Below are 144,179 nucleotides of genomic sequence, written 5' to 3'. Positions count from 1 at the left end.
TCACGTTCGTTGGAGCGTGTATGTAGTGATGTCATTGTCGCCGTATTATATACGCTGGAACTAACAGTTTCCGCCACATCGATGACATCATGGATCAAAGCAGACGGGTGGAATCGGATGCTTCTGTAATTCCGAAAGCTGTAGCCAGTCAGACTACATTCCCTTTGTGATTTATTGATTATAGTACATCATCTTCTGGGGTAAGTATAGGCTGTTCGGGTCGACAGAAGCGTCCGATCCCACGCGTAGGCTTTGTTCCGTGACGTAAGGGTGTTGTCGTGTGTGACGTCATGACGGCGCGGAGTTTGGTTTGCGTGTGGCTGTCTCCAGTTCTGTTTTATCTTATTTTATTTACTTTTCTGATCTGTTCGTTCTATCTCGTGAGATTTTTTTTTTAAAGACAAAAAACACTAATCAGCTACTGAAGCATCTTTATCTTCTATGGGTTGCAGGGGTTACGACCCCTGGGGAGGTGGGTGGGTATTCATGCATGGCTGTCTTCACTTACACGTTGTAGCTACGCAAGGTGTCTAAATTTGTTTATATTTAGTTTGCCCCCCACCCAAAAGACCCCATTTCCCGCGCTTGTCCTGGTAGTGTCATTAGGCTTCTTGTGGAAAGTGTGTGTGTTTGTTTTTGTTTCCGCCATATTTGTGACGTCATGGGTCAAAGCAGATGGGTGGGATCGGACGCTTCCGTATTTCCGGCTGTTCAGTTGAGTCATTTTTGAAAATGCAGACAATAGTGGGATGCATCAGTAATTTTTCTCTGATGGCTCCTTATTGTGAAACGACTTGACAGCAGCATGTTGGTGCCTTTTCCACCGTTCAGCTAAACATCATTTGATTATTTTAGCAGGCTACCTATTGGGAAAACATTTCATAGTCATAGCTACTTGAAAATTTATTTTTAATACTTTTGCTAACATTAAACTGCTTTTGGAGATGTAGGACATAATTACATTTTTTCAAACTTATTTTGGAATACAGTACTTTTCTTAGAAACTGTGGGCTTTCTAAGCTAGTAAGGGACAGACAAGTGTTGACCCTAACATTCCAATCCTTAATAAATTCATTGTCTGCACTCACCATTTAAAAAAAAAAAAATTATTTTCATGAATCATTTTTCCTTACTCAATTTTTAATTTTTTCTAAACAAGATTTTATATCTTGTGGAGGAAAATACATATGTATTTTGATGCTCTGATTAATTTACAGTTTTACAGGCAGTTTGTTATAATTTAGCCCAGTCATCATCTGTGTCCCTCTTTGCTAATAAGTCTTCTCATAGTTTTCTGTGATATTCTAATTTCATTTAGGAGCAGTAATGCTACTGCGCTGCTGCTATGGTCGCAGGTTCTAATCCTGCCTCGGGCATGCATGTGTGTGATGTCCTTAGGTTAGTTAGGTTTAAGTAGTTCTAAGTCCAGGGGACTGATAACCTCAGATGTTAAGTCCTTCAGTGCTCAGAGCCATTTAAACCATTTTGAGCAGTAATGCTCACCATGTCTGTAGCACTCAATAAACCACATGAGCCTTCCCACCCCACCCCCTCCTCCCTCCTCCACTGGGTTGTGCGAAATGTTGAGCACATCAGGGAGCTCAGCTTTTGTTTCGTGGTTACAGGCTTGGCCAACCTAGATTTCCTAATCTGAGGAATGAATGCCGTCAGTACTCTGTAACTGTAAGTTCTGGGCATGCTTCAACAACCACCATCTTTCACAGGCATAGAACATTTTGTGTCACAAGGAATGGGGACCTCAGCTTAACTATCTGGCTTGTAAGGATGATAAAAATCTCTTAAAAAAAGTGAATCTCAAGGCATGCTTGTGTGCCTGAGAGATGCATGGCTGTTGAGGAAGAACCGTCATTAGCGAGCAGCCTTTGGGGAACCTGCTGCATTTCAGTTATATAAGACTTACGCAGGAAAGCTGGGCTCTACCTGGGTGGACCATTATTTCTCTTGCTGCTCATGAGGCAGATATGGAACATTTGAACTTACTGTTTAAACTCACTGTGGAATCGGTGTACAGCTGCTGGGTATCAGCACCCAATGTAACAAGAGGGCTCATGTCACCAGTCCTCTTGATACAGGAATTGATTCAAAGACTTTTGTTTCTATTAACAGAATGTGTGCTGCTAGTCAAAATGTGTATTTAATAGCTAAGAGGAAAGACGGCAGCTTTGAGAAAGTGTCACTTTTCTACATTCAAAAGAGATGAGATAGACTGCTGCTCACTGTATAGAGGAGACGGTGAGTCGCAGATGAGCACAACAAAAAGACTGCTATACATTTAAACTTTTGGCCAAAGGGGCTTCCGAAGTAATTAAAAAGAAAATGCACATGCACACACACACATTCACACAAGCACATCTCGCACACACATGACCACTGTTTCTATCCAGTGGCAGGCCTCAGTGCTCAGATGCAGTGGTCATGGGTGTGTGAGTTGCACTTGGGTGAATGTGTGTGTGTGTGTGTGTGTGTGTGTGTGTGTGTGTGTGTGTGTGTGTGTGTGTGTGTGTTGCGTACTTCAGAAGGTGTTCAGGCCGAAAGCTTAAATGTATAGTAGCCTTTTTATTATGCTTGTCTGCGACACAACGGCTCCTCTATGCAGTGTGTAGCAAGCAATTTATACTTTCATATTATTGTCATTACTCTATCCTGGAATTTTTATTATTTGAATATATTTGTAAGCTTTATAAATTTTACAGATTGGCATAATTGGTGGAACTGGCCTTGCAGACCCAAAATTGTTGGAGGATCAGAAGGAAGTTCATGTCGACACACCATTTGGAAAACCGTCAGATGCACTCATTGAAGGAAAGATAAAAGGCGTTGATTGTGTCTTCTTAGCAAGGTAGTTGAGCACAAGTTTACGAGAAACATGTATCACATGCATTGCTATTTGTATGTAAAGTATTTTGACCATTTTCTCAGTTAGATCATTTTCATATTGTATATTGGCATGTATATTTTTTAACCTTTTTTTTTTTTTACGTGGCAATGCCGATTTATTTGTTCATAACATCTACACAATGTCTTTAGTATATGTGTATCCATATATGAGTATTAATACAATGCATAGGGTTATACTGAAGTTCACATTAAGGTCTCGAAAGTAATGAGAAATGTTCGTCACAAAAACACCTACATTTCAGAATGTGAGCATAAAAGAGGTTTAAGCACCTTCATACAAGGCAGAAAAAGAACAAGTAATTACCTGTTGCCATGGCAAGGATTCCAATGTAATACTGAAACTCAAACAGGTGGATGACGATATGGCATTTCTAACTCCTGATTCAAGATAGTGTCTTTCCCAGTCGCTTGTACACCTTTGCTTTACTGATTCTAACAATGCATTTTGTACTCAAAATACTAGTAAAATATTGGACACATGAATGTACGTCATTCCTGTGCCCGAGTCTGCTGTGGTTCTATATTGCATGTGGCATTCAGTAAGTAACGCAACACTTTTGTCTGAAAGCGGGTTTGTTTATTCAGGATTTCAATACACTGTATTATTCCCTACGCTTTTGGCTACAAAACCCTATTTTTCAATCTAATCTCCATTCATTGTGATGGCCTCACACCACCTTACTGGGAGGACCTTTATGCCCGCATGGTACCACTCAACTGGTTGATGTCGGAGCTGTCAATAACCCCCCCATTGGCCACATACTGCTTCCCACAGAGTGATGGAAATCTAAAGATCTGAGATTTGGACTGTAGGGTGAATGAGGAAGAACAGCCCAGTGATGTTTGGTGAGATCCTCTTGGATAGGCATACCTGTGTGAAGCCGTAACATTGTCATGGAGAAGGAAAAGTTCGTTTTCAAAATGGTTCAAATGGCTCCAAGCACTATGGACATCTGAGGTCATCAGTCCCCTAGACTTAGAACTACTTAAACCTAACCAACCTAAGGACATCACACACATCCATTCCTGAGGCAGGATTCGAACCTGCGACCGTAGCAGCAGCGCGGTTCCGTACGGAAGCGCCTAGAACCGCTTGGCCACAGCAGCCGGCAAGTTCATTTTCATTTTTGTTGTGACAAACATACTGATGTCATTTCTTCAGTTTCCAGAGGGTAGCACAGTACACTTTATAATTGATCATTGCACCTTGAGGGAGGATATCAAATAGAATAACCCCTTCACAGTCACAGAAGGCCGTTGCCATAACTTTACTAGCTAAGGCTGTGACTTTGAACTTTTTCGTTGGAGGAGAGGTGGTGTGGTGCCACTCCATGGAGTGCCATTTTGTTTCCACTTCGAAGAGATGAACCCATGTTTCATCCCCTGTGATGATGACCAACAAAAAATTGTCAGTATCAGCCTCATAACAGGCAAACCATTCTGCAGAGACAGTCTTTCATTGCTCTTTATGGTCTTCATTGATTATAGATGTGTTTGTCAGCACTACCAACAGACTTCCAATTGTGCTGCGAGGTGTTGGATTGTGATCTGTTGATCAACTCGATTGAGTGTGTCTGCCCGTTCCAGCATTGCAGAAGTCACAGCTGTGTGGACCAACCGGCACACAGGAGATTGGACGGGTTTCTACAACCTTGCAATGATGACGTATGCCTTGGCCAGTGACTCCTCATGCTTTTGTTGATTTCCATATCTCTGTAGATATTCTGCACAAGCACAAAGAAAAATCTATGATACTGTGGTTTTCCACCAAAAGAAATGGGGTGCAGCTCTCTAGTTGGAACGCACCTCAATTAGATATGTTTCGGAGACTACGTATAGCAGCACCACCTATTGGAACTTCATGAAACTAGAGGGGCTGAAGCAGAAATATTCCACAATATTTACAACAAATTCCAGATTTTTTCCTAGTGAAATTGGCCAAGAAGCAAAATACGTTGCATTACTTATTATTTCTTTCTTTTCTCAGATGTTATGTCTGGTCAAAAATGGAAAGTTACGCAGACCTTGATCAAACGTGACTTCCTTTTAACTGTACGGTATAGAGCAAGCAGTAAAGGAAACAAAAGAAAAATCGGAGTAGGTATTAAAATTCATGGAGAAGAAGTAAAAACTTTGAGGTTCGCCGATGACATTGTAATTCTGTCAGAGACAGCAAAGGACTTGGAAGAGCAGTTGAATGGAATGGACAGTGTCTTGAAAGGAGGATATAAGATGAACATAAACAAAAGCAAAACGAGGATAATGGAATGTAGTCGAATTAAGTCGGGTGATGCTGAGGGAATTAGATTAGGAAATGAGACACTTAAAGTAGTAAAGGAGTTTTGCTATTTAGGGAGTAAAATAACTGATGATGGTCGAAGTAGAGAGGATATAAAATGTAGACTGGCAATGGCAAGGAAATCGTTTCTGAAGAAGAGAAATTTGTTAACATCGAGTATAGATTTAAGTGTCAGGAAGTCGTTTCTGAAAGTATTTGTACAGAGTGTAGCCATGTATGGAAGTGAAACATGGATGACAAATAGTTTGGACGAGAAGAGAATAGAAGCTTTCGAAATGTGGTGCTACAGAAGAATGCTGAAGATTAGATGGGTAGATCACGTAACTAATGATGAGTTATTGAATAGAATTGGGGAGAAGAGAAGTTTGTGGCACAACTTGACTAGAAGAAGGGATCGGTTGCTAGGACATGTTTTGAGGCATCAAGGAATCACAAATTTAGCATTGGAGGGCAGCGCGGAGAGTAAAAATCGTAGAGGGAGACCAAGAGATGAATACACTAAGCAGATTCAGAAGGATGTAGGTTGCAGTAAGTACTGGGAGATGAAGAAGCTTGCACAGGATAGAGTAGGATGGAGAGCTGCATCAAACCAGTCTCAGGACTGAAGACCACAACAACAACAATATGTTATATTGCATTTAGGAACTTTCGGGTAATTGAACATGTATCAATAATTACGGATTTCTGTAGTTGTATATATAAGTTTGGATGTAGCTGTATTGCATTGATGTACTGGTGGATATTGTGTGGTATGACTCCTGTAGTTGATAGTATAATTGGTATAATGTCAACTTTATCCTGATGCCACATGTCCTTGACTTCCTCAGCCAGTTGGATGTATTTTTCAATTTTTTTCTCCTGTTTTCTTTTGTATATTTGTTGTATTGGGTATGGATATTTCGATTAGTTGTGTTAATTTCTTCTTTTTATTGGTGAGTATGATGTCAGGTTTGTTATGTGGTGTTGTTTCATCTGTTATAATGGTTCTGTTCCAGTATAATTTGTATTCATCATTCTCCAGTACATTTTGTGGTGCATACTTGTATGTGGGAACATGTTGTTTTATAAGTTTATATTGTAAGGCAAGCTGTTGATGTATTATTTTTGCTACATTGTCATGTCTTCTGGGGTATTCTGTATTTGCTAGTCTTGTACACCCGCTTGTGATGTGATCTACTGTTTCTATTTGTTGTTTGCAAAGTCTGCATTTATCTGTTGTGGTATTGGGATCTTTAATAATATGTTTGCTGTAATATCTGGTGTTTATTGTTTGATCCTGTATTGCAATCATGAATCCTTCCGTCTCACTGTATATATTGCCTTTTCTTAGCCATGTGTTGGTTGCGTCTTGGTCGATGTTTGGCTGTGTTAGATGATACGGGTGCTTGCCATGTAGTGTTTTCTTTTTCCAATTTACTTTCTTCGTATCTGTTGATGTTATGTGATCTAAAGGGTTGTAGAAGTGGTTATGAAATTGCAGTGGTGTAGCCGATGTATTTATATGAGTGATTGCTTTGTGTATTTTGCTAGTTTATGCTCGTTCTAGAAAGAATTTTCTTACATTGTCTATCTGTCCATAATGCAGGTTTTTTATGTCGATAAATCCCCTTCCTCCTTCCTTCCTGCTTAATGTTAATCTTTCTGTTGCTGAATGTATGTGATGTATTCTATATTTGTGGCATTGTGATCGTGTTAGTGTATTGAGTGCTTCTAGGTCTGTGTTACTCCATTTCACTACTCCAAATGAGTAGGTCAATATTGGTATAGCATAAGTATTTATAGCTTTTTTCTTGTTTCTTGCTGTCAATTCTGTTTTCAGTATTTTTGTTGGTCTTTGTCTATATTTTTCTTTTAGTTCTTCTTTAATATTTGTATTATCTATTCCTATTTTTTGTCTGTATCCTAGATATTTATAGGCATCTGTTTTTTCCATCGCTTCTATGGACTCACTGTGGTTATTCAATATGTAATCTTCTTGTTTAGTGTGTTTTCCCTTGACTATGCTATTTTTCTTACATTTGTCTGTTCCAAAAGCCATATTTATATAATTGCTGAATACTTCTGTTAACTTTAGTAATTGGTTGAGTTGTTGATTGGTTGCTGCCAGTAGTTTTAGATCATCCATGTATAGCAAATGTGTGATTTTGTGTGGGTATGTTCCAGTAATATTATATCCATAATTTGTATTATTTAGCATGTTGGATAGTGGGTTCAGAGCAAGACAGAACCAGAAAGGACTTAATGAGTCTCCTTGGTATATTCCACGCTTAATCTGTATTGGCTGTGATGTGATATTATCTGAATTTGTTTGGATATTAAGTGTGGTTTTCCAGTTTTTCATTACTATGTTTAGGAACTGTATCAATTTAGGATCTACTGTGTATATTTCCAATATCTGTAGTAACCATGAGTGGGGTACACTATCAAAAGCTTTTTGGTAATCAATGTATGCGTAGTGTAGCGACCTTTGTTTAGTTTTTGCTTGATATCTCACCTCTGCATCTATTATCAGTTGCTCTTTACATCCTCGTGCTCCTTTGCAGCAGCCTTTTTGTTCTTCATTTATAATTTTGTTCTGTGTTGTATGTGTCATTAATTTCTGTGTAATGACTGAAGTTAATATTTTGTAGATTGTTGGTAGGAATGTTATGGGGTGATATTTAGCTGGGTTTGCTGTGTCTGCTTGATCTTTAGGTTTCAGATAAGTTATTCCATGTGTAAGTGTATCAGGGAATGTGTATGGGTCTGCAATGTAACTGTTAAATAATTTAGTTAGATGTGAATGTGTTGAGGTGAATTTCTTTAGCCAGAAATTTGCTATTTTATCATTTCCAGGGGCTTTCCAATTGTGCGTAGAATTAATTGCTCGGGTGACTTCATGTTGCAAAATTATCACTTCAGGCATTTGTGGTATCATCTTGTACGAGTCTGTTTCTGCTTGTATCCACCGTGCATGCCTGTTATGTTGTACCGGGTTTGACCATATGTTGCTCCAGAAGTGTACCATGTCTGTTATGTTTGGTGGATTGTCTATTTTAATGTGTGTGTTATCTATTGTCTGGTAAAATCTCTTTTGGTTTGTGTTGAATGTTTGGTTTTGTTTCCTTCTATTTTCACTTTTTTTGCACCTTCTAAGTCGTTTGGCCAATGCTTGTAATTTCTGCTTCTTTTCATCTAATTGCTCTATTGCTTCTTGTTGTGAGATTTTACCTAACCTTTTTCGTTTTTTGTCTGATATTTCATTTCTTATAAATTGTGTTAGCTGTCCAATGTCTTTTCTCAGTTTTTCTATTCTGATCTGTAGCCTGTGTTGCCATGCTGGTTTTGTGGGTTTCTTCCGTGTGTTGGTTGGTTCTGATCTCTGCCTAGTGTGTATATTTAGTGTAGTGAGTGCTCCTACATAAACCAGTCGTTGTAACTCTTCCATAGTTGTATTTTCATTTATTTTGTTGTGTACGATTGTGTTGATAGTTGTTATTGTTGTTTCGACTTGTGGGTTATTTGGTGGTCTATGCAAGAATGGTCTAATGTCTGTATTTGTGTCTTTGTATTCTATATATGTCAGCTGAAATTTCTCTTCTATATCTAACATGTGTGTCACTTCGTGTTCTATTTGCGCTTGTTCTGGTGGCTGTCTTAAGATTTCGTTTTCCTCTGATTGTTTAATTGACGCGTTTTGTTCTTTGTTTGTTTGCTCTGGGATGTTTGAGTCCATTACTGTATTTTCTTCTTCTTCTGACTGCACATAATTTTGTTCCAGTATTTGTTGTACTTGTTGTTTGATGTTTTCTAATTCTGACTGGGTTATCCTGTTATTTTTTATTATTACACGGATCTGATCAGCTAGTTGTTGTTCTGTTAAAAATTTTAATTCCGGGTATCTGGTAATAAATGTTGTGTATACTTGTGATCTGTATCCAGTTGTGTTGGTTCCTAGGTTTGTTGCTTGGTAATAACAGAACATGAGGTGTCAATTAACTTCATCTGACCATCTCGTCCTCTGTCTTTGTTTTCCTTCTAGGGTGGTTGCAGGAAGCATATCCTGCAAAACACCTCTATTTGGATTTAAATCATTTTCCAGTTGGCTAACAGTGTCGTTACCATTGTGGGCGGGCATAGGGTTCAAGCGTCATCCTCGACCATGACGGCGCTTGTCCAAGGCTTCTTTAGTTCTGACCTGAACCAGGTAATCACACTAAAAGGGGAGTTAGCCCTATTAGTGGTTTGTTCTTTTCGTCGCCTTTCACGACTGGCAGAACATACCGGAGGCCTATTCTTATTATTATTGTTTGTAACTATTGGTAGCGAGGCACTCATTGTTTGTCCTTGTGTAGTATAACCATTCATGTTAATTCCATTAGTTCTACAAATTTTACAGAAAAATAAGCAGCTAATGGATTAAAACACACTTACAAAATTGTTCTACAGTCTAATGAAATCTGCAGAGACACACATGCACACATTTGTATGTGTTACAATATTTTTGACCACTTTGGAGTCATTTCGTGTAATCTTACAGGGGGTGATAAGGTGAACATTTCAGAATGTCGTATTTGGTACATGAATATCTGCATGTCTTAATGGTAAAATTGCCAAGTGACTGTCATAACTCTGCCCATTTTTGATAAATTCAGATTTGAAAGCTCAAAGATGTGTACCTGATCATCAGTCAGGCACAAGTTCCCCATTTTCAGAGGGCTACCACTTAGTAACGAGTTGATAAGCTACAGACCTAATATGCATCGAGTATGGTGGCCCCTAAGTTGATGTAAGGTATAAAAAAGTGCGTTACATTTTAGTCCTAGTATTAAGCATAAATAATAACAGAAAGCATTTGGCATTGCAATTAATAGTTCTTACCTTCACTTAAAGATGGCCATTGGGAAAAAAATGTCAAATTTGGTGAATTTCAAAGTCTTGTCTACCCAGACAGTTGAATATTTGAATTTCAACTTGATTTTTTAATGAAACTTGTACATAGCTGGTAGCTGTCATATGTGCAAAAAAGGAATATCGTAACTCACTTTGTTCATTGGCAAAGATTGAAATGAAAATGCCACTTACACGTACTGTCCACATTCAACACTACAGGGAATTGATAAAATCGTTCCTGAACTATTTGTTGTTGACCTGTAGGTCAGAACTGTATGTAGGTGAGAGATGGAAACCATTGTCAGTCATTTTTGTTAATGTATTTCACTGTTAAAGGTCTTTTCATTGTAAAGAATTACAAGAATGTGGTGATATACGAGTATTCTGTTACTCTAAGTTAAGAAAAGGACTGAAGTGAAAAAAAAGATGCAAACTAAGAGATATTTCAATTTGTTGCATTGTTACACACACACACACACACACACACACACACACACACACACACACACACAGTCAGCAAAGAGCAGTTTCATAAACAAATTCAACTATAAAGAGGGAAATAGTATTTTAAAAATTCTTCCACCTTGTATATAACATTGTTTTCCTAGACATCATCAAAACAAAAAAAGGAAAGTAAATTCACCTAAAGGGGACAAATAAGATCTTTTCGTAGCACTTATTTTTCAAGTTTATACAACCATGCACTGTGACTTTGTAGAAGACATCCCCCTTACAAATAACATTGGAAAAGGGGGACCCAAACAGTTTCTTTCCTACTGGACCATGAAAGGACTTGTGATTCACCAGGAGACATGTGGTTAATATCAATATCCTTAAATCCTTGTGATATCTGGGAAATGGGTCCTATGTACCAGTTTTTATCCAATATGAAAGCCATAGCAGCAGTGGCCCCATTTGTGTCTGTTGAGTGGTGTTAGTAGCAGGTGCATGGTGTGAATGTTTTCCTGGGACTGTGCTCACTAAAATGTACCTGTGCTCCAAGAGTCCTTGATACGATTTGATCTCCTGCATAAGAAACAAAATACTAACTTGATACTGGCAAATCAAATCTCCATGGTTCAGGCATCTGTGGCCACCACTTTTCCCTCCACAAGATATCGATACTGTGCATTGCCACCTATCTACACCATATCTTCCATATTGAAACCTTCACCCTCCAGTACCTGGAAGAGCACTCCAGGCACCACGTTCAAAAGCTCTCAAATTATTCCCATCTCAGAACATTGCTACCTATCAACACTCAATGAAGTGCCTCTGCAACTCATAGCATCCTCCAGTCCCTATCCAAATCCATGGAGGCATCCCAGAATCTTTCCCCAAATTGCATCTCCCTCCTCACTCCAATAGCCACTTTCAGCTTGCTTCCAAAATTCATAAACCCAACACCCTACATGCGTCATTATAGCTGTTTATTGTGCTCCACTCAAAACACTCTCTCCTCTTGTTAATCATGGCCTCCAGCCAATTGCCTGTAGCCTAGCCTCTAATATTAAAGATGTGAACTACTTCCTAGGCTGGCTCTCCACTATCCTCACACCATCACCACTTCGACCTCATTCGTTACAGTTGATGCCATCTCCCTTTAAACAAACTTCTCCCATATCTTTGTGCTTGCCACTATCAAACATTACCTCTTCCAACATCATTTCAACTCCAGACCCGATACCTCATTCCTTATATCTCTAAATAATTATAGCCTCATTCATAACTACTACATCTTTGGGAGGAAGATAATTGAACATACCGTTGGCACAGCTGTGGACACTCGCATGAAATCATCCTATGCAAATTTCATTGTGAGCCATCTAGAGGAAATGTTTCTAGCCACCCAAACCACTTGTCTGCTTCATTCATTGACGATTCATGATGGACCAATGGCCCAGATAACCTATCCTTATTCTTCCAAAGGCCCCAACGCACACTCTCCCACACACTTCAACTGGTCCTCCTCAGCTCAAAGTTCCACATCCTGGACATTGGCAGCCACTTCTCTGATGATGAAATCCATACCTCTGTCCATATCAAACCCCCTAACCATTAACAGGAGCTGCATTTTCATAACTGTCATGCTTTCCTCACCAAAATATGCCTAATGTAGTCTGTCCTCTCATGGATGACACATCTGCTCTGCCAAGAAATTCCTTGCCCAATATGCTGAACATCTCACTAAGGCCTTTACAGGTACATACTATCATACAAATCTTGTCCACAGACAGATTTTCTATGCCATATCCTCACACACCCCTAATCCTCCCACCTGCCCCAAGAAACAGATGCAGAGAGGCACTCCACTTATCAACCATTGTCATTCTGGACTGAAACAATTTACCGTGTCCTTTACAAGGGCTTTGACTATTTATCACCATGCCCAGAATGAAGATGGCCTACCCACAATCTTGCCCACCCCTCCCAGATCAGTGCTCCACAGTCTATCCAATCTACACTTTATCCACACGCACACCCACCTTCAAACCCCTTGCCATATAAGAGACCTTCCTCGTGGAAGACTCAGGTACAACACCTGTCCTATGTAAACCCACCCAGCTCATTGTGCCCCAGTCTTGTCAAAGGCTCATCCTATCCCATCCCATCAGACGCAGGGCCACCTGTGAAAACAATCTTGGTGTGCCAGCTCGTCTGCAATTCCAGCACAAAATTTTACATAGGCATCACTACCAACTCTAGCTGTCCAGCCAATTGAATGGCCACTACCGAACTGGTCAAAAGCAAAGCCTCAACCCAGTCAAGTTGTAGAAAAGCTCAGCATAATGTAGCTGTAGAGGTGTGTGTGGGGGGGGGGGGGGGGGGGCTAGAATTACTCTCAGGGAGTGGATAAATAGTAGTTCTAGGTCTTTAGACAATTGAATAGCCCAGATGCAAAAGCAGCTAAATACATTTTTTGTGGATTTTGAGTTGGACATTTGGCCACACAGATTTTTTTTCAGCACCTGCATGAGGGACTAGGTTTCAGGTTGCAATATCCACTATAAACTGTAGAAACTGCCTGTAGAAAATCGTGTTCAGTTGCAAAATCCTATAACTGCACATTGTCCTCAGGTGCAAAACACTCTAAATGTCAAACAATTGTAAAACCTGTCAAGTTCAACAGTCAAGGTGCTCGCCATGCCATGTCTGGATACAGAACACACCAACTGACATCAGACTTACCAGTCTAGACATTCAAAGCTACCTGTCAGTTTATTACGAGTAGAAGGGATATTTTTTCATTGAGGATTAAATTGGTTGCGCTGTAGTGAACACGTGCACGGCAAAGCAGCTCTTATTGCAAATGCATTGTCGAAACATACACCTGTAAGTACAGTTCAGCTGATCAGCAGGTTGTTTGTTGACAGATGTGTGTGAGTTTTTTGAAGAAAATGAGTGATTTTGTGGTCGATTTAAATGCAGAAAATGGGCAAACGAAGTGGGAGTAATTGAAATAGTAGGAATTCTGTAAGAAATCAAACTCGTTGCAGTAGTTGCAAGTAACCAGAATGAGACAGAGGGCAGTGGTCCCTCCTGTAAAAGGAAGAGGTGTCCTGATCAGTGGATGAGAAATTTTTCCAAAACAGAAAGGTAAGAATGTGAAAACCATTACTAAAGCAATGTTATGTAATGAAAACAGTATTGACATTGCTATTTCATAACCTCAGCAGATTTGTGGTATGATTTGTGCTCTCGTCTTCACAGTGGAATGTTCTGACCATTTTAGTGGACATTCCTGCAAAACTGAAAATGGTTGCAATCTGTCAACAAAGTAAGTGTGTAGTGCATAACAGAACTAAAGAAAATTTGTGTAAAATGAAGTAGATCTCGTAGTGGGCAGCAAGGAGTGCATGCAGTCACGCATAGTTGTGCTGTGCAGTACACTTACACTGTTGCCAGATTTCTCCCAGTTTGTTTCACAGGAATTGTCCATTGGGGAGGCTTTAAAGCAACCACTGGGGGAGGAGTGTTGGCAGTAATAAATGACAATTTTCTACGAATCATGTTGTTTGTCCACACCTTTTTATACATGCTATGTGATTTTTTCTTTTTAACTTAGCTTGTAGTACTTACTATCTGTTTCATTTTATCTGCATGTAGAGACTTCTGCCTACTTTTCAAGACTCGTGATGTGCCCCCCCCCCCCCCTTTCCTTCCCTCGTCACCAATTACTGATTCTACTTACGTGAGCATGAGATACAAACCCAAGGCATTTCCAAAGATGCCTGATTGTAAACATCCCTTTGGAAAATTAATATGTGATGAACTTACCATGCAAGATGTAAGAAAAATTCAGCAAACATTCTGCTAGAAAAATACCTGAGAGTGACAGAACAATTATGTAGCTCAACATCTCTCTGCCGTGTCCTATAAAAGAAGATCCAACGAGGACCAAAAAAGGAAACAAACAATCACCACCCATTTTTCTTCACCAAAAAAAGAGGACAAGGATATCAAAAACATTGCTGTTAGCAAAGTGGCCTTTTTGTCAGTTTTTACAAATTAAAAAAGATAGGGTTTGCAGGTTGTGCTACAAAATTTTAGACAGAATACAGTTCCCACTGAGATGAGAAGAAGCAACATAAGAACCAAGAGAATGTGAAAAATCACATTCAGAAGTTCATCCCCTTAGAACATTGGTACACACAAGGAACCATCACCCAAAGAGTCTATTTAGGTAGCAAACTGAGCATAACAAAGATGTGGACCGTGTATTCTGAAGAGAACACCGAAAACTCTGTCAAATACAATTACTACAGGAGCATTTATTGCCAAGATTTCAATATTGGCTTTGGTGTGCCATGTGTTGATACCTGCTCGACAAGGCCCATCAGTGGAAAATCATTTTGAAGTGGAAAAACGAAGTGCTAAAAAGGAGAGCCTGCAAACCCAGCTCCGAGTCCACAGAATTAGAGCTGACGTGTTCTACACAGTACTGAAAGAAGATAATGAGAATGAAATAATTCTCAGCTACGGCCATCAAAAGGATCTAGTACTATCAAAAGTGCCAGACCAAGCAGCCTATTATTCCCATGAAATGTATCTTTACAACTGTGAAGTGTGCCATTGCTCATTGGAGTCCCCTCAGAACACAGATGTGGTTTTTCGTTCATTTCGTTGGAACATTAATATGCCAGAATCTCAAACCAAATAGCATTAGTGGTTCACCATAGACTAATTCACCTAAACTTCGGGGGAGAGAAAAAACTTTGGTTGTTTTTCAGCAAGTGTAGGTTTCAGAATAAAAACAAAGCTACAATCAGCTTGCTAGTTCACTGGTTTCTCCACGAAGCTCCTGACAGTCCAGAAGAAATAGAACTGTGGTTCCCAATAGTGGGCCACTCATGTGTCCTGCCTGACAGGGTTTTTGGTAACATTGAAAGACAACTTTGCAAATTGAGTGTCATTGGAAACCCATCCATATGCATTGAGAAATTTGCAGCAGTGGTACGTCTAGGACAAAATGAATGTCCCATTCAAGACTGGAAAGAATACGCGGAAGGCTTGGTGACTGGTAACTGGCATTTACTGGTAACGCATTTACATATTTAAAATGGAAAAAAAGGGTCATGTTCATGAAAAGCAAAAACAAGAAACTTTAGTTTGTGGAGGGCCCTTCTAGAATTTTGAAGCTGAAGAGGGGAAGAGCGTCCAGCAAAGCTAATGACCCAACATCAACCACAGCAGGTGTAGAGCTTCTGTAAGCTAAACTCAGAGATGTCAAAAAGCTTTTGGAGTTCCACTTGGGTGAAGACTGGGCGACCATTGACAAACTGAAGTCCTACATCGAGGTGTTTCAAGAGCAGGAAGACACTCCTAGAGCTGCTTCTGCTGCTGCCAACCCTCCGAACAAGGAAGAAGCCAGAAGCGATTTTGAGTTCATGAACTGTTTTCAAGTCAATGCCACTTAAAAGCAATTTTCAGCCAATTTAATTTTCTAGAACATATTGTCGCTGTTTTAACTAAGATGCAATTTTCCACCAATTTATTCATCTTCTAACATTTTGTCTTCTTTTGCACTTTGGAGCTTATTTAATTTTCTACAGTATTTTGTGATGTCAAAAGCACAGTCTTGTATTTTCTTAAAGAAAACGTAAGTTTGCTCTCTTTTTGACATTAAAAAAATCAGTTTTTCCTGGTAAAATGATGTCACTTTCATATTTTTGTATGCCAATTTTGTAGAATTTGCAGACTTCTCTTTGAAATAAAATGTTTTCTTTTTATATTCACAATAATTAAATTTCATTCCTAACATGTCACCAAATAGCAGATTTTGCAACCAAATATTTGTTTTGTAATTGGACTTATAGTTTTGAAAAACCTGCTAACTGCATAAATTGGATGCAAAAACTGCTAAGCTAATATTGAAGATTTTACCATATAAAACATAATCACAGATTTAAGCTATTAATACCAATAATTAATTATTTTTTACTTTTTTTTAAAGAAATGGAGTCTTTAACTTTGGACAGGACAAGTTTTTCGCTATTATCTCAGTTTCGCTTATCATGCAGTTAGCAGCTTTTGCTTCTGGGCTAATCAATTTGATCTCTTGCTTTGAGGTACAATTGAACTCTCTCTGAGAGATGAAACAATTCCACAAAATGTGTAAAGCTGAGTTTTTACCATTCCTAGTATACTCCTGTTGTCTGTTGTGAACTAGAATGGCGTGGCATAGCTCACACATTTTATGCAGTAGATTCTCAAAGTTGAGAAATATGTCATTATCAGCATTTTGACTGAGAAGAGGAGCTACACCCCTTATTATTGTTTTCTGGTATGTGTGTAGCAGAGTTCTCAACATGGAATGTTACAGATGGTTGTGTAAATTTTATCATATGAGAAGGGTTTGTTTGTTGTTTAATTTTTGCTCTTATATATCTTCTTTTATGCACACTGCACCTTAATTGATATTGTGCCTCACTTTATAATGTATGTGTTATGCCTCTTGGCAATGGAAGTGGTATTTCTGGTATACGTGCTATGTACTATTTCAGAGAAACATGGAACTTCTGTATCAGAGGACGTCGAAAGTGGTTGTAAAAATGTATCCCTAACCCAGAGACATAGAAGAGAGAAAATGTAAAGATGAAAAGAAACAGTGGACCTAAATATGTGAATGATAAAACCAGGAAAAAAGTAACAGCTAAGCAAAAAGGACCTGGATGTTAATTGTAAAAACAAATCAAACTATTCTAACCTCAGTTGGTGTAGCTATTCAGTGTTTGACGAAGATTCTAAAAACTTATTATTTTGTGGGTTTTACAAGCTGCAAGAGTACAACATTTGAAGTAAATACCTCAGTAGTGTTATTGAGTGGAAGGATTGCAGTTGGGGCAATGCTAAAAAATGTAATTACGCGGGAGTGAGCAGAAGATAGACTCATTTGCTTATCATATGACAGTGGCAACTGGTTCATTGCTTAGAGTACATTTGAAAGCTATTTGTGACCTATTTGCTGCTTTGTGGAAAAGAGTATCTACATTTAGAGAAGACCTGAAGATGCGTATGTTCGTGAAGATGTAGATAGTGATGAAGTTATCAAAGAAATTAATACAAGACATCTTGACAAGTCGCTTATAAACAAGATGTGGAAACCGTGGCAATGTTGAGCATAAAATTAGTGAAGCCTCACTGGATGTTGTTAGATACTACATTAATAAGTTTCTGAAATACAGAAGTCATTATACACAGAAAGACAATACAAATAATGTATACATTAAAAGTGTGAAAACTGGTCGAAATGCACCGCCTGTAGGAGAAAGAATGCCAAGATTCAGGAATTTAATCCATAAAATATGCAATGTTTGCTAAAGTTCTCAATATGGAGTTTAATCTCAGTTTTAAGTTATCACATATACCATGTGTAAAACTTGTGCCAAGTGCACAATAGATGATAATTATTTGAATGTTAGAATACACCAACTTAAAGCTGAGAAATATTCTGTCTTTGAGGAAATGCACAAAGGCTTTTTCCAGAGATTGTGACTTGTGTAACCACCTATGGTTTACAATGGGCACTGCCAGCATCCAAAATTCCATTATACATATAGATATGGCTTAGGCAGTTGCGGATGTATAACCTTGACTTCCTCATATATGCAAGTCCAATTCAGTTATTATGTGTATGTGGCCATTCTTTTAATTGAAACACCTGTACAGCATGTTTTAATATGTGAACTAAAATCTGATTACATACATTACATCTATACTGAATTACTCTCACAGTGTTACTGTATACATCCCATCTAAAGCTATGCCACCAGATAATGCAATATGGATTTAATGAATTGTTATCATGAATCAACTTGTATCATAATGTCATTAGCTTTGATAAGGCCTTTGTTCCACTAATCTGAGCAAAATTTTCTTCCTAGATAGGCACTCATGGATTCTCATGCTCATATTGTAATAGGATATTAATTATGGGCCCGAAGTTGTGTTAATACAATTAATGTGAAACTTTTATTCCATCCCTTCATTTTATGAGCATATTAATTATTCTATTTCATTAAAAATACTCTGTCATTCTAGGATCTTCTCTATAATTGTAAGCACTCTCAAGCAAGTTACCATTGCTAAAGATCAAGGAAATTAATTATGAGGTACTCGGGGTAACAAAATTAAATTGCTGGGGTGTATGTTCCAGCTGCCACAAATTTAATTAATTTGGAAAACCATATATGAAAAGCAAAACTTTTAATGTATAATGTGCATATAGATCACTGGTTTGGCTCACTACAAAGTGAGAAATGGTTTCGTTTGTCCATAGGACAGAGTATCTCATGTCTACAAATCTACAATATAATTGTGAATTAAATGCGATAAATTAACCGTTGTGGTCGGGAAATACCATGGCAACTGAACTGCAAAGTATGCACAAACAAAAGCAGCAGTTTGTGGAGCAGTGTAGCAATACTACCAGCTGCAGCAGCAATCTCTGGAAGGTAGGCCTGGTCAGCTCGGTGGCAGTGGCAAGAATGCCTCTCCATGCTACCATTCAAAAAATGAAAAATCAACCGTTTATCCCTACTCTCCCTATCTGTACTGTACCGATCACAAGGGCACGTTCAGTGAATACCTTCCCACAAAGATTTCAGCCAAAAGGCTAGTTTGCTATGGGTGGCGACTAGGGAGAGGATTATACAGCTGTCCACAGTTTACCAAGTGGGAGAGCCAATTACATCGATAACCTCAGTTCACCAGCACCAACTTGGCAAAATATCGCTGTCTATCATATGTAATTATACTTATCATCATCATTGACTCGCAAGTCGCCGAAGTGGCGTCAACTAAAAAGGACTTGCAATACGGCGGCCGAACTTCCCCGCATGGGGTCTCCCGGCCAACAATGCCATACGATCATTTCATTTCATACTTAATAATCTCATGGAGTTTGAACAAAAATGATGAGATGCTCCCTGTTGGCATGTCTCAATGTGGTGTGTGATTTGAGGGGAAATGAGGGAGGGGCAGTCAGGTAGAACATTTGATATCCAATATAAAGAGCAGATAAGAGTCTGCAAATTAGGGCCAATCACTCTACATTTGCAGAGCATCTTGTAGAACATAATCAAGCCAATCTATGGGAAGAAGACAAAAACTAATCATAATAAAGAATAAGAAATACCAACCCTTACTAGAAAATTGAGTAGAAAAGAAAAATAACTAAGTGAACATGAGAGACAACTCTCTGATTAAATTAACAGAGAAAATACGATGGACAATGCAACACATTTTCTTTCTTGACCAATTTTTGTTTAAAAATAATTTATAATTTTGTTTGAAACAGCCTTAAAAATTCCTGTGTTGACTCATTTTTCCAATAACCCCAAGTAGGTCATGGCATTCTATATCAACCAGTCTTCAAAATGGCATTGGCAACTGTGGGGCGTTCCATGTAAAGAGCAATTACTGAATTTCTTGTGGCAGAAACCAGACCATCACAAATATTCAGTCATTTACAAAATGTTTACAAACATTGAGAAGGGATAAAAGTGCAGTAAGTCACAGGGAGAAGCAGCTGACAACAGTACAAGAAGGAAATCCGTCCAATCCCAAGCCATCTGGTCATACACAATGGTGACACCTGCAATGTTGCAGCTTGTGGACACACTTATTTGAGGTGCTAGGCAAATAACAATTAAATAACTCAGTGCTGACACATTTCTCCATCAGTTAGTGTATGCCAAGGCTTGTGCCGGCTGGGTTTTTCGAAGCCTAACTGAAGAGCATAAAGAAGAAAGAAGGAATGCAAATGCCCAATTGCTGATGATGGTGAGTATCTCTTGTCAGACATCATCACCGGTGATAAAACATGGTTGCACCATCTTGAGCCAGAACAAATTGGCAATCTATGGTGTGGCTCCATACATCATCTCCTCCGAAGTAATAGTAGTAGTTCAAAACATTACTCTCAGTTTGTAAAGTCATGGCTACAGTGGTGTAGATCTCTGAAGGGTTATTCTTTTCTGTGTCCTCCCTAATGGTGAAACAATTAACTCCGAAGTCTACTAAGAAGACTGCCTACACTATGCTTGTCCGTCCTCTTTTAGAATACTGCCGTGTGGTGTGGGATCCTTACTAGATAGGATTGACAGAGTACATCGAAAAAGTTCAAAGAAGGGCATCACATTTTGTATTATCGTGAAATACGGGAGAGAGTGTCAGTGAAATGATACAGGATTTGGACTGGACATCAGTAAAACAAAGGCGTTTCTCGTTGCGACGGAATCTTCTCACGAAATTCCAATCACCAACTTTCTCCTCCGAATGCAAAAATACTTTGTTGACACCGAACTGCATAGGGAGAAACGATCACCGCGGTAAAATAAGGGAAATCATAGCTCATACAGAAAGATATAGGTGTTTGTTCTTTCTGCACACTATATGAGGTTGGAATAATAGAGAATTGTAAAGGTGGTTCGATGAACGCTCTGCCACGCACTCAAATGTAATTTGCAGAGTATCGATGTAGATGTACTGTGAAACTCCTAGGAAATTAAAGAAATAATTACAGCATGTCTGTGGCCACAAAACTGCGAACCCACTTCTCCACCGAGTGAGGTGGCGCAGTGGTTAGCACACTGGACTCGCATTCGGGAGGAAGACGGTTCAATCCCGTCTCCGGCCATCCTGATTTAGGTTTTCCGTGATTTCCCTAAATCGTTTCAGGCAAATGCCGGGATGGTTCCTTTGAAAGGGCACGGCCGATTTCCTTCCCAATCCTTCCCTAACCCGAGCTTGCGCTCCGTCTCTAATGACCTTGTTGTCGATGGGACGTTAAACACTACCCGCCACCACCCACTTCTCCACGATAACACAAGAGCAAGCACAAGTTGTACACACATGGGGGGATATCATAAAACTTCAGTAGACCTTTCTTCCTCATCTGCACTACTGCTCAAATCTTGGACCTTTGACCTCCTGAAAGATGTACTGTGCAGGAAGTACTACAGCAATGATAGTGAAGTTACTGATGCAGTAAGAACTTGACTGAGACTCAGACCAATAATGTGGTACCATAGCAAAACAAAGCTTTCACATTAAGGTGGTGTAAAGCCACAGGAATGAAAGGAGATAGTGTTGAAAAATAGTTTTATAGCCAAATAACTGGGAAGCAGTATAGTGTATTCCAATCATGAATAAAACCATCCTGCTTAGAGGGGAAAAAAATTAATTACTTTCTGTATGACCCTCGTAGTAGAACAACATCCCAACAGATGATCATCAGAATAATGTCACACAACCCTTTTGTCCCCATCACTCTTCCCTGACTCGCCAAATAGCTTCTACACCAAAAAATCCAACCGTCTGAACACCTAGATTCCCCCTGCCAACTCTGTACCCTCCCCTGACAACTGTTTTTTCAAAACTTCTTAACTTTACACACACACACACACACACACACACACACACACACACACACACACACACACACACACATTTTCTCATATAGGTAAACTGAAGTTAAGGACATTAGCCACCAAAGCAAACTGTAGAAACAACCAGACAGTAATGGGAACAAACATGGTCCTGTGCGTAGGTAAAGCTGTGCTGGAGTTGTTACCTAACAGTGCAAGCTTGTTTTAAAAAAATGAAATTTATTGTTGATGAGAAGGAAAATGTAGTGACAGCAGATGAATGATAAAGGATTAAAAGATTAAAGCTGAGTTAGTCAGTAATGTGCAAATTATGGCAAGAGGGACACAATGCTTGAGATAAGTGGAACTGTAGTATTTACCACCAAAGAAAAACCCAGTCAAGTGTGTATGATAAATATACCTTTGACTATATGGATAATGTGCTATTAGGCAGCAATGTCTATGATATTATGAAAAACACAAGAAAATACCAGCTTTGTGAGAATTTCACAGCTTATAGCACACACAACTCGAGTTCAAAACCTACCAAAGAGACACAAGGGGAGGCCGTTGGGTCGGAGATGGGGATAAAACTTAATGGTAATGTGGTGCAAAGTGCCAGATATTTCATCCTAAAACTGTTTATCTTTTTTCAAAAGATAATCTCCTCAGGAAGCATCGAGATGAATGTACTAACTAAAATTACCTTGGTCTGCGAAACAGCACAGTCGTATTGTGTGTAAGGCAGGTTTGGTCCTTGTCCAAAGTGAAGCTTATTTTTCTTTATTCTTGTTCTACTTTCTCTTTTGATAACTGGTGATGACCGCCTACAGTAATACAGATGATAGAGGGATAAAAACAATTGATTTCATGCTTAGTATGCAGCAAGGACATAAATTTTCATAATTTGTTATTATTTATGATCTTTAGAGTGATGTTCATCATAAAAACATTCATAAAATCAATTGTCCTTGCATCATGATCATTTTATGAAGGTCATCTTGCCACTCTGGTATCAATTTTCTATAAATTTAGGGAGAAACTTAACATTCTGCAATACTGGTTTTTCATATTTTAATTTTTCACGCATAATACAGCACCAAACTTAAATTCAGCGGTCTTCTGCCTCATTTTTCACTCAAGTACCGTAATGGATTTGGAAACAGAAACAATAAAATTATTGCAGAATGAACACTAATCGCAAGACCTCAAGCATGCAGCCATATGATGACTGACTATTCTTAATACTGACTTTATTTTAAGTGGAAGTACATAAATTAATCTTGTCAAGTTTCTAAGGATGGTGTATTTTGTACAGAGGCTTGCCAGTATGAGCAGCTTTATTGAGAGATAGCTGCCATCTTCACCTACATGAACATTTAGTTCGTGTTCTGATCCCTGTCTGACCAGCATCCTCCTCTTGTGACAGGGGTATTAGAATCTTTGTCTTGCCTGTTGCAAAAGGTCCAATTAATGTGGTTAAAGCACATAACTAATAGTAAATGTGGGACATTGGCAACATTATTCCATATGTATTTCAGTTCTGTTATTAGTATAGTGCATTTAATGGTGGTGTTATATTGATGTAGTGTGACCAGATGCCCCGTATTTTATGGGATCTTCCCTTACATAGCTTAAAAGTGTCCTGTTGTCTTGACTGAGTACGAATGGGACATATATCATCCTAGTTCTCATCAACTGCCCCATATATTTTGAAATGGAGTACAAATGTGGTCATTCCCAAAGTATAGAGTAAATACACTCTTTGTGTTACGGCATACAGTCAAGCACCGGCACCCCAGTCCGAAACGAGAGAGCAGAGAGGGGTCCAAAGAAGACGTCAGCCAATTGCACACTGACTGACCCCTCTTCAGTATGACAACACAACGGCAGTGACCTCAATGTGAAGAGAACATAAACACCGCTCCCGACTGGTTGCAGCCAGTTCTACAGCAGTAGCCAGATTAGGCACTTCAAGACCAGTGACTTAGGAATTGTATATACTGAAGAGATTTCTTATTTGCATGTCACCTTTTGCTTGCGACACTTCTGTGTTGGTGTCAAGCTTAAGAACTGTCATTGTTCATTTCATAATAAAACTCATTAATACGACTTATTTGAATTGTTTGTCTAGTTATTCGAGAAAGCAAGTTTCCTAGACTCCCCATAATTGATGACTAAGCAGGATTCAACACTTTGATTAAACCAAAGAGAGTGAGACATGATTTTTTAAATTCTTTGGTTGGACTATGTAATGCTGTGTCATGGTGAACATGATTGTGTGTAGATATCACCATACGGTTCTCCCCCTGTGGGTCCAGGGATTAGAATCGGCTCGAGGTATTCCTGCCTGTTGTAAGAGACGACTAAAAGGAGTCTCACATGTTTTGACTTTGTGTGATGGTCCCATGTAGGGTTTGACCTCCATTCTTCAAAATTTTCTCAAAGAGCGAGCCAATTGGGGAAGGTCGCCTTACATGGTGCATTGTGTCCATCGTGGATTGAGATCTTTAGCCCACTTTCTTGTCGTCGCATTGCAGTCCCGCCTATTCTCCATCTCTCGGGCGAGGACACCTTCCTGGGTGCGTTTTCCACGAAGCACTTTGCAGTGTCGCTTTCTGTGTCAACGATGACCTTCGACTTCTTTGCACCTGATATCCAGCACGGTATCCAGTCTGTTGTGGCGGGGCCGCCATGTACCCTGTTGGTTGTAGCCCCCTGACCACACAGGAATCACTGCTGATGCCTGCACCGTTAACTCCCCACATATGCCGAAGGGTAGATGTCCATCACCCCGGGGCATCGGGACTCCTGGCAATGATCATCCTGCCATGTGGCCTTTGGTACGGCTGGTTGGCACCCGTGGGGAAGGGCCCCGGTTGGAGTGGATGGCATCAGGCGGATGACACGCGATAAAGCATAGTCCATCATCTCTTGTTGGTGGTGAAATACCAGCAGTCTCTAAGCGTTCATGAGCTAATTTCAGTGCGCAGAAGTACAACCCCAAATCGTTCCCCTCCCTGGCCCCACCATAGAAGCGTCAGGCTGAGAATTGCAGCAGATCTTATTCGCCCTGGGACCTTGTATGTTCGAGAGCTGATGGGGAGTCTTTCATGACAACGAAGCCTCAGTCTTTTGTTGAGCATTTAGAGGACAAGTTTGGGGAGGTGGAAGGCTTGTCCAAAATGAGATCTGGTTCACCCTTGATCAAAACAGCATCCTCTGCCCAGTCACAGGCGTTACTCGCTTATGACAAGCTGGGGGATGTTTCTGTAACCATCACGCCCCATAAGAGCTTAAATACGGTTCAGGGTATCATATTTCACAGGGACCTTCTTTTCAAGTCTGACGATGAGCTGCACACCAATTTAGAGCAGCAATGTGTACATTTCGTCTGGCGTGTCCACCGGGGTCCGAAGGATAATTAGGTTGCCACCTGTGCCTTCATCTTGGCTTTCGAGGGTGATACATTGCCCAAGAAGGTCAAGATGATGGTCTACCACTGTGATGTAAAGCCCTGTATCCCTCTGCAGATGCAGTGCTTTAAGTGCTGGAAGTTCAGCTATATGTCTTTCCGCTGTATTTCCAGCGTCACATGTCGAGATTGCGGGCGCCCATCACATCCCAATACTCCATGTGCCCCGCCTCCCATCTGTGTCAACTGCGGAGAGCACCATTCGCCTTGCTTACCAGACTGCAGGATTCTCCAGAAAGAAAGGAAAATCATGGACTAGAAGACCCTGGACCGACTGACTTACACTGAGGCTAAGAGAAAATTTGAATGCCTGCAACCTGTGCGTATGACATAGTCTTATGCCTCCGCTATAACAGTTGTGGCACCATCAGCTCCACCAACCCCAGTCACCTCTCAGAGCCAGAAGACTACACCTGCCCCCTTGATGGTGGGGGGGGGGGTCATTTCTCTCCCTGTTGCACCTGCACCACCTACTTTGGGAGCAATACCCCCCTAACCATTGGGGGCATAGGTCCCCACTTCTAAACCAGAGAAGTGCAAGTCTTCTTTGGCTTCTCTCATTAGGAAGGGGTCCCTTGGGTCACTCCCTTCCCAGGTTTCTGCTAGTGGGAAAAATGATACCCACCAGTGGCTGAAGAGCCCAAAAGCAGCTGGTTGTAGGGCTTCATGCTCATCATCAGTCCCGGAGACTGAGCCAGTGAAGTCCTCCCAGCCAGGGAAACTCAAGGAGCAGCAAGAAACATCCAAAAAGAAAACCCCCTAAGACCAAGGAAATTGTGGTGGCACCCACACCACCGCTACCTACAAGCTCTGTGTCTGAGGATGGAGTGGAGATGTTGGCATCTGCTGAGAACCTAGATCTCGCCAGACCCTCAGGCACAATGGATATAGATTGCTCAGGCAATAAGTTGGTGGCAACAGGTGCCTCTGAGTCATAAACTACCTCATTGAATGTTCCATGCCTTCCCAGTCTCACAATGATGTTATCCTCCAGTGGAATTGCGGCGGTTTTTGCCACCACCTGGCTGAGCTATGGCAACTGTTAAGCTTTACACCTGCTATCTGCATTGCCCTCGAGGAAACCTGGTTCCCGGCAATGTGGACCCGCTTTACACCTGCTATCTGCATTACCCTTGAGGAAACCTGGTTCCCGGCAATGTGGACCCCTGCCCTCCGCGGCTATAAGGGATATTACAGGAACTGTATCGACTGTAATCGAGTGTCAGGTGGAGTTTGAGTTTATGTCCTAAACTGACTCTGTAGTGAACCTGTGCCTCTTCAAACCCCTCTTGAAGCTGTGGCTGTCAGAATAAGGACGACACAGGAAATAACTGTCTGCAGTGTATATCTTCCTCCAGATGGTGCAGTACCCCTGAATCAGTTGCACTGATTGGTCAACTCCATAAACCTTTCCTACTTTTGGAAGATTGTAAGTCCCATAACCCCTTGTGGGGTGGCACTGTGCTTACTGGCCAAGGCAGAGATGTCGAAACTTTACTATCTCAGTTCGACCTCTGTCTCTTTAATACTGTGGCCGCCACGCATTTCAGTGTGGCTCATGGCACATATTCGGCCATTGAATTTGCCGCCCAGGACTTCTCCCGTCTATCCACTGGAGAGCACATGACGACCTGTGTGGTAGTGACCACTTCCCCATCTTCCTGTCACTGCCCCGGCGTCAGGCCCACGGATGCCTACCCATATGGGCTTCAAACGAGACAGACTGGGAAACTTTCACCTCTGCTGTCACCATTGAATCTCCCCCACGTGGTAACATTGATGTGATGGTTGAGCAGGTGACAACAACAATTGTTTCTGCGGCAGAAAATGCCATCCCTTGCCCTTTAGGGTGCCCGAGGTGTAAGGCAGTCCTTTGATGGTCACCGGAAGTCGCTGAAGCAGTTAAGGAATGTTGATGAGCTCTGCAGCGGCACCCTTTCCTGGAGCACCTCATAGCCTTTAAACGGCTCCGTGCCCGTGTTCGCCAACTTATCAAACGACGGAAGTAGGAGTGTTGGGAGAGATAAATCTTGACCATTGGGTGCCATACGTCACCTTCCCAAGTCTGGGCCAAGATCAAACGTCTTTTCGGGTACCAGACCCCCAACAGGTGTCCCTGCTGTTACCATAAATGGCGTGTTATCTACAGACACAAACACGATTGCTGAGCACTTTGCTTGAGCCTCTGCATCGTAGAATTACCACCCAGCTTTTCGCACTCTCAAATGGCAGCTGGAAGGGAACGTCCTCTCATTCACTACATGCCACAGTGAATCCTATAACGCCCCATTTACAGAGTGGGAGCTCCTCAGTACCCTTGCACATTGCCCCGACACAGCTCCTGGGTCTGATCAGATCCACAGCCAGATGATTAAACATCTCTCATCTGACTACAAGCGACATCTCCTTGTCATCTTATCTTCGACCGGATCTGGTGCAATGGCATGAGAGCATCATCATTCTGGTGCTCAAACCCGGTAAAAACCCATTTGATGTGGATAGCTATCAGCCCATCAGCCTCACCAAGGTTCTTTGTAAGCTGCTGGAACATATGGTACGTCGGCGATTGGGTTGGGTCCTGGAGTCACGTAGCCTACTGGCTCCATGTCAGGGCGGCTTCTGCCAGGGTCGCTCTACCAGTGATAATCTTGTGTCCCTCGAGTCTGTCATCCGAACAGCCTTTTCCAGATGGCAACACCTGGTTGCTGTCTTTTTTTACTTACATAAAGCGTACGACATGACTTGGCATCATAATATCCTTGCCACATTGCATGAATGGGGTCTCCGGGGCCCACTCTCAAGTTTTATCCAAAAATTCCTGTCACTCCATACTTTTCGTTTCCATGTTGGTGCCTCCTTTAGTTCCATCCATATCCAGCAGAATGGAGTCCCGCAGGGCTCTGTATTGAGTGTTTCTCTATTTTTAGTGGCCATTAACGGTTTAGCAGCAGCTGTCGGGCCCTCCATCTCACCTTCTCTGTATGCAGACGACTTCTGCATTTTGTACTGCTGCTCCAGTACTGGTGTTGCTGAGCGTCACCTACAGGGAGCCATCCACAAGGTGCAGTTATGGGCTCTAGCCCACGGCTTCCAGTTTCCAGCCACAAAGTCGTGTGTCATACACTTCTCTCAGCATCATACTGTTCATCTGGACCCAAAACCTTACCTTCATGATGATCCACTCACAGTAGTGGAGACATATCGATTCTTAGGACTGGTTTTCGATGCTTGATTCACTTGGCTACCTCATCTTCGTCAGCTTAAACAGAAGTGCTGGCAACGCCTCAATGCCCTCCATTGCCTGAGCAACACCATTTGGGGTGCAGATCGCTCTACGCTGCGGCTCTACAGAGCCCTTGTCCAATCCCGAATTGACTATGGGAGTGTGGCTTATGGTTCAGCAGTGCCTTCAGCGTTGCATTTACTCGACACTGTGCACCACTGCGGGGTTCCCCCAGGAACTTATAAGACGAGTTTGGTGACCAGCGTACTAGTGGAGGCTGGAGTCCCTCCATTGCAGATCCGATGTGCTCAACTGCTTGCCATATATGTTGCACACATTCGTAGTTCTTCCGAGCATCTGAATTACCGTCTCCTTTCCCACCCGCGGTAGTCCATCTCCCACCCAGGTCAGGGCTAACAATTGTGGTTCGCGTGTGGTTCCTTCTGTCTGAACTGAAGTCCTTCCCTTTACCACCTCTACTTGCAGTCCGTTCATGTACACCTTAGCCACAGCTTTGTCTAGACCATTCATGTGGCCTTAAGGACTCCATTACTCCTGCCACTCTCTGCTGTCACTTCCTCTCGATTCTTGACGTGTTCCGGGACTCTGAAGTGGTTTACACTGATTGCTCGATGGCTGATTGTCACATTGGCTTTGCATATGATCATGGAGGACATTTTGAACAGCACACCTTGCCAGATGGCTGCAGTTTTTTCACTGCAGAGCTGGCGGCCATATCTCGTGCTCATGAGACATCCGCTTATGCCCTGACGCATCATTTCTGGTGTGTAGTGACTCATTGCGCAGCATACAAGCTATCGACTTGTGCTACCCTCGCCATCCTCTGGTAGCGTCCATCCAGGAGTCCATTTATGCCCTGGAATGGTCCTGTCATTCAGTGGTGTTTGTGTGGACCCCTGGACATGTCGGAATCCCAGGCAATGAACTTCCGGACAGGCTGGCCAAACAGGCGACGCTGAAACCGCTTCTGGAGATGGGCATCTCCGAAGCTGACCTGCATTCTGTCTTACGCTGCAGGATTTTCAGGCTTTGGGAGATGGAATGGCATTACAGTATGCACAACAAGCTGTGTATAATTAACGAGACGATGAATGTGTGGAAGTCTCCCATGTGGTCCTCTCGCAGGGAATTAGTTGTCCTCTGCCGGCTCTGCATTGGCCATACATGGCTAACGCGTGGTTACCTACTCAGTCACGAGGACCCACCTCTGTGTCGCTGTGACTCCCAAATGACAGTCCTCCACCTCTTGATGGACTGCCCACTTTTAGCCGCTCTTCGGTGGACTTTTAACTTAACGAACTCCCCACCTTCGGTGTTGGGCGACGATGCCTTAGCAGTAGCTTTAGTTTTAAGTTTTATCCATGAGAGTGGGTTTCATACTTCGATGTAGATTTTAGTGCATGTCCTTTGTCCTTCTGTGTCCTCCACCCTAGTGCTTTTAGGGTGGAAGTTTCAATGTGTTGCAGAGTGGCTGGCTTCTCCTTTTTATTCTCCTGGTCGACCAGCCACTGTAATCTGCTTTCTTGTTTTACTCTCTTCTGTTTCTAGCATCTCTGTTTCTTTCTTGTCCTCTTTTGTTCCTTTTAGGGTTCGTTGCCTTTCCTTTGTTCTTGTGGTTTTTCCTTTCTTTCCGTTATGTGTTATATGTCTCATTCGTTTTGTTCTCACACTTGTGGCATTGTTTTATTAGGAACAAGGGTCCGATGACCTCATAGTTTGGTCCCCTCCCCCTCTTTTAAACCAACCAACCATGGTGAACACTCATTTCACTTTCTTTGTGCATTGCCTATTGCTTCAGATTTCTACGTTTAGAGGTGTGTTTAAAGCTGAGTTTCCATTTGAGCAAAGTGAAAAATTATTTTTGCACATTGTGGAAAGGCACTCTTCTAATAGGCCAAGAAGGTCAACCTGACTTTTTCAATACATTACTGTGAAGAAACACAAGCTACATAGCTGTTTCAAGCAAAACTTCGTCTCGCAGCAGGACTTGTTTTGTTATGGAATGTAAGAATGATGCCATTGTAAATGAAGAAGAAAAAGTCTTGGTGCTGAGGAAGGTTTGCAAGCTTTCCATGTGATGAAACACAATTATTCCTTCGGGTCAACAGATACATTGACTGCGATCATTTCATTAAATTTGTGAGGAACTGAAAAATGCGAAGTACATTTCATTTATGATGGACGCTTCTAATCGCAAAAGTGTAAATTTGATACCAGCGCTTTTTAGATATTTTCTGACAAGTAAGGGTGATTGATTCCAGAATATAACAGGTGAAACAGCTGATGTTATGACAAATTTTATCATGAAAGTTATTAATAAATGTCATCTGAGGGATGAAATTGTTGCAGTCTGTGGTGACAACTGCAACACAAATGTTGGAGGTGCAGGGAGAAAGGGACAAAATACATATAGGAAACAATGAGTCACCAATAGGCACAACAAAAAGAGTAGTGAATACGCAAGCTTTGGACGGAAGGCCCTCTTCTGAAATAGACACACACACATTCATATAAACTTAGCTCACACAACATGAGCACTGTCTCTGGCTGCCGAGGTCAGATTGCCCTGGCCTCGGCAGCCAGAGACAGTGGTCATGTGTTTGTGAGCTGATCACCATTTGTGTGACTGAATGTGTGTGTGTGTGTGTGTGTGTGTGTGTGTGTGTGTGTGTGTAGTCTATTTCAGAAGAAGGCCGCCTGGCCGAGAGCTTATGCGTTAAGTAATCTTTTTGTTGTGCCTGTCTGCGTCTCGGCATCTTTGCTATGTGGTGAATAACAGTCTATCCATTTTGTAATATTGTTATTATTCCATCCTGGATTTTCCATTGTTTGGTTTTGACAGATTTATTAATACAAAAATCTTATTTTTTGTTATAGCCTAAAATCATTCTTTAGGGATCCTCAAACACTGCTTTGGCTCTATTTTATTCAGAGCCAAATGAGAATGCTTTTATCAAGAATAAAAACTTATTGAGGCAGTAAGTACATCTACAAATGAAGTTTGGGAGGAGGCTGAAGTATTGTTGATAAGGAAAGTGAAAATGAGGAAGGAGGAAAGCTTTCAAACAATGAAAATTCTGTCTTTGATAAGTATGTTGCGTTGCAAGAATGTGGCATGCTCAAAGATTCTGACTCCTTGAACAGTTCAAGATTATTTTATTTGGCATTAACAGACTGTACTGAAAAATGGGCTTAACCATTTCATGTGCTTGAAACAATTCGAATGGGTTCAGCTCAGATATCTTCCACTCTGAAAGTTGGTTCAGTAGTCTGTTAAACTTAACATAGTTTGATGGAAATATTCTGAAAGAAGTGTATAAGAAGAACTTTTTAAGAAGTTAACAATTTTAAAAAGTACGTGAAGTGGAAATCTGTGAATTAAGGACTGTTCCATGTGTTAGTGAAAAATGATCTACCATTTTCAACTTCTTTACATCTCAAGAAATCTGCTGCAAAAATTTGCAAATTATGTGGACTGATGAAAAGAATACTACATGTGTTGTTTTTTATAAAATTCTGTTTGAAAATATGAAACTCCGGAATGACACACTCGAGCTAGCTGTTTCAAGCAAAACTTTGTCACAGTGATAGAGGACACTTTCTTTGGCAGCATCATTGGGGCATAGCTAGTACAAATATAGTAACAAGCTTGTATTTCTTCACATTAATGTGTTCCAAAATTTCTGATTGACCTCCACTTTTCATCCTTTATAATGGCACAATTGTGCAAAATATAATTGAGAGTGAGAAATAAGTAACTTTTGTAAGTAATAATCAATGTCTACCCTAGTTACAGACCTTTTGTTATTACCAAACATTGAAAGTGAGGTTATGACATCATCTTTGATATAAAAAATTGGGATATGATATAAAAATCAATCTTAAAGTTTATCAATGATGAAAGCAAAAATTAATAATTAATGGTCTTGAAAAAGTTTGCATGGTAAATTGCTGAGAAGTAAAGCAATAGGAAAAACATTTCAAAACATTGACATTTATTTGTTAAAAGAAGGTATATGCACACACATACATCAAAGTATATATAGAACCACTGAGTACTACTATACCTGACACCCCCCCTTTTTTTTTTTTTTTTTACCCACACTGTAAAAGTTTTCATTGTCTACATATTTTAAAACTTACACCATTTTTCACTTTCAGATATCTGACCCATAGGAAAAATATACAAGTCCTCATGGAGCCTTTGCAGTATGTCTTGAAAACAAGTGCAACAATAATAAAGACTAAGAAGCCAAAAAGTGAATAATCCAGTAATCGTATCATATGTATTATACATTTGTTAGTAATGTTTAAAAAACCAAAGCGACATACATAACCCTGAGAAGTCATATAACAGAACACACACAGGGCTGCAAATGTTGGGAAATGCCCCAACAGTGGATGACAAATGTTGAATATGTGACGTCACCAGGTGACATGCCTCAACGCACATGCAGAGATTGTGATGGTCAATCCTTCCCTCACCAGTAGAGGGCTGTGCTACATATCATTCCATTAGGCTGCTCTGTTTTTGAACAACTTTTGTGAATATGGTCGGTTGTAAATGTAGAAGTTACAAAATTACTGTCCTCGCTGTAACCAAGCAAAATCTGTTCATATTATGTGTCCCCCCCCCCCCCCCCCCCTTTTGTCCCTTCTTTTTTTTGTTTACAGATTTTCTTAAGTAAAGAACATGTAGGTAAGTCACTGGTAGCAGTGTGACTCAGGTTCAATGTATTGGCAGTTACACTGGTTATTAATATACCAGCATTTCCCCTTTTTAATGGCTTATCACTCACTTACATTAACCTATGGTCTTGCAATGTTGATCACTTAACTACATTACCTAGACAAATGTATTCCCGAAATTTCATTACTATAAAGATAGTGTTCTTAAGAAAGCACAATATTGATATCTCATTCTATTTGATTGACGGCATGTGTTAATGCCATCATTTGAAATGCATTGCATTGCATTCCATTCTGTCAAGTGTGATTCAACCTTTGTGTCATCCTAGGATGTATCATCATCACAAACTGCTCTTGTGTTAGTCTAGAATGTTTAAACAGCTGTAAATTGTAGGCTCTCAAACAATTACTAGAAGCCTTTAGCAGTTTATAAAGATAAATACTGCATTAGCTTTCTCCAAAAAATATTTTTCAATTAGTCTGTGTTGTGATCGATTTTGTCAGCGAAATCCACTGTAGTCTACAGCTGTGCTTCACTCTGTGAATTTGCACATATCCACCGTCACATCCTTACAGACACCTGGAGGGCATCAAATGGTTTTGCAGGCTTTGTAAGTGTGTCTGCTGCATGATGTAATTGTTCTAGTTGGCCCCATAGATAATAAACCAAAAGATTGAAGTCGTGTGAATGTGAAGGCAATGGATCTTTTCCTCCTCTACCTTATCCCTCTCTTGGTGGCTATCTTCCAGTCATCTTGAACAATGTTACTGAAATGTGTTGGAACCCAAACATGTACAAACCTCTTGCTACAAGATGAGACCTTGCAAATACGAGGAAGTAAGTCTGGAGAAATATATCAGCAAAGTCCTCGTAAAAGCGTCCATAAGACATGCTGGGAGGACGTATGGATCCCACCCAATACCACCTGCAGAAGCGAATACTGTTCAATGAAGCAGTCTTCCTGCTATATCCTTTAACTCACTGTTGACACATTGTTTTTGCCATTGTGAAACTTTTTTTAAAACGTTGATAGCATTGTTTTTAAAGATAGAGTGTTTCTGTGCGTATTTGAGAAGACTGGAGTAAATGAATTAAGACATGAGCATAACATAAAAAGTCTGATATTTTCTATTAAAATTTTTCTCTCTGCGGCTAACTGCTGTTGCCCAGTTACTTACTTATTCCAGTCTTCTGTTAGCCAGCAAAAGGAATCATATCAATCTTTAATGTAACTTTTACAAACTGTGGTAGGGGATTCCTGGTTCCACATTAATCTTGATAAGCTACTGGTGCCTTGCATGAATTCTACGTTGAGCTTGTTTTGTCCACCCAAAAATGTTGGCTGTGCAAATGTAGTCTCATGTCTAAAGCAGACTGAAGATACTTCTGTTAATAATTCTAAAATGGTTATCAGCTGTGTGTCTATATGGACTTGAGGAAACTGCCTGCAGAGTTGCTTGAATTATTAGCACTGTACAAATTATAAAGTGTGTGTAAAATTTGATCGAAAGTGCTCCAGTCATTCCAGAGTTATACCGGAATGTAACACAGACTCTCTCTCTTCTCTTTCTCTCTCTCTCTCTCTCTCTCTCTCTCTCTCTCTCTCTCTCTCTCTCTCTCTCACGCACAAACACACATTTTCATACCTATAGATTCAAAGACTGTGTATCATGTAATAGGCTTATACTGTCTTTAGAGCTGAACATAGTTTTTTCCATTTCAGGCATGGCCGCAAACACACAATTATGCCATCTGCTGTAAATTACAGAGCAAATATTTGGGCTCTTCGGGAGGTTGGGTGTACTCACATACTTGCTTCAACAGCAAGTGGCTCCTTGAAAGAGGAATTACATCCTGGGGACATAGTTGTATTAGATTCATTTATTGATAGGTAAGTATATTACATAAGATTGTATAAATAAAAAAGTCTACTCTTCAAGCATCGGCAGGGGAACACACACACTTGGCTCCAAAAGCTTGTAAAAGTTAAATCCTTTTGTGTGAGTGTTCCACTGCTGCCACTTGATAAGTAGATTTTTTTATCTGTCCCTTTACATTATATTATCAATAATTGATTATTTTTGTTGTTATAAGATTGTAAAAAGTGGAATGATCATTCATTTAATTTTTAATGGATAAAAAATCCAGGACCCAAGGAAGGAAGCAGACCTTCTATGATGATACATCAAAGTTAGCTGTTGGGATCTGTCACCTCCCCATGAATCCTGCGTATTGTCCTGTAACACGGGAAGTTGTTTTGAAGGCTGCACAGGATCTGAAAATTCAGTGTCATCCTACTGGGACATCCTTATGCATTGAAGGTCCTCGTTTTTCTTCTCTTGCAGAAAGCAAACTTTTTCGAACATGGGGTGCAGATTCAATAAATATGACCACTGTACCAGAGGTAAAAATTCTTTGTTGTACAGGAGCAACATATTTTTCATTATTCTGTGTCTACATTGTGAATATTGTTACAGGTTGTTCTTGCTAAGGAAGCTGGTCTGTGTTATGTTGCAATTGCCCTGATCACAGATTATGACTGTTGGAAAGAAACTGGTGAGACTGTGTGTGTTGAAGATGTTATGAAGACATTTAAAAAAAATATTGAGAAAGTTGTGAATTTAATCTCACATTCAGTAACACTAATTGCTCAGCATCAGTGGGATAAGACTATTGATGGATTACGGGTAATTAACATAGTGGTTTTTATTTTTTTAGATTCTGTCTATTGTGAATGTAAAGTGTAAACTTTTTTTGTTTTGTTTTAGGAGACTGTCAAGAATAGTATCATGCTACCTCATTGACAGTAAGCATTATCAAAGTTAAAAGTCAGAAGAAATGAAGTATTATGCTCAGCGTTATGCCATTGGTCTAAACACTGAAGAAATAAAGATTTTTTTTTTTTACATTTAAATAACAGTAATTGTAACAATGTAAACATTCCTGTTACATTTTGTAATTTAGATGTGGATTGTGAACATGTTATGGACAAATGTGTCCAACAAGAAGGGAATGAACGAGAATGTCAGATCATTCGTCTTGCTAAGATTTTCTTAGGTAGGAAATAATAGCCACAAAATGTGTATTTTTATTATTGTGAATTTTTTAATACCAACTTGTATTTTTCAATTGATCAGTCTTGTGTGGTTGGAAATAAAGGGTTGAAAGATAACTGCATTACTACCAATTAATACGAAAAACTGGAACAGATTAACAGTGGGTACTATGTCCAGAAACAAGATTGCAAATGAATTTTGTGACCACCAGACTGAAATCCATTGAATTGCAGTGAAGGATTCAAAATGCACCTGGCATTAGGTTGTGAATTTGCAGACCTAGTCCAGTGCATCCTTCATGAGTAGAAGCCTGACTTCAGGCTCAAGGGCAACGTTCTTATGAAGCTATACTTTTGTCCAAAAAGCTCTTACTTATTGTTGTATTTCTGTGATAGTTTAATTTTGTGTAATTGATTTCAAATAAGATTACAAAAATGTAATATTTCAGTGGTCAACAATATTTGTTGTATAGTTTTTGAGTCACAGATTCTAATTTATTGCCAAAGTGAGCAGTGCTGTGCTTTGGAAAACTTATGTACCACTTTTTATCAACACCAACCAGGAACATCATGGACAGTTCCTTTGTAATTTCCAAGCTTGCTCCAACACTTTGATGATAATTATTGACTAAGCAAACAAAATATGAAAGGAAATGCCACCTGTAGTCGACATTACCACATGTGCCACACTACCTTGTATATATAAAATGTCCACCATCTCAAATTTCTGCACTGTGAGGATAGCATGATTTGTATCAATCAGTCCTCCTTAAGAAGCCTAAAATACATATGTGGACTGTCAGATTTGCAGTGCACATGTGAGTGCTTTTAAATTTATCTTCAGTGGTATGTAGTGCTGGTGAATAGTTCCCATGATTTTAACTCTATCTGCATCATGATCTACTTTTTTTAGACAAAGAATCGTGTTGAAATTTTCCAGGCTCATCATTCAACTGCTATAGAGAAATATTGAGTTGGAAAGGAAGACAATTTTTTTTTTAATGAATAAAAGAAACAAGTTGAAAACACACATTCGCCACAGCATTAGTAAGAAGATGTTGTTATATATTTCTAGTAGTCTATTTGTGATGTTACTAGCATATTACTATGAACAAAACTTGCAGATCACAAGACTCTCGAGGGACATGCAACATGCAATCAATGTTAAGTTTTGCCTCAGTGGTTCCGGCAGAGTGAATTATGCAGATTCTATGCTTAATCTGAGCTATGGTGCAAAGTACAATGCCATATATTCTAGAAGTATAATTCATGATAGTATAAGCTTGAAGGGTTTTTAGTAGTTCATTGTCATTCAAAATATGTAAATCTGGCAATCCATACAGTTTTAAAATTATTACTCATAAAATTGTCATATTAAAATATGAAAGCTACATCAATGAAATCTACATTGTTGGTGGACAGTGACCAGCTAGTTCCTGTTAGGAGTGAGGGCCCACTTTAGACAATAAGTTTATGACTTACCAGAAGTCCCGTGTAGAGTTGCTAGGCTCCCACAGGGCAACTTCTCAGGTGGCGGATAGCGGAATGTTCACCAGATATGGTGGACACTGAGGAAATAAAATACCTGGGATGGATCAAAACTAGCAAAATGCTGCCTTGCAGCTGAGAGTTGTGTCTCCAAAGGCTAAGGGAAGAAAACCCGTCCTCCAGTATAGGTTGGACATAGGGTTGACAGCCCACTCTGTAAAAACAAAGCTGTTACGAAACTTCAACAAAGAAAAGCCAGATGGATAAAGGATTATGGACGAGGCTATGGAGGACAGGCAACCAAACGATGGAGAAAAGAAAAGAAAGAAAAACATTATAAAGCGTAAATTGGATTTGTTCATGGAATGTGAGATCACTACACTGCCCAGGAGCTCTAAAAGTGATGCTAGACCAAATAATGAACCTGAAGCAGAGCATCATAGCATTACAAACAAGAAATAAGATGGACCAGTAGTGGAATCCTAGAAAAGATAGAAGCAAACATGTTTTATAACTGTAGCGAAAGGAACCATGAGTTCGGGACAGGATTTGTGGTGCATTGCAAACTAAAGCACTTAGTAATTGGAGTCAACCCCATAAACCCAAGACTGTCGACACTTGGGATAAAAGGATAATTCTTCAGTTACTCCATAATTAACACCTACGCACCAACTGAAGAAACAGAGAATGAGGAGAAAGAAGCTTTCCATGAATCTCTGAAAAGAGCATGTAAGGTATGTCCAGGGCATGATAAAAAAAAAATAGTAGCTGGAGACCTAAATGCCCAGGTGGGAAGAGAACAGATCTATAGACTAATAATCGACATCTGTAGTGAATATGCTGTAAGTAATGACAGTGGGACAAGATTGATACTATTTGCAACATCTAGAAATGTGGCGGTAGGCTCAACATTGTTCCCACACAAGGAAATACATATGGGAACATGGACAGCACCAGATGGAAATACAATAAATCAGATTGACCATGTATTAACTGATGAGAGGCACAAGTCAAACTTACTGGATGTAAGGAGTTTAAGAGGTCCAAATATTGACATGGATCACTTCCTAGTTTGGGAGTGGGTGAGGGCAAGAATATCTAATGCAGTGAAAGGAACCTGGCCCGAGACCCAGAAATATAACACTACAGCTTTAGAACCAGAAGCAATAAGGGAACAACACCAGGAGAATGCTGGAGAATGTAACAGCATTGAAGATCAATGAGAAAAGGTGCAGACAGCAGCAAGACACTTGGAAACAGCATAAAGCAAACAAGAACCTTGTGGTTCAACACCGAATATGAAACAGTAACAACTGAAAAAAAAATGAAGCATATAAGAGGACATTACAACCACATTGTACCAGGAGGATAACATAAAGAAAAATAGAGGATTGGAAAAGGACCCATCAAAGGAAAAGAGGAGTGGGTTAAGGCAAATATTGAAGATATGGTGTTTCTGAGAAGTGTAAATGAGGCAAGGAAATTTTGTAGGGAGGTGAATAAGGCATGGAAGCCTTTCAAAGGCAGGACAAGGTAAGTAAAAGATAAGAATGGCGAAATTATAAGTGACAAGAAGGGGATATGTGATTGATGGTGTCGCTACTTTACTAAATTCCTTAATCCAAGACCGGTTGTACCAAAGTACCCAACAGAAATACTGGAGGAAGAGAACCCAGATAGCAGTATGGACCCACGTACTTAGAAGAGGTGAAAATTGCAATGAGGAAATTAAAGAACAACAAGGCGGCAGAAACAGGCGGCATTCCAGCAGAACTTTTCAAGTGAGGAGGCTCTGAATTGGAAATCAACATCCTGAAATTGGTTAATTTGATATGGGAAGAAGAGTAAATGCCTCAAACATGGAAAGAGGAAATTACATTCCCTACATATAGGAAAGGGGACCAGATGGACTGTGGTAACTGTAGAGGGATCACACTGCTTAAACTGGGATATAAAATCCTCTGTGACACACAGATGTAATATGTGATTGATACGTTAGCAAAGAACCATGACTACAAAGTTATATGTTTTCCACTGTACCACTGCCATTAAAAAGCAATTGAATTCATAGTGATGGAAGTGGGGCTGTACCAATGTGGATTTACCCCCGGTAAGTCAACTATCGACCTACTTACCCTAAGACAAATTCTAGAAAAAACAAAGAAAGATATAATTTTTCAATTGAATACAATAATATAGACAGAGCAACTATATCAAGCTCTAGATGAATTGGGTATTCCAAAAGAGCTGATAAGAGTAGTACGGATGACAGTGAGAGAAACGCAAGGTTGCATAAAAAACTAGAGTAATGTTGTCCAGTACTTTGGGAATTAAAAATGGAGTACAGCAAGGGGAGGCACTGGCATACTTCCTGTTCAATGTTGTCTTGGAAAAGATGATGAGAGAAGCAAATATCTTGAATGGGGGAATGATTTTTCATAAATCTGTGCGCATACTGACCTATGCGGACGACATTGACAAAGTAGCAAAACCTCCAACGGCAATGGAACAGACATTCACTGCACTTGAACAGGCTGGCAGGAATGTAGGACTAAATATCAATGAACAGAAAGCAAAATACATAGCTGCTGGGGAATTGCCAGCCGAAATAACGATGGGTAGTCATACCTTTGAAAGAATAGATCATTTCAGGTACCTGAGTTCGATTGTAACCAGCCTAAATGGCATCTCACGTGAAATAAAACAGACTACCATCAGCCAACAAAGCTTATTTCGCCTTAACAGAGCTTCTCTCTTCAACGTTCCTGACTAGAAAGACAAAACTAACCATTTATAAAACACTGATCAGACCAGTGTTTACATACGCCTCTGAAATCTGGGCTCTCACAGCAAAGGATGCTGAATCTCTGGATGCATTCAGGAGAAGGATACTCTGGAGAATCATCAGCCCAGTTTGAGAAAGGGAAAGGTGGAGAAGGAGATACAAACATGAGTCATATGCCATCTACAAAGACTGGCCTTTTAGAAGAATCTTGAAGTCATCTAGGCTGAGATGGGCTGGACACATGGCATGAATGAATGATACAGAAATACCAAAAAAGATTGTACAAGGAAAAATCCAGGTGGACAGAGAGAACATGGTTGACCAAGAACTAGATGGGAGGAAGGAGTCATAGAAGACATTCGGAAGATGGGCTACAGGAAATGGAAAATGCTAGCAAGGGACCAGAATAAACGGAAGGAGATACTTGAAGAGGCCAAGACTCGTGAGTTGTAGAGCCACAGAAGAAGAAACTAAGGAGGTGGGATGTGGACAAATTGAAAGAACCAGAGATGGGGTAGAGTTTGAGGGAGCATTATGCAATAACAGGCTGAAAAAGGCGAAAGTAGTACATTAGAAAACATGGATAGCTTCTCACTGAACGATTCGTAGCAACTTTCCCTAATATCCCATTTGTGCTCATATCTGAAGGGTTAGAAATTTAAGTTAGTGAAAGTGTGACATACTATATCTTTTCATAGTACTGTAATTTAAGTTTAACTATGATAAAGAATGACTTATGCACCTTTACACTTATTGTGACATTCATTGATAGTATTTTCTGTGTCGTGGAAGACGTTAACATAATCTGCAACCATTCAATCCAAACTTTGCTGACTCGTCTCGCTGTTGTTGCTGGCCATGCAATTCCAAAGTTCTGTGTGTCACTGCCCTGCCTGCATTCACACAGCTGGGCCTCTTTGTATATTGGTTGGAGGCAACTTTAACATGTTGAATTTAAACCAGGATGTCTAGGGATTCATTGTGAGGGGTACAGGAAGACAGTCATGCAAAATTCTTTTGAACACGTTTTCTAAAAACTGTCTTAAGCAGCTAGCTTGGCAGCCTGCATGCAGAAGAAATACCTCAGATCTTGTAGCTACAAATAGGTCTGACCTTATCGACAATGTCATTATAGAAACAGGGATTTGCGATCATGATGTAATCATAGCAACTATGATTACGAAAGATAATAAATCAGTCAAGAAGGCTAGGAGTGTGTTTCTGCTAGATAGCGCAAATAATCAGTTATTAACAACGCTCTTAGACAGTGAGTGGGCATCACTTAGTTCCAGTAAGATAGATGTAGAGAAATTGTGGGCAAAGTTTAAGCAGATTGTAAATCGTGGTCTGAAGAGCTGTGTGCCTAGTAAGTGGATAAAGGATGGAAAAGACCCCCCACTGTTTAATAACGAAATTCTGTAGATGCTGAAGAAGCAGAGGTTATTGCACTCTTGGTTCAAAAGGGAATGCATAAATGATGACAAGCAAGGTTGGTAGAGATTCGGGCATCTGTGAAAAGATCCTTGCGCAAAGCAAACAACAACTACCACCGTCACACCTTAGCAAAAGATCTGACAGAAAACCCAAGAAAATTCTGGTCATATGTAAAATCGCTAAGTGGGTCTAAGGCTTCCATTCAGTCCCTTGTTGACCTGTCTAGTGTGGCAGTTGAAAGTAGCAAAACGAAAGTTGGAGTTTTAAATTTCACCTTTAAGAAATTGTTCACACAGGAGAATTGTACAAACATAGCATCATTTGACCATCGGACAGACTCCCATATGGACAACATAGTAATAAGTGTACCTTGCGTAGAGAAATAGCGGAAAGGTTTGAAAGCAAATAAATCACCAGGTCTGAATGGAATCGGAGTTCGATTTTACAAAGAGTACTCTGTGACATTGGCCCCTTACCTAGCTTGCATTTGTCGTGAATCTCTCCCCAGTGCAATGTCCGAACCGACTGGAAAAAAGCTCAGGTGACTGCATATAAGAAAGGTAAAAGAATGGACCTGCAAAATTAAAGACCAATATCCCTAACTTCTGTTGGCTGCAGAATCCTTGAACATATTCTCAGTTCGAATGTATTAAACTCTCTTGAGACTGAGAGGGTGCATGAATCAGCACAGTTTTAGAAAGCATCACTCGTGCGAAACTCAGCTTGCCCTTTTCTCACAAGATATGCTGAGAATATGGAGGTAGGGCAACAGGCAGATTTCATATTTCTAGCTTTCCGGAAAGCATTTGACACGGTGCCCCAATGCAGGCTGTTAATGAAGGTATGAGCATATGAAATAAGTTCACACATATGCAAGTTGCTCAAAGGCTTCTTAAATAGTAGAACCCAGTATGTTATCCTCAACGGTGAGTGTTCATCAGAGACAAGGTTATCGTCAGGAGTGCCCCATGGAAGTGTGTTAGGACCACCGTTATTCTCTACGTATATAAATAATATGGCTGACAGGGTGGGCAGCAGTCTGCAGTTGTTTGCTGATGATGCTGTGGTGTACAGTAAGGTGTCGAAGTTCAGTGACTGTAGGAAGATAAAAGATGACTTGGACAAAATTTCCAGTTAGTGTGACGAAAGGCAGCTAGCCCTAAATGTGGAAAAATGTAAGTTAATGGAGCTGATTATACTCCATATGTTGAGAGAAGAGCTCTGACAGCTGGCAGCGCAGTTGCCAGTATTCGACATGGACGGGTAGCAGTGGGGGGGTGGAGCGGTGTGACAGACCTTACCGTCCTACCCTTCGGCCGGTGGCAACACTCAGCTCCTTCAGAGCCTAAAAATGCCGATTCGTTCATTGCAGCATTCCTGTAGGGGCAACATTCTGCTGACCGATGTGTTCCTTCATGGAATATTTTTTCACATGCTCTACCAGTGTTTGTCACCTTACACAAACCTGCACATAAATATTTTCTTTAATGATATTGCAGCCATTCGACTGTGACAATTTTTATGTTGTTGTTATACAGTTCAGATTTCGTTGTATTTGATACCAGTTTGATATCTTTTGACATATAAGTAAGTTACTGTACTTGAAAATGGCCTGTGGCCAAACTCTGGATCGTATAACAATAAAATAAAAGTTATTACTGTCAAACAGTGGTAACATCATTAAAAAAAGTTACCATGACTGCGGTTCCAGCCAAAATAAAAATTACACACAATCAGATTTTCAACATAAACAAGGTAAAGCAAATTGCACAAATGTTATGTGTAAAACATTGAATAAGGATGTTACCTCTATTTTTTGGGTGGGAGAACAGAAACCCCAAGATCATTGTCATCTGATTGGTCAACTCTCGTCACAACCACATAGTCTTCGGTATCTTCCCTGTGCATCTGATAAAGAAATTACGATATTATGAACGGATTCTTCTCTTACACCTTCTTCACGTGGTTCACAACACTCTTACAATTTTCTGGTGTTATTCGTGTGACAGCCTCATTTACCAGCCTGTGTGTCTTGCAACATAAAGGTTTTGTTTTGCTCCACATCTGCTTTTATTTGAGCCCAGATGAATTCAATTGCTTTTTAATGGCAGTGGTACAGTGGAAAACATATAACTTTGTAGTCATGGTTCTTTGCTAACGTATCAATCACATAATACATCTGTGGTTTGTATCGTTTCACTAATTCCAGAAGTTCCACTTTCCACATATTCTGTTCAAAGCCTATTTTACTGTCTTTCAACCAGCTGACTATTTCATCCCTCCTTGCAGCAGCCTTTGGTGCCTTATTTAATTGTACAGAATGGCACGGTGCATTGTCCGTTACAAAAACTCTACCAGAACTGACGTTTGGTAGCAAACAAGTAACGAACCAATCTTTGAATGTATCTGCATTCGTTTCCTCGTGGTAGTCGACAGTTTTTCTTGACTGGAACATCATCATAGCACAGGCCACAAAACCATTCATAGAGCCAGCATGAACTATAATTAGTTGTCCTCCCTTACCAGTTGACACACACATAGTTCCGTGGCACGTGTCAAATGTCCATACAACGGAATGTGCATATTGCATGTTGACCCATGTTTTGTCAATCCATTAATACCTTTCGTCCTGAGAAGTTTTCCTGACAGAAGCCAATTTTTTTCAAAACAGTGGAGAGACCTGTCGTTCTGCCTGTGAACAAACCCCTGTCTGACACTGATGCCACCAACATTTTAAATGTCAGATATTCCTTCCTGCTGTAGTATGCTTTTATGTGTTGCCTGATAGCACTTTCGTCAAAGTTGTCTGTTTCAGTCACACGAAACGATCTCTTCCTTGACTCTCCAGGTGCCACAATAACAGGGCTCGTAGCTGAATTGGTAGCCTCTTTTCATTTTTGACACTCTTCACTGTCGCTGTAGAGATGTTCAATGCTTCTGCCACTCTGTCAACTACTTTACTCACTGATATCAAAGGCCCACCATTGTCCCTTTCCCTTTCAAAGTAAACAAGCAATCTGTATATAAATTTGCATGCTTGGGATATCAGCGTAGTTCCTTTCCCAAAAGCCCTCTTTTCTGCACTACAGGCAGCCGTTTTCCACTTGTACACACTTTTCCACTTTTAAGTACGGCAAGAAACTCTCAGAAGTAGTGAAATGCACATGTATACACACAAACTTGAATGTAGCACATGGCGCAACTGACTGAAAGCAGCAGTCGCCCAGCACTACGGCAACACGGGCGTTTACACGGAAACGAAAACAAAAGCTCATGATCTGATTGACCGTCGTGGATGCGCGAAGCATGTGTGCCAAGGCTGCATCAATTGTCAGAGCTTTTCTCTTGCAATATGGAGTTTAGGAAGATCAAATCTGCAATGTTCAGATACAGTATTACTAGTGTCCTGCTTGACACAGTCAAATTGTTTAAATATCTGGGCTTAATGTTGCAAAGCGATAAGAGGTGGAATGAGGATGTGAGAACTGTGGAGGGAAGGCAAATAGTCTACTTCAGTTTATTGGGAGGATTTTAGGAAAAAGTGGTTCACCCATAAAGGAGACTGCATATAGGATGCTGGTGCGACCTATTCTTGAGTACTGTTAGAGTGTTTGGAATCCATACCAGGTTGGATTGGAGGAGGACATCAAAATAATTCAGAGGCTGGCTGTTACCGGTAGATTTGAATAACACATAAGTGTTACAGAGATGCTTCGGGAACTCAAATGGGAATCCCTGGAGGGAAGGTGACATTCTTTTCGAGAAACACTATCATGAAAATTTAGAGAACCGGTATTTGAAGCTGACTGCCAAACAATTTTACTGCTGCCAACATATATTGCACTTAAGGACCACAAAGATAAGATACCAGAAATTAGGGCTTATACAGATAGTCATTTTTCCCTATCTCTATTTGCAAGAAGAACAGGAAAGGAAATGACAATTAGTGATACAGGTTACCCTCGACCGAACACCATACAGTAGCTTGTGGGGTAGCTATGTAGATGTAGATTTCTGCACTTGACAACACTGAATTTTTCTTGCCTTTTTTAAGCAACAAAATATTTACTGAACTTCTGACATCAAACTTTATGACCAAAATGTGGGAGTTGATCGGATGGTTCAATCTGCAATAGAGCAATGCCCTAATCATTGTCCAAAGTAAGACTTCCCTGAAAAATCAAACTAAAACTACGGAGATTGTTTACCAGCTCTGAGGGAGCAAATTTTATGCAACATTTCTGAAGGAAACATGAATGGATTTAAATTTTGGAAAAAAACTTTTTCTGAAATTGTTGTTTAAAGAAAATGACTTCACTTTTAAACTGAAATATTTATGTATTCCGCATTAAACCTTTACGCAATGTCAAACAAAATGGAAAAGCTGACTTTAGTTTAATGGTAGCTCATTTGCTACTAAATGCAAAACACTGTTGTGCAATGTGACTAAAAACTGAGGACCCACTCCCTAGACTTTCTTGGCCCAAGTAAATCAAGCACCTCCAGCTTCTATGTTCTTCCTATGGCCCACAAACCCAGTCTCCCTGGCAGTCGCAGAGTTGCTGGCTTCAAAGCACCGACTGAATGTAGTTGATCAAAAGCTACAACTCAAGAGTATGAAGACTTCCCTCCTATATTAAAGACACCAACCATTTCTTAGATAGTTAACCCATTCCCACCGCCCACTTTGCTTGTTATCATTGATGCCACCTCTCTCTATGCCAATATCCCTGTGAACATTTTCTCAGTCGGTGTTCACTTGATTCCAAACCTTTGAAGCCCTTCCTGCTCACCTTAAACTGGATGGCTCCTTCCTCATGAATCGCTTGAGGGGGAGTTCTTTCCTGGAATCCATAAGCCTTCAGCACGTGGTTTGGTTTAGATCAGGACCATGCACAGTGTGCCGAACTTAACACACATTGGGTGTACGGGACATGTGTTGGCCAAGGCTCAGCCTGTTTCTCTCGCAATTTATAATCAAATACCTTTAAAAATTAATGTAAAATACAGAAGAGAGTAATGAAAATTTTCAGTATCTGTTATGCAGTCATATAAGTGACGGGTACTGCACATATGCTATGAAAAACATTACAATATCACAGAGAGAGAGAGAATCTAAATGATGTTGTTGACAATGAAAGAACAAAATATTGTGATCGTCAAATGGAATCCATCGTTCTGTACATCAAGAAGTACTTTGTGCTAAATTTTCAGCCATAGAGCAAAGGAAGAAATTGGTGGTACAAATAGTAAAATTTCTGAAGTCACATGCATTATTCCACTGTCATACACTTGAAAATTCAGAATGGAATACATCGTCTTCCTTCCACTGTCAGTTGCAACGGTTTACAGTGGAACTGAACTAAGAGTATAGAGAGTTCGTATATTATTGGAAAGTATGTTGGTTAAGTCAAAGAGTGTGGCTTGGACAATTTTTTGATTTCAAACCAGCTGTTGTTGAATTTATGAAGGAAAAAGGAGTGCAGGAACAAAAATTAGAACATCAATAATGGATTACAGACCTTATATTTTAAGTGGATGTGGCTGCTCACTGACCACAGAGAGACATTGGAAGGTGAGAAAACTTTCTGATTTGATGGGGATGCATTTAAAAGGAACATCACATTGTAGGATGGACACGCACATTACAGTTCCCTGAACTGCCTGGTGTTAAAGAAAACATGAGGTTTGAAGCATTCATTGTGGCCTTAAAAGAATTACAAGGATAGTTTCCTAAACATTTTTAAAGAAACTGGCGATCATATATCTGTTTTAGAGCTGTTTTCGAGACCGTTTCAGTTTAAAGTAACCCTGTGCATGTGCAGATGTAACTGATTTATCTGCAAGGTAATTCCAATTTTAAAGACAAGTCCGATTAATTTTAAAACTGCCCAGGACTTCTACATTGTTTTCCTCAGGTAGCGATTCTGTGGCTCCAGAAAGAGGCAGCAAAAGTATTACAATATCTCAGTCAACATGAGTGTATGAAAGACCTTTTTCTGATTATGAAACTAAATGTGTGTCAATTATATGGCAGTCTGAATGCGAAAATCTGTGAAAATGTCTGCATCTGTCCATATAAACAGTTGGAACCAGATAAAAATTGTATCTTTAGTGCACCAAAAATGAACAATGCAGAAAATTTGTTTTGAATCTGTGTTGTTGATAAATGTGAAATATAAAACAAAGTTCTATGCAGTGTGATTCCAGTGTCATTTAAATGTAATCTGTTCGCAATTTTCCCCCTCCTTGCAATCAGACAGTGTGGCATGGTATTGGGGAAAGTGTGCCAGTCAGACTGAGCATTGTGGCACTTGTGCTCACAAGCCGAATCCATGCCCATTCCTGGTTTAGATACATCGATGACTCCTTTGCTATTTGGACAAGGTATGTTACAATTATTGGAACCTCTATATACAGTCTCCCAATTAAATTTCACATGATCCTATTCTGAATCTGATGCCACATGTTTTGACATCATCGCTGAGGATCAGATAAACACCTATATTCACAGTAAACCTACTAACAAACAGCAGTACTTACATTTTGACAGTTGCCATCCTTTCCTTATCAGATGTTGCCTCCCATACAATCTTGGCATTTGAGGCAAACACATTTGTTCAGATGCAGACTCTTTACAGCAAAACCCACCATTCTCATCTCAGCATTTAGTGGATGTAATTACTCCAAATATCTAGTTAAAACGCAGATTTCCCAGGCCATCACATCCGATCCTGGTACTTCTGATACCCTACAAAAACCAACTTAGAAGTCTACCTCTTGTCTCTCAGTATTAACCTGTTTTTGAATGTATTAATCAGCTTCTTCAACACGGTTAAGATTTCCTAGAATAATACCCTGAAATGTGTTCCATTCTGTCTGTCATATTACCCACCACACCTAGAATACCTGTTCGTTGCCCTCCTAATGTCCACACTATTGTTGTCAGACCCTATGCTTCTGCACCCATCTCCCTAACCTATAGCCCCTACCCTGTGAACTCCCCACTGCAAGACTTGCCGTAAACACCCTCCTACCTTCACCTATACCAGCCCTGTAAGTGGCAAAACATATACTATCAAAGAGAGAGCCACCCGTAAAATGACACATAATATACCGTCAGTTATGTAAATACTGTTCGGCCTGTTACATTGGCATAACTACCACGAAGTTATCAGTTATGTTGAATGGGCATAGGCAAATGATGTATACTTAGGGTGATCAGATGCAATTGTTTAAAAAGGAGGACAAACAGCTTCAAAAAGGAAGACAAATGATGAAAAAAGAGGACACATCAAACAGGTCAACTGCAGATGAGGATACCACCTGTCAACTTTGGACAAGTCACGTGACTGCCGGGCCAGTAAAACTAGTAGTTAATTGTTACTGGTGGTCAGGTGGTGGTTCGCAGAGCAATATTTTTTTATTTTAAATTAAAAACATTGATTGTGGTGACAGTGTGTCATCAATTGTTTTTATATTTATATGTAGTTTTAAGATTTAACAAAGACAGCTTCCTAAAACGCCACTCCTGATTGATTACTTTCATGTGACTTGTCCAAAGCTGATGGATGGTATCCTCATCTGCAGAATTTCCCATCAAACATACGTTCAGTTTTAATAAATGAATTTATTATTTATAGACATAACATACATACATTCCTTAACAATTATTGATACTTCTTGGAGGAACCTTTTTTTTGCAGAAGTTTAGGCTTACTTAACAGATAATTGTAAAATGACACACCTGAAAATTCTTTTAAATTGTATTGGACCATCAACAGACCTTACACTGATTCAAAGTTTAATCTATTCCTCTCATCAGTGCACTGTGTGGTAATTAGAGAAAATATTCTTTCGGCATTAGCATTATGCCCTGAAATACTGAAAAAGTACTCAGCAACTCTGAGTGACAGTCAACTGACTTACTGTCACAAAAAAACTTTGCCCATTTTTTACTACAAGATAAAGTCCTAAATTCTAGATCATCATTATTCCTTTTTAGAAATTACACAAATGCTCAAAACATTTTGCATCTTCAATTTCAAAGGCTTTACATTTCTCCTGCAAATACTCAAGGCTTTTCTCAACATCAGTGTGGCAAAAATCATTTTTAAGTGACATCCATCTAAAACATGAGAAGTCCTCAAACATACAGAGCCACCGTTTCAAATATTCTTGATAAAGTAAAATAGCTTCCTCCATAAAAAGTTTGAGTTCTTTCTCGAAGCCTTCCTCTGTCGCAATTTTCAGGATCTGCTTGATCTTCAGGCAAATGAATTTTTCGCTTAATCTGTCTTCAAGCACCTTACATACTGATTCTAAAATTTCAATGACATCAACCACAGAGTTGTCCTCCTTTTCTAATTCCAGAATACTTGTACTGAACAATGAATGAATTCAAATACCATATGTAAGCTTCACTCAACCTGTTCTCAAAATATTGAAACAAAACCTTTGATGGTTTGCTTTCAGAGGGAAAGTAAGCTTTAAGAGCAGCACACATTTCCAGTACCCTTTCAATGGCTGGAAAAAGAGACAGCCACCTTGTCTTCACATGAGACAGGACTTGTTTGTAACTAACTTCAACAAATTCACAGAAAGATCGCAACTATTCTGTTCTAACTGTGTAAATAGAAAAATAATTATGTATTTTTACAATAATACACTTTAAATCAATAGAAAGACAACCAGCTCCATGATGAATTGTATTGTGTAAAATGTGAGCTGGACATCCCACTCCAATTAAATGCTCATTTTTCAGAGATGTCTTTAATCTGCTGTATATATTATTGCCTTCCTTGCGGTTAATACCACCAAAGTTTGTGTTTGCATTATCACCAGTAAATGACACACACTTATTAACAATACCCAAATGCTGTAAAGTTTCTGTAATGTATCCTGCAACTGTCTCAGATGTTTCATGTGGAGTAGATTTTAGCTCGATTACTTTTGTTGTTAAACCACTCTGTTTGTAGTAAAAATATTGTATAACAATCGGAAACATTTTTATATTGACATGGTTACTTCCATCAGTAGAGACACCAAAACAAGATATGCCACTCAAATCTTCCATTGTACAGTCAAGGCATGCAGAGCAATCATATTATTTACAATACTTTGAGTACTGGTGCCACCTACTAACACCGCCTTCGTGTGTGTTTATCGCGAAGGCTGTGCCAATAGTTAAAGTATTTAAGAAAAGAGCAATATAACGGGATGAATTGTAAATTAACTGTATTACGCTCAACTTTGCGAAAAAGCCGGACACTGTAAAAATCCACCCGGACCCCGGACAAAGAGGTAAAAAGGAGGACATGTGCAGATTAATCCGGACATCTGGTCACCCTATGTATACTGGCAACACACAATATCCTGTTGCAGAGCATGCTCAACAACATGACTCTACAGTGCCAGTTTCTCAGAACCTTCACAGGTCGGAACTGGGGTTACAACATGTTCTTGGTTCTCACCATCCACATGGCCTTGATTTATGTAAATTTCTTCAGTCTCAGCATTCTGAGTAACTATTCCTTTCTTAACTCCCTTTAGTTTCCTGTATATTTTATTTTCTGAATTATCTATTCCCCCTCCCCTTACCACATACAATGCCACTTAGCTTTCCACTCTTATTAACTCGAGCACGATGATTTGTCAATAAGCTCTGCCTTGCGTATTACCTTATCTTCCACCTTTAAGCTCCCAGATTTTCAAATTTCAACCAATGTGTTCTGCAACAATCAGTGTTCCCATCTCATCCTGTCTGGTAAGTCTCCCCTCATCCAGGATTCTGGGCAACTTTCTGAACTGTCTCCATTTTCTAAACCCCACCAGTCCTTTTCCCTTGGCCCTCTTCCTTCCCCTTCAACCCTTCTGCCAGAAGAAGGAGCCACTGGCTTCTAAAGCTTGCAAGTTTCAATAACTTTATGTGTGTGTTCTGCTGCCACCAGTTGGTGAGTAGATTTTTTTATCCACCCAGTTACAACATTTTTTTTTTTAAGTTATGTTTATAATTACTTTAGGAAATTCGGTCAAGAAGATTAAACTGAAACATATTCTCAGCTAATTTAAATAAGAAAAGCAACCACAGAATTTATTAACTATTCTTTAGAGCTTGAGGGAGCATTCAATGTATTCTTATGATGTTTATGATGATAAGCTTTGTTGTAATCATGAACTTCTAAAAAACTTGAATTATTCTATTTTCCAAAGTTGCACCACATATTATGAAATATTAATTGAGCCTTCTGACAACTCTGAAAATGGTTAACAAACATAAGAACTGCTGTGTCTCAAGTATGTAGATGTTGAGATGCTGCTATTGAGAGGTGGTGGTGGATGACTGATCTGATGTTCCAGTATGGGTGACTATTATTACAACAAGCCCTTGTACTCATTGGTGCCATTTTGCTCTTTATAGCTGCACCCAATGTTGCCATCAATTTTAGTAAAGAAAATCTTGCATTCCACAACTTACATAATAAGAAACAAATGACTCTTTCCCATCACCTGCTGCTGCAACTTTTGATGTTAGAGATGGTCACATTTTTCTGAAATCTCAACATTCCTAATGTGAGTAATGAACTCTACTCATGTCCGCACCCGTCTTTTTCACCGTTTGTACACGCTCAGCATTGCAAGGTCACCTTGTCTGCCATAAGGAAAGTCCAAAGTGGGTCCCCTTTATATATGCATTTACATCACTTTACTGATCGAAACTATTAAATCTGAGAGAGTGTCAGTCAATTTCTTTTAGAAAAATAACAATGATCTACTTGAGACTATTAACATTTATTGCATTACATATCTTCGTTCATATATGTTGCATGATGGTCACATTCTAGGTGTAATGGCATCCCCAATACGAACGTACCATTGGTAAGAGAAATTTCTTTTACATTTTTTTTACAGGTTATGAAAAATTCTGAACATAAATTTAGGTTATGTTACATATGCTGCACTTCTTATGAAATATCCTTATGGGATAGTTTAGCAAGTAGTAGTCTGCATAATGTAACTCTTTGCATTGCAAACTCAACAATGATACTCTGATTTATTCCAACAGCACAATACCCCAAAAAACTTGTCCATAATTATATACTGTATCAACAATTACCAGTACTTTCCTCTATTCTTCTAAATAAGTACACCCTATACATTAATTCTCGTGTAACACTATGTAAACGTGTTTTTCCATAGTTTTGTGGAATGTACCAAATTCAGAGTATCAAAATATCCCTAACTAAATCACATATTTTGATATAAATATACATAACAAAACACTTTATAATCTAATGCCTTCAATTTTTCATGTGGATGACACATTCTATTAGCATCTTTCGCCTTTATGCCACCCTTCTCCTCCCATATCAGTTCCATTACTTCTTAATGAGTCTTCTGCTCACGCTTTCCATTTCACTATGTATTTTACCTGATGTGTATACAAGGCTTATCGTGAAGCAAAGTTTTTCACAGTGACATTACTGGTTTCGAGGTTTTTTGTGACTTAGAGAACTCTTTTGGTATGTGATGCTTACATGAATGTTACAGTCGAACAGACGCAAACTGAATACATACACACTTTATGTATTCTCTGTTTCCTCTTAAATCTTAACATTTAGATACATACAACAGTATCTTCTTAGAGCTTTACTGCGTCTCAAATCAGACTGGTTTAAACTCCAGTTTCATAACTCTTTAAAGCACTCATACTTCTGCCCCCCTAGTGTGTGCCTCTTATTGTTTATTCAAAATAATAAGCATTTACATTAGGAATGTCTACTGCTTTAAATGGGCCATTGTAAGTGAATATAAATTTGCTGTTCTCACTGTTTATTTCATTTGATTTCTTGTAGGTTTTCACAAGTATGGGATCACCTATCTTAAATTTGGGCATTCTAACACTCCTGTTGTGCCTACAAATTCTTTCCACTGCCTGCTTTTCCACCTTGTCTTTGAGCATCAGTTTTATAACACTGATGTTTACCTCATCCCATGGAGGCAACTCTAGTAGCTGCTACACTAAATTCTTAGCTCATCTTTCGTTTAGGATCTCTTCTGGAGTGAAACCAATGCTCTCATTTGGTAATGAATTCATAATTTCTTCAAAATCATTTCCATACATGCCTCAATTCTTATGGTTTCTGTGACAACACATCTGACATACGTGGCCTATTTTACACATGTACTGTTCCGCCAGTTTACTCAAAGGATGGTAGCTGAAATGGGGACCATTTCCACCTGTTGCTCAGCCATTCCACCTCACCATTAATTCGAGCAAAACTGAACACTGTCGTCTGACAGTATTCTTTTCTGCTTCCCTACATTCACGAAATAGTCTCAAACTATCTTTTCCAGTGTGTATATGCCCTGGGGCAACTGGTAAATTCAGGAAAAACCTGGGAAGTTTTCCATGCTGGAGAAAACTGGAAGAGACCCTGGAATTTTCTAGAATTCCGTGAATTTTTCATTGTTTTAGTAGTAAAATATTTGTAATTTTGACAGGTAAGAGCTGAAACTTAGATCACTACTACACCAATAAAACATAAATGAGAGAAAAACACCAAATTAAACTTAAGTTGTGATATTTTCGGCAATTAAACATAGTGTGCAAACAAGCGTCTGCCGACAGCAAAATGTGTCAAAGGCATTAGGATAAAGACTATGCAATACTTCATAACAACAAACTGTGTTCAATGAGTGTGAGGTCGCAATTGTTTGAATTAGGTTCATTTGAGCAGTTGCCAGCATGTGCATGTGCAGAGCTGAAGTCACATATAAGCAGTGCTTTTCCCATTTCTGGCTACTTGAAGTGTGACTGTTAGCTGTATGAGAAGCAAGCAACTAGATGCTACCCGGAATTTTTTTTTTAGCAAGTCCGTGCTTCCAATTTCGCACATGCATAGAGCAGTGTGAGTTGTTAAGGGCGAGGGGGGGAGTGACCTGTGTTTAGTTTTATGATTTTGCTGTTTTCTCTTTGTTTACAGCTCTCACATAAAATGAAAACAAAATGGCTTTCCATGGCTGGGAGCTATCAAGTGAATTAAAATACATTCACGTAATTACGGAAGATGAAAATATGTTATTCGTTTCAGTTTTTTTATTTCCACATAAATGGCAAACAAACATTAATCATCTTGCAGGACAATGAAGCTATTTTTGTCACTTTGTTAAAGAAATTTGGATTTTATTAATCTTCTCTGCAGAGGCAGTCAGTTTATTTAAAACGAAGTGTTTCATTACAAATTACTGGCTAGTTTAAACTGTTCACTGAATTTCAAGTGCACGTTTTCATCCTCTGGCACGTATGGCATTATACCATAATAAAGAACCAAACATGAGATAATACAGGTACTCCATAAAAACTGGCTTCCTGAAAACCACACTAAAAAGGTTAAGCTTAATACCAGGTAGGGGCCTACTTCATACTGATTCTGGACATACGAATGTTCACTTTAATCACAATTATGTATTTTAGTATGGTTTATGAAATTCTGATGCTCTGTGAGTGTTCTCTGATGCCCTGGTTCTTTCGTGACATAATGCAAGATCTCTTAATACTATATGCGAACGAACAAAGGTAAATTTTCACTTGAAGATGAATAAGCAGGCATATTTAGATAGTAGTGTTGAATAAAATGTTTTGTTTCAAATATATTGACAGTTTTAGCAGAATTTTACCTATCTGCCTTCCATAAACACAGTGTTTTTTGATCACAAGACATATTTCAACACTTGTCTGTCCCTTCCTGTAGCTTGAAGTTATTTCTTAATTTGTGTTGCAGACATCTTAAATTTACATAATGTCATTCTTAATTATAGATGGGCAGCACACCATGTTTTATCATTGTAACTCCCCACAAGGCTTTTCATTTAGTTTTGTAGTAGAGTGTAAACTGCCAGTTATACAGTTTCTTAGCTTCACAAATACAGTAACTTTGCTAATTTTTTATACTTTTTGAAAAAGTCATGAAAAGCAAGTTTTTTTTATTTTTGTAAGAAATTGGTATTTCTTTTTACTAGCTTTTTTACAGTGCTGTGTGGATGTAAAACTGATTGGAAATGTTACATAACAGGATTGCAGAATAAGAACAAAAAATATGCAAAAAATTACAATACCTTGAGTTGTAGAGTCTAGTTTTGAAATGGATATTGTGCCAAGGACTGTTTTCTTATTTTGAATTCCTAATCTGTATAGGATCCCTCCAGACAACATGCTGCAGTGCTGCACATGGTCACATGATGCTCCACCACATGAAATGCCAAACAGAAATGTGATGTGAGGCTTATGAGGAGAGCAAACACCAAGCACTGGCTTTCTATGCCATCACTGCTGCGCATGCACAGAAATCTACATTTCCTAGTGCTCTCTGGCAGCTGCTTAAATGAACCTATTTCTAGCAGGTCATGGGAAAAAATGGCGAATGGTGCAATTTCATTGCTTTGGAAACTAATATGCTATGTTTAGTGGAATTCGTATATATACTTCTGTGCATCACAGATCTTTCCAATAGTCTTGATTTTTTTTCCAGGTTTTGTTCCTCAAAGTGCCGGGAAGTTCCATACCAGGGTATAAAAACTTTCCCATTCAGGGGAGTGACAAGTTTTGCAGTTCCAAGGGAAAGTATACTGTCACTTATCATGGGAAAGTGTGTTTTTAACTGTGGAATCAGGGACTTTTTTTTTTTTTTACTTGTCTGCATAACAGCCTGTCTTCATACACCGTCTTTGATGTGCCTTCCTTGTTGGGTATAGTTTAATATATTTAGAGAAAAAAATTGTCTTCAATTAAAATACACCCAAACCACCCACTGTCTTTGGCAGTGGACAAAAAATGTTTACAGTCACAATATCCAGTACTACTACTGGCTTTATGGTTTGTGTTGGTTGCATAGTTACTTCTGACTTATGGCAAAGGTCACATGACTTTATCCTATGTGCAACCCTGTGCACCATGTTATTAAATGTCACAGACTAAGACATCTTCTTGCTACATTGTCTTGTCATAAAATGTCCGTAGGCTAAGTGAAAATAGTGCTTCTATGTGCTGCTAAGGCCAACACACTCTCTGTATGCATGGAGTAGGTATTTTCTTCATATATGCGCTCCTTTGTATATTATATATGAAGCTCTTATATTTCAGTGCACACATCATCAAATCTGATCCTACTTATCTGAGCACATCGTCAGCCTTCGTATGTTCTGACGTATATCTTTTATTTAACTTTTCCTTCTACTGTCTTGAAATAATTTACTGCATGTTCAGCATCCTTCACATACCTAATTTCCATATTGAATTGCTGCAGGAACAGAGCCTGCCAACCTAACTTATGCAGCAACCAACAGTCTTTTAGGAAGATCAAGGCCCTATGATCAGTATGAATGATTGTCTTGTTTCCCTGTAAGAAATTACAAAAGCTGCACACTATGGCAAGTGCTTCTGCTTCTGAGAGCAAATAATTTCTTTCGTGCTTAGTTACGGTCCAACTTGTAAAGGCAATTTGTCTACTGGTGTTTACATGTTTTCTCATTTTGACCTATTTCCCGAAAGACCAAAACCCCTAATAGAGGGCGCCCATACCAGTGGCAAGGGTGCTGCCCCCTCTCCCCAGCACTCAGGTGAAGGAAATAGTGCAGTCATGTGTCTTTCTTTCAAGAAAATGATTTAAAAGTTTCTTTCTTTTTTTGACAAAGGCGGGGGCCAAAAGCCTGTGTGTAAGTGTCTTTTAATTGTACCTGTCTGCAACTTAACATGTCATTTTTAAAGTAGCAGTCTATCTTTTCCTATGTTGTTGATTTTCCAACCTGGGGTTTCCATTCTTTCATTTAAAAAATCTGTATTTCATAGGTTTTTAACAGTGTCAGAAGTGGAACTTTTTTACGGCTACTTAAAAGTTGCCATCTGTCTTACAGTACATAAAAAGGATCCATACCCCCAGGCCTAGCCCTCCCATCCTTACAGACTATCATTCGAGAGCCTTTCCTCCGTACCCATGGCCCAAGTTACCTGTAACCATATTAATGGCTCATTTGATTTAGCATGCCACAACTTAATATTCTTGGCTAAATTCTCCTTAAGTCGATTAAATACTGCATTACATTCATCTGTCCAACAGGATGCACAGTGTTCTTCAATAAGTTGTCTAGATGTGCACTATTAAATACCTGATTGTCCACATATTTGTGATAAAATGAACATAAGCCAATAAATGACTAATTGGTTACACGTTCTTGGCACCAAATGACTTTGACAACTTTTCAGGATCTTTTTCTGTCCCTTGTGCCATAAAAATATGTCCTAAGAATTTTTTTTCTTGACAAACACTTTTTTTAACCAGATGGTCATCCCTCATCTTATTAGAGCTCAGAACACCCTATCAATCGATGTCAAATATTCTTGCCACGTTTTCAGGTTTTGGTTGTGATCATTAGGTCACCTACATATACCGCTATCAACAAACTGACTTTCTAACACACGTATGAAAACAGTGGTGGAAGTATGCAGTATGAATGGGGCCACAGTGTAGTGATAAAACTTTCCTGCAAACGGAAATGCTCTATACTTCCATGATTCTGCATCCATTTGATTGTGATTGTCATTAATCTGGCTCTGATTGCGATTGTCATAAATCTGGTTCCTTTCCTTCCCCTTCTAGAATACTCTGCAGAGGACACTATTTATACCCAGATTCTAAACCCAAATTCACTGATTTTTCATACAAGTTACTCTGAAAGGAATATTTATTAACTTCCCTCTTGCATAACATACAATAGTTTCTCAATCACAGTCCATTATGATCGTCTTCTTAACCAATCAATCGCTAAGATAACCTCTGCATTTAGTTCCAGTACAACCAGAAATATGTAACTGAATAGCTCTCCTTGTGTTCTAAAGTCCAATAACACTTTGTACATTATGGCCTTCCTACTTTTTCTCTTAGCACCTATTACTTTAATGCCCATTACTAGCATTAGTTCAACCTAAAATTTGTGCATGATCATTTCAAAGAAGCTTTCAAAATAGCACTTACTTGCACTCCTGTGTGCAAAATTACAAACATCTCTTGCCCATTTACTTTGATGTGAATGATCATATGCAACTTAGTATCTTCCTTTCAATCTTCTTTGCATACCCACAACAGATCCTTTTTGATTACAAGGTCTTGCCATGATATCCAGACTTTACACGGAACGTCTTATCTGGAGGTTGTTTCCTCCTCTTCACCTTAACATTTTGCCCTACTTTTTCCCGTAACCCAATGGCTATGATTTCTACTGCTGCATCCTCATCTACTGTATCTGCCGCATGTAGAAAACTTCTTCCTCCCTTACTTCTTCAGCATTGTTCTTTGATGATAATGATGCCTGATCATTTACAGATTCTTTCTGTCCAACCTCTTTCTTAAATAACTCACTCAAGTTAAAAGCAATTCCAGCTATCTCTTTTTCTCGAAAAATAAACTCATCATCACAGCTACTTGTGTCTTCCTTGTCTTCCTTTAGATACTCTAATTCATACAAGATGTTTATGAAAGTACAGTTAGGTTTTTAAGCTTTATCACTGTCAGATACCGCTTGTTCCTTTTAATATATGACTCACTTCTGTGGGTATGTACTTCTGCTATCACTAGGACATATTGACTCAGAAAGGGTCTCCACAAACTTCATGTCAGGATCAGAATTACTCTCCTCTTTGAAAGTCACCAGTCTGCATGAACAGGATAATCTCTGAATATGCATGTGTGTCTGCATCATGCTCCTTTTAACTATCTCTCTTTCCCGTAAAACTCCTCCTCGTCATAATTTGTTGACCTTTTGATTGAGCTCTGTATACCGCTGCTGTATGCAGTCTCTGTTGACGCCATTTATGGCAACATGCGCCATGATTGGCATTTCCTTTTCTGATTCCACTTGTTGACCTCAAACCTGCTTATCTTCTTTACTTCTAGCTGTGATTCCGCTCGATTCAGCTGTATCCCCTCTCTTCCACTAGCAATTGTTTCTTCTTCTCTTTCCACAGTTTGAATCCTGATGGTAGTCCTTTTATAGGTTTGGTTTCGAAACTGCTCTTCATGCGAACGCGAACACCACTTGACGGTTTTGCTGCTATTGTCTCTTTCCCAGTACTTCATGAAATGCCTATTATTGCTTTTGGCCATTTCTTCTTTCCTGTGAGCATTAGGTCTTCAACCTGCACTACACTTACTTTTTCACTTCCTTGGACCCCTGTACCACAAATTGTATGCAACTATTATGTGTCAGGCTCTGGACTTTTACTCTTAACAGTTCCATCTCGCTATGAAGTTGCCGTCACTTCTTGCTTCTCTATACGAGAACCTATGCTTTGTTGCACAGTGTTACACAACTCTTTAAATTCAGCCATAGTCTCATCTGAATGTTCTGTGTTCACTGCAGGTACTATTTTCTGCAATTTCCCATAAACTAGAGGTTCCACCATTTCCTCTATCCTCTGAATTTCAGAGTCAAACCTCTCCTAAATTTCGGTAACCTTTGTCTGTACTTTTATCACTTTGTCTTTCACATTACATACTGATTTACTTATTTCTGTGATGTGTTGGCTTTGTATAGTCAAAATAGGTAAGTTTGCCTCAATTTTTTCTGAAAGGTTTGTATCCAAATTTGATATTATGCCTTCTAACTTAGAACACTCGGTTTTCATTTTGGTCTCGATTTCATTTTTAGATTTTAATTTCCCTACTTGAATATTGGTTTCCAACTGATTCATGTTGGTTTCCATCTGGGTCATAATACCTACACTCATATTGTTCATATTAGTTTACATTTGAGCCACCACACTGCTTAAAAAAACTAACAAAATCAGCACCAGTATCCAACTGTGCTGCCTCCATTGGTAGATTTGTTCCACTTTTAATTTGTATGGGAATCGTATCCTGCTACACGGTTCAAATCAGGGTAGATTTGTTCAACAGATTGTCTAAGCCACTTGCACCATCTATATTTCCTACTAACAACATGTTCTCCATTTCTGATGCTTGTTGATCCATGTTGGAACTGTCTGCCAAGGTGTTGTTCTGCCCTGCTTTATCATCAGGAATCTTGTGATCCGTGCACAAGGTGTCATCTTGTACATTATGACCTGATGCCATTTTGTACTGCATTTATTTGCACCAAATTCAATTTTTCACACAGTCAAGTATTAACTGTGTAATTGTTGTAATTGGCCATTTATCTATCTTTTACAGGTTTTCATCATGAACCTACCAATTTTGCTATGCAGTTTAGAACACAAGACGCACAAAACTGAAGGTTATGCTCATCAAAATTTTGTTGTGATGACATGCAAAATTAACTAAGTCCTGTCACACAGCACTATATGTAACTAAATCACTTGTCACAACTTTCACTAATATCCCATGTGCAGCTGTACGTGAAGGGTTACAAACTTAAGTTCACAAAATTGTGACCCACTATATCTTTTCATGGTATTGTAATTCAAGTTCAACTGTGATAAACAGTAACTTATGCACCTGTGCATGTGCTTACTGCCACATTCATTGAGAAGATTGTACTAAATGAAGAATTTTTCTCTGCCTTGGAGGAAGTTAACAGAATCTGCAGCGACGCACTACAAACTTTACCAACACATCTGCCTGTTATTGCTGCAGAGAGTGGCCACGCAACTCTTAGTCACAAAACAGGGCCATCAGTCCTGCCTTCTGTGTGTCACTGCTCTGTCACTGTTCACCTGCATATGCCCAGTTAGTCCACTGCACATTTCTACATTTGAAAAAACTAAATCTTTTTCACCTTTTTTACATTACAAGATAATTGCTGTACTTTTGACTGTTGTTGTTTCCTAATTTGATAACACATTTTATAGTCTCAAAGTTCATCGTTAAAGTACAAGAGTTGATTGGATGGTTCAATACATGATAGAACAATATCCTAACCATCACACAAAATAAATCATGACAAACCTTTTTATGGTTTTGATCAACTTCCACAACAGCAGTTAGCCTCAGTGAGACTTGATGAGAGCTGTGGTCACTTACCATAAGACTTCCCCTGAAAAGTTGAACTAAAACTATGAAGATTGTTCACCAGCTCAGAGGGAGCAAATTTTATTCAAAAAATCTGAAGGAAACACGAACAAAATTCAATTTAGGAAAAAAACTTTTTCTGAAATCATTGTTTCAAGAAAAGACTTTGTTTTTATACCGAAATATTTACGTATTCTGTGTTAAACATTTCTGTGAACTCAACCACAACATGGATAAGCCAACTTCAATTTAATGGTAGCACATTTCCTACCAAAGCAAAACCCTATTGTACAATGTGACTAAAATAAGTTATTTTAGTACATACTTCTTTATTCAAAAGAATTTGCTTTAACTAAAACATATTCTCAGCAATTTTAAATAGAAAAGCTGCCACAGAATTTATTAACAATTCTATAGCTCTGAGGGAGCATACAACATTTATTCTTATGATGTTTATGATACATTTTTGTCATAATTGTGAACTTCTGAAAAACTTTTTATATTCTCAAACTTATCAGTTAAACTCTCTGAACAGAGGAAACAGGATAGTTGTTAAGGCAATTAACTTGAATTGCTCTCTTCGTCAAGACTGCGTCACATTATTTCAGATACTTTACTGACTGACATTCTCACAATTCTGAAAACTGTTACCAAATGTAAGAACTACCTTGCCTTCAGTATTTAGATGCTGACGTGAGGTGGTGGATGATTTATGTTATCACGTCTCAGTATGGGCGACCGTTATGACAAGTCCTCGAGTTCATTGACACCATTTGGGTAGCAATAGCCGTACCAATGTAGCCATCAATTTTAGTTAAGAAAATCGTACATTCCACAACTTACATAGTAGAGATGACTTTTTGCCATCATCTGCTGCTGCCACTTTTGATTTTAGAGATGATCACATTAATTCTGAATTCTCAACGTTACTATTGTGAAGACAGAACTCAACTCACATTTGCACCCTCTGCCTACCCATCCCCATGTGTCTTTTTCACCACTTGCATACTACTCAGCATCGCAAGATCACTTTGTCCACCAAAAGGAAAGCCCAAGGCAAATTCCCTTCATAACTGCATTTACATTATTTTACTGATCACGAGCTATTAAATCTGCGATAGCATCAGTCAGTTTCTTTTGTAAAATAACAATGATCAACTTGAACCTATTTGGATGTATTGCATTGCTATCTTCATTGAGATACGTTGCATGGTGTTGCTTTCTGGGTGTTATGGCTTTCCTGATACCACTGGTATGGGAAACTTTTACTACTTTTTTTATAAATGAAGAAAAATTCTGAACATAAATTTAGGTTATGTTACAGCCTTTGAAAGATGAATTAGCAGAGAATCAAATAGGCAAAAAGATAAGGCTCAATAGAAATCCTTGGATAACACTGGAGACACTGGATTTAATGGATAAAAGAAGAAATTTTTTTTAAAAAATGCAGTGAAGTACGCAACTGGGAAAACAAACATCTAAAAATGAGAGTGAAACAAAGTGCAAAATTTCTAATCAGAAATGCCTAGAAAACAGATGCACAGCAGTGCAGGCGTGTGTGACTATGGGAAAGATATTTGCTGCTTACACGCAAATTAACGAAACTCAAGCTGAGAACATTCTCAGGTGAAGTATGTTCTTAGACTCACTTTATTCGTACAAACCTAAGAATGTTCTCTGATATTCCGAGAAAAAAGTACATTCTCTGCTTTATTTCTATGACCCCTTGAGGCAGTTGTAACAACAATGATTATCAAAGTACAAAGAGCAATTAAAATGAGTAGAAAGATTTACATGTTAAGTAAACTAGATAAAGAAGTAGTAGTGTCAGTTTCAATGAGGAACTTGAAACTTTTAGCTAAGGACAGAAGGATGTGAAGCAACTATAACTCAGCTTTAAAAGAATAGTTGACTATCCTCTAGAATCCTAGATGGATGTGTACCCAGTGAAACAGTTCACGATGTGATGGGACCCTCCATGATATACCGCCATTGCAAAGAAACTTATACAGAGAGAGAGACTACTGCATAATAGGTGTAAAATAAAGCATAGGGTTACACACAGATTGATGCTGAATGAAATGCATTTGGCTGTCAAGACAATGCAGAATACTGTTGATCTATCTCTCACAAAACTCACAGAATTTCTGGTCATTTGTAGAGGCTGTTAGTGGCACCAAAGTGTGTCCACTCACTCACACGAGATGGGGTAGCACAGCAAAAGCAGAAGTGCTCCACTCCATTTTCAAATGTTCCTTTAAATGAGAATTGTCCCAATTTAATCATCATACCACTAAAAAGATGAATGGAATAAGTATTAGTGTCAGTCGCATTGACAAACCGTTGAAATCGCTAAACTTGAACAAAGCTTGAAGGCCCAATGGAATCACTATCAAGTTCTATACTGAAATTGCAGTTGAGTTACCCGCTCTTTTAAATATAACATACCATAGGTGCCTCAAACAAAAAACTGTGCCCAGTAGTTAGAAGAAAGCACTGATCACACCCATCTACAAGAGTAACAGAAGCGATCCACAAAACTACTGTTGAATATCCTAGACATCCATTTTTTGTAAAATCTTAGAACTGATATCGAATGTAATGAGGTATCTCAAACAGAATGACCTCCTCAGTAACAATCAACATGGATTCTAAAAACATCAGTCATGTGAAGCCCAACCCACTCTTTTCTCATATGAGATACTGAAAGCCATAGATCAAGGCAGGCAGGTAGATGCAGTATGCCTCGATTTCCGAAAAACATTTGACTCAGTAACCACAGTTATGCTTGTTATCAAAAATATGACTGTATGTGGATGTCAAGGGAAATTTGCAACTGGATTGTGGATTTTTCGCTAGAGAGGACACAGCAAGTTATCTTGTATAATGTGTCATCATCAGATGTAGAAGTAACTTTGGGTGTGCCCCAGGGAAGTGTGTTTGGCCCCCTACATCTACATCTGTACTCTACAGAAGGTATGTCCCACTGGACCAGTTATTAGGGTTTCTTCATGTTCCATTCACGTATGGAGTGTGGGAAGAATGCTTGATTGAATGTCTCTGAGTGTGCACCAATTATAGAAGTAGAAGTAGTAGCAGCTGCAGTCATCCGTAGATCTCTTTTTACAGGGAATATAGGACATGTCAAAGTATTTACCAGTTTAGACCAATTTAAAATAAGTTAATTCTTATACGCATACATTTACAGACTTCTAGTTAGACACACACACACACACACACACACACACACACACACACACACACTCACTCTCTCTCTCTCTCTCTCTCTCTCTCTCTCTCTCTCTCTCTCTCTGGTGATCTCTGGGCCATTTTCTGTACTGCAACTTCCCATTTGCTATCCTGAAAAACTGAGTCAGCATCCCTCTATAATGAGTGAGATGTTGAGCTCAGAAAGAGGAAGAGGTGTTGGTATTGTGCTATGCATAGCTTTGGGTGGGGAGGGGGGGGTGGGGGGGGGGAGTAGGGGAGGGGAGGGGGGTTATGTATTTCTAGAAAAGAAAAAAAAGGAGAAAAACAGTGTGAAGGCATTATGTGGAATGTTGGATGTTTTATAATCATTATGATTTATTTATTTGTATAACTTTTTTTTTTTACCACACTTCTACTCTGTTTTATCTAAGTAATCCTTCAGTGTATAATATGTATTGCATAGCAGGTACTTTTTAGCTGCCTTTTTAAATAAGTGTCTTTTTGCAGTTTCTTTAATCTCTTTTAGCAATTTATTGTACAGTTTTATTCCTTGGTAGAAAATGCTGTTTTGAGTTTTCTGTTTATTTTTTCTTGGTAAATGTAAGTTGAGTCTAGCTCTTGTTCCATGGTCATGGATAGAGCTGCTTGTGCAGTGAGATTTTAAACTTTCCCAGCGCACATATTGTTCCAGAAAATTCGGGAGAACTGCCAGATGTTTGTAACTTCCTGCCACAATATTTCAGCACAGAGTCTTCTGGCCATCTTCAGGTGATACTGGTGAAAACTCCCTCAGCTCTGGTATTTAACTGCGGAACTGTTTGCACAGTAATTACCAATGTTATTTTTGATGCATACAACTGACTGGTAAATGTATTCACACGGAGCAGTTAAAATCCCCAGTATTCTGAACACACCTATACAATGAGCTCGACTACTGTTTTTGGTTCTTATTCTTATGGATCTTTCCTGGAGTTTGACAATTGTGATTATATTTTGTGCATTTGTTCCCCAAAAAAGAATGTCGTAGCTAAGAACTGAGTGTACACATGAATAGTATGTAACTAAAAGACACTACCTGTTACACACTGACGATAGGATTCTAAGGGCATAACATGTTGGTGACATTCTGTTCGTACCTTTGTGTGTTCACACCACTTCAACTGAGAATCAATATTCATTCCTAGACATTTTGCATTTGTTACACAGTCTATAGAGGTGTCATCTACATTTAATTTAACACTGTCATTTTCTCTTTTCAAACTGAAATTCATGGCATTAGTTTTCGTTATATTCAATGTCACTTTATTGCTTATTGACCAATCGCAAACTTCCTTCAGAGCTTCTTTTTCTTTCGCTGCAAGGAGTTCTCGTTTTCTCAGCGACTATAATATTGCTGTCATCAGCAAAGAGAATTTTCGCCATGATTAACACTACTGCGAAAGTAATGGTCCTAATATGCTACCTTGTGGAACCCCCTATATTGATGTATTTTGGTTCTGGTTTACTAAATGTTTGGATCTATTTGAAGTATGTGTTATTTCTACTCTTTGTACCCTATCTGCTAGGTATGACTGAAACCATTATTTCTACTCTTTGTACCCTATCTGCTAGGTATGACTGAAACCAGTCATTAGCTACCCCTCATATTCCTAATGCTTCTAATTTATATAATAGAATCTTGTGGTCGACTGTATCAAAGGCCTTAGAAAGATCCAAAAATATGCCTGTGACATACTCATATTTATCAAGAAAGTACAGCTTTTGTGAATTCTACTATGGCTGACTCCGTATTTTTGCCACTTCGGAAACCAAACTGTGTTTCGCTTAAAAGATTGTATTTATTCAGATAATTCATTAATCTCTCTTTCATAATTTCTTCTATTATTTTTGAGAGTGGTGACTGCAGGGAAATGGGCCAGTAATTTTCTCTGTCTTCTGCATTACCTTTCTTAAGCAAAGGTACAACTCTTGCCTGTTTTAATTGCTCTGGAAATGTCCCTGATGTGAAGGATTCATTTATTATATTTGTCAAGAGGCCTTGTATAATCTCTATGCATTGTTTCAATACACACATTGGTACACCACCTGAGCCTACTGACTTTTTATTTTTTTAGTTTTGGAAGAGTTTTATTGACTTCATTCACTGTGGTTGGATGTAACATCATAGTACTTAGTGCAACATTATTTACCGGTGTTATGTTTGCTTTGGAGAATTTTTGCTGTAACTTCTCTAGAATACTTGAAAAATGCTCGTTTGCATAGTTTGCTAAGTGTTGTGGATCTTTTATCATCTTATCCCCCTCTCTTAGCAGAATGTTATTCTGCCTTTGTTTCTCTCTCCCCGTTTCCTTTTTTAGAACATGCCAGACTGCTTTGCTTTCATTCTCTGCATTATATATAATTTTGTCATTAAATGACTTTTTTTGCAGCAATCAGCACCTTCTTATAGATATTTTTGGATCTATGATAGAAATTTAAGAATTCTGGATAATTGCGACTCTTTTTCGTGGAAGTGAGGTATTTAAGTGTTTGGGAGGACTTCTCAATACCTGCTGTTAGCCATCTATTTTTGGTGGGTGTTTATACAGACATCCATACTTTTGGAAATGCCTTTTCAAAGTTCAACTTAAAAAGTGTGGCGAATTTAGAGAATTTCATATTCACATTGGTTTCCTTATACACTTCATCCCAGCTTTCATTTGCTAGTTCTTTTGAGAAATATTTAATTTTGATTTCAATGTAGTTTGTAGGCTTGTAGCTTAGGGAATGATCTGACATCTGATTTTACTGTTGTTATTTGACAGAGATGGTCTGATAGTCTGAGATCTTTTACAGCTACATTAAATTTTTCCCTATCCATATTTGTGGCCACATGGTCAATTACTGATGCAGTCATTGTATAACCCTTGTTGCACTGTGGACTAATAGGGACATGCCAAAACTCTGAAGGATATTTATGCTGCTGGATTCATTTATGATATTAGTGTTGATGTTAATATCCCCACACAGAATTATGTTGACCTTTGTACTTGAGACTCTATCTAGAACTTCTGTTAATTTATTGAAAAAAGTGTCAACACTACCACTGGGAGATCTACACACACAAAATGATTAGTTTCTTGGTGATAATTCAATAGCTGATATTTCAAAGTGTTTGTCTTCACTTACTGTACTGAGGTCATGTCTTGATTTGAACTGTGTTCCTTTTCTAATATAAATGCGTGATCCTCCACCCCTTGAAGCAGTTCTGCAGTAAGAGTTTGCCCTTTCATACAATGATAATACTACATGTTGGATTTCTGTGTCTCTACACCAGTGCTCAGTAACACAAACTACTGTGCAGTTCAAAGACTGGAGCTCAATTTCTAATAGTTGTGGTGGTGGTTGTTGGGATGTTTAAGGGGGACTAAACAGCTAAGGTCATCAGTCCCCTCTAATAGTTGTATTTTATTTGTTATTGACTGCATGTTTTGATGGAGGATAAGTCTGTGAAATGACCATGTTACTCTTTCCAATGGTTTGTTTTTCTTTGTCACACCTGGTACGTGTGATATCTGAAGTGTTAAAATCTGTCTTGCGAGTGATTTTTTCAGAATTTTTTAAACTGCTGGAGATACTCTTTAGGCAGGGGAACCTGTTGTCTAAATTTATCCTAAAAAAAGAGATTATTATTCTAATCTTATCTTCACATCCCCTATGTGAGCAATACATAGAGGGTTGTAGCATATTCCTAGAGTCATCATTTAAAGCCGGTTCTTGAAACTCTGTTAGTGGACTTTCTCGGAATAGTATATGTCCATCCTCCAAGAGTATTTCAGTTCAGTTCCTTCAGTATCTCAGTGACTCTCTCCCATGGATTAAACACACCTGTGACCGTTCGTGCTGCTCTCCTCTGTATACATTCAATATCCCTGTTAGGCCTATCAGTTGTGGGTCCCACACATGTAAGCAATATTTTAGAACCAGTCACATCAGTGATTTGTAAGCAATCTCCTTTGTAGATTGATAGCACTTTCCCAGTATTTTACGCATAAATTGAAGTCTACCACCTGCTGCTTTATGCATGACTAAATCTATGTGATCATTCCGTTTCATCTCTCTACAAAGAGATATACCCAGGTATTTGTATGAATTGGCCGATTCCCCTGCTGTTCCTGTTGTATATTAATGACCTTGTGGACAATATCATAGTAACCTTAGACTTTTTGCAGCTAACACAAAGACCTGGGTGTAACAACTTGCATAGACTGGCAATGGCAAAAAAATGCATTTCTGAATAGAAGAAATTTGTTAACACTGAATATAGATTTAAGTATTATGAATGAAAACATACACAACTCTGCTGTAATATTGTACAGTATTTATCAGTTATTTCACAAATTTCAGCTGTTACGCCATCATCAGGTACAAAGGTAAGTATGTGAATTTTTTTTTGATCAACGATTTTAAACTAGTGTGTCTACAATGTACCTCCATTTCCAGAGACAAAAAATGTTAATTTCATGTTTAGGAATAAAACATAAGGGATTTGTTCCTAAATCTAACATTAACATTTTTCATCTCTCAAAATTGAGAGACGCTTTAGATATACAAGTTTAAAACCTCTGATCCAACAAAACTGCACCACATACTTATCTTTGTATCTGCTGATGATGTAAAAGCTGAAACTGGTTTGTGAAATAAGTAATAAATATTATGCCAGTGCTGTGTGTATTTTCATTCACAATGTATAAAATATTCAACCAAAAACTGACAGAACAGTCAATCAGTGCAATACATTTAAATGTCAGGAAGTCTTTTCTGAAAGTATTTGTATGGAGTGTTGCCATGTATGGAAGTTGCAGTAATCAATTGGAAATGAAGAGGCTTGCAAAGACTATAGAGTTGCATGGAGAGCTGCATCAAACCAGTTGTTGGACAGAAAACAACAACAACGAGAATTTGTAGGAATAGGAAATGGAATTGTCACGTAGACTCAGTGGTAGGTAAAGCAAGCCGCTGACTGCAAATCATTGGTAGAATACTAGGGAGGCATTATCAACCTACTAAGGAGACTGCATAAAAAGCGTTCCTGCGACCCGTCCTAAGAATACTGCTCCAGATCGTGGTACACAGACCAAGTAGGTCTGACCGCGAATATTGAAAAGATACAATGAAGGGCACCACGAATGGCCAAAGGTTCATTTGACCCACAAGAGAGAGTCACATAGAGGCACAAACAACTGAACTGGCAGACACTCTAAGATAGATGCAAACTGCCCTGTCAGAACCAGCTTAGAAGTTTCTAGACACAATTTTAAAAGTGATGAATCTAGGAATGTAGTACAACCCATGACGTATTGCTCCAATAGGGATCACGAGGACGAGATTAGTCTAATTATAGCACATATAGATGCATTCAGGCTATTACTCTTCCCATGCACCATATATGAATGGAATGGGATAAAGCCCAAAGAACTGGTACAATAGAATGTAACCTCTGCCATGCACTTGGCACTGGTCTGCAGGATATAGATGCAGGTGTAGAATAAGCTTTTACCTCAAAAAAGCCAAATCTTCTGTTCACCAATTTTTGCAATTTGACTAAAATTATGGTGGTGCAACAGAATCTTATCAGACAAATGCTACACACCTGGCACAAGAATGGTGATGCACTTTTTAGGATTTTTTAGTTACATTTTACCTCAGTAAAGAAATTTCCTTACATTAAAAATGTATGCAAAGACACAACAGCTAAAAATCATAGCTTTTCATAGGCATTGGTCTTGCCACAGATTCAGTCTCCAGAGATTTCAAGAACATTATGTGGAACAGATTTAGTTTCATGATAAGCTTACTTTGAAAACAAACAAAAATTCTTAAAGAGTTCCATGAACCACTTTACAGTCCTGCAATAATTGTGTACAATAGCAACAAGTATGATGTAATCATCTCATTTCTTTTGCTATAGATAGAGAACTACCAAGTGGCCTGCCCATTTCCAAAGCCTTTAGATGTGTTGCTGTTTTCCTGAGGACGTTTTAACTGTTTCACTGTGACATCGGAAAAGTGGCTGCAAAACCCGCGTACACTGCCAGAACATATGGAGCAGAAGTTACGCAAACTGGATCTACAGCAAATACTGATGATGGAAACACGGCTTTAAAGAAACAGGATTGTGTTCCTGTCTTGACTGTGGGTGGTGGACAATAACTTTGCCACTAACCGCTTTTACATACCACCAGAAATTCTTTGGGTTATGCGAAAGAAGCTTTTTTTAATTGGTTTATCGCTAAAATCTTTTGTGACATCTCTCTTCAGTTGTCCGCTATGTAGAAATCAATGTCTCTTTTGAAGATGATTTACTGCACGGAATATCCACAATGTCAGATGTATTAGATTCTGAAACTTCACATCAGTGCACACTCCGCTGCAAAGCGAAAATTTCATTCTGGAAAAATCGCCCAGGCTGTGGGTAAGCCTAGTCTCTGCAATATCCTTTCTTCCAGGAGTGCTAATTCTGCAAAGTTTGCAGGAGAGCTTCTGTGGAGTTTGGAAGGTAGGAGACGAGATACTGACAGAATTGAAGCTGTGAGGACGGGGCGTGAGTTGTGCTTGGGTAGCTCAGTTGTTAGAGCACTTGCCTACGAAAGGCAAAGGTCCCGAGTTCGAGTCTCGGTCCGACACACAGTTTTAATCTGCCAGGAAGTTTCATATCACTACACTCTCCACTGCAGAGTGAAAATATCATTCTGTATTAGATTCTGCTTGACATACATCCTACTCATTTCAAATCACTGTGGTTACCCAAAGACAATCCTTATATTTATTCAGCGACATCATTTTATTGGATATATCATTAGGCAATGAGGCATTCAATATTTTAGGCAAATGTAGATGCAATTTTTTTATTTAATAAAATAACACTCATAAAATATTCAGGAAATCTCTTTAATTTATTGACAACACTGGCATTGCATATTTACTTCACAACTTGGAATGTTATTTACAAATGAATGAACAGAACCACAAATTCTTCACTGTACAATCTATGGGTAACATACCCACGGAAAGAGGGACTTCAATGATCAGAGATAAAACATTTAACTTGCAACCGTATCTTACACATTTGACTTCATGGCTGTACTCTTGTGCTTACCAAAAATTTACAATAAATTAGTCCTGACCAAAACCAACAGTTATCCATGTACTGGATCCAGGCACCGGAGCACTAATGAACAGTCTAAACATCGCTTCTACAACAAGTAACAACAAAATTTAAAATATCTACAATATATTACATAAGGAGAAAGGTGCCCTACCATATAACTTCCTCCAGCACTCCACACTGAGTTGTAACACCAATCCCTCATAACTGTCAAGTTATTTTTATGTACACACTTCCAATAAAAAAGAATGCTCTGCATACTGCTGACTATGGAAGACACTTTTTTGTAGTTAGTAACTAAAACTGAGTGATCATATATGACAAGTTGAAGCATGTTTTAGTTTTTATTGGCAATGTGGTATGGTCTTCAATAAAATCTAGTAAATTATGCAATAAATATAAACATAAGATAAAACTGTAATTAAGAGAGATAAGAAAGGTGAGGATATTATATGAAGCAGGAGTATTGAGTGAGATTCCACAGATTATCATTAATAAAATCCAATTTGGAATCCGGTTCCTTTCCTTTGGGAAGTTAAAGTACTACTGTTATTTGATTATAAAATATTCCAATAACAAATAATTAACGTTTGATATCTCAACGGCAAGGCAGATGCATGGAGAGCATTTCTTTTTTAGGTTTAAAGTGAAAAGCTTCCTGGAAGTAAAAACTTGAAGTTGTGCTGCAGACAATGTACACACAGTTTCAGCTTGCTGCATTTCAGATGATCTAACATACAATTTATTTTAAATACTAACGTTCCAGTGGAAGACTGAATGTCACTACTACAAGAATACTGGCAGCACTGTGCCATCTACACAGAAATAATGTCTGATACAATGTGGAATGTTCTGGAGAAGCTTTTACATTTAAAAAAAACGAACACATACCAACTTCCCTTATTTGCTGTACATAATACTATCCGTAATGAGTTGGCAATATTACAGAAAAGCTTTTTACACTTTAGTATCAACCATATCAACATTAATTTTGTAATAAACATATGGGTAATACTCAGCATGGCCAAATCCAAGTCCTGGTATCTCCACACTCTGCAAAAACATAAAACAAGTTTTAATTGTGGATAAATACTTGGTTTCAAGTCTCACATTACAAGTAGTTTGTGTGTCTAATTATTTAAAGTACGACGAAAGTTACTCACGTCATGTGCCCCCAGGCCTTGTGAAGCACTGCTGTCTAAATGCCCATACAACTGGTTTAAGAGGTCTCGTAACCTCTTGGTACTTTTTTTGTGTGGATGTAGCAGCATGGCTTGAAAGTTCACTGGCAGCCCATACCTGCACAATTAAAATTACTGTAAAACATGATGATGTTAAGTAAGGTAGCACTTTCACTTTAGGATCTATTTTTTACTGTGTTTAAACAACCATGTTTCCGCAACTATTGGCCTTCAGCTGCGGCACTCAACTTTTTATATTCCTGCTGGTGCATATTTTTCACACACTTTAACTCTTCAGGTGCAGATTGTGTGAATTAGTGCTTCCTCCTGGAATTTTGGTGAAACTGTTTCGGACTACCTTATTTTATAGCAAGGCACACCAAAATTTGATCAAAGCAAATTTATCTTTTTTATATTGATGTTTCATGTTGCACTACTTCTAAGGGGAAGACATGAAAAAAATACACAACATGCATCCAATCTCTACTTAAAGAATTTCTGCATTTAAGGAATACACAGTCTGAGATCCACTGATGGAGAGAGAACTATTTTACTGACAATAATCTGTTCCCAAATGACTTTTCATTGTGCAGCATTGAGTGCACTCATTTGAAACTTCTTGGAGAATTGAAACTATGTGCTAGATTTGAACTTGGAACCTTTGTCTATTGTGGGTAAGTATTTTACAGGTTCAACTATCCAAGCTCCACCTACTTCTGCCAGTGCCTCTCTCCTACCTTCCAAGCTTCACAGAAGTTTTCCTGCACATCTTGTAGGACTCGCACTCCTGCAAGAAAAGATATAAAGAAGAAATGTCTTACCCGCAACCTAAGCATTGTTTCTGGAATGAATTTTTGCTCTGCGGCAAAATGTGTGCCGATTTGAAACTTCCGGGATATTACGTAAAAGCTTAGCACACAGTTTTAACTTACCAGGAAGTTTCAAATCGGTGCACACTCCACTGCAAGTGACAGTTCATTCTGGAAACAATCCCCAAGACTGTGTCTAAACAATTTCTCCATAATATAGTTTTTTTCTGGACTGCTGGTCTCACAAGGTGTACAGAGGAACTTCTGTGAAGTTTGGAAGATAGTAAGGATGTGCTGGCAATAGCAGAGCTTTGAGAGTGAGTAATGAATCATATTTGGATAGCTCAGGATGCAAAGGCCTTGCCCAAAAAAGGCAAAGGTTCCAGGTCCAGGTCCAAGTCCAAGTCCAGTACCGGCACGCAGTTTTAATGTGTCACGAAGAAGAGATCTTTTGTGTGCTTTATGGACAGTTAAGACAGAAAACCCAATGGAGAATGAAAGATCCTGTATCTGAAGCCAATGTGTACATTCTTGTTTGAGAAATCAGCCTTTCAATCGGTTTGATACTGCTCTCCATATGTGACTACTTCATAATAATTTTTTTCATCTACCCTTATTTACTACCAGCATCCTTTGAGACCAGTTTTACATATTCTAATAGTTTTCTGCCCAAGTGTCTTTCACTTAAACTGCTTATCTCAGTATCAGTTTCACTATTCACTGAGCCCTTGGTATATATTTCATTAACTCATTTGTTCATTCATTCATTATGTTTCGGAGATCCCCCCCCCCCCCCAAGGAGGAAAACATTCTTGGATGTGAAATATGTTGAGGCAGACAAACGAAAGATGAGGAAATCACAGAAACTTAGTCCATACATTGTATTAACATTAAATTATCACTAAACTGTTTAATGTTGTTTGTACTTTTTGCAGTTAAATTTAACTTAGTAAAGCTTACTTTCAAGAAATGTTCTGCTTCCTTGATACTAATCAGTTACTGTTTCTCTCCTATTTGTAGATGGTTAGATGTAAAAGAAGGACCTAATCTTCATCTACATATACATACATACTCCATAAGCCTTCGTATGGTGCAACGTGTTGGGTACCTTGTACCACTACTAGTCATTTCCTTACCTAATCCACTCAGACACAAAGCAAGAGAAAAATGACTGATCATATGCCTCCATACAAGCACTGAATTCTCTTATCTTGACTTAGTGCTCATTATGCAAAATGTATCTTGGTGGCAGTAGAATTGTTTTCCAGTCAGCTTAAAACACTGGTTCTCTAAATTTCCTAAATAGTGTTTCACAAAAAGAATGTCGTCTTCCTTACAAGGATTCCCATTTGACTTCTTGAAACGTCTCTGTAACACTTGCATACTGATCAAACCTATCTGTAACAAATCTAGCAGCCGGTACCTGAACTGCTTTGATGTCTTCCTTTAATCCAACCTGGTGGGGATCTCAAACATCTGAAGCAGCACTAAAAAATAGGTTGCATTAATGTCCTATAAGTGGCCTCCTTTACAGATGGGCTACATTCCCTAACATTCTCCCAATGAACCAAAGTCTACCTATCACCTTCCCTACCACCATCCTTAAGTGCTTGTTTCATTTCATATTGCTTTGCAATGTTAAGCACTGATATTTAATGGATGTAACTGCATCAAGCGGCATGCTACTAATGCTGCATTTGAATACTGTAGGATTATTTTTCCTACTAATCTGCATTAACTTACATTCTTCCACATTTAAAGCAAGGTGCCACTCATCATACCAACTACAGATGATGTCCAAATTATCTTGTATCCTCCTACAGTCACTCAATGACAACTTCCTAAACACTACAGCATCATTAGTAAACAGCTGCAGTCTGCTGCTCACACAGTCTTTCAGATCATTTATGTATTAGAGAACAAGAGCGGTCCATCTCATTTCCCTGCGACACGCCCAACAATACCCTTGTCTCTATGAACATTTGTTGTCAGGGACAAAGTACTGGATTTTATTACTTATGAAGTCTTCGACCCACTTACCATATTTACTCGAATCTAAGCCGCACTTTTTTACCAGTTTTTGTAATCCAAAAAACCGCCTGCGGCTCAGAATCGAAGTTCTGAAAAATGTTGGTAGGTGCCGCTACAACTAAATTCTGCCGTCGAATATATGTAGCGCTACACAGGCATGCTTTGTAGGCACAAAGATAAATACTGGCGCCAAAACCTCTGCGTCAGTAAATAAATTTAAAAAAAAAGGTGGAAGACAAGCTTTTTTTCTCCACCCCGAGTTTCGACCACTGCATTTTCATACATTATCCAACGAAGTAAATACAAATTCCCTATTGTTCATCTTCGAATGTAGCAGAATTTCAATGTACTACGAAAATCCGACTGGCAAGACTGTTTGGGATGTTTGTCAATATGGCCAACTCTACGTTCTGAACTTTTTCCTACCTGTGAGAAGAGATGTTTGCTAATAGGAACCTGATGAAATGTGAATCACTTGCAGTATTCTCTTCACCATAAGAATAATACGAATATAAACATTTTGCCATGTATTCTTTTGTGTTTGCTGATATCTCATTTAAATCCTGTCTGCCTAATAAACTACGAAACTAGAGTGAGACAACAGCAAACGCGGAAGAATATACATATCGTGTCATGTTTATATTCGTATTATTCTTATGCCTAATAGTGATATAGTCACAAATGAAGTACGGCAACTGACTAGATTTTTAAATCTAAGACGTCTCTAAATTCTGTGCAGAATTTGATGTTCTAAAGAAGCGGCCGCAAAGATTTTCAAACGGAGAAAAATTTTCGCGTAACTCTCATTCAGAACATGTTCTATCATACGCAGTCTATTATTTTGTTCTTGTTGATAATTATCAAAGAAAGCAGCAGTGTAAGTAACAACAAATAGCAGTCTCTTGCCATTGTTTCGCGAATGAGACGATTCCTCTCTTCTTTTTTTTTATTGTAAGCGGCGGTAGCGCGCACAAAAGCAAGCCATGCCGCGAGCGGCGACAGGCCGTAAACACGCACTACCAGAATGCGACAAACAATGCATGACACAGTACAGTAATGCATTTTCAGCTTAGAGTGACGTAAACACCTATAACAAAAGCAATCGATTCAAACCAGACGAAGCACGTGAAAAAGGAAGAGTACCCGTATAAATACGGACGGAGCGCCTGACGCATAGCAATGGCTACCTGGTAAAGCTTAACTGATAAGCTTACGACTCAAACCAAACTACTGTAGCTGTATCGTCATTCATTCGACCTAAATTGTGTATCGCATTACAACAGACCAACTTTGTTTTGATTTGGAGGTGCGACCTAATAGTTTTCTCTCCCCTTGAATTTCGAGTCGCAAATTTCACGTGCGGCTTAGATTCGGGAATTTTTTTTTTTCCCTTTATTTGGAGTCTCATTTTTCAGGTGCGGCTTAGATTCGAGTAAATACGGTACATCTGAGAATATATTCCATATGCTCATACAGTCATTAACAGTCTGCAGTGGGGCACTATTTCAAACGTCCTCTGGAGAGCACTGTGTCAAACACCTTCTGGAAACCCAGGAATATGGAATCTGCCTGTTACCCTTCATCCCTGGTTCTCAGCATATCATGTAAGGATAGATCAAGCTGAGTGTGCTGAATTGTGGACAGAAGTTTTTTCATCTTCAGGAAATTTATTGTATTCACATTCAGAATATGTTCAACAATTCTGGCACAATCCAATGTTAAGAAATTGGTCTGGGATTTTGTGGGTCCATTTTTTAATAGTTCATATATACAGTAGTCACCTGCAGTTTTTTCCATTGCTTGGGACTTTGCAAAGGGTGAGACAATTGTGATAAACAGTAGTTCTGAAAGTGCCAATGCCAAAGATTCCATCTGGATCTGGCCTTGCCAGGGTAGATATCTATTTATTTATGTAACATTTCCTTGATTAAAGTGGTCTTCTTGAAAGAAAATTACTTACATCTGTAAGTACCAAGTCATGTTTACAATTCGTTAATATTTGATATGCTGTTTTACAATGAACACTTCTAGTTGCCTTATAGCTCACAGAATATTTCTACCATTGAATTTAAATATTCAGATGAGTTGCAGAAGCAGTATACAATATGGCATGGTTTTACTTTTATTTTAAATTGGTTAGGATTCACAATTTCTTCCTTTATGTTAGATGTGAGCCTGTGGAATACAGTTGCACTATAGTACACAACTCCACTCTGAGCCCGACACAAAGTCTACCTGAAATTTGATTTTGTGTCCCGCACTGTGTATATGTAGACCGGAGTTCAGGTGAAACTGTTTTTTACTGTCAGTAACAAAAACCATTAGAAGCAAATGTGTGAGTAAGTGAGTGCAAAAATTCCAAGAGCCTTAAAAATACCTCTGCATGAAGTGCAGTTACCTGCTTCACAGAACATTCTTACAGCTTACTTCTTTTGAATGAATACTTTTCTTTAGGTGCACTGCCCCATCAGATAACACCATATGCAACTGTGTGGAAATACACAAGTTAAGTCAACACTTGTCCTTAAGTCAATACAATGAGAAGATTTCTAAGAGTGAAACATACTGAACTAAGCTCCTTTGCCAGTTTGTCTAAACGTTGCTCTCATTTTAGTTCATTATCTAACTGGACTCCTAAGAAAGTATAAACATAGTGTTTCACTTACTGTATGATCATTAAAGTTTATTTCCCGTGCTAGCAGGTCATTTTTGCTTTTTGAAATACTCTGCGTATTTGTGAGATTAAGGTGAAAAGTGTGTGCAATTAACCAATTGTATAGAGATAATTAGAAATAAAAGACCTCTTAACTGGCCAGTATGTAGACAGATAAATTTATTTTTTATATTTTTTAAAAGCTGTATATAAGTACTCCATGTTTGGTTCTGTTGACACCATTTCAAACTGCAATGTTTGTCAGGAATTTGATACATGGAACTAACTAAGTAATTGTTCAGTTACCACATGAGCTGTCCCTGCTAAGATTAAGTTTAGGACCTTGATAAGAAATCTTGTTTCATCAACAAGCTTAGCCTTTGAACTGCTGTTTAAAGTCAGTGGATGATCATTTGTGTATATTAAGGACAAGAGTGCATCCAGTGTTAATTGTCGTTATCCCACGTGTTATGTCCCCCCTTTTTCTGAGGTTAGTGGAACGGTCTGAAAGTGGTTACGTAATATACCAACAGGATCATTTTTGTTATTTAGTTCTACTAGCACTTAACTTATGAGGTATTTCATTGCTTTGTCAGTGGAGAAAGATTTACAAAAGCCAAACAAATGCAATTAACAATTTTTGTTCAGAAAAATAAGTGACTATTCTAACATAGGCCTGTCTCTTCTTGATTTGCTCCAGATATGGCAAATGCAAATTCCGAGAGATACAGTGTTAATTCTTTATGCACCAATTCACTGTTCAATGTTGCATCTACATGACGAATGGTTGCCTTTCCTCATACCAATGTTTAACACATCTCCCAAATCACTTCAATGATATATTGGTTCAGAATGAAATATTTGTAATATTTGGCCATTACAATATTCTCTCATTACTCACTCTCTGTGGTAATAGTAAGTACCATGAAGTACATTAGTTCATACTGTGTCTAACATTCATTTTATACCTTAAACTGTGCAGTGAAAGATATGTAAAGACTGCTTCCTGTCAGGAAACAGTGTTCCAAGCATAACTGAATAAAACAAAAGCTGTAAATGTTACAATCAACACAAGGTAATTAATCATTAGATTCATATTATTTGCTTCTTAAGAAAGAAACCTTGTTTAGGAATTTGGTAGTATTTTACTATCCCATATTATTTACATGTAAACATTTTAATATAAATTATCTACATAAATAAAACTCAGCTGCCACATGTTTGAAAGATCGCAATTCAGAAAATCTGGTGGTGGAGAGAAGGATCCAGATGGCACGGTTACGGAAGCAGCCATTGAAATCAAGTGTGTTATGTTCAGCTGGATGTAGTGCCACAGGGTCGTCTACTTTGCTCTTGGCCACAGTTTGGCAGTGGAAGTTCATCCTGGCGGACAGGTGGTTGGTAGTCATACCAATCTAAAAAGCTGTGCAATGATTGCAGCAGAGCTGGTAAACGCCATGGCTACTTTCATATGTGGTCTGGACCCTGATGGGGTAGGATGGACCTGTGACAGGACTGGAGTAGGAAGTGCTGGGTGGGTTGATTGGGCATGTTTTGTACCTGAGTCTTCCACAGGGATATGATCCTTGTGGCAAGGGGTTGGGATTGGGAATAGCATACAGACAGACTAGGATCTTATGGAGGTTGGGTGGGTGAAGGAACATCACTTTAGGAAAAGTATATTGGGTAAGATGTCCCTCATTTCAGAGCATGATGATAGGTAATCCAAGCCCTGGCAAAGAATGTGGTTCAGTAGTTCCAGACCAGTGTGGTACTGGGAGATGAAGGGGACACCACTTTGTGGCTGGTTCTTGGGGATGGTGGGAAGATTGGGGGAGTGTGAGGGGAAATGGTACAGGAGATCTGTTTGCTGACTAGGTCTGGGCAATAGTGACGGCCTTGGTGAGACCCTCAGCATACTGAGCATGGGAGTTTTTGTCACAGCAGATATGCCATCCCTGGGTGGCTAGGCAGTATGGGAGGGATTTTTTGGTGTGAAAGGGATGACAGCTCTCAAAATGCAGGTACTGTTGGAGGTTGGTGGGTTCCATGTCAGCAGAGTTGTGCATGGAGCCATCAAAGAAGAGGTGGTCAACAACTAGGAAGGTGACACATGGATTGAGGAGAACCACATGAAGCAGATTGGGGAGAAGGTGTTGAGGTTGTGAAGGAATGAGGATAGGGTGACTTGGCCCTGAGTCCAGATCATGAAGATGTCGTCAAAGAACTTGAACCTGACTAGGAGTCTGGTGTTTTGGCCAGCTAGGAAGATCTCATCTAGATGGCCCATAAAAACATTGGCATAATAGGGTGCCATTTGGGTGCCCGTGGCTGTGCCGCAGATTTGTTTGTGTACCTTCCCTTCAAGTGAGAAGTAGTTGCAGGTTGGGATAAAGTAAGTAACCTGCAACTACTTCTCACTTGAAGGGAAGATATACAAACAAATCTGTGTCAAGCCAGGGGCACCCACATGGCACCCTCCTATGCCCACCTTTTCATGGGCCATCTAGAGGAGATCTTCCTAGCCTCCCGAAACACCCAACCTCTGGTCTGGTTCAGGTTCATTGGTGATACCTTCATAATCTGGACTCAGGGCCACGACGTCCTAGCTTCTTTCCTTCCAAACCTCAACATCTTCTCTCCCTTCCGTTTCACGTGGTCCTCCTCCATCCATCTTACCACCTTCCTAGATGTTGACCTCTTCCTCTCTGATGGCTCGATGTGCACCTCTGTCCACATTAATCCCACCAACCACCAACAGTGCCTGCATTTTGAGAGCTGTCATCCCTTTCACATCAAAAAATCCCTCCCATACTGCCAGGCCACCCGGGGACAGCATATATACTGTGACAAAAACTCCCTTGCTCAGTACACTGACAGTCTCACCAAGGCCTTCACAGACAGACACTATCCTCTAGACCTAGTCTGCCAACAGATCTCCCCATGCCATTTCCCACACATCCACAAGAACCAGCTACAAAGAAGTGGCCCCTTCATCACCCAGTACCACCCTGGACTTGAACAACTGAACCACATCCTTTGCCATGGCTTGGATTACCTACAATCATTGCCAACCCAACCTCCACAACATTGTAATCTATCCCTATGTCATTCCCCATCCCAACCCCTTGCCACAAGGATCATATCCCTGTGGAAGACCCAGCTGCAAAACCTGCCCTATCCACTCACCCAGCACTTCCTGTTCCAGTCCTGTCACAGGTTTATCCTAACGCATCAAAAGCTGGGCCACCTGTGAAAGCAGCCACTTCATTTACCAGCTGTGCTGCAAACATTACACAGCTTTTCATGTAGGTATAACTACCAACCACCTGTCCACGAGAATGAACTGCTGCGGCCAAACTGTGGCAAAGAGCAAACTAGGCCACCCTGTAGCATAAAATGCTGCTGAACATAACACACCTGATTTCAGTGGCTGCCTTCCTACCTGAGCCATCTGGATCCTTAACTCCTCCACCAGCTTTTCTGAACTGTGCAGATGGCAGTTATTCTTATAACGCATTCTCCACTCTCATAATTATACCGGCCTCAATCTATGGTAACACATTGACCACACACCCTCCACCCACAGGCTCCACCCCCTCTGTCCTATCATCTCCTCCCCGTTCTCATCTTCCACCCTGTTTATTTGCAGTCCTTTGCCAATGCATCCGCCCATCCTTCCCCACTCCTCTCCTTTTTAACCCCCCCCCCCCCCCGCATCTCCCTGCCTCACAACCTCCTGACACTGCATCTGTCAGCAGTCTGGTCCCTGCACATTCCACCAGAGACCATTTGTCTCTCTCCCCACCTATACACTACTATCCCTTCCCCTTCCTGCCTCCTCCAGATTGCCACTTGCATCCCATATGATAACTGCATTCCTGCCCAAGAAGCTGGAATTGGCACTCGTGTGTATGAGATGTGCTTGCTTGTGTGTGAATGGTGTGTCTCTCTCTTTTACTGATGAAGGCTGTGGCCAAAAGTCTTACATAAGTGTCTTTTAATTTTGCCTGTCTGCAACTTGTCGTACCTGTCTTTTCCTACAGTGTTGGTATTTCTTCCTGGTGTTTCCATTGTTTTAATTTCACCAGAAAAGTTTGGAAATTTGGATGGTATTTTTGTATGAAAATTTCAAAGAAAGAAATGTGATGGTCCAACTGACAGTTTTGCCATCACTCATTTTCATAACAGCAACAAATTCCGCATTGAATGTTAAAAAAATACAACCGAAAGCAAAATAATTATACCCATAACTTTGGTGTGTTGCAAAGATCAAACTGATCTCAGTTAGTATTAATTTAATGTGTTGCAAATATTCAGCTGATTTCAGTTCGTGGTTTATTTCTTTGGAAAAAATGCCATCAGTGAGGCGTCAAAATTTCACCGGCTTGTGCGTAACACAAACCGGCTACGTGATCAAGTCAATGAGATTGACGAAGAGCGTAGACAGCATTTGGAGGCAAATCGAATAAGAATTATGCAATAAACAGTTTCTGTTACAGCAGCTGTGAGAAAGAACTCTCTAAGTTGTGTTGTGAAAATGTACGGTTTTGTTTTCCCTTTTTGCAGTCATTTTTAACAGAAAACAGAGAAGCTGTGTTAATGGCTAACTTTATAATCCTACCCTGTTCACAGATTAAAACCATACAAAATACTGTCATTAAAGCTACTTTCCTCACAGATTCAGCAGCTGCAAAGTTCTCTCTCAGAACCTGTGTACTGACGATTCCAACTGATTCACCCACTCATTTTGAGTTATATTTCCAATCAAACTTCCATTTGCAATAACAATAAATAAGGTCATAGAGAGGGGGGAGAATGAGATGGACAGAGAAGGTGACAAAAAATGGATATATAGAAGGAGCAGGAGGATATGAGGAAGGAGGAGATGGATGGATAGAGTGTGGGATAAGAGATGTACAAGAAGCAGGGGGGAAGGTGATAGACAGAGATAGGGGGAAGAGAAGGAAGTGGATGAGGGAAGAGGGGAGGAAGAGAGGGAGGAAGAAGGAGATTAGTACATATACTAAATGCCCATGCACATTTAGCAACTGCGAAGCATTGCTGGGTTCGCTAGTCTAAGTATAATTGTTGTTACCAGGAAATACTCACCTTAGAACAGATTCTACAAACACTCTGAGTGCTTTAACATGTATCCACGCACAGAAACATTCACTGAAGTTGACTTTGAGCCAGCGTACTAATGGGCCCTGTAAAGAGATGTTCCTTTCAGTGTATGCTTTAAATTTAGCTCACAGTGTATTTTCCATAAATATAATTCCACTCCCTCCATGCCCCCCTCCTCTCCTCTCTCTCTCTCTCTCTCTCTCTCTCTCTCTCTCTCTCTTGCACGCACCACACACAAAGACTAATGGTGCAACTTTAACAAACAAGCCCGAGAACTGATTACTGTAGAAAATACACTGAGATAAAAGACACTGAGGTAGGTGCACCCAAGAAGTCTTCCTACATTAGCATTCATTAATAACTTGTAATTACAACAAATTAAAGATTCAATGGATTCAGTGACAACACTTTCAGTACACACAAACACAAATACATTCTCTTAGAATTATGCTTACAAGTGTCCAAATGAAGCGGGAATATTTCAATACACTGCTACCAAAGACTGGATATTCAGTCTGTATCATTAATAGCTCAAAATGCAATGAACACTAGTGTTAAAAATATTAAACAAACCACAAAAATGCTTTAATTAAGTTAAAGCTTTTCTACATAGTCTGAAAAGGATCTAATTACAATGAAAGCAAACTGGTACCAGCATCATGACATGAAATTCTGAAATCTGCTCCCAAATGTGTTTTGACAGCATGAAGTTTCTGAACAAGTACATCACTACAGTGATACTAGCAATATATGGTATGTCATCTGGAAATGCAAACACTGTTTGCAACTGAATACAATCTTCCACGTATCTCCTGAACAAGTAAATCACTACAGTAATCAGTGAAAAAAGGAAATTGACGGAGATCCGAAATGTGAAATAATTTGGGTAAAGGTCACAGTTAAAGCAGGCTCAAACATGATAAGTGGATGTCTCTATAGGCCCCCTGGCTCAGCAGCTGTTGTGGCAGAACACTGGAAGGAAAATTTGGAAAATATTTCAAGTAGATTTCCTGACCATGTTATAGTTTTGGGTGAAGATTTTAATTTACCAGATATAGACTGGGAGACTCAAACGTTCACAGCAGGTGGCAGGGACAAAGAATCCAGTGAAATTTTTTTAAGTGCATTATCTGAAAACTACCTTGAGCAATTAAACAGAGAACCGACTTGTGGCGATAACATATTAGAACTTCTGGTGACAAACAGACCCGAACTATTTGAAACAGTTAACGCAGAACAGGGAATCAGCAATCATAAAGCGGTTACACCATCGGTGATTTCAGCCATAAATAGAAATATTAAAAAACGTTCGGAAGATGTTCCTGTTTAGCAGAAGTGACAAAAAGCAGCTTTTGGAGTACTTGACAGCTCAACACAAAAGTTTTATCTCAAGTACAGATACTGTTGAGCATCAGTGCATGAAGTTCAAAACCATCGTACAATATGCATTAAATGAGTATGTGCCAAGCAAGATCGTAAGAGATGGAAAAGATCCACCGTAGTACAACAAACGAGTTAGAAAACTGCTACGGAAGCAAAGGGAACTTCACAGCAAACAGAAACATAGCCAAAGCCTTGCAGACAAACAAAAATTACACGAAGCGAAATGTAGTGTGAGGAGGGCTATGCAAGAGGTGTTCAATGAATTCGAAAGTAAATTCTATGTACTGACTTGGCAGAAAATCCTAAGAAATTTTTGTCTTATGTCAAAGCGGTAGGTAGATCAAAATGGTACTGAAACAGAGGACAACAGACTAAAGGCCGAAATACTAATTGTCTTTTTCCAAAGCTGTTTCACAGAGGAAGACTGCACCATTGTTCCTTCTCTAGACTGTGGCACAGATGACAAAATGGTAGATATCGAAACAGATGACAGAGGGATAGAAAAAAATTAAAATTGCTCAAAAGAGGAAAGGCCACTAGACCTGATGGGATACCAGTTTGATTTTACACAGAGTACGCGAAGGAATTTGCCCTCCTCCTTGCAGCGGTGTACCATAGGTCTCTAGAAGAGTGCAGCGTTCCAAAAGATTGGAATAGGGCACAGGTCATCCCCATTTTCAAGAAGGGATGTCAAACAGATGTGCAGAACTATAGACCTATATCTCTAACGTTGATCAGTTGTAGAATTTTGGAACACGTATTATGTTCGAGTATAATGACTTTTCTGGAGACTAGAAATCTACTCTGTAGGAATCAACATGGGTTTCGAAAAAGACGATCGTGTGAAACCCAGCTCGTGCTATTCGACCACGAGACTTATAGGGCCACAGACATGGGTTACCAGGTAGATGCTGTGTTTTTTGACTTCCGCTAGGCATTTGATACAGTTCCTCACAGTCGTTTAATGAAAAAAGTAAGAGCATATGGACTATCAGACCAACTGTGTGATTGGATTGGAGCATATGGACTATCAGACCAACTGTGTGATTGGATTGAAGAGTTCCCAGATAACAAAACGCAGCATGTCATTCTCAATGGAGAGAAGTCTTCTGAAGTAAGAGCGATTTCAGGTGTGCTGCAGGGGAGTGTTGTAGGACCGTTGCTATTCACAATATATATAAATGGCCTTGTGGATAACATCGGAAGTTCACTGAGGCTTTTTGCGGATGATGCTGTAGTATATCGAGAGGCTGTAACAATGGAAAATTGTACTGAAATGCAGGAGGATCTGCAATGAATTGACACATGGTGCAGGGAATGGCAATTGAATCTCAATGTAGACAAGTGTAATGTGCTGCGAATACACAGAAAGAAAGATCCTTTATCATTTAGCTACAATATAGCAGGTCAGCAACTGGAAGCAGTTAATTCCATAAATTATCTGGGAGTAGGCATTAAAAGTGATATAAAATGGAATGACCATATAAAATTAATCATCGGTAAAGCAGATGCCAGACTGAGATTCATTGGAAGAATCCTAAGGAAATGCAGTCCAAAAACAAAGTAGGTTACAGTACACTTGTACGCCCACTGCTTGAACACTGCTCACCGGTGTGGGATCCATACCAGATAGGGTGGATGGGGGGGGGGGGGGGGGGGGGGGGGGGGGAGAGAGAAGATCCAACGGAGTGCAGCGTGCTTCATTACAGGATCATTTAGTAATCATGAAAGCATTATGGAGATGATAGATAAACTCCAGTGGAAGACTCTGCAAGAGAGACGCTCATTAGCTCGGTACAGGCTTTTGTTGAAGTTTCAAGAAATATACCTTCACCGAGGAGTCAAGCAGTATATTGCTCCCTCCTACGTACATCTCGCGAAGAGACCATGAGGATAAAATCAGAGAGATTAGAGCCCACACAGAGGCATTACGACAATCTTTCTTTCCACGAACAATACGAGATTGGGATAGAAGGGAGAACTGATAGAGGTACTCAAGATACCCTCTGCCACACACCGTCAGGTGGCTTGTGGAGTATGGATATAGATACTAGCAATATATGGTATGTCATCTGGAAATGCAAACACTGTTTGCAACTGAATACAATCTTCCACACATCTCTTTCAAGTGTATTCTATAAATATCTTATGACCATGGCTAACACTAAAAATGAAATTTTTACCAGTACTTATTATGTTAACATAATACTCTTTTCAGTTACAGTGATTTCCCAGTTTTCTTTCTTCCTCCCCCCCCCCCCCCCCCCCATGTTCATTAAGTTAGTTTGCCTCTTCGCAATATGCAATAAGAAGTAAATTTTTGTACTAATTTTTCTTTGGTTTATAATATTAGTGACAATTATGGTTTTTGTGTTTCCTTTCCAAAACTATCATTTCAATGCTTCGTCATTTTCCTAACCAACAATGCAGTGTTATACCTGAACTGAATTTGCTAGGTTACTGCCTCTCAAAATGCTTGCAAAGGTACATTATAATAAAACTATAATTAAATACAAAGCTTAAGACTGCACACATTAGACAGCAGGGCACAACTTACAAGCACTTCATTTTAACTAATTTACTTATTACTTTCAAGCAACTCCAATACTAGCACACAGAAAGCGGAGTAAAGACGTGGGTTATCTCTCTCATATTCTGGCACCCACATTCTCTTTTTCAATAACTTTATCATGTAATGATAATGGGTCATACCTAAGTGGGCCTTCATATGGTAGTAAATAGCAGTGATGTGTGCTGAAAACACCAATGAAATGTTGGTAGACAGTTACAACCAATTTTTGACATGGTAACATAAGGGCGATGAATGTTGAAACATGTGAAGAACTAAAATGTAGACAGAATTCCATTCAAATGTTAGCCTTGTAACACTAAATGTGGCTAACAAGTTTTATATTGAATGCTATGTAGAAGTAATAGCATAGTTCATTTTGAAAAAGAAAGTAGAAATTTATTTATCTACATTAAAGAGCATTACACTTACAACAGATTTACAGTTTAAAATTACTCATAATAACCATAAATACAATTCAAGTGTCATTGTAAATGAGTTTCATCGTATTTTGTAATGGGGTTACATTATTTTCAAAATGAGCTGTTTGAAATATTATTTAATTGCAAGCAGTTCGAAGGTGCAATGTTATAGTTCTAACCTCAGAGATAAATATATTCATAACAACAACTTCATTACGGATTTACTGTTTTTTATACTATACAACAAGGAAAGGTTGAGAATCTATCTCACCATCAGACTGTATACCATAAAGTGCTTTTCATCCTACAGAAAACCTGAAGGAATTTCAATACGTGGAATGATGACATACACAGTTGAGTAGCTCATAGCTAGAATTTCCATGTGATTAAGAGCTTTTCACAAATTACATTTCTGGCCTTTCCTATCATAAAAGTTCACGAAAATGGTGGGTAGCTCCAACAACAGAAAAAATATTTTCTTTTCTGTCATCACAACATACCCTGAAGTCAATAAGTAAAATATAACCAAATCAAAGCCACGCAATGTTTACAACAAATAAAAATAGTTAATGCAGTTCACAGTTACATCCAAACACACGATGTTAACATGAACTAAAAAGTTTTCAGCTGGCACAGAGAGAGCACATCTGCACTACAGAAGCAGATAATATATTTCCAGCAAGCTCACGCTTCAGCATTTATGATCATTAGCAACACATTAGTCTATCAAATGGCTAACATTTGTTTGATTCAATTCTTGTTACAGCAGCCTTTAACAAAAACAGGCTGTAAAATAGTACCTTTTGCTAGGAATGTTATTCTTTTACAGAATTTTTGTTAGCAAAACACTGTAAATCAATAAGTTTTCAAAAAAAGCCTTCTGATATCATTGCAAAAAATTTTAACTCTACAAAAAGCTCTAGTGTTTTCATGCTGTCTCAACAATTATGATATTTCTTTTAAAATTACACAAAATCTGTACTACCAATGCATAAAATATTCCAAACAAAGACAGAGAAATTTTCTAATAAAGCTGTTTCTCTATTCGCTTGACATAGCAATCATGTATAAAGCCGAAACATTATTTGTCTATTGTTAACTTGGGTCTTTAAATCTGATTTACCAAGTTCTATTTTTTAGAGACCACAATTCTGTTTTGTGATTTCTATGCATTATATGCTAATTATGAACATATTTTTTTGTCTAGGAGGGCTATTTGCGAAAAATTTTCTGACAAAAGTTTGTACATTAATACCAGGCACAGTGTTTTCAACAGTACCAATGTAGGTTTGCTGATTAACTTGAGAAGCCCTTTTCATTTAACACTGCAATAGGAACTGTAGCTATGACAGTTGGTTTATATTTAACAAGTTCTGAGAAATGAAGCTCTACTAATCAATTTCTTGTGCCTCATACCAGTATGCAGACACAGATCATTGACTGTGAGAGCTTCACCTTTTCCTTTAAAAGGCAATCCAACTTTTTCCAGCTTTTAGTGTCTCCCGTACTGGCTGAACAACAAACTTCCAGCTGCAGAAGCTCACAAGTCAGTGGCTCAATTTTTTCACCTTTAGTGACTTTGGAACTGACACTTAACAATATTTGAACTACGTCAGATTTTGGACTGAGTGATAGTACATGGTGCATTTTAAAATTGAGATCTGGCCAATGAAAACAGAAGAGTAAAGGTATTGTCTTCCATTAGACAGATTTGTAGGGATTGTAATGTGATGAAATGAAATGCTGCTTAATATCCAGTTCAAAATAAATACAAAATATGTTAGAAGAATGTAGCTAAAATGGTGATCTACAGGATATCAATCATCTTCAAAAAAAGGTAGGTCCCTCCTATTGTGGGATCTGAGTGTCCTCCCCTTCCTCTGTAAATTTCCCAAACCCATCATTCTCCTCCTCCCCACCCAAGTAAGGAACTATTACTGTAGTTCTGCCAAAAGCCAGGGTAGTATTACCTATTAGTAAATGTTCCTATCAGCAATAGTGATATTTCACCTCCTGAAGGTAAATTTTGCCCAACACTTCTGTCTCATATTTACAGTCATTCTATATTTTGTTCCCAATCAAATGAAATGCTTGGAATTTCTAGTATGCATTCAACTAAGTTGTACACACTTATCACTGATAAAACCAGTTGTTGATACATTCCAGGCCATAAATAATTCATTCACTCATACAGTGACATAGCCTGTACTGTAAATTGCAGCATGTAGCAGAACCTACGGGAATGGTATAAGAGTAATTTTATACATTAACAGGTAGAAGCAACCACTAGAGGCCAATTCAATAAGATATACCAACAAAAAATTATGACCAGTGCTCATCTGCTTGCTCCCACAACTATGTGAATTACTGCTAAATTACTTCATATATGTGTGTTAGGAGAAACACAGCTACTTTGAAAACAGCTACTGCTACTTGTCCTGTACTACTCAACTGTTGTTTTTATCCAGTGCAACAAATAATGCTTTTGTGTAGTGATCTGTCCAATGCCAACATTTGAGTTGTGCAGTATTTACATCTCTGAGTCAAAATACTCAGATACATTGTAGAAACAGAGGTTGATGAGATGTTCTTTTACTTTTTTGAATATCTGGTGATTTTTAAGTATCTGCCTTATGCCAGTAAGTAGCTTTTATAAGACATTTGTGTCAGAATATAAAACTCCATTCTGAGCCCTAGTTTACATGAAAATTATTTTTACTTCTAACACTGTGGTTGAGAATTTTACAGTTCATTCTATATACTAACACGTTTTACTAGGTTGTTTGTGTGTTGGCATGTAGATGTACCAATGTTTAGGTCTCTGAAGAGACTTCTGCAATTATTTTGTTATCAATCATACACATTATTCTCACTTCTGTAGGATAAATACCTTTTAGCCTTATTGTGCTCCCTGCATAAGATCATGCCACCAAATAGTGTTAAGAGAAAATAAATAGTAATCCTGTCTGCAAGTCAAAATAATGAGAAAGTTTTCTAACTATAAGCTGGCAGAACTGGGCTATTTGGTTAACCTATCCATGTGGTAGTTCCACTTTGGTTCATTATCCATATGGATGTGAAAGACAAACTGTTTGCTGTGAACAAGCTGCAAGCCTATTCCGTTATCTTCATAGGTATGTCTGGTATGGGTGTGTCTGAGGAATTTACAGTACCATTATACTGGTCTCATCAGCAGACCACAATTTTTTATGAGTACTCTATGTCCCAGGTAAATCATTGTGAAGATCAAGAACAGGAGTGAGCCATGCACCAAACCATGCAGGATACCATATCAAATATTTCCCCATTCTGAATGTAGTCTTATTCCAATCCTACCGTTCATTAATGTGATTTTCTTATTTTCAAGAAATGACTTCCTCACTCACACAAGGGGAATGCCTTTAATGCCATACCATTTTAGTTTCTGTTGCACAGTTTTATAATCTATACCATGAAAGGCCTTGGCAAGACCACAGAAAATGCCAACAGCATTCTCGGTTGGTTACAGCAGAAGTGATTTTGTGAAGTCATAGATGTCTTTCTCAGTAGGGAAGTGTTTATGGAAAAGACAAACTGTGTGTACGTTAAAAGATTATTCTCAAGAATGTGGCTCAATAGTCTGTTGTAAGCTAAATTCTCAAATATTTTTGAGAACACAAAAAAGAGGTACATGGATCTACAATGAGAGATCACTCATTTATCTCCATTTTTATAAATGAGTGTTATTACCACATGCTTCAGCCTTTCACAAACTGTACCTTGATTCATTTACTTATTACATACATATCTAATGATTTTTGTGATCTCTGTAGCAGATGATTTGGCAAAACAGATGTCTGGTGGCACACGAGGAACCCTTCAAGGGCGATGTCGCAAAAGGCCAATGAAGTTTACAGAATCTGATGCCCCACATATTGTCTACAATGAAACAATAATATTGGCTTCTAATGGCAGCAGTGGGCATCACTGGAGATATCCAATGGTGAGCACAGCAAGAATCTATGGAGTGTAGTTGAACTGCTTAGTCAACAAGAAACTCACAACAGTGCTGGTGGTGTTAATACAAAGCGCAACAATCAACAATGCGGCCATCACATTACATCTACAGTAGTTGTTGAAGTTGACGTTTCATCAGAAAGGAACTCAAGGAATTTTGCAAAGTGAGAAAGAAATGGTAGATGGAATGTTAGCACTCCTGCAAGATTAGTCACTGGAATGTGTGGTGTCATGGACGTTCAACTGTGTGGACAATGTGCACAGGGAGTACAATCAAGACGGTACGTGCATAACAAGTGAAAGTATTGAAACCGATGTCGAGCCATGTAGTTCATCATTCTTGTCCAGCAGGGAGCCACAAATCCTGTCCTCAGTGACATGTAGTAAAGGACAATTGTTTTCCAAGGAGCAAGTATTAAACATAATTACATATATGGAAGATCACCAGCAGCATAGTTAAAAAAAATATCAGCATAGTTAAAAAAAAGTACAGACTTCAAGTAAGTCTACAGCAATATGACTGTAGTGCATAAGAAAAACTATGGCTATTCAAAGGAGAACAAGGCACAATTGTTACATAAACAGGCATTTGCATGTTTCAAGGATGCTCGATACAATTTACAGGAAGTGCATAATAGTGAGCTTCTATGTTAAGCACATCAAATTGTGCATGATATAGACTGCAGTGATTTCAAGGGAAGCAGTGGATGACAGCATGATTTCAAACAGTGCTACAGAATTGGAAGACATACGATAATTTCAAAGAAAGTGTCAACTTAATGGTGCAAAGCAAACTGCGGAATCGGCCCAAAAATTTGAGGGTGAGAAACAAACTTATCCCATCATTCAATAAGGAATTTGTTTCCAACTGAGACCAATCAGGATCTGAGGAGGAAATGCACATGAAAGGAACCCTGGAAATTAGAGGTATCACAAGATTTGCACCACGATCCAATAACATCAACGCCTTAATGCATTCGTATACAATTATGCTGACTGTTAATCTGGATGGTAAATTGGCTGGAAAGTTATTTATTGTGCTGTGAGAAGTTGGAGGTGCTGCTCCTGCTCCTGCTCCTGCTCCTCCCCCCCCCCCCCCCCCCTTTGTGATTCTTTCTTGTGTGTGTGACCTTGCAAGGGCAGTAGGGAATATTTACAAGAGAACTACAACATACTGCTTTTGGCCAGTAGTTGATCAAAATAACTTCCTTTTCCTTGATTCCTGGTCTGCATATAAAAATCATACTCCTTTAGAGAGAATTACCCTTCTCGGAAAGTGAATGAAATTGTAAGTCGTACCGCCTGAAACCAGTGGACAAATTCAGCCTCTGGATGTTTATTATTTCTGTACCTATAAAACCTATTATCACACTATCTGCACAATAAGCTCCACAACAGACTAGTTTGCATTCAGTTGCATGCCATCAGTTCTCATCCCCCCTTACATTCTGTGCATATTCTTTAAGAGAGGATACTTAGCTGAACCTCCTGCACAATTTATAACTCCCAAGGAGTTTGCTTTCAATCTTGATGGTGCGAACCTTTGTGATCATTGTGGCATGCCATTATTCATTCAGTGTTCATGGTGCTAGTTAATGGTTTGTTTTGAACATTTCTTGAATGTCAGTGATGTCCATTTTGTGAAGTGTAATACATACATGTCACAGAAGGTTGATCTCTACACACTCATTTTCTGTCAGCCTCCTGATGCACATGGTGAGTCATCAGCAGTTAATATTTTAAATGATCACTACTAAACACTGAACTTGCAACATCACACTCAAAGGGTTCCTCGTAAGAAAGTCTACAGTATCTGCTTTCATTGCTCCATTTTTCTCCCTGTGTTTTCTATTACTGTCAAAAAAGAATTCATTGAATTTAGTAATCAAAGACTGGAATTTAATATAATCTTCATTTTTGCAGCTGTTGTCAGGGAGCGGAATATAATTTGCCTTACCAAGTTAATTCATTTTATACCCAATAATAGTCCAAATTGTCTTTGCTTTGTTATTGGAATTTTGAATTCCATGTGTTTTAAAGAACATGATCACAGGCATATCCTGTGAGAGTCAGTGGAGACTAGAGGCTCTCAACCATTAGGTAGCAACAAAATCATCATCTTCACAAACTGAACTCTCATCTTATTCATGTTTCAATTCAGTGACTGACTGAAGAAAGAAAGCCAGAATGTGTAATGGATACTCACTAGTGGAAAGTGATTCAGAGATATCTGCCATGACACTGTAGGCTTAAAATAAACTGTGTTCTTTTAAAAAAATTTCAGAACAGTAGGCCTATCTTTGTTCAAAATCATTCTCTTACTTTAATGTACAGTTACATGAGAAACAGGTTATTTTGAGACTTTTTGGATGCTTACAAAATTATATTTTTATATGTTACTGGTACAACTGTTTTGGATGCGTAATTTATTTCATAGTGAATCAGCATCTGTGGTTTACAGTTCAACCAAAGAATATATCACCCGTGAATCTCATTGTGTATCAAAGCAAATAAACGTACATTTTCGAGAATTTTCAAAAGTTACCACTGTCCTTTGCATATCTATGAGCAATCTGTAGCAAATCAGCATTTGTGATTTAGCAGCAGATTTTCTAACTAACATATTGTGCTACACCTAGCTTTCCCTTGAAGAGGAGTAGCCCTATATATTATCTGCATTTATCGTAAAGTAACTCTTTCTTCAAGTTTGCTAACAACTATAATTAACATCAAAACATTTTAGGAAACTATTAATTTTTACCACAGGTTTTTGTGTTGCCTTAATAGAAATCTCATTTTTGTGTATCTTGTTCAGTTCTTATGGAGAATTAGCAACTTTTTAGCTCAACATCTTAAAAGATAATCAGTGGGCTTAAAGTTATTTGTTTACTGCCTTGTAATACACTGAACCAGCCAAAATGCAGGCCCACTGTGAACATTCTTCTGCAACATGGGATGAGTTGGTTGACATTCATAAGCAACTGGAAACTGCCCCGACTACAGTCAAATGAGTGGCAGCTGCTGCGAATCAGTGTGTTGCAAGAGCTCCCAAAAGTCATGTAACTGTTATGCCTATACCAGAGGTACCTCAAATACTATACCCTCCTGTGGATCTAGTCTCCGATGCAGAAAGTACATGATCTGTCATTACCTGTCCATTTGACTGTGAGTGGTGTGTCAATGGTACAGCTAGGCATCCTGTACAGGGTGGATGGGGACCAGGGAGAACTCAAGGTGCTCTACCAATCCCCCAAGCCAACAAGTCTGAGGTGCTGTCCTTCACTGAAACTGAGCCAGTGGGACTCACTTCATCTGTTTTGCAGAAACCTGTTTTGTCTGGTGTCAGGAAGAGGCAAACACAAAAGGGTACGGGTCTATTAATTGTCAGCATTTCTTAGGAAAATGGCAGCAAGGGACAGAAAAGGACACCAGGTGCACTCAGTGTGTAAGCCTGGGGGTCTCATTCAGCATGGTGAACAGGCTAGTCCGACAGCCACCGAATGAAAAGGATGCAACAAACTGCAAATTATGGGCACACTGGAACGAATGATGCCTGTCGTCTGGGCTCCGAGGTCATTCTTGGATCATTCCAGCAACTGGCAGAGGAGGTTGAGAAGACCAGCCTTGTGCATGGAGTTTCACAAGGCTCACAATTTGCACCATTATCCCCAGAACTGATCATGGCCCTTTGGTTCTGGGTCGAGTGGAACAACTGAATAAGAAACTTTGAAGGTTCTGTGACAAGCTAGGCTGTGACTTCCTGGACTTGCGCCATATGATTGGCTGTGACTTCCTGGACTTGCGCCAAAGGCCTGTGCACTGTAGTGTCCCCCTAAATAGGTCAGGCGTGCATTACACAACAGACTGCTACTCAGGTAGCTGACTGTGTGTGGGTTGCACACAAGGGTTTTTTAGATTAGGCAACTCTCCATCCAATCCAGATAACAATAACTGTAGGAAAATCTAAAGTATCAGTGTCTGGTCGAAAGAAATGCCTCCCACAGGTGAGAGTATTAAAATCCTAATGGTAAACTGCCGAAGCACTCGCAACGAAGCGTCAGTTTTAAGCACTTATGAAATGCAGTGAATCTCACATAACCTGAAATTGATATCAGTGACATTTTAGGGGAAAATTTAAGTTTATATTGAAAGGCTAGGCAAATGGGAAATGGAGGTGGCGTATTTGTTGCAGAAGACAAAAAACTCAAATCGCCCCCACAGTAGAAACTGAAGCTGAATGTAAGACTGTTTGGCAACAATTAGTATCAGGGGTGGGCACAAAACGATAATTGGATCCTTCTATTACCCATCAGACTTGTCTCCTGATGTAGCTGAAAACTACAGAGAAAACCTCAGTTAATTTGTATGTAAGTTTCCCAGTCATACTGTAATCATTGGTGGAGACTTTAATCATCCAACAGTTAATTGGGAAAATTAAGAGTTATGTTAGTGGCAATCGTGATAAGACATCCTGTGAAACTTTACTAAATGACTTCTCTGAAAACTACCTAGAACAAATAGTTCGGAACCCCACTCATGATGGAAATACATTGGATCTAATGGAAACAAATAGATCTGACCTCTTTGAGGATGTCCACATCGAAACTGGTGTCAGTGACCATGACATGGTTGCGGCAACAATGATTACCAAAATACTAATGATAACTAAAACAAAAAGAAAGGTATATGTGTTCAGTAAACTAGATAAAAAATCACTAGTGTCATATCTCAATGAGGAACTTGGAAGTTTCAGCACAGGACGCAAGCATTAGATGAACTCTGGCAAAATAGCTGACCATGCGCTGGATAGATACATACCCAGTAGAACAATTCATATTGGGAGGTAAGCTCCGTGGTGTATAGTCACTATAAAGAAACTTCTGAAGAAACAGAGATTACTGCATGATATGTGTACAACAAAGGGTAGGGCTATAGATAGAGAGATGCTGAAAGAAACATGTTTGGCTGTCAAGAGAGCAATGTGTGATGCCTTCGATGACTACCATAGCATAATATTGTCAAGTGATCCTTCACAGAACCCAAAGAAATTCTGGTCATATGTAAAGAGGCTGTTAGTGGCACCAAAGTCAGTGTCCAATCCCTAGCGAATGAGACAGGAACTGAAACTGATGGCAGCAAAGCAAAAGCAGAAATGCTTAACTCCGTTTTCAAATGTTCCTTTAAAAAGGAAAACCCAGGAGAATTGCCCAAATTTATTGCTTGTACCACTGAGAAGATGAATGAAATAAGCATTAGTGTCAGTGGTGTTGAGAAACAGCTGAAATCATTAAAATTGAACAAAGCTTCAGGGCCCAATGGAATTTCTGCCAGATTCCATACAGAATTTGTGGCTGAGTTAGTCCCTCTTCTAACTATAGTCTATAGCAGATCCATCGAACAAAAATCCATACCCAGTTCTTGGAAAAAGACAAAGGCCACATTTGTATACAAGAAAAGTACAATCGCACTTTTCTCATAGGACATACTGATAGCTTTAGGTCAAGGTAGATACAGTATTTCTTGATTTCCGAAAAGCTTTTGACACAGCACCACACCTAAACTTATCATCAGAAGAATGATCATATATTTATTTATTTATTTATTTATTTATTTATTGATTTATTTAACCTGGCAAGATTAGGGCCATCAGGCCCTCTCTTACATCTAACCAGGCATTCTACTTATTTTACATTCATATGTTTTAGTAGGCATGTAAACTAAATCTAGTACAAAAAGTGAAATAAACAATTTGAAAGGTACACCTGGAAAAATACATACATATAGAGTTTATATTCTTAGGTCACAAGTACTGTTATAATTAGACATTATTGAAGAGACAGATTTTAGATAGGAGTGCCGGCAGCAGGGAGTTTGAGGGAGACTCATGGTGAAGGGAGGAGAAGAATAGAGACATGATGAAACATAATTAAGGAAATATACAGGAAAAGAAGATTGCGTGGCTAATAGAGAAAGATGAAGAGGAAGGCATCTCAGGAGCAAGATAGGAGACGCTAGCTTTGCTATTTGACAGATGAGGGGATTGTCCTTGTACATTAATTTTGTGGAGAACTTTGTGAGGATGATAGTAGGGTATCAAGAGAAATTTGTAACTATACTGAGGACCTTTTGGTATTGAGGACAAGCATGTTATCATGGATGAAAAGTCATCGTCACATGAAGAAGTAACTTCAGGTGTGACCCAGGGAAGTGTGTTGGGACACTTCCTTTTCATGTTGTATATTAATGACCTTGCAGACGACATTAATAGTAAAATCAGGTTTTTTTAGATGATGCTATTATCTATAATGAAACACTATCTGAAAGAAGCTCAGATCTTGATCAGATTTCTAACATTTTGCGCAGATTGGCAACTTGCTTTAAACATTCAGAAATTTCAAATTTTGGACTTCACAAAACGAAAAAATGTAGTATCCTGTAACTATAATATCAATGAGTCACTGTCCGAATTGGCCAGCTCATACAAATACCTGGCTGTAACACTTTGCAGGGATATGAAATGGAACGATCACATAGATTCAGTAAAGGGTGAAGCACATGGTGGAATTTGGTTTATTGGTAGGATACTAAGGAAGTGCAATCACTCTACAAAAGAGAGTGCTTACAAATCACTCATGAGACCCAGCCTAGAATATTACTCAAGTGTGTGGGACCTCTACCAGATAAGACTAACAGGGGATATTGAACATATACAGGGAAGGACAGCACAAATGGTCACAGGTTTGTTTAATTCATGGGAAAGTGTCAAAGAAATACTGAAGGAATTGAAATGGCAGACTCTTGAAGACAAATGTAAACTATCCTGAAAAACTATATATGACGGTAGTACCTGTTCCCAAAAGAACAGTTACCGTGGATGACCATGCAGCTTTTCTAGAAATGAAATGATAATTAAATGGACACCCTAGCTGCAAGCAGGCGTTGATATACGTCATTGGGGACATGTTGAAAATGTGTGCCCCGACCGGGACTCGAACCCGGGATCTCCTGCTTACATGGCAGACGCTCTATCCATCTGAGCCACTGCGGGCACAGAGGATAGTGCGTCTGCAGGGACTTATCCCTTGCACGCTCCCCGTGAGATCCACATTCCCAACATGTCCACACCACTACATTCGTAGTGCGCCTTATAGATGTTTGCCCATCATACTCATTACTCGTGGCAGATTAATCTACCAAGTCCCGTACGAGTTCGGGCATAGCGTGTGCGTTCGCACAAGGTCAATGGCCTGGAAGCCATATTTTTAACTAAGGTTGTATACATGGAAGAACCCTGGAGATACTAAAAGGTATCAGATAGATTATATAATGGTAAGACAGAGATTTAGGAACCAGGTTTTAAATTGTAAGACATTTCCAGGGGCAGATGTGGACTCTGACCACAATCTATTGGTTATGACCTGTAGATTAAAACTGAAGAAACTGCAAAAAGGTGGGAATTTAAGGAGATGGGACCTGGATAAACTAAAAGAACCAGAGGTTGTACAGAGATTCAGGGAGAGCATAAGGGAGCAATTGACAGGAATGGGGGAAATAAATACAGTAGAAGAAGAATGGGTAGCTTTGAGGGATGAAGTAGTGAAGGCAGCAGAGGATCAAGTAGGTAAAAAGACGAGGGCTAGTAGAAATCCTTGAGTAACAGAAGAAATATTGAATTTGATTGATGCAAGGAGAAAATATAAAAATGCAGTAAGTGAAACAGGCAAAAAGGAATACAAACGTCTCAAAAATGAGATCGACAGGAAGTGCAAAATGGCTAAGCAGGGATGGCTAGAGGACAAATGTAAGGATGTAGAGGCCTATCTCACTAGGGGTAAGATAGATACCGCCTACAGGAAAATTAAAGAGACCTTTGGAGAAAGGAGAAACACTTGTATGAATATCAAGAGCTCAGATGGAAACCCAGTTCTAAGCAAAGAAGAGAAAGCAGAAAGGTGGAAGGAGTATATAGAGGGTCTATACAAGGGCGATGTACTTGAGGACAATATTATGGAAATGGAAGAGGATGTAGATGAAGATGAAATGGGAGATACGATACTGCGTGAAGAGTTTGACAGAGCACTGAAAGACCTGAGTCGAAACAAGGCCCCCGGAGTAGACAATATTCCATTGGAACTACTGACGGCCGTGGGAGAGCCAGTCCTGACAAAACTCTACCATCTGGTGAGCAAGATGTATGAAACAGGCGAAATACCCTCAGACTTCAAGAAGAATATAATAATTCCAATCCCAAAGAAAGCAGGTGTTGACAGATGTGAAAATTACCGAACTATCAGCTTAATAAGTCACAGCTGCAAAATACTAACACGAATTCTTTACAGACGAATGGAAAAACTAGTAGAAGCCAACCTCGGGGAAGATCAGTTTGGATTCCGTAGAAACACTGGAACACGTGAGGCAATACTGACCTTACGACTTATCTTAGAAGAAAGATTAAGGAAAGGCAAACCTACGTTTCTAGCATTTGTAGACTTAGAGAAAGCTTTTGACAATGTTGACTGGAATACTCTCTTTCAAATTCTAAAGGTGGCAGGGGTAAAATACAGGGAGCGAAAGGCTATTTACAATTTGTACAGAAACCAGATGGCAGTTATAAGAGTCGAGGGACATGAAAGGGAAGCAGTTGTTGGGAAGGGAGTAAGACAGGGTTGTAGCCTCTCCCCGATGTTGTTCAATCTGTATATTGAGCAAGCAGTAAAGGAAACAAAAGAAAAATTCGGAGTAGGTATTAAAATTCATGGAGAAGAAATAAAAACTTTGAGGTTCGCCGATGACATTGTAATTCTGTCAGAGACAGCAAAGGACTTGGAAGAGCAGTTGAATGGAATGGACAGTGTCTTGAAAGGAGGATATAAGATGAACATCAACAAAAGCAAAACAAGGATAATGGAATGTAGTCTAATTAAGTCGGGTGATGCTGAGGGAATTAGATTAGGAAATGAGGCACTTAAAGTAGTAAAGGAGTTTTGCTATTTGGGGAGCAAAATAACTGATGATGGTCGAAGTAGAGAGGATATAAAATGTAGGCTGGCAATGGCAAGGAAAGCGTTTCTGAAGAAGAGAAATTTGTTAACATCCAGTATTGATTTAAGTGTCAGGAAGTCATTTCTGAAAGTATTCGTATGGAGTGTAGCCATGCATGGAAGTGAAACATGGACGATAAATAGTTTGGACAAGAAGAGAATAGAAGCTTTCGAAATGTGGTGCTACAGAAGAATGCTGAAGATTAGATGGGTAGATCACATAACTAATGAGGAAGTATTGAATAGGATTGGGGAGAAGAGAAGTTTGTGGCACAACTTGACCAGAAGAAGGGATCGGTTGGTAGGACATGTTCTGAGGCATCAAGGGATCACCAATTTAGTATTGGAGGGCAGCGTGGAGGGTAAAAATCGTAGAGGGAGACCAAGAGATGAATACACTAAGCAGATTCAGAAGGATGTAGGTTGCAGTAGGTACTGGGAGATGAAAAAGCTTGCACAGGATAGAGTAGCATGGAGAGCTGCATCAAATCAGTCTCAGGACTGAAGACCACAACAACAACAACATTACGGTAGTACCTGTTCCCGAAAGAACGAGTAATGAGTATGATGGGCAAACATCTATAAGGCGCACTATGAATGTAGTGGTGTGGACATGTTGGGAATGTGGATTTCACGGGCAGCGTGCAAGGGATAAGTCCCTGCAGACGCACTATCCTCTGTGCCCGCGGTGGCTCAGATGGATAGAGCGTCTGCCATGTAAGCAGGAGATCCCGGGTTCGAGTCCCGGTCGAGGCACACATTTTCAACATGTCCTCAATGAAGTAGATCAACGCCTGCTTGCAGCTAGGGTGTCCATTTAATTATCATTTTATCCTGAAAAAGTTTATTAACAAAGTTTCAAGAACTGGCTTTAAATGATGACTCTAGGAATACACTACAACACCCTACGAATCGCTCAGACAGGGATTGTGTGGATAAGATTAGAATAACTGCTGCATGCATGGAGGCATTCAAACAATCATTCTTCCCACGCTCCATATGCGAGTGGAACAGGAAGAAACCCTAATAACTGGTACAATGGGATGTACCCTCTGCCATGGGCCTCACGGTGGTTTGCAGAGTATAGATGTAGATGCAGACACCTTAATCCTGTTCCACAAATTGGCATCTACATCTACATACATACTCCACAAGCCACGTATGATGCATGGTGGAGGATATCCTGTACCACAACTAGTCGTTTCCTTTCCTGCTGCCTTCACAGATAGTGCAATGGAAAAATGACTGTCTATATGCCTCCATATGAGCCCTAATTTATTGTATCTTATCTTTGTGGCCCCCGCATGAAATGTATGTTGGCAGCAGTAGGATCATTGTGCATTCAGCTTCAAATGCCAGTTCTCTAAATTTTCTCAATAGTGTTTCTCGTCGCTTTCCCTTCAGTGATTGCCATTTCAGTAGGGTGAGCAACCACAGTAGCATTCTTCGAAATGAATGTCCTCTTCCCTCCAGGGACTCCCATTTTAGCTCCCGAAGCATATTCATAACACTTGCATGCTGATCGAACCTAACGGTAACAAATCTAGCAGCTCGTCTCTGAATTGTTTTGATGTCTTCTTCCAATCCAACCTGGTGCGGTCCCAAACACTCTAGCAGAAGTCAAAAAAAGGTTGCAATTGCATCCTATATGTGGTCTCTCTTACAGATGAACTACCCTTTCCTAAAATTCTAACAAAAAACTTCCCTAGCACAATTCTCAAACACTCGTTCCATTTCATATTGCTTCACAGTGTTATGCCCAGATGTTTAAATGACATGATTGTGTCAAGCAGGAACTGCTAATGCTGTATCCAAACATTACAGGTTTGTTTTTCCTTCTCATCAGCATTAACTTACATTTTTCTACATTAAGAGCCAGCTGCCATTCATCTAGACCTACATGGATACTCCACAAGCCACTGTATAGTGTGTGTCAGAGTGAACCCTGTACCACTACTTATCATTTCCTTTCCAGTTCCATTCGCAAAAGGAGCAAGAGAAAAATGACTGTCTATATGCCTTGGTCTGAACCCTAATTTCTCATATCTTATCTTCGTGATCCTTACGCCCAACATATGTTGGCGGCAGTAGAATCACTTGACAGTCAGCTTCAAATGCCACTTTTCTAAATTTTATAAATAGTGTTTCTTGAAAAGTAAATCGTCTTCCCAAAGCATCTACATAACACTATGTGTTGGCTGGTGAAAAATCTAGCAGCCTGCTTCTGAACTGCTTCAGTGTCTTCCTTCCAACCTGGTACGGATCCCAAACAATCAATCAATACTTAAGAATAGGTTGCACCAGCATCCTATATGTGGGTTACTTTACAGGTGAACCACGCTTTCCTAAAATTTTCCCAATAAAACAAAGTCGGCCATTCGCCTTCCCTACCACAGTTCTCACACATTCATTCCATCTCATATTGCTTTGTAATGTTACACCCAGATATTTCAAAAACTTGACTGTGTCAAACAGGACACTACTAATTCAGCATCTGAATGTTACAGGTTTGATCTTCCTACTCATCTGCATTAATTTACATCTTTCCACATTTAGGGCTAGCTGCCAATCACCATACCAACTGGAAATTTTGTCCATGTCATCTTGTGTCCTCCTCGACACCTTACTGTACACCACGGCACCATCAGCAAACAATTTCAGATTGCTGCTCACCCTGTGTGGCAAATCATTTACGTATATATAGAACAGGAACAGTCCTATCACACTTCCCTTGGGCACTCCTGACGATACTCTTGTCTCTAATGAACACTCACCATTGAGGACAACATACTGGGTTCTATTATTTAAGAAGTCTTTGAGCCACTCACATGTGTTTGAACTTATTTCATATGCTCGTACCTCTAGTAACAGCCTGCCCCATCTGCCTGTTCATGCATAGTTCACAGCATATCATGTGAGAAATGGGCAAACTGATTTTCGCATGAAAGATACTTTCTAAAACCATTGTGATTCATGGACATAAGCTTCTCAGTTTCAAGAAGGTTTATTATGTTTGAACTGAGAATATGTTAAAGGATTCTGCAGCAAACAGCAGTTAGGGATATTGGTATGTAATTTTTGTGGGTCTGTTCTTGTACACTTCTTAATTACCGGGGTCACTTACGCCTTTTTCCAGTCCCTTGGAACTTTGTGCTGGGTGAGAAATTCACAATACATGCAAGCTAGGTAAGGAACCAGTGCCATAGAGTACTCTTTGTAAAATTGAACTGAGATTCCATCTGGACCTGGTGATTTATTTACTTTCAAATCTTTAAATTGTTTCTCTATGCCAGAGGTGCTTCTTACTATGTTTTCCATACAGGAGTATGTCTGATGATCAAATGATGGTATGTTTGTATGAATCACAGTTATTCTCCCTAAAATTGGAAATGCCAGGTGGACTTGTGTTCTAAGAGCTTCCAGTAACATTGTAACTTCAATTCACAATGTTTTTTTCTTGTCTTAACAGCCAATGTCAAAAACAACTACAAAAGTGTATACAATTATTCATTTGTATCCAAAGATTACATGACCCCAAATTAATATGTACAAATCTAACAGAAATAACAATCACTCAATTACATTAAATGTCGGTATTAATATAGGAGCATTTGTATGTTTGGTGTTTATTAATCACAGTTGCACAATAGTTTCATAAGAAACTGTGCTTCGTCTTCTTTAAGGCCCCCCCCCCCCCCCTTCCAGTAAACTGATGTTAGTTCTGAAACAGTGTTCTGCACAATCTTCTTACTTTTATTGACACACTGTCAAAAAATTTAATACATTACTGATGAGACTTAAACCTAAGAAGCTTCACACGGTGGCTTTGTCATATAACAACTGAATAATACTACAGCACTGTTTTATTTAATTTATTAGTTTTGGTCATGTATCAGACAAGGTACTATATTCTAAGTTGTTTTACAATTTCTATTCCCTGGTATAATCGAACTTCCTGTAACTTAATTTTATTATTTTTTACTTTTTCACCACTGATTACCTATGCCTGTGAAGACAGTGTCAGTTTACTCTTTCAGTACAGTTACACTGGAAGGATTATACAATGAAACTTGTGCGTGCTGACTAAGTAACATACACTTCTGTGTGATGTGACAGTTTTAGTAATAAGAGCATGCTGAATGTATCATAAGACCTGATACAGGGCAGGTAAGTACACCTGAAAGACACCACTGAAAAAAGAACAGTCACATCAGTAAAAGAAAGAGCATATGTCTGTCAGCACAACCTAATCAAAGGAGTTCCCTGGAATGATAACTTTGATCACCTTTTCATTTGTTAATTTGAGCATTAACAAAACCATAGGGTGTCATGCTGCATCCATGCTAACACTGAATGATGAGTGGAAATCAACAGCAAACAGTGATTAAAGCCACTATTACCAATATCCAGTGAAACTAATGAGGGGCAATGTTTCTCTATACACAGATTCAGCACACAGATTTTCTGTACAGCCTTAAACTACGATCACATCTGTCACTCTGGAACAGTAAAAAGTGTAAAAAGTTGAGAAATCACTTAGATGTTTATTCATGAAAAGGGGGCACTGTTCCTAACAACACATTCATTAGTACAGCACCTACATCCTGCACAATTACAATGCCATTTGTTCATGAAGCTCAAGGAAATGAATTGCAATTTGTGATACTTATGCAAAAATAAACTTGTGCAGAAATAAATTTTAACTGAAAAGCATGAATATTCCTTTTCATAAAATATATTCCTAAAAAATCAATTTGTCTTCAGTGCATCATACATGACGAACATATTTAATAATTTTTTATGTATTATAATATACACAGAATGTACTTTCTTTATAGAAAACTTTTATGTTGCACCACAGATGTACAACAAATAATACCCAACATCACATCTTTCACTTACAGTTCATCCATCCATGTTCCTCCTTACTTTTCATTTGCTGAAACAAGTTCACACATTTCGCCTTGTACATTGTTCCTCAATACTGAACACTACCTACGTGTATTTGGGCCTAACAAGGAACATTTGAGAAATAAATAATTAGCTTCTGTATGTGTGTGTGTCAGCAGCTCAGTGGTAAAGCGCCAACGTATAGCTGCAAAATTCTTAGATTCGACCCCTGTTAGTCCTAGGAATTTTATCTGTCATTTTTCATGTGTTTCAGTTCTGGCAATGTTCGTTAATGTGAAAAGCACCGAGTTGCAAGATAGTTTGGAATCAATCTGTAGTTCCCTTTATACCATCTGGGTCAGCCAGTTCAGAAGCAGCCAAGGACACACCAATGGCTGTAGGACCATGACTAACTTACAACACTGTGGTGTTCAAACCAACTTTTGGGTTGATAACAGTTCCAACATTTTTTTGTGAGGATCTTAACTGTGATTGCTGCATTTACCTGTCTTACAATGTAAAAAAGGATAACCATGCTAGGAAATAGGTTCACTGTTGCATTTTTACATAAGATTAGAAAATTCCTTTAGTTATGGAAATATATTCTCTTGTTTTCTATGTACTGCATTTGCTCATTCATTTATATTATAATACAAAATACACATAACATAACAGAGGTATGTGAAAAAAGTTGACAGCCATGGGAACCAGGATGGCTCCTCCTTATACCAACCATTTATTGGGTCATTTCAAGGGGGCCTCCCAGGAATCCTAGAAGTTTCAGACTCTTGTGTAGTTTCAATACAGTAACAGTATTACATTTAATTATCCAAGATTTGTAGTGATAACTACAATTTTGTAACTGAGAAGACATCCTGCTACACAATAACAAATTCTTTCTCTGAAAACTACTTAAAACATATAATTAGACAACAAACTCATGACTGAAATATATTAGATTTAATGGCAACAAATCGATCTGCTGTCTTTGGGTGTGTCCTGGGATCAGTTATTGTAATGCAGTTGTAGCAACAATGATTACCAATTATTTTCTGTTTACTTCAGTCCACAGTATTGCAGTATTTTAGAAATGACCATTTTCTGTCTGGACTGTTACTACACTTATTTGCCCACAATCACAATTTCAGCCTATCATGTCATTATGATGTGTCAACTGAAACAACAAACTGCTTAAGGATGAGTTAAATCTCAAGACAACATTCTGGTCTCAAAAATTATAAAAACAACGTTGTTGTTTTTAAAAATTATACCTCTTCTTACCTCACCATAACATGGGTTGATGCACAATCATTCCTTTTAATTGTGTATATCTTGTTTACATGTTTCATACACATATTAAGACAGGAGCCTTTGTCATTTATATACACTACAGGTATTACCTTAGGTAGCAGCACCAGCACATTTATACAACATTAGTTGTCAAATGTCACAGCTGGTGGATGCACAGTGAAAAATGAAGAGTGCAGATGACAGGAACTTGATGAGAATTATTACAGTAAGTAATGGTTGTATAATATTGCAAGTGAATTCAAGCTTAAAGATCATCAGCATCATATGCTGTAGAACATTACAAGATAACAAGGTATTTCGAACAGAACAACCTCTTCCGTCTCAGAAAATATGAATTCCAAAAACACTGGTCACGCTAAACCCAATTTACAACCTTTTCACATGTATCCTGAATGTCATGAATCCAGGCATAAAGATGGATGCAGTATTTCTTGACTTTCAAAAAGCACTTGACTCAGTACCAGACCAAAGTTTATTAACAAAAGTATGATTGTATGGGGATATCAAACAAAGTTTGTGATTCTATTGAGGAAGTTTAGGTAGAGAGGATGCACTATGTTATTTGGGATGGGGAGTCATTGACGGATGTAGAAGTAACTTGAGCTACGCCCCAGGGAAATGAGTATTTTTCAAAATTTGATAAATGCAAAAAAGGAAATTTTCAGGAAACACATTTTTTAAATATCATACTGAAATGCTAATTATATAAATGACATATTTTAATGTTTACACAGCTTTTGTAGGCACCATTTCAATTGTCTGTTTGAATTTTCTAAAATTTTCATTGCTTATTTCTGAATAGTAAGACAAAGTTTACAAGTTTTTCCACAGATCGATAAATGCCACGATGGAAGTTAAAAGTTTTTTGATGTACATTTTCAAGTTAATTTTTCTCCATTTTTTATCTTTAACATTAATTGCAGAGGAAGCTACTTTATTGTTCATTTTGCAAAGAAATACAATAATGTACAACTTCCACTTTAGTATCACACTTTTCCTTAAATGTATGATGAAAAGAAGTGCAACTTGTGACTGCTTTCAAAAACTTTTGTTTTAACAGTCACTCCCCTAGCAGGCAATCCCTGCTCTTGCTACACTCTGCACTGTGACTGTAGAGTGTGGAACCCATAACAAACTGCAATAGCAGAGAATACTGTATGTATACAAAGAAGGGCAGCACAAAGGGTTACAAGTTTGTTTGAATCAAGGGAGAGCACAAAAATGCTGGAAGGAAACTGAAAAGGCAGATACTATCTCACAAGGGCCTATTTTAAAAGTTTAAAAAATCAATATTAAGTGAGGAGTCTTGAAATATGCTGCAGCCTCCTACATACCACTCCCATACGTACTGTGAAGACAGGATTGGATCGTCTGTAGTGGGCACTGAAGCATTTACACTGTCATTCCTTCCATACCAGAATGGAACAGGAAGAAACCCTAACATGTGATACAAGGGAAAGTGCCCTCTGCCAGCACTTTATATTGACTTGCAGGGTATGGATGTAGATGCAAATTTTTCACCAGGCCTCCATAGTGAGATTAACTGTTGGAATTCTGTGGTCTCTTGCCTCCTTTTCACAGTTAAATTTCACATCGCTCTCTTCTAAATCTGATGCCATTTTCCTGGATGTTGAATTCAACGTCACTGAAGGCCAGTTCTACACTTCTGAATCTGTGTGTCAAGCCAACAAATGAAACTCAGTACTTACACTTTCACAGTTGTCATCTCAATCATAGTAAACATTTCTGCTTGAATGCTGTGTCCTCCTATGATTGTTAGTTTGTAGCCTATCCGTCTTCACTGCCCTTAACTATGCCAATAGCTTACTTCAAAGTTACTTGGCACTGCCGATTCCCCTGTTGTACACCTCTCATTACCCAGTATTAACCTGTTCAAAAATGTATTAACCAGCTTCTTTGGTTATGGCTGTAATTTTCAGAAATCATAATCTGAAATAATGTCCATCCCACACACGAACAAAAAATCTCCATAACATCCTGGTAAAATGCCAGTTTGTGTGACTACTCCCAGTGAAAGACTAGCCAATGCATTCTCCTATCACTACCAACATCCTACACCAGCCCCATTACCAGAGAGACCATAAACACCACTTGAGAAACTACTCCAGTCTTGTACCAATTATGTGCAATCCCTGCCATGTCTCTTGTGCTGTTACGATAACCACCAAGTTTCCAAGAAGGATATGTTGAAAAAGAGTGTACTACTTTACTGGCTTCACGCAGTATCCCATTACAGAGCATGCTCTGCACAACAATTGTGGAGACTATGTTCAAACTAACTATATCAGAACAAAGGTCATGTTCCTCCCATTATTACTATTACAATTCAGGAACTGCTGGATTTCTAAAAGGAAATGCTTCAAAACCTTATAGCAAATTTTTTTCTAGACAAAAGTGAAAAACAGCTATGTATGCGCAGGAGTCTGGCTTCAAAGTGTATTGTCTCTTGTAATTATTCTGACACTGTGTGCAAGTGTCAGCTTTGCTATAATGCTTTGTTTAGAATATTTTATCATTGTATTAACTGCTGTGTTACAAATGGTCATATATGCTGTGCCTACCACAACCTCGTCTTTCAGCACATGTAGATCTGTGCCATTGACAACAAAATCACAGTCGCATTCAATCTCCTTATTTTCATTGGAAAGCTGTTTGAAGAGCAAAAATGTCAAAAAACATGCATTGTTTTGAACAAACAATAAAATATTTATACAAGTGAAGTACACCAATCCTCCTCAACAATCTTACCATACAGTTTTAAATGTTCATTACTGTATCTGTAATAAGTACTTTATAATTACCTAACAATGCTACATTGTCCTCTTCTTATAGGAAAGTCAATATATATGGGTCAAACACGGTTCAGAGGATTGTCATCAAAGACAAACTATTAAACTTATATAATTAGTTATACGAATATTGTCTTTGATTGTAGAGAGCAGTGTTCTGAGACAGCAAACACAATTTCCATGCACTTGAGCAGTATTCATGTGATGCTTCAAGAAGCTCACCATTTCTTATGCTGTAGTATTAACAACTGATGTGTTTCATGCTTAAAACACAACAAGTGCCACACATAAAAAACCAATTTATTCATAAAGATTAATTACATGTGATCCACAGTATATATGGATATGGTTACATAAGAAATCTACTCATCAAGCTGCAGCAGAAGGAAACACACAAGCTTTCAGAGCCAGTGGCTTCTCTTCCTGGCAGAACGGTTGGCAGGAAAGGAATTGGGATGAAGGAAAACAACTGGTGTTATTTAGGAAATGGGGACAGTTCTGTAAAAGTTGCACACAACCCCAGGACAAGGGAGGCTTATTGGATGAGATGAGGAGGAAAGACTGGTATCTACATTAGACAAGATTTGAAAGTCAGAGAACTTAAAAGTGGAAGTTACAGTATAAATAAGACAGAGATTACTGGAGAAACATCATGAAAGAGTTCTAAGAGTGGTAAGCTAATTGGATTATACGTAGTAGCAGGTGGCAGGATGGAGAAAAATAGACAGGACGGAAAATAAATCATAAAAAAAGAAATAAATATAGTAAAAAATGAAAGATAAAAGGAAGTAAAGAAAAGGAATAGTTACTTAAAAGAAATTCTGAGGTCATATAAATTAACGTAAACTTAGAACAGCTGGATAGTGAGAACTCAGCACGTTGTGAAGCAATTTGCATCTGCCAAGTCCTGTGGAACTGATGTCAAGAATGAGAATTTAGATGGCAAGTGTGGTAAAATAGGCACCAAGGTTACAACTGTCACTTTGTGTGCTCTGAAACAAGTTATTTTCTGTTGACGTCCCCTGTTTATCACCTTTCATCCTTACTGATAACTTGATGGTAGTCATACCAGTGCAGAAAGCCAAACAGTGTTTACTTAACAGTTGGTATATGACATATGTAGTTTGACAGGTGGCTCCCCCTTTGGTAGTATATATTTTACCGACCACGGGGCTGGTGCATGAAGTGGTAGGACGATGCATTGGGCAAATCCTACAGTGGCAACGATCACAGAGATAGAAGCCATTGAATACGGAAATGGTAGCAGAAGGAGCATAAGGTCTGACCAGAACATTGTGGGGAGGGACAGAAGGTTAAAAGCTATTCCATCAAAATATCATACAAAATGGACCTCATTTCCAGGCATATTTTAGGAAGTCATAGCCCTCTCGTAGTAGCTGATTAATATATTCAATACCAGGACAGTACAGAGTAACAAGAGGTTTACTCATAAGCTGTGTTTCAGAAACATCATCAGTACCATGATTGATGACCTGGGAAATCTGCTTTTGATCTAGGATGGTGAGATAACTGCACACACAGTGAAGACCGAGGTAAGACTAGTGCTGTATTGCTGTAAGGAGATTGGTTGTGAACAAGTATGTTTACATCAAATGCCATCCCTGTGTGGGAAAGATTTACAAAGAAAGGATGGTAACTGTCAAAATGAAAGTATTGTTATTTGTTTACTGGTTTAATGTGAACAGAAGTGTGTAGCTGACTTTTGGTGAGCCTGAGATCAACACCAAGGAAAGTGGCTTGAGATTTGGAATAGGACTATGTGAAATATAATTGGGAGAATGTATTACACAATTACAAAAACTTCAAGAGGTGGGCCTCATCCTGAGTCTCTATGGGAAAAATGTCATCCATGTATCTAAACTAAACAAAGGGATGAAGCCAAAGGATGTCATGAAAGCCCACTCCAAGTGACCCACAAAAAGGTTGGGCATGGGAAGGAGCCATCCTGATTCCCATAGTGATACCCCTGATCTGTTTGCATACCTGCCTCTTCAAAGATAAAGAAGTTATTGGTAAGTATTAAGTTGATTAAGGTGAGCAGGAAGGGCATCATAGGTTTGGAATCAGCTGGCTGCTGGTTGAGGTAATGTTTAGCAACAGACAGTCCACAAAGATTGTATTGTGAAGTATACTTCCAGTTGACATTAAGTGTAAAGGAAAGTAAGTCTTTAACCAAAGCTGTATGATTAAAAGCAGGGTGGGACTGACCTTAGATGAGACGAAGAGAGCACTTCACAGTTATGGCTGGTCCCTGTGATCATGAGTTGCCAGTGCTCTAGGAGACAGTGCTGTAGGCTGAGGGATGTTAAGAAGAATGACCAGATTTGTTTTGTAGGAGAGGAGTGGCAGTCGATGGTATGCCTGTTTAGGGAGAAAGAGTGGGACAGGGATTGCGACACCACTGGGATGGCTTAGGAGAAGGTAGGATAGCTTTTTGAGATGAAGTCTCACCTGTGGTTGCACTGATGGATGATACCATCTAAGGAAACATGAAGAGCAGATAACTGCAGGATTTTATAAGAGAAGCCTGGTGGACTGAAAATTGGCAGACAAGTTGTATATGTTGCAGATTAGCTGGGATGCTGTATTTGAAACTGTAAGAGGGGATGGTGAAAAGTGAGATTACATCAAGAAACAGGGACCTCCCAAATTAGCTCTTTGAGCATAACTCCCAGGGACAACAAGGTTTGCGTAGTGCAAAAACATGTTTTTGAAAGGACTGAATGTCATGTGTGATGGGATTCACTGTGGCACTAGATGAAGGTTTGGATTGGAAATGGTGGGAATGATGAATAACAGGAAGAGATAACAATCAAGTTATCGGTAAGGAGTAGTGGCGAAAGACAGAGGGTGTATACTGCCAACACACAATATCCTGTTGCAAAGCACACACTACAAAATGACAGTTTTGACCTCAATGCCTGTTTCACCTCACAATGCCATATGGATTCTCCCTTCTGACAACAGTTTCCCAGAACTACGCAGATGAGAACCACTTTACAACTTGTGCCTAGTTGTTGCCATCTAACTGGCCTAAATTTATGTTTATTTCTGCGATCTCCACATTTCCTCCCAGTAGCTAGTCCTTTTCTTCACTCCTTTTTATCTTTTATTATATTTATTTCATTTTTTTATTTTCTAACCTATTTCTCCCCATCCCCTCTGACTTGCCTACCATGTATAATGCACTTAGTTTTCTGCTCTTAAGACACTCTCACAGTCTTTCTTCAGTACTCTGTCTTGCTCAAGTCTTGTCCAGCGAAAGAACCAACAATGAGTTTTTACTTCTCATCCCATCCAATAAGTCTCCTTAGCCAGGTTTCTGGGCAACTTCTACAAAATTCATCCTATTCTCTAGATCTCACCAGTTCTTTTCCTTCACACCTCTCCCTTCCCTTCAACCGTTCTGCCAGGAGGAGCCACTGGCTCTGAAAGTACTTATGTTTCCTCATCTTTAATGGGCTTTCTCCCACAGCCACTTGGTGAGTAGATTTTTTTATCTATACATATTATATTTGCAATACCTCTAGAGAATTTTACTCAGTGTTTTAACAGGAGAGTCTCATCATCTCAAACTGTCCTCAAATTATGTTGAGGAAACTAATGCTAAAATTAACAAAACTTCAGGTATCCTAGTATGAATCAAACCTTCAGCGACACAATCATGATATTATATACCCAGACACACCAGTTAACAATCAATTACTCATACAACTAAAAAGAAAAGGATTTTTGTGCTAGCTGAACAAGAGAGCAATAATCAAGCATATCCCTGGATCTAAACTAAACAGCAGCTATTCAGCATGAAATGCACGTCACACACATTTCAAAATTAGGTCTTTCAACTATTCAAGATGTTTTGAGTGATGTTACTGAAACTTCATGGTATTCCAATAAAACATGTATTCATTTGCTACAATCAATGTTTGTGAGCCTCAGGAAAGTACAAACTTTCCTCAGAGAATAATTATTGGATGTATACGTGGATTTATGTGTCCAGCAATCACAATACTTCAGTAAGCAACCACACTGCCATAATCATCCACCCCAAAATACAGTGCCTGTTGGAAACCAAGTTATTCTATCATTATCATCACCACCACCACCACCACCACCACCACCACCACCACCACCAATGCCATGAGAAACTCCTGAGCCACAGTAACTGTCTTTGGAAAATAAGGTGTAGGCAGTGGCCAAGCAATTATTTTTGGCACCGGGAAGTACAGAGCATCCTAAATTTCTGAAAGATGATTAACAGACCCTCGGCTAGAATGCTGAATACAAGGGTGCAAAGTAATGAACCTTTTCTTTCTGTTGTTGTGCCATTCTCCATAATTTATGGGATTTTAGCATAACTAATCACAAATCCTATGGCTTGCTGTGACTGTATCCAGTATTAATTTAATTATCAGTTGTGAGGATCAAGAGAATCTACCTGCCCCAGACAAAGGAAGTAGCAATGAGAATTTTTGTAATGTTTTCATGTACTACACATCTGGAATCACGATAGCTACAACCGTAGAAGTGAAAATAACAACATTGGTGAATGAGTTTCTAGTTCAAAACTGTGAACTACAATCGAAGCAAAAAGAACAAGAAAATTTGCAAGCCACTATCACTTTCTGATAAAAACAAATGTGATGTTATACAGTCAAGCGACTGTGAATAGGACTGTCCAAATGATTGTGAACTTACAAAAATCAGTGGTTCAAATGGCTCTGAGCACTATGGACAAAAATCAGTGAAGAGAAAATGAACGGTCATTTTGAAAATAATCATAACAGCAAAGATGTATCATCAACAAAAACAGATAGCCAAGGAAGAAATCTATCTAGCATGTTCTGAGAGATAAATCGAGACATAGCAGCAATTAGCGTGTTGAAACATAGAGAGGGAACTAAACATATTGCAGACACTGACTTTCAAACAAAAATAACACAACAAACAGACTATCATTCATATAACTGGCTTGAATCATATAGCAAAAAATGAAGCTGTGGTTTGCGCAAGGAAAAAGGTTTGTGTGAGACCGTATCAATGATGTAATCAAAGGCAGATTTGAAAAGAATCAAACTATTTATCAGAAACAAAAATGAACAAGAAAGAAGACAGAAACTGTAACATTAATGGTGATCCTAATTTAAACTAAAGGTATGAGAAGCTGTAAATATAACACACCTACCCAGCTGTGAATAGACACAGCCTAAAAATTTGTCACTGTAATGTACAGTTCCCTGTATAATAAGACTGGCAAAATTAACACACTATTAAAAGATGAATTAAAGGATATCTCAGTATTTGCATTTTGAGGGCTGGCTTAATCCTGAAATTATTTAATATACTAAAATACCTAAATTCATTTAACCTTCTTATTATAACAGCAAGCAAGGTGAAGCAGCAATTTACATAAAGGAAAACATGTTTTACTACCCTACCCGACTTAACTGGAAAAAAATGCAGAAAAGAACTGTGAAATTGTAGCTCCACAAATTATTAATAGAAAGATGGATTTACAACAAATTACAGAGTCATTGTAAAGCAAAGTAAATAAAATGGAATGTGATTTGATAATCTGTGTCGACTTCAACACTGATTTTTCTCCCAAATAGTAGAAACAGAGGGAAGCACCCTTTTGAATGTTGCTGCTTCCTACAATTTAAAGGTTGAAGTAAGTAGTGCTACCAGGGTGACAGACACTTATGAAACAGCTTTAGACCAGTTTATAATCCACAAGAATTTACACAGTACTTCACTAAAAATTTTCAGTGGAGCCTTTTGTGACCATCTTGTTCAAATACTAGGCATGAAAATAAAATCCAGTATTGTTAACAACATGTCTTTACGAACTACAAGTACAAGCTATCGTCAGGGTAACATAAACTACTTCCACAGCTTATTAAACAAAGAAAAATGGTCATAGGTTTATAAAATTAGTGACCTAAATGAATAATGCAACACCTTCACTGATATAGTAATCCATTTCTTCCAAATTGCAGTTCCATGGAAACTACACCTCTAAGGGCCAATTGTTCTAGAACAAATAGTTGGATCACAAGGGGAATAAGGCTTTCACGCCAGAAGAAGAGACTGCTTCCAGAAATGAATAATCTGAATAATTCCTCGCTTGAATTACTCATGTACTAAAAAAGTATTCCAAAATACTAAAAAAAGTACTAAGAGCAACAAAAATACAGAATGATGATTAAAACATTTGTAATTCAGCGAATAAAGTGAAGACTGAGCTTGATTGGTCATTAAAATGGGAATGGTGAAAACAGAGCACCACGTAAAAAAATAAAATGAAAAAGTAACAAACCCCTTAAAAGAAGCCAAAATATTTAACAACTTTTTCACAGGTGGAATTGACAATATGAAAATATCAAACGTAAATAAGAATATCCAATTCAATGAACACAAAACAAGCTCACAAAGTAGGTCAATGTACACCGGCACTGTGTTATAAGATGAAGTAGCAAAATCAACAAAAGGACTAAAAAACTCCAGCTCTGCAAGCATTGTGACACCCTACAACAATCTTAAAGAAGAGTGCTTTAAACCTAATTGTAGTACTTACACACTTATGCAGCTACTCACTTCAAGAAGCCACTTTCCCTGATGTTTATTCCAGTACAGAAAAAAGGTGTGTGTGTGTGTGTGTGTGTGTGTGTGTGAGAGAGAGAGAGAGAGAGAGAGAGAGAGAGAGAGAGAGAGAGAGAGAGAGAACGTAAATAACTACAGATCTATCACAATTACCTCTTGTATTTCAAAAATATGTATGACAAACTTACAAAATTTGTAAACAGAAACAATATCCCCTGTAATGAACAAAACAGATTTAGAAATGAGAGGACGACAACACCTGCCATTTATGAGAACATCAATTGTACACTAGACCTGAGGGACAAAAAATGTGAATCGACAGGAGTATTTACAGACCTATCAAAAGCTTTTAACAAGGTAGATCATAGCAGTCTATGGACAAAGCATGAAAAGTACAGTATTTGAGTTCTGTCCAACAATTGGGTCAGTTCCTTCCTGAGCAATCGTGAACAAGCTATGAGCATAAAGCACACTAATGTTAACCTAAAAATTATTCTGAGCACTTTTCAGACTGCAAAAAAGTAGATAGTGTCTGCCCAGAGGCTCTGTCCCTTCTGTACATTAATGGTCAAAGCTTAAATGTGGATGCTAATAAAATGATCATACTTGCAGATGAAACCACAATTCTACTAAAAGAGGAAAATAAGAAAGAATTATACAGTTAGGAAGTATTACACCAAACACTAAACATTGTCAGAAAAGAACTTAGCTACTGGGAGCAATACAATCATCTTTTAATAAATAGTAAAAAAAACGAATGCACTAAAATTTCACGATGCTCCACACAAGGATGTGTACATCTCATTTCTCTCTATCAACGACGAACTACTGGTAACAGAAGACAAACCAAATTCCAAGGACTATGGCTGCAAAGCACAATAAAATGGAACAAACATTTTGAATACCTTCATGCAAAACTGAGGAATACCTGCTACCTTCTTTGCTCACTAAAATCCTGCTGTAGAAAGGAAACAGTTAAGTATGCATATCATGCCTGCTTTCACTCTTGCCTTAAATATGGGGCCACATTTCAGGGAAATTCCAATGCAGCTATCAGCACATCAGTACATTCAAACTGCAAAAAAGAGCTTTTAGAATCATGAAATCAAACAATGGAAAACCCAGGATGGAATGTAACAATATTCATGAATCATGTTTGGATGTGAAGCTCGAGACTCATGTAAACCTCTATTTGAGATCATTGGTAGTTCTCCTTTACCATGTATCTACATTATGGGAACCATTACATTATTTATAATAAATGCAATGGGCAAGGACAGTAGACCACAAAATAGTGATATTTATGGTAACTTTACCAGAAAGGTCAAAACCCTTGGAAAATCCTTATCATCGTATTCGCAGCATCACTGCTTTTACTCCATTGAAAAATATTGAATTTTATGAAGTGTACTATATTAATACTTTATATATAAAGTGTATTATTTGTAATTTTAAATAAGTATGCATAAAAAATCACTTTCATCTGTATCCTTGTAAACTGACTTATCCAATGTCTTCTGCACAGGCTGCTTTTGTAAACAACAGGACCAATAAACACAATACTACACTGAGACAGTATTCAACAAAAGCTGATTTTTTGCATCTTTCCTATCTGTGATATCACCAGATCTATCCTTAACAAAACAATTTAGAAATTAGAAAGTTTGATCAATATGGGTGTTCATGCAGTTGAATAGAACCTCAAGTACTTATTGTCTGAAAAACAGGTTGTCATTTACAGAACCCAGGAGAATGCAGATGATGTGAAAGGGAACAAAGAACATTTTATAACTTAAAATTGGCTGGATCCTTAAAAACAAGAATTGACTTTGAGCCCTTATTTAGGGTGTGTGTCCTCTCAAGTTCTGTTAACATGTTGATGCAGGTGATTGTGTGTCACTATACCTAACAGACACTGAATATAGTCTCTAAGGGCTGTGGGATCTGATGCTGCCCATGACATAAAGGATCACATATCAAGAGAATCAAGTAGTCACCACTTTCCAGGCCAGCCCACTTTTGTTTCTTTTCAGTACAATGCACTGTTAGCCATTGTTCGATATTTGTGCACCAACTGTTCTGCTGCGAATGTTTGCAACCTCCTGGCACCTTTTACCAATAGTGATCATCGCCAGAAGATTGGGAGCTGATGCTCTACTGTATTGTATTAAAGTTTCAGTGACAACATCCAATGTAATGCCAGAGAACCTCAGTAAAATGTATCAAACCATGCAATTCTTAAATAGCACAACTTTTGTTGTATTACCTTAGTTATCAAATATTTTGCAACATTGCTCATGATAAATTAATGTATTTATTTTCTCCTGTTTGAAACGCATCTGGACTTTTTGTTGTGACTCGCCGATCATTCAAAGCACCGCCGCTCAATTACGTGCGTCCCCTACGTGCGGCGCTGTCTGCCAGCCATGCAGCAGATGCACCACCTAAGCGGCCAGCCGAGCAGCGGCCGCTAGACTGGGACTCAGTGCTCATTCGAATGCTAACGTGTACACATGTCTTGCTTGTCAACTTACTCTGTGACATATGTGTTGTGTTGTTCTGAAATGTGTGTGTTAAACTTGATGTTATAACACTTTTCTTCTCTTTTCCTTTAAGTTTCACAGTGTTATACTGAACTTTGATACAATTCAAAACAAACGCTATGTGAATGCACTGCGAAATATAATTGTCAATGTCCTTTTCATGAAATAAGTGAGTCCTTTTCAGTAAAATCACTGCATCCTTGTGCATTCATTTGCAACCTGTTCTTTGATGTTTTGTCTGAAGGACTGGTATTGTAACGTTCAAGACAAGAGTGAAATGTAAAACTCAGTATAATGTTGACTAAGACTACATTGAACAGCAAATGATTTTTAAGCCACAAGTTTATTTTAAAAGCTTCTCCCATTGGTTACTACAGTAATAGTGTTAAATCTGTGGTTTTACGAATATTGTTATCATTGTCGGTAAAGCAGGACTGTGCGTGAATATGAAATGCAAGTGTGCCCACCTCAACAAATGTACCATATTTATAGCTAAAAAGAAAAAACTCATGAGTGGACTAACAGTACAAACTCCTACAACCCCTGCAGCTTCAGATGCTCTAAATGGATATAGACACTATTAAGCTGCTTAGCAGGTGTTGCAGAATTCACACTCCCCAATGAAGCTTACAACTGAATGTACCATCTGAAAACTTGAATCATGGAATACCTCCAGCAAACCTTATACTACGTAACATCTCTCCATTACCAGAACAAGAAATTTTCTAACTTCATCTCCGATCAAATCTACACAAATCACGTAAATATATGAGAAATACAATTGTTACTACAATACAAGAAAATGTGAATTAGATTATTTTTTAAAGGTACTCACAAATTGTTTCTTTTTGTCTGTAACCAATTTTGTCATCTCATTTTTCCCAGCTAATAGTTCTTCCTCATTGTACGTAAAATCTCTCACGACAAACCTGAAACATTACATTAAGTTAAAAATACAAAGGCAACTGTAAAATTAACTTTTTCAGTGATGACTTTCCAATTCGATGTGAATTCAATGGGCTAGTTCATTAACATAAATTTCTCATACATGGATGATGTGAAAGTTGAAAAACAAGCTTTCACTACTGTGATAATATGATTGCTGCTCAAACTCAAATCTTGGTTGTTGTCTTTATCCAAAGACTGATTTGATGGAGCTCTCCACCCTAGCCTATCATCTGCATGTCTCTTCATTTCAGTATGACTACTGCAACCTACATTCATTTTAATCTGCTTATTATAGTCAAGCCTTCGACCTCTCTACAATTTTTAACCCCCCACCCCCACCCCCACCCCCCCCCCCCCCCCCCCACACACACACACACACACACTTCCTTCCAGTACTAAATTAAGGATTCCCTTATGCCTCTGGATGTGTCCCAGCATGCGATCCCTTCTTTCAGTCAGTATTTCCTCAGTTCTCGTCGTGGTTAGTCCCGTCGACAATGAGGTCATTAGAGACGGAGTGCAAGCTCAGGTTAGGGAAGGATTGGGAAGGAAATCGGCCTTGCCCTTTCAAAGGAACCATCCCGGCATTTGCCTGAAACGATTTTAGGGAAATCACGGAAAACCTAATTCAGGATGGCTGGAGACTGGATTGAACAGTCGTCCTCCCGAATGCGAGTCCAGTGTGCTAACCACTGCGCCACCTCGCTCGGTTCCTCAGTTCTCTTCTCTTCTTGTCTGAACTGTTTATTACCCACATTTCACTTTTGTAAAAGGCTACACTCTATAACAATACTTTAAGAAAACGCTTTCTAACACAGAAATTTATAGATGATGCTAACAAATTTCTCTTTTTCAGAAATGCTTCCAAGCGACCCTTTCATAAATGCACAAAGTATAAGGGTGCAGCAGAAGAAAAAAGGGCACATCTTTTCTTTTTACCATTCATTTCCAGACAAAGGATAATTATTAATGCTAAAATAACATTTCAACATTTTACTAATATTCTATTATTATGTTTGGAAAGTTCAAATAGGTTGTTTTTAGTGTTTACTCTCATTTTAGGATCATTTTTCTCAGTATTTGAGGAAAAATGATTTTTTTTTAAATTCTACTCCATAAATAATTAAAAACAATAATTTATGTACAAAATGTAATTAAGAAATTAAACAACATATAAAAAAAGACATTATACAAGTACCCGACATCATAAAAGATGTATTGAAGCACTCCTATCTGTTTATGGAATCCACTAATCTAAAATGATGTTACATTTTATAATGTAACATAAGAAAACTACTGAAGCAGTTGATACGTTACATTTTACTTTCAAGAGACACTCGCACTACTATTTCTTACAATCCTTAGGTTCATTCATGTTTTCTCCTCATCTCTTTGTGAGCAAGCAAATGAGCATGGTCACATTACAATGTATCAGACGTTACACCTTAATGAGTGTACTACTTCCCCATTTCACAGAAAAATGGAATAAAATAGGATAGCAATTTGTGTTTCTTTTATCACTACAGCAATCACAAAACCAATGATTCCCTTTTCAAGCAGATGGTTCATACCTGCAAATCTGAAAAACAGTTCTTCAAGTAAATTACAACACAATATTGTACGTAAACTGTCCAGGTGTTAGTTGCCTATATATTGCACAATTTTTTACAAAATGTGCAAATTCAGATGCTCAGATAAATCATCTTGAATATAAGTCTGGGTTCTGGAGATTCAGTAATGCTTTTGAGCTTCACATTTGATAACAAGCTATCTTGGCTAACACGCCTCAGAGATATGAAAACAATATTCTCCGAGGCACTGAATATATTGGAAGGCCATGGGCACAGGTCATGAGTAACAGAATGTACAATGGTTCAAATGGCTCTGAGCACTAAGGGACTTAACTTCTAAGATCATCAGTCCCCTAGAACTTACAACTACTTAAACCTAACTAACCTAAGGACATCACACACATCCATGCCCGAGGCAGGATTCGAACCTGCGACCGTAGCTGTCGCGCGGTTCCAGACTGTAGCGCCTAGAACTGCTCGGCCACTCCAGCTGGCAACAGAATGTACCTGCTATAGTTTTATAAAGTATTAAGGGGGGAAAAATGGGGGAGTGGAATGACACCATGAAGGAACTATCTGAATGGGATGGAAATCAGTGGAGTGACGAACACATACAGACAAAAAAATGATTACAATTTCAGAAAAATTGCTGATTTATTTTTAAAAAAATAAAAAAATAATAATAAAAACAACCTGTGCATGTCAATAACATGTTGGTCCACCTCTGCCCTTTATGCAAGCAGTTATTCGCTTTTGATTTAATTGATAGTGTTGTATGTTCTCCTGAGTGATATCATGCCAAGTTCTGTCCAACTGATGTGTTAGATCATCAAAATCCTGAGATTGTTGGAGAGCTCTGCCCAAAATGCTCCAAATGTTCTCAATTGGGGAGAGATTGGATGACACTGCTGGCCAAGGAGGGGTTTGACAAGCATGAGGACAAGCAGTAGAAACTGCCGCTATACAAGGGAGGTCATTATCTTGCTGATATGTAAGCCGAGGATGGCTTGGCATGAATGGCAACAAAACAGGGCATAAAGTATAATGAACATACTGCTGTGCTGTAAAGATTCCGCAGTTATATCTTACTATGAAAAGATGGCACTCCAAACCATTACTCCTGGCTGTTGGGCCGTATGACGCGCGAGAGAAAGATTGGTATCGCATCACTGTCTGGAGTGTCTCCAGATTCATCTTCGGCCTGGAATCCTATTGACTGGAATAAAATTGTCTTCAGTGATGAGTCTTGCACTGAATCAAGCATGATGACCAGCTTTATGCAGGACAAACCTCAGGTCTTAATGAGGTATCACTTAGCAGGCCACAGATTGTAATATAAGTGGCACTCAAATCAAAATGAGACAAATGGAAAAAGTATGCAAACTGTTCATTAGGCCAAAGTAATTGCCGTAACTGTTAATATGTTTAGTCCGTTGAGAGATAAGATGGTCAATGGCTTCATGGAAAAATATTTGCAATTGCCTAGGGAACCCCAATTGTAGCGAGGTCTGCTCCTCTTCATTTGAAAGTTGTTTTGACTATGCTCTAGAAGTTCCACTGGAAAGCCCTTACACATCCTACATACAGTTCCAATCTCTCCCTATGCAATTTCCATATTTTTGAAGTTCAGAAGAAAGACATCAATAGCTGTCAAATTGAATGAAGAGGTGCATGAATGGGTATAGTCATGGCTCCATACACAACTGCGAACATTTTTCCATTAAGGCACAGATCACTTGTCTCACAATGGGATGAATGTATTGACAGAACTGTTAACCATGTGAGAGCATCCATGCAGAAGTGCACCCAATAGCACCCTGGAGCTGTTGTTCTCCAGAGGCCACCGAGTGGGAATAAGCATGGATACAGAACTCAACCACATACAGAGCAGGGTGACTAATGGTCCAATGGCCATTAGTAGTGGTGAGAAATAGAGGGACACTTCACACAGAACCCAGTGAAATGGCTTTCTCATGGGTCTGCAGATGGCTGAGAATGTTGCCATACTGAACTCGAAATGATCAGCGGGGCATGAACTGGCGAATAAAAATGGGGAGGAGCGGGGGAGGGGGGGGGGGCAAATGACACCACTCATGGAGTGTAAGAAAGATGTGATAGTGTCAAGCCATGTCGTAGGCCTTATGAAGATTGAAGAAAGTTGCGGCAAGATGTCAGCACTGAGAAAAGGTCTGCCGAACTGCAGTTTCCAATTGAAGCAGATGATTGCTGGGAGACTGTCCCTCCCAAAAGCCACAATGGCAAGGAGACAAAAGGTCCCAAGATTCGAGGACCCAACTGAGATGACAAGCCACCATCCATTCAAATAACTTGCAGGAGACATTCGTCAGATTGGTTGGTCGATAACTATCAAGGGATGTCAGATCCTTACTTGGCTTGAGGACAGGAACCACAGCAATGGCCATTCACTGAAAGGGTGAAACATATTTGAGCCAAATACAGTCTTACACCTCGGGGAAATGTTGATGTTGTGGAGGATTGATGTGTTTTGGTAACCTTGGAGGGTCCGGAGCATAGCCCACACCCGTGATGAAGAGGCAGAAGAACCTATGGAGGAGACAAAGCATACCCAACACACTCACTTGCTTTGTCTTATTACACAATGGGCTTTGGCATGAAGATGTTTAGTGAGGCCAGCAGAGGACTGGTGTCGCTGAAGGCAAGCAAACACCTGACAGTGATCACAGATGGCAATGGCACGCTCCACCGAGGGACCAGCTGGTGTCTACTCCCTAAGGAGTAGAAAGGGAAGGTGTACTTGCTGAAGGAGGAAAGTTAGGGTAGCAGATGTAGGTGGCCTGTCAAGGAGAGATAGAGATTGCAAACTGTAACCACAGAGTTCAAGTGGACCTGGATGCCAGCCACAATACAAAGGGGGATCCACATACTAATGACATCCATGCAGACCAACTTGCAGACACCACTGCAAGACTTCAAAGGGCTGACACGGTTCCGACAGAAAGCATGATACCTACGAAGGCTTGGTGGGTGAGCATCAGCAATATGTGATTCCTGAAGAATGGCACAAGCTGTGGAGTAAAAGGAAATAAGAGACCGCAAATCTGGAATGTGACAGTAGTATCCATTACAGTTCCATTGAATAAGCACCAAATGGGAGTTGAATGGACCAAAACCAGTCATGCTGCCGGGCCACCACCCAGCACCAACAAGTATGGGGTGACATCCATAAACAAGAGGTCTGACTCACATTTGTGTGTGTGTGTGTGTGTGTGTGTGTGTGTGTGTGTGTGATTGGAGGAGAGGGAGGGGGGGTTAAAAGAGAGGCCACATCCTGTGACTTCTTCTCTTTCATAGTTCGAAAAAGGTAGGGCCCCGAGATGAACTCTGGGTCCCGCAGCCAATTATTTGTGGCAGCAGATCTCCGGTCTGGGAGTTACAGGGGGAAGGTGCAGGGGGGGGAGTTCTGGTGGGGGCAGGCACTGAAGAAGTATTGATCAATAGCAAAACCTGACCGCAGCTTACTCAGAAAGTTCAATTCAACAAACTTTTCTTCAATAGTTTCCAAGAAAAATAGTGGCTTGGTGGTGATGAAAGTGTCCCGGTCAGTTCTGGTGCAAACTACATAGCAGGGAAAAGGTTTCACCACAAGTGAGCAAATCTGCCCCTGCTCCCAGGGTGTAGCCAGGCAAGGAAAGGCCACAGGGTTATAAGAAGTCAGCATTAAAAGATCCACTGCCAACTACAAAGACAACCACAGAGGAATGGCCAGCTTGAAGTTTAATGTATTTCATACACAAAGTGTCTGCCCTGATACCACCCTCTCCAATCAGAGGTTCTCCCTGTGAATGCCATCCACCAACAGCAATGGACATCTGAAATGGCAGCTGTTGCTGGGAGTGTTCCAGAATGACAAGCAATCACTCTTAGTCATAGATGGGAAGGTATCAGTAGTGTGATCTCTGTGTTCAGGGGGCTCAACCAAAAGGGTTGATAACAATCTCACCACATGGACTAGTTAAAGAACAATGGTGTGGAGGAAGAGATGGAAGAAGTGGTAAGGCCACACACCAAAGATACTAGGTGTTCTTTCTCAGTTGGCTCACACTAGAGAGAGAAAATTTAGAAGGGGAAGTCACACCCCAAAGGGGGACCAAAAATGACAAAAAGGAAAGGTGAAAATGAAAAAGCAAGATGAACAAAAACTAGAAGGAATACCAGAAACCAGGAGGATAGCCGGACCAATATAAGCCAATGACACACAGAGAGAGGGAGGGGGCGGCAAAGTGGAAGGAGCAAGGACAAGGGAAGTAACCTCTTCCTGTTTCAATGAAGGCCCTGAGCCTCCCTTCCGTGCTTTGTCGCAATGTGTTGAAAAGTTCTGGAGTGCACTGTATTTGGTCAAACCTATTTTGGACAAGATCCCTCAAGAACATCAACATTAGCTACAGGAGTTAAATACAACAACAATTTTAAATATCTCTAGACATAAAAATTGAATGGATCCACATCTGGTGATTGAGCAGGAATTCAATGAATCCCTCCCCCCTTTCCCTCAAACTATTTATTAATTTTGAAACTTGTAATTATGATGTTTAGAGAAAAGTGAAGTGAAGCACTACTGTGCATAAACCACAACCATTAGATGTTTCAAGGTACATTATCAACTGACAGAAGCACCTCATTTCTGAGAAATCTTGTGTGTTTCATCCAGTATAAGGTTCTGAGAAGAAATACAGGTCAACGAGATGAACATGAATGATTCCAGTCCCACACTGATGTTGAAAAAATGACAATCAGACAAAACAAAAAAGGCCAAGACTATCTGTCACGAAGAATGCAAGTAAAAATGCACATCTGAAGTGCACTGCATCCAGTACAATGAGACTGTGGTGCCAATCAATGAGAAATTATTTTAGATTTTTGATGTCAGTGCGAACTTCAAATATACTTAATTGCCAAGAATGGTTTAAGTTTCTTCAACAGCTTTACTGCCCTCTTTGGGGTTCTTCTCACACTTTCACAGTATTCTTTAACAACTCTTTCATTTTTATCATTACAACAAAAACAATAATTGTGACTGGTAGTAGCAAATGTTTTACAATGAGATGGTCATTATCTTAAATTATGAGACAAAATTGTTGGCTATTACTTACATTTATGAGTTGCAATATTAAGTACTGTCACAAGTAAAAGCATACAACACTACTGAAGGTTTCAGAAGTATCAGACAAAAGTGTAGGACCCAGTACATGGGTTCCCCCTGAGTGACCTACCCTTCGTTTTCAATCTCCCCTGACCTATTCCTTTCTCTCCCCGAGGAAGGGACTGTTAGTTCTGAAAGACAAACGACAGTGTCATTTAGTTTTACGTGCACCTATTAGTATAGTCCTCTATATTTCGCTTCTTGAAGGTAAGTACTGGCCAGCAATTCCATCTTGCACTTTAACAGTTTTCTCGATTGGGTTTCTCTTTTCATACAATAAATGATAGTTTTACAACAACAGGTTTTTGCTATCATTTTAGAAGGGATAAAACAACTACTTCAGTATTTTCCCTTAATTTTTAGTATTGTTCTTTCTATTGTAATCTGATTTCCTGAATTCATTCCAGGACAAAACTATTTTCTCCAATAAAGTTATACAGGGTGATTCAAAAAGAATACCACAACTTTAAAAATGTGTATTTAATGAAAGAAACATAATATAACCTTCTGTTATACATCATTACGAAGAGTATTTAAAAAGGTTTTTTTTCACTCAAAAACAAGTTCAGAGATGTTCAATATGGCCCCCTCCAGACACACGAGCAATATCAACCCGATACTCCAACTCGTTCCACACTCTCTGTAGCATATCAGGCGTAACAGTTTGGATAGCTGCTGTTATTTCTCGTTTCAAATCATCAATGGTGGCTGGGAGAGATGGCCGAAACACCATATCCTTAACATACCCCCATAAGAAAAAATCGCAGGGGGTAAGATCAGGGCTTCTTGGAGGCCAGTGATGAAGTGCTCTGTCACGGGCTGCCTGGCGGCCGATCCATCGCCTCGGGTAGTTGACGTTCAGGTAGTTACGGACAGATAAGTGCCAATGTGGTGGCGCTCCATCCTGCTGAAATATGAATTGTTGTGCTTCTTGTTCGAGCTGAGGGAACAGCCAATTCTCTAACATCTCCAGATACTGTAGTCCAGTTACAGTAGCACCTTCGAAGAAAAAGGGACCAAAAACTTTATTGGCTGAAATGGCACAGAAAACGTTCACCTTAGGCGAGTCACGTTCATACTGAGTTGTTTCCCACGGATTCTCAGTGCCCCATATACAGACATTGTGACGGTTGACTTTCCCGTTAGTGTGGAAAGTTGCTTCATCACTAAACACAATCTTTGAAATGAAAGATTCATCTGTTTCCATTTGAGCAAGGATAAAATCACAGAAATCGATTGTTTTAATCTTATCAGCTGCAGACAGTGCTTGAACCAATTTCGGACGATAAGGTTTCATAACTAACCTTTTTCGTAGGACTCTCCATACAGTTGATTGTGGAATTTGCAGCTCTCTGCTAGCTCTGCGAGTCGATTTTCCTGGGCTGCGAACAAATGCTTGCTGGATGCGTGCTACATTTTCATCACTCATTCTCGGCCGTCCAGAACTTTTCCCTTTGCACAAACACCCATTCTCTGTAAACTGTTTATACCAACGTTTAATACACCACCTATCAGGAGGTTTAACACCATACTTCGTTCGAAATGCCGTACTCAATAACACAAAAAGCTTTCTGTTGAGCAGTCGCCATCTTAGCATCAACTGACGCTGACGCCTAGTCAACAGCGCCTCAAGCGAACAAATGTACAACTAAATGAAACTCTATAGCTCCCTTAATTCGCCGACAGATAGTGCTTAGCTCTGCCTTTTGTCGTTGCAGAGTTTTAAATTCCTAAAGTTGTGGTATTCTTTTTGAATCACCCTGTATGATGATTAGAATAAACGAAGAATATGAAGGCAAATGATGAACACACAAAGCAATAATTGAAAATATGTTAGAAAATTGTAGGGAAAACACAGCAAGAACAGATTAATTTTTATGTGAATGGTCACTCACTTTCTCTCCCGAGCATGGAGTTTAAATTCATCCACAACTTTCTTGAACAAAGTCACTGTGTACAAGCCAAAATCTGAGTCCTGGTAAATTAACTGGCTTGATCGAGGTACAATCATATCTGTAATCTTCTCATAGTTCTGATTCCATTCATTGAACATTATTCTGGAAAAATTGGCATAAAATCACTTAAAAAGTATGTTGTTGGGCTTCTAGCTACACCAAAAGAGCTAAAAATAATAGCTGCAAACTTGTAATTTCTATACATACTTTGGTACAATAACCAGTAGGGTAGTAAGGTATTCAGAATCCAATATGAAGTGCTCTTTCTTCACTAAATCAGCAAGATTTCGTGTCAGTAGACTTCCACTGTAAATAAAAAAAAAATTGACAATTTCACAATCGCAATTTGCTCAGATGGCAAGTTTGACAACTGCACTTAAATTAAAACCATTTATACTTACGTCTGTTTCTTCTCCAGATTCTGTAGGTTGCCTTTCAAATTATTATAAGCAGTAGATTTCGTTTTCAAATCAGCATCTATCTGACCTACTTGTTTACTGATGATGTCAGCGATGTTCCGCAAGGATTGTTTGATGGGATACTTTGCCATATCCCACTGGAAACGTGTGATGTATCCAGGTAGGTCACCTATTACAAAAACATATCTCTGACTTGACTTTGAAAGGAACAACAACTAAAAGGCAGCATAAAAACCATCAAAATCTATGTTTCAATTTGTGTTATTTACAAGTGTATAGTTTTTTCCCCACACATGTAACATTTCTTGAGATTATGAGCTGTGATCAGATTAACACCAGGCAAGGAGGGGATAGATGGAAGGAGGCACTAGGCAGTGAGGACATGAGCGATGAGTGAACAGGTAGTAACACAGGGTGAAGCAAGGAGATCTTGTGTAAGCAGGGTTGAGGATATAAGCACAGAATTATAGGTGGGGGGGAATGGGGAGAGAGAAAGAAGGAAGGAAATGCAAGGAGGAGGAGGAGGAAAAATGAATGAGAGGGAAAGCGAGTAATGGCAGATACAATAAGTGAGGGCGAGAGGCAGTTAACAGTGATGAAGGAAGCAGAAATAGCATGTTAAAGCAACAATACCAGTGAAAAAATTGCAAGAAACATCAGCAATGCTTGCTAAAAAACTTATTAAAACACTAGAAGCTTTTCAAGGGAAGAAAAAGTCACTCTCCATATAATGGATTCTAAAAGACACAAGGAGCTTCAGGGCGCCATTTAGATCCATGACCACTCAGGAGATACACACAACTCCCATAGATCAGAAAGAGTAGGTTCCAAGAAAAATAAATATATTTCACACAATTCAAAATCTCCACAACAAGTGCCAGATCAGACAACCCTGGGGGTGTGGGGTGGGGGGTGGGGGGGGGAGGTTGAGAGGAGGGGGGGGGGGGGCAATAAAGAATCCCAAAGTATTCCACATGCCTTGTATTTCAGAAAATTAAGAAATTCAGCCTTCAGTTGCAAGGTAAAATTTTATTAGTTTACCTAGATTTCGATGCCAATAATGGTGTCTCCTTCAGAACCTGTAAATTGACCCATACGGACCTATGTTACACATCGAATTACACTATAAATCTAATGATTTCACAATAAATAAAATCGTGGTTCTTACAAAAATTAAATTACTTTGTGGGCCAAATATTGGCCATGTCGCAGAATAAAATTACAACAGAATAAAAATGCATAGTCATAAGATTATGTCTGTCAAAACTAAAAACATTAAGACAAATGTAGACGGAGCTATGCCGGGCAGGAGTAAGAGTCACACGTAAACAAGGAAACTAGACATCGTGAGCAGATCCACAGCGCGGCTTGGCTAGCGGCCAAGCGCATGCTCAAGTGCTAGAGACAAGCTGTCTCAAAATTACTTAGAGCAAACGTAAATTGTAAACAAATTGTGATGGGAAGCAGTCCTACAAATGGACAAACCTACCTATTGGTAGGGTACATTAAAACAATCTACCTGAGAACTAGCTACAAAGTCAGTGCATACAAATTTATATTCAAATATTATAATAAGAGGGCGAAGCCCCACTACAGTAACTAATAAAGTAGTATGGGAAACACAAGCATGCGAAGCATAAAATATCTTGAACATAAAACAGGCAAATTAAGAAACATCTTAGCAACTAGGTGTCATTACCAGTATAATACAAAACACATGGAGACACAGTGTTCAATCACACTACAATAAAGGGGCAAAGCAGACAGGAAACTGCATCGGTCATTCGAAGCAGACTGTGGGTCAACTCCACTGAAGTACAGGTTGAATTCCTTCGAAATAATTTCTATTTTTTAGTTGCATCTGATCATTAAGTAAATTTTCTCTATCAATAATAAAAAGATGTTTAAAAATTTGCAATTCTTCAAGGGTGTCTAATTTACGTCCTTTCAATTGATTATGCAAAAGTTCTGCATCTTTTAGAGGCTTGGGAGCATGGGCCATATAGACTAGATGTTATATGCTTTGCATGCTTGTGTTTCCCACACTAATTTATTAGTTACTGCAATGGGGCTTCGCCCTCTTATTATAATATTTGAATGTAAATTTTCATTCCCTGATTTTGTAGCTAGTTCTAAGGTAAATTGTTTAATGTATTGTACCAATAGGTATGTTTGTCCATTTGTAGGACTGCTTCCTGTCGCAATTTGTTAGCAATTTACATTTGCTCGAAGTAATTTTGAGACAGCTTCTCTCTAGTGCTTGCACATGTGGTTGGCTGCTGGCCAAGCCTTGCCGCGGAACTGCTTGCGACGCCTAGTTTCCTTGTTGCTTACGTGTGACTCTTATTCCTGGCCGGCATAGCTCCGTCTACTTTCGTCTTAATTTTTTTAGTTTTGACAGACATAATCTTATGACTATGCGTCTTTATTCTGTTTTGTGCAATTTTGTCATATGATGACATGACGGAGACCGTGGCTGTTGTCTGAAGACAAATGTTGATGGTGTTAGGACAGCAACCAGCCACAAATTCGTGGCTGGTCGCTGTCCTAACACCATCAACAATTATTCAGTTTTAATTTTATTCTGTGACACAGCCAACGTTTGGCCCTCAAAATAATTTAATTTTTGTAAGTACCATGATTTTCTTTATTATGAGATCATTAGATTGATGATGTATTTCAATGTGTAACATATGTCCAAATCGGTCAATTTATAGGTTCTGAAGAAGATACCATTATTGGCATCAAAACCTAGGTAAACTAATAAAGTTTTACCTTGCAACTCAAGGCTGAATTTCTTAATTTCTGAACAATTCTCGGTTGCTGAAGTGCTGCACTATGTTAAAGATTTGTAAACATTGTACATTTGCTAAATCAGAGATGCAATCTGAAACTGATGGATTACTGCAGTGTGCAGCTACAAGTACCATCTCCAGGGTATTGCTGTAGGCATATCAATGGGTACACACAACCTTCCTGCAGCTCCCTATACAGTTTGCTTTCATTAGTTTGTGACTGTTACATCTGCTTACAAACATTCAGGATAAGAGAGCATTATCAGTCTGAAAGGTACAGTAATCACAAGAGTATTCCATCAAATGTATTTTCAATGCAATTGCACCAACACCTTGTAACGGAACTGAAATGATGGTGGGCTGACAGTAATTTGGAGCCCGCGCGTCGGAAACGGGCACGCTGGTGTGAGACTGCCAGGGAGTGCACCCTGATGCCACCTATTGGCGAAACTGGGAATTAGCGCTACCTGTCAGACAATGCACTAAGCTCTCGGAGTCAAATGTATTCTTTTTCTTGGTAATTATAAATTATTACTGTATAATTTAATGTTGTAAAGCGCTAGTAGTAAATCATTATGACTGGTATGAACTCCAGGGTAATAAATATAAATATTCTTAAATACTAAATGATTTCGGTAAAAAGGTGGTAGGGGAACGCCCCCCACTCTTGGTGATACGAGCGTAGTTAGGGGTAGCTGGAGACACAGGGACTGAACAATGAAATGGCCTGGGGAGTGTTGACGTGATCGGACGTGCGTAACTGTGCTCACGCAAAAGTGATTGTGCAACAGCGAAGAGGCGAATATCGTCGCCGTTTGTGGAGTAGAACGCGACGAATGGTTGTCGAAGCCGTCGCTATGCCACTGGGGCTGATTGTAAGAGTTCCTGCGCCCAGATTTTATGGCGGACGTGCAGTAGCTTATACGAGTGCTACAGCTCGTAGTTCCAGCCGCCACTAAGGGCATGAGGCGTGAAGAGCTGCGTTAGCCACATGCATCTCACCACCAGCACCGACACGTCTACCCAAGGCAAGACTGCTTGCAATTGTTAAGTCAAACTTTGTATACATGTAAAAGGAGAATACCAGTTTTCTTTTATGCAAGTGCAGAGGACAGAATATAGTAATGAGTAAAATTACGACGCATGTTGTTCATTGTAAAGTGTAGTAACCTCAAACATAGTGAAATCAGACTGAGGCCACCATCGCCTCTTTCATTTACAATTCTTTTGGTTGTAGAATACTTTAGCGTATAAGAATGTTGAAAAGAGCAATGGTCACACCAGAATGAGTCGCCTATTTATAGTTACTTAAATTTTTCTGCGTAACCTTTCAAGTAAAGTCACTTAACTAATTCTATATCAATTGTCCAAAGAGTAATATCCAAAATCATTAAATAAGTTGAAGGATAGGATTTTGTTAACCTAAATTGCATAAATTGTCCTGGTAGTAATTACCTAGCCAACTAACAGAAATTGAGAGAGTATTTGCTTTGTAGAATCACCTAGAATGATCAGAAATAGTAATATTCAGAATTAAGTTTAAAATTCAACTCAAGCCGTTTCACTTTGAAACGAGCCAAAAAATTGATTCATTCTTTTGCTCCTTCAGAGCTGGCGACCGTAGTTATAAGTATTTTCAGGAGGATTCGACGGTAAGTCTGCTGCTCTCGTCGTGCTGATAGAATTATCCACTGCTGCTAGCAGTGGTGATAGGATACATAAGTTCACTACCAAGTTAAGTGGATCAGGTAGGCAGTGTTACCGTGTGAACTGTAGGGCACTGTAGGCCGTGGATCGAACCCGTTCAATCATCACAGCTCTTTGGGAAATAGTCCGGTTAGGAGTGTACTAATCATTAGGGAAATACTGGCGAGTAACGGTCAAAAATGTATACGCAAGTGAATTTAGCAAGGTCCATGTAGCACCTAGTTAATGTGGTGCAATGGCGAGGGTAGGAGTGGAGTGAAAGTGAGCTGAGCTTGTGGCAGCTGTGCTGTATTCAAAGATTAATAACGTGAATTCACTACTACCTCTTACCATTAGGACTGAGCTATTTACGGTTAAAATACGTAGCAGTAAGCGCAAAGGCGTGACAGCTACAAGTCCGTATTGGCTTTATACATACGGAAGTAGGAAGCGGGTCATTCCGTCAGTGGAGGGGGTTAAAACAACCGAGTCAGTTGAGAACATACCCCATTTACTGATGGAAAGATTCGGCGGTTCGGCCGCAACCTACTGACTCGTAATTCTTCATTTGTCCAGGTGACCACCTCTGATGCTTAAAACATCCAGTGGTTGTGTTTCACCATCTACATTACCTCTGTTTTCCATGACAAGTGATTAACACAGTCATTTGTGTTAGAGACTTCCGGACTATATAAAGAGGAAATGGTTCAAGTGCAATGCTCTGACTTAGCAAGTAACCCAACTGCATATTGACTTACTCTTCTGCAGCTACAAAGTTGAGTGCACTTATGACCCAATCGCCAATGTTAAGATATGACCTATCCAATCAAGATAAAAATGGTAAACAACACTGGCATGTTAAAAACAAATTCAGCAATAGAATACCATGTGTGTTTGGCTGAGTGCACATGTGAGCAGTTTTTAATTGGTTTCATTGAGAAAAGAGTTACAAATGGGCAACAAGTGTGGCAATAAATATCTTTAATTTTAAATTAAAAATTCAGATCATGGTTTTGGGACTGGCTTAGATCACAGGAATTTATTCACACTTGCCGAGCCCCAACCTAATCATAACCTTGTGTTGTGCTACATATTGCAAATTCACAAACACTCAATTTTGGCACTGAATATGAGTTGGCTGTTATTGCACTCCACTGAAAAATGTCCTGTAACAGATATGACAACCTTCCTTTTTTTTTACACTTAACAAATACACTCCTGGAAATGGAAAAAAGAACACATTGACACCGGTGTGTCAGACCCACCATACTTGCTCCGGACACTGCGAGAGGGCTGTACAAGCAATGATCACATGCACGGCACAGCGGACACACCAGGAACCGCGGTGTTGGCCGTCGAATGGCGCTAGCTGCGCAGCATTTGTGCACCGCCGTCGTCAGTGTCAGCCAGTTTGCCGTGGATTACGGAGCTCCATCGTAGTCTTTAACACTGGTAGCATGCCGCGACAGCGTGGACGTGAACCGTATGTGCAGTTGAGGGACTTTGAGCGAGGGCATATAGTGGGCATGCAGGAGGCCGGGTGGGCGTACCGCCGAATTGCTCAACACGTGGGGCGTGAGGTCTTCACAGTACATCGATGTTGTCGCCAGTGGTCGGCGGAAGGTGCACGTGCCCGTCGACCTGGGACCGGACCGCAGCGACGCACGGATGCACGCCAAGACCGTAGGATCCTACGCAGTGCCGTAGGGGACCGCACCGCCACTTCCCAGCAAATTAGGGACACTGTTGCTCCTGGGGTATCGGCGAGGACCATTCGCAACCGTCTCCATGAAGCTGGGCTACGGTCCCGCACACCGTTAGGCCGTCTTCCGCTCACGCCCCAACATCGTGCAGCCTGCCTCCAGTGGTGTCGCGACAGGCGTGAATGGAGGGATGAATGGAGACGTGTCGTCTTCAGCGATGAGAGTCGCTTCAGCCTTGGTGCCAATGATGGTCGTATGCGTGTTTGGCGCCGTGCAGGTGAGCGCCACAATCAGGACTGCATACGACCGAGGCACACAGGGCCAACACCCAGCATCATGGTGTGGGGAGCGATCTCCTACACTGGCCATACACCACTGGTGATCGTCGAGGGGACACTGAATAGTGCACGGTACATCCAAACCGTCATCGAACCCATCGTTCTACCATTCCTAGACCGGCAACGGAACTTGCTGTTCCAACAGGACAATGCACGTCCGCATGTATCCCGTGCCTCCCAACGTGCTCTAGAAGGTGTGAGTCAACTACCCTGGCCAGCAAGATCTCTGGATCTGTCCCCCATTGAGCATGTTTGGGACTGGATGAAGCGTCGTCTCACGCGGTCTGCACGTCCAGCACGAACGCTGGTCCAACTGAGGCGCCAGGTGGAAATGGCATGGCAAGCCGTTCCACAGGACTACATCCAGCATCTCTGTGATCGTCTCCATGAGAGAATAGCAGCCTGCATTGCTGCGAAAGGTGGATATACACTGTACTAGTACCGACAATGTGCATGCTCTGTTGCCTGTGTCTATGTGCCTGTGGTTCTGTCAGTGTGAACATGTGATGTATCTGACCCCAGGAATGTGTCAATAAAGTTTCCCCTTCCTGGGACAATGAATTCACGGTGTTCTTATTTCAATTTCCAGGAGTGTATATTCAGTTACTGGTGGTTAATTTCAAAGTAAGACCCACTTAACTGCACATGTGAGTCTTTCCTTCTCATCCCGTCTAGTAAGTCTGCCCTGATCTGGGGTTCTGGGCAACTTTTCGGGTCGACAGAAGCGTCCGATCTCACGCGTCGGCTTTGACCCGTGACGTAAGGGTGTGTGGTGTGTGACGTCATTACGGCGCGGAGTTTGGTTTGTGAGTGTGGCGTGTTTGTAGATGTCGTCGTGTTGTGGTTTGCTGTGCCCTCTGGTGGTATGTTCAGGGTTTTCATTTGTTTGGTGTATTGGGCTCAGTTTGATGTTGCTCTTGGCGAGTGCTGCTTGCGTATTTTTGAAGCGGAATTTGTATCAGTGAGTTAACGGTTTTGTGCGAAGGTTAATGTAGTGATGATTGCTGTACGTCGGGTGGTTTTGTTATTAAGTTTAATCGGTTGTGGTTTTTTGTTCAGGAATGGATATGAAAGAAAAGATCAATAGTTCTCGGTTGAGGGCTATCATGGGGGACACAGCTTTAGAGCTGATTAAGTTCTTACAGCTTTTCGGCTCAATTGCCGAGGTGGTGAAGTGCGGTGTGTGCCGTGAACCAATGAAATTGGTTAAAGTTCCGGCCTCTCGGACCAGGGACAGTTATATGTGGCACTGTCGCAAAGACGATTTATGGCGTTCCATACGCCGCGATACCTGGTTCGAGAAGTCTAGGTTGGGCATGCGCGAGATTGTGCTTGTTACATATTATTTTTGTTATCGATCCCCACAGAGTTTTTGCGCGCATGAGACTGGCGTGAGTGAGAGGAGCGTTTTAGATTGGTATTCCTTTTGTCGTGAAGTGTGTTCGGAATTTATTAAGTACAGGAGTAAGTTGGGGGGGCATGGGGTTGTTGTGGAGGTGGACGAGTCACAGTTTGGGAAAAGGAAGTATGGGAGGGGGAAGTCTGTGGCTGGTCTTTGTGTGTGGGGGGCTGTTGTTCCGGGGGGGGGGGGGGGGGTTCAGAATGTGTTTTTAGGGTTGTGGAAAGGAGGTCCAAGGCTGAATTAGTGGGGTTAATTGAGGAATATATAGAGCCAGGGTCCACAATAGCTTGTGATGCTTTTTCTTCTTATAGGGGGTTGGGTGAGAGGGGATTTAATCATTTAGTAGTGAACCATGTATAAGAATTGTGAGACCGGGGCTTGTATTAATACAATAGAGGGGATGTGGGGGGCGGTTAAGTCAGTTCTTGGGAGGGGGAAGAGGCGCTCTTCCAACCTTCAGTCTCATTTAGATGAGTACTGTTGGCGGAAGAGTGTCCCAGAGGGCTATTGTATTGTTCGGGTTTTCTTAAGGGCTGTGGGTAAAATGTATAGGCCGAAAGTTGTTAGTTAGGGTGGTCTGGGTAGGTGGGTGGATGGCTGTGGCTCAGGGGGGGGTGGGTGGTTTATTTTGTTGTATAGTATTTGTTAAGGGGGGGGGGGGAGAGAGGGAGTGAGTTTGTTTTTTGTTTTAGTTGTGGAGGATCTATTTTGTTGAAGTTTTTGTTGAGTTGTAGTATGTGATTGAGATTTTTTTATGTTGCATTTGGTTTTTGTTTGTGTGTTTTTTATTTTGGGGTCGGGGGGGGGGGGGTTGGGGGAGTTGAGGTGTGGGTGGGTTGGGTTTTTCTTTTGGTTTAGCATTTTTTCGTTGGTTGTGTGTGTGTGTGTGTGTGTGTGTGTGTGTGTGTGTGTGTGTGTGTGTGTGTGTGTGTGTGTGAGAGAGAGAGAGAGAGAGAGAGAGAGAGAGAGAGAGAGAGAGAGAGAGAGAGAGAGATTGTGGTGGCCAATCTAGTTTGTGGGGCTGGAACTTTCTTGTGGTAAGTTCTCATTTTTTTGTTTTTGGCGTACGTGTTGTGTATTGGGGTACAGGGAAGTGTTTCATTGAAATTTGTGGCTGTGAAGGTTGGTATTGTTATTGGGAGATGTTTTTGAGTTACATAGGTCAAGGGTAGTTGTCGATCCTAATTTATGGGATCGGGAGCTGCTGTAGATCTGTGTAGGTCAAGGGAAGTGTTTGTTCGTAATGTTTGGCGGTGCATTTTGATTTTTGTATTGGGAGATGGGATCGGGAGTTGCTGTTGAGCTATATAGGTCAAGGGAAGTGTTCGATCCCAATTTATGGGATCGGGAGCTGCTGTAGATCTGTGTACGTCAAGGGAAGTGTTTGTTCGTAATGTTTGGTGGTGCATTTTGATTTTTGTATTGGGAGATGGGATCGGCAGCTGCTGTTGAACTATTTAGGTCAAGGGAAGTGTTCGATCCCAATTTATGGGATCGGGAGCTGCTGTAGATCTATATAGGTCAAGGGAAGTGTCCGATTCCAGATAATATTGTGTTTTGTGGTATTTGGTGAGTTTTGTGATGTCGATTTTTTTCGTCGTTTTGTATGGGGGTGGGTGGCTAAATTTGTTTATATTTAGTTTCTTCCCACCCAAAAATCCCCAATTTCCCACGCTTGTCCCGTTAGAGTCATTAGGCTTTTTGTGAAACGTGCGTGTGTGTGTGTTTTTCGATGTATTTTCGTCTTTATGATACATATGCAATGATTTTATATCCGCCATAGTGGAATTGTTGTTTATATTCGTTTCCGCCATATTTGTGACGTCATGGGTCAAAGCGGACGGGTGGGATCGGACGCTTCCGTATTTCCAACTTTTCCATAACTCTCCCCATTTCCTAAAGCTCACCAGTCCTTTTCCTTCATCACTCTTCCTTTACCTTCAACTATTCTGCCAGAATAAGGAACCAATGGCTCTGAATGGCTTCTCCAGCTGCCGCTAGGGAATAGATTTTTTTTATCTATCCAGTTATAACATATGTTGCTTCTGTTGCAAAAAACATTTTCAGTATATCATTTTCCATGAGTGGCAGCAGGGTCTGTTCAATCTATTTCACACGGTAATTTTCTGACTGAAAAATTAATCTTTCTGGATGGCGTCCCTCATCTCTGATGACTCCAAACAAAACCTATGTCTTCACTAAAGCCAGCAAACATGTGCAATGGCTTCACAGCGAAAAGACAACACACTTCAGTAACAAAAATCTTTCCCAAAATTTGAATGTCTTGCTAAGGCCATTGCAAACAAATACTATCCTGAACATCTAGGTGAAAAACTGATACTGTTGCTTTGAGAAACTGAATCAGGTCCTCTGCCAGGTCCATGAAATGGAGCATACCTTCCAGCTGCAAGACAACGCCTCTAATCTTACGGAACATGGGACTGATGAGGGAACCATCTACATTTCTCTTACTTTTTGGGTGATACAATGTGCCATTCATCAAGTCCAGTGCTCTAATATAAGATAGTATGTGCTGGATTGTAAGCATCATTGCTCACCCATAAAGTTTGCAACATCAACACTGCCAAGATGACATGTCAATCAATTTCTCTGCTGCTATTACACGGTAGATTGTCTGATACTACCTGACCAAAACAGTTTTCAGCTGGTGCACACAAATGGACATTCTCTTTTGATTCTGGCACTGCCTAAATTACGATTTAATAACTATAACAACAAAAATAAGCAACTTTTGACAATGAAAAGTAATTGGACAGATTTTAAAAAATCTACTCACCAAGCAGAAGCTGGAGAACATGCGCATTTATGGGGAAAAAAAAGAAAAGGTTTTAGGTATGCACGCTTTCGGAGCCGGTGGGTCCTTCTGGCAGAAGGGTTCCGGGTTTCTCATCCCGACTGGTTTCTCCTGATACAGGCTTCTGTGTCACTTTCCTGAACTCTAACACTTTTCCTAAACCTTTCCAGTCCTTTTCCTTCACAACTCTTCCTTACCCTTCCACCCTTCTGCCAAAAGAAGGCACCACTGGCTTTGCAAACTTGCAGTACCAAAACTTGTAAATTTTCCAAAACAAGAAAAGAAAATGCAGTTTCTATCAGACAGTGAATAAAATAATCACAAATGCACAAACAGAAGCAACAAGCAGAATGTAGCTCAGTTATTCAACAGTGGGGGTCTAGTGTAGCAGGGGATACAAGCCGTCGGCTTTGGACAATGACGTCACAAGTCGCCAGAGAGCAGTTTAGCATTTTCGCTTTTGCTGTTATGTTTCAGTTTCGTTTTTTTACTGATTGCTTAATAAAGTGGATCTGTTTATTCTATCTCGTGAGATTTTTTTTTAAAAAGCCAAAAAAACACTTATCAGCTACTGAAGGGGGCTACAACAATAAGAAGAATCGCTTCTCGATTGGCGACTAGTGACGTCATTGTCCAAAGCCGACGGGTTTTATCCCCTGCTACACTAGTCCCAACAGTGGCACACTTTAGGTCTACCAGTAATGTTATGAAAGTGAATCATGTAGCTGGGCCTAATAAAGGTAACAAACTCACTATTATTTGCCAGAAGGTTTTCATGGAGTTTGTCTCTTTGGTCTTCCAGTACTTCACCAAGATAGGCTGCTACTTTCCTGGTCACTTGTTCAACATAACTGTCTAGTTTTCCTAAATCATCAGATAAACCAACCAGCTGATCCAATGTCCCAACCTGCAAATTGAAACAACAAAAGTTGCCAATAACCAAGTAAAAAACATGCAAAAAAAATGAGATGTACTTCATGCAGTAGCTAGTCTTCAACATATTTAGAATCGTGCGTCATCATCGCGATGGGCAATCTTTGTTATAGAATCATAATAATTACACATTTCTTTGTGTTCCAATGTTACTTTGCTTTTCTTGAGTAATGTGACATGAACAAAGAAAGACTCCCAGAGAGTCAGACATTTTCAATTTGGGTTTGTGGTCAGTACCTAGCACAGTCCAAATTGATTACTGGGTCACTGTGTGGTATTTTCACACTGCTTCAGTATACTCTTGAAAATTTTCCATTTGGTATAATACACAATATGTAATTTTATTACGAGAAGTATCCAAGTTTGTGGTAAAACTGAGTTAGCACAGTTTGGTTGAAATACATGTGTAGCAAGTTGCTGTGAATGTCAAGTGGTGAAGACTGTAACACGTGATCAGGGTCACAATGATACATCAACACCATCACAGAACGTCAGAATTACAATGCTCAATGAAACCTAAAACAAATACATCAGGATCCTGATGTAACAAAGATGATGGAAAGTATCATATTAGTAACTTGGTTGAACAATGACATTCTAAACTCTGGCCATTGTAAATCAATAGTTACAACTTTAGTTTTTATTGAGAATATAAACTCTTCTATCAAGAATGATATTGAAATAGCTTAGACTAGGTGTTAATTAATGGTAAATTACAGTTACGACCACCACTGGAAACCAACAAAGTGATGATACAGGTAATATGTAAACCAGTGTGGGTTGATGGCATGTTAGCTCCAATGAGGATTTAGTGTTAAGTCAGTCATGTTTCTGACAGTTAATAGGATATTGACTATTTCCAAAATGTTTCCTTCATTCTGCTGTCGTAAATGTGTGTGTCTTGCGAAACTTACTGTCAGATTAAAATTATTTTCCACACTGGGACTCACCCCTGGACCTTATCTTTTGCAGCAAATGTTCTTAATGACTGAGCAATCCAGCCATAACTGTTATTGAAGCTGCCAAGATATTTGAGATTCGTTATCATCTCACAAGTCACATAGACATAAATAAGCCAAAACAATCACTATTGCATGATCCAGTTCAAAATCAGTGTATTCTAATAGGTAAAACTACTCTCAAGAAAGAAAAGCTTCTAAATCAATCCAGAAAGTCAACTGATAAAAAGGAAAGGGAACAAATTCGCCACTTTCTTAAGTTGATGACAAATCTATTACAACAGGTAGATTTACATATGAATAACAAACATCACCTTCAGGTCTGGAATATGGAATTTGTAGTTTACAGATACATTGTTCTGTTTACTGGTCAGATTATTCAACGTTTCCCATGTCTGCTGGCAAGTTTTGTCTCCAGGAGCAGATATTAGCCAGTATTCCGTCATGTTTCGCTATGTCCTAAATACCTGAAACAGAGAAAACCAGTCAAAATTGTAACTAAGAAATGCTATCACTCCACTGCTAATATGATCTCGCGGAACATTCATTCATTTTAAATATGTGTGTCCCAGTTTTGGTAGCTCACTTTTGGGCAGTGGTTACTCCCACTTCTACAAACGAGCTATCAAAGTGACAAAATCTTTGTTACATGATATCCAATACAGTTAATTATTCTCATACACATTAAAAATTGAAGTTTTTTTTATTTTACCGATCAATGACAGCCAAACAAGATTTAGCAGCCGAAATTTAGCACGCCCCCGCTTCAGCTTTGCAACGATATCCACTATTTAATTCACGTGACTCGCGCCTGACATCTATCGTGAGCACCGTTTACTGATTCGAACAAAACAGAATCTGGAAAATCAGCTGTTCCAGCTGCAGCATGCGTCATGAAAACCGCTATGTTTGAATGCAGCGTTGTTTATAATAGGATATCTTCACATCGTTCGGGAAAGTACTGATATGCCGTCGATTTCATGGCAATCCATAACCTAAGCAATACAGAAAACTCATGCAGGACTTAAGCATTCTATAAAATTATTTGGTCGCGTATTGAAAAAACATTGCAGCTACAACAGTAAAGCATATACGAAAATAAGATAGATTGATAAATGTTTCATTGAACATTCTGGGGTCAGAACTTCGGATTTGGGCAGCCAGCTTCATGAGGTATGTGATTAAACACGCTCGCTAACAATGCGAATAATTCGTAATACTCTTTTTCTTTTGTTATTATTATCTAAACTACGCTGTATATCATTCCAAACACTAAGGTAACGACTCTAAAAAAAAATCATATCGAAGAGATGTTGAACTCTTAGCCTTCCATCTAAGGCAATAACCTAACATTTCGTACCGTCACTAAAGCGGCCGTCACGACCATAGGCAACTCATGGTCATTCAGGTCATTTCTCAGTCCTACAGCATTGGCAGTTAGTGATAATTTCATCTAGAGCACTTGCCCACGAAAGGCAAAGGTCCCGAGTTCGAGTCTCGGTCGGGCACACAGTTTTAATCTGCCAGAAAGTTTCATATCAGTGCACACTCTGCTGCAGAGTGAAAATCTCATT

The 144,179-nt window shown here is 39.3% G+C and overlaps 2 protein-coding genes and 2 non-coding genes across 5 annotated transcripts in view; 2 read left to right on the top strand and 2 right to left on the bottom strand.

Annotated features, from left to right (window-relative positions):
- Nucleotides 1-36,541, top strand: part of LOC124798121 (S-methyl-5'-thioadenosine phosphorylase) — a 38,558-nt gene extending 2,017 nt beyond the window's left edge. For both annotated transcript variants that reach the window (XM_047261379.1, XM_047261378.1), the window contains 5 exons: nt 2,715-2,860; nt 35,093-35,260; nt 35,518-35,773; nt 35,847-36,056; nt 36,138-36,541. In XM_047261379.1, the coding sequence (XP_047117335.1) occupies nt 2,715-2,860; nt 35,093-35,260; nt 35,518-35,773; nt 35,847-36,056; nt 36,138-36,173 (816 nt within the window). In that variant the 3' untranslated portion in view covers nt 36,174-36,541. The remainder of the gene's footprint in view (nt 1-2,714; nt 2,861-35,092; nt 35,261-35,517; nt 35,774-35,846; nt 36,057-36,137) is intronic.
- A 35,735-nt stretch (nt 36,542-72,276) lies between these two features.
- Nucleotides 72,277-143,445, bottom strand: LOC124798015 (V-type proton ATPase subunit C). Its single transcript, XM_047261212.1, has 10 exons — nt 143,318-143,445; nt 142,920-143,072; nt 141,467-141,620; nt 129,957-130,143; nt 129,763-129,861; nt 129,496-129,657; nt 120,735-120,828; nt 84,296-84,393; nt 73,673-73,808; nt 72,277-73,562 (listed from the first exon to the last, which is right to left on the bottom strand). The coding sequence occupies exons 2-10, from the start codon at nt 143,049-143,051 to the stop codon at nt 73,467-73,469; spliced, it is 1,158 nt and encodes a 385-aa protein (XP_047117168.1). The 5' UTR covers nt 143,052-143,072; nt 143,318-143,445; the 3' UTR covers nt 72,277-73,466.
- On the bottom strand, nt 99,655-99,729 carry Trnat-ugu. Its single transcript has one exon. It is a non-coding gene; the product is annotated as a tRNA-Thr (tRNA).
- Nucleotides 102,403-102,477, top strand: Trnat-ugu. The gene has a single exon. It is a non-coding gene; the product is annotated as a tRNA-Thr (tRNA).
- Nucleotides 143,446-144,179: the final 734 nt, after the last annotated feature.

Source organism: Schistocerca piceifrons, chromosome 5 (assembly GCF_021461385.2).
Source record: "Schistocerca piceifrons isolate TAMUIC-IGC-003096 chromosome 5, iqSchPice1.1, whole genome shotgun sequence".
In the NCBI taxonomy this organism is placed as follows: Eukaryota; Metazoa; Arthropoda; class Insecta; order Orthoptera; family Acrididae; genus Schistocerca; species Schistocerca piceifrons.
This window is presented reverse-complemented; position numbering and strand designations above follow the sequence as displayed.

Coding starts and splice junctions, on each gene's coding strand:
- LOC124798015 (XM_047261212.1), bottom strand. CDS start 143,051: ATGACGGAATACTGGCTAATATCTGCTCCTGGAGACAAAACTTGCCAG. Junction 130,144..141,466: donor AAACCTTCTGGCAAATAATA/GTGAGTTTGTTA, acceptor TTTTTGTAATAG/GTGACCTACCTGGATACATC. Junction 120,829..129,495: donor CTCCATGCTCGGGAGAGAAA/GTGAGTGACCAT, acceptor GTAATGTTTCAG/GTTTGTCGTGAGAGATTTTA.